At 44.2% G+C, this 111,756-nt stretch overlaps 1 protein-coding gene across 1 annotated transcript; it reads left to right on the plus strand.

Annotated features, from left to right (window-relative positions):
* Positions 1 to 11,924: 11,924 nt before the first annotated feature.
* On the plus strand, positions 11,925 to 80,396 carry TGFB2 (transforming growth factor beta 2). Its single transcript, XM_064164531.1, has 7 exons — positions 11,925 to 12,852; positions 55,028 to 55,191; positions 70,673 to 70,805; positions 70,924 to 71,034; positions 74,003 to 74,177; positions 74,735 to 74,888; positions 76,706 to 80,396. The coding sequence occupies exons 1-7, from the start codon at positions 12,510 to 12,512 to the stop codon at positions 76,862 to 76,864; spliced, it is 1,239 nt and encodes a 412-aa protein (XP_064020601.1). The 5' UTR covers positions 11,925 to 12,509; the 3' UTR covers positions 76,865 to 80,396.
* Positions 80,397 to 111,756: the final 31,360 nt, after the last annotated feature.

A 111,756-nucleotide genomic window follows, 5' to 3' on the forward strand; every position in this document is an offset into this window, starting at 1 on the left:
CTGTAGGATCTCAGTGGTGGACACTGGAGAGCAGACAAGTTCTTGGTTAACAGATGATAGCAGACTGTTGATTTAATTTACTGCTATTCTATGCTAGCAGCTTTTAACCTCTTGTCAGTATGTAAACATTAGAAGATTTCACCTCTGTAGATGATCTAGCAGATAAGGGCCTTAATAATCCTTTCTCAGACTGGTAGGGATGGCAGATATTCCTCTAAATGAAGCATTTTGTTTTCAAATGCATCTTTTTAATGGCACTTCTTTCTTAAGTGACATACTGTTTGCAACTCTGAAGTGGATAGCTTCAACACCTGAGGTGTTTCTGCAGTGCTTCATCCTTTGGAGTGATTTCTTTGTGTTTAATTTGTTGGATGTCAAATGTAAAATTAACTGGGACACTTTCATCAAGCCTTTGGAGGTTACTTCATGAGAACAATGTCTTCCAGGAGGCACTTTGGAAGGTGTTTTTGAGATTACTCCTAAAAAAGCAGCATTTCTTCAAAGTACCTCAGTTGTTTCAATAGCTTGTACTCTTGAGTCAACTATTGCTCATTATTTTGCAACACATTCATAGTGCTTCTTAGTTCTGTTTTTGGGGTTAATTTGGAACTGCTAACCAAGATCAAACTTGCATTGATGTTTGATGCCACTAGGATTTCTTGCAGACAGAAGTGCTCTCGGAAGCAGCTAAATAATTAATAGGAATAGTTCACTTTAAAGACATATTGGTTACACTTCTTATCAGAAACTAAATGCATAGCTTAGAAATGGTTAAATATACAACCTGATGTTATCCACTAAGAAGTCTTTAAATCGTGTCTATTATAGGCATGAGTGGAAGATAACAGAGGGTTGTTTGCCTTAGCTTTAAAGCCTGTTTGAATATTAGAAGCATTTAAAGATTCCACTAGCCATTTATGAGCCCTTTATAAATGGCATTGTGAACATAATGTAATCTTAGAGATGAAGGGCAATAAAACCCACATTGTTAGCTTTTCCACCATTGATTATCTGCTTCCTCAGTTGTAAACCCACTGAGTTTCAAAAGAGCTTTAAGGTTCATAAGTAAAGGATGTTGCACAGCTGCATATTGGTAATAACAGTATAGTTTTGTATACAGTTGTTTAGATGGGTGAAATACTTTACACCACCTGCTGAAATCTTGTTCCATGCTTACAAAAGAAAGACTTTTTTAACAAAAGGCTTCATAGAAACCTATAGTGAGTGTCATTCATGGTGACAGAAAAAGGTTAAATATTTCTCAGAACTTCCAAGCAAAATCCTCCATTCAAGGATTCTGCTCTGCCAAAACAATGTATTAAACCTAAGGATAAATCTACTTCCAGTAAGAACATCGATCAAACAAACCCAGCGCTGGGGGATGATGCATTGACATCGATTCTTGTGGATTGTGTTAGCAAAGGGACCAACTGAGCCTTGTGTGAGGTTTGAACACCTTTCTGATGTAGTTGCTATCTACAACTACCTGAAGGGAGTCTGTAGCCAGGTGAGGGTTGGTCTCTTCTCCCAGGCTACCAGCAATAGAACAAGGGAACACAGTCTCAAGTTGTGCTGGGGGAGATATAGGCTGGATGTTAGGAGGAAGTTCTTGACAGAGAGAGTGATTGGCATTGGAATGGGCTGCCCAGGGAGGTGGTGGAGTCACCATCCCTTGAGATGTTCATGACAAGACTGGATGGGGCACTTAGTGTCACAGTCTAGTTGACTGGCTAGGGCTGGGTGCTAGGTTGGCCTGGATGATCTTGGAGGTCTCTTCCAAGATGGCTGATTCTATGATGATTCTATGAGTTCAGTCAGCATCAGGATTGATCAGGATTGCTAGTGCCACAGCTGTTCTCTCCATCTGCTATGTTAGTTGCTTTGGCATTTTGGGCTTTTGTTTGTTTAACTGCTGGAGTGTCTGCCTTGTGATGAGTTCATTTCTTTTTATTCTGTAAGAGACTGGCATGATGGGTGTGTGGATTCAAGTCCTTTACGTCAGATGGTACTGGATCTGACACCTGTCTGCATTGTCAGCCAATGCATAGGCTTTTCTAAGCTCTGACTTAGCTGTTCGTGAGATGGATGTTCAAAGTACATGTATTTATGAGTAGGCATTTCAACTGTCAGCTGTATCCATGATGGAGAAGTTTAGAAGTGAATGTCCAAAGGATGGGTTTTGATATGTTTAATGAAGATAGTTCTGTTACCTGATGTTCTTAAATCTTGTTTGCACAATACCTTTCTATAAAATACAGGACTCCTATTAAATCTATGGAAAAACACCACAATCTTTATCTTCCTTGTACATCAAAAGATCTTTATCCTTACCTAAAGCCTGCCTTGGAAGGTAGGAAAGGTGTTCTCAAGTGATCCTTCTTCTGGAGAAGGCTCTGCTGAGCATGCTCACAATGAAAGCCATCCAGCTGCATGCTGGTAGAACTTCAAAAAGGGTTGTTGCACAAATCCTGCTCGTGGTATATGGCTGGATGAGGTTCTGTGACACAGTCCCATGATGAGCCTGGCAGATCTGCAAGTGGAGCCCTCAGCTTCCCCAGGGCAGCCTGGGCCCAGGGTGGTGGCTCTAGGTGGCACAAATCAAGAAAGCACAGAGCATCTTCCCTGCTGCTGAGAAAGATGAGCAATTGTGTAGATCTGGTAGCCTGCTGGGTGTGCAAGGCCCAGCTATAGAAGAGGAGAGCATGTGCCTTTAACTGCAATCCTGATGAAAAGACCAGTGATTTGGGAGGAGTAGACACTGAACCCCTTTGCTACTCCATATAGGGGGCTTATTCTAGATCCAGTTCTAAGATAATCTGGATCTAGTCCTCACTGTCACAGAAGTGGATCTTTCTGTTCTATTTCTAGCTTGAGAGACAAAGCTCAAAGCATTTAGCTGGAAGGATGCAGTTTGATCAGCCATTCTTTGCTTTCATTGATCTCAGTAGCCAGGCATAGAAAATGGGTTTAAAAATGTGGAAGGCTGAAAGGCAACACAAAGACACTCTCCAGAGATCTGGTGAACGCAGCACAAGAGCTTGTTTTGTTTTTTCCCTGAGTTCATATGAAACAATGTATTGCTTTCATTAAACTTGCTAGGATCAACTCGAATGTGGGTTGCTTGAAAACTATCAGGAGAAAACCACTTCTGAAGCTGCACAGGCTTATTAGAGCTTTTCTTCTGTGCAGACTGCAAAGAAGACAGGAGTCCAGATCCAGGGCTGTTAGCTACAGAATGACTTAAAATATCACATTAGTGGCTGACCTATCTTTGAAGCTGCTGCAAATTATTCTTGCTCTATATCTAATCTCAAAACTTCAGCAGTACAGTCTGAGTGTATTTTCTAACTTGAAGGACATAATTTTAAGCTTGGTGAATAAACAACTGTAGATTCTCCCAGACAACCAGCAATAGAACAAGAGGACACAGTCTCAAGTTGTGCAATCAGGGGAGGTCTAGGCTGGATGTTAGGAGGAAGTTGTTGGCAGAGAGAGTGATTGGCATTGGAATGGGCTGCCCAGGGAGGTGGTGGAGTCACCGTCCCTGGAGGTGTTCAAGGAAAGCCTGGCTGAGGCACTTAGTGCCATGGTCTGGTTGACTGGCTAGGGCTGGGTGCTAGGTTGGACTGGATGATCTTGGAGGTCTCTTCCAACCTGTCTGATTCTATGATTCTATGCTCTGTTTGGAATATTGTATTTATATGTATAATTTGTCTGTTAATTACTGAGGTATAACTCAGTCACTGAGCAGTTCAGAAATAGAAGGCAACAGTTGTAATGCTGAGAAAGATGCAGGTCAGGAGTTCAAAAACTGAGATTAAAGGGATGACTTTACTGTCTTTGTCATGCTTGCTGTAAGTAGTTAGAACTATCTATCTCAGTTAAAAAAGTCCAAATACACCATACAGTTAGGTAGTCAGCAACCTTTTGGTTTTACTGTCTTTGTCATGCTTGCTATAAGTAGTTATCCAAACTGGTACATAAACCACTGTGCTTCTATTTCTTAATTTTAATAAATTAGTTAGTAAATTTGATGATTTTCCTCTGATGATATTCATTTAGGTCTTCCTGACTTGAGTGGAAACAGGATTTCCTGTGGTGATTAAAACCACAGGTGCTAGAATTAAGGAAGGCCTCTTCTTTTTGGTCGTACATAGACTAAAGCCAGAATGATACAGAGATTACTGTGGCATCCTCAGGGCTAGCAAGCAGTTTTGGAAGCACACATGAGAGGATCAAACTCTGGGAGGTTTAACCATGGGAAAGCTCCTCTGGCATTCACAAAATTCTTATCAAGACTTCAGTCTTAATTGGTTTAAAGATGGGAGTTGCTTGTTGTAATCAGAAACCTCTTTGGATGCAGCACTGATTGCATGCAGCTTTGTAGAAAACATCTGGGAAAGGCAGTTTAGCCAACTGATCATTGCAGTGCTTTCTTTGACCCTCTTATGTCTACCTGTGCTCTTTGGAGAGAAGAGGCAACTTTATTTCAGGGAAGCTCTTTTCTAGGTTGTCATATCCAAGCCATGTAAGATAAGGATAACAACCCCAGCACTGAAATATAGACTAGTGGTCATGTTCCTTTCCTGTGCCCTTTTTCCTCTTACAAGACTCTTGTGAGAGGAGGGAGGAGTTATTCTAAGGGACAACTATAATACCTCAGCACTTTTTCCTTCAAATTCTAGTCATCCTGGCTTGAGGTGTCTGGGGATCATGATCCTGTTTGAAGTTCCCTTTTTTTTTTGTCAATCACATTCTAGATGTCTTCTACTAAGGTACAGCTTTAAACATACAGACTCCACACTGTTGTGTGGACATTACAGCTTCCTATAATACTGTTCTCTCACTCATGGTGCCATCCCATAAGGTCACAGAGGTGACACCTGAATGCCTTCTTAGACCAGATCCTGTTGACTGCTGTCTCATGATAGATTCAGTAACTTCAGTAGAAACAACCTGTAGGAAATGAAAACTTAATCATTTTTTTTTAATATATATGTGCATATAAATAATGCATATATAAAATAGACATTTTTTTATCTGTTTGTGCATATCCATAAATGTATTTGAAATATAAAAAAAAACACTGTTGTCATTCTTCACATATATATATATATATATATATATATAAATACTTTAAAAAAATCGTTCCTGCAAATAAATTCTCTCACTGCACTTTGGCCACAACAACCTCAAGCAGCGCTACAGGCTGGGGACAGAGCAGCTGGAGAGCAGCCAGGCAGTGAGGGATCTAGGGGTAGTGGTCGACAGTAGCTGAACATGAGCCAGCAGTGTGCCCAGGAGGCCAAGAGAGCCCTCACTGGATCACAACCAGCGTGGCCAGTAGCACAAGGGAGGTTATTCTTCTCCTGTACTCAACACTGGTCAGGCCACACCTTGAGTGCTGTGTCCAGTTCTGGGCTCCTCAGTTCAAGAGAGATGTTGAGATACTGGAAGGTGTCCACAGGAGGGCGCCAAAGCTGGTGAGGGGCCTGGAGCACAGCCCTGTGAGGAGAGGCTGAGGGAGCTGGGGGTGTGCAGCCTGCAGAAGAGGACCTCATTGTTGTCTACAACTACCTGATGGGAGGTTGTAGCCAGGTGGGCATTGGTCTCTTCTGCCAGGCAAGCAGCAAGAGAACAAGGGGACGCAGTCTCAAGTTGTGCCAGGGGAGGTCTAGGCTGGATGTTAGGAGGAAGTTCTTCACAGAGAGAATGATTTGCCAATGGAATGGGCTGCCCAGGGAGGTGGTGGAGTCACCATCCCTGGAGGTGTTCAAGAAAAGACTGGACGAGGCACTTAGTGCCATGGTCTGGTTTATTGTCTAGGGCTGGGTGCTAGGTTGGACTGGATGATCTTGGAGGTCTCTTCCAACCTGTCTGATTCTATGATTCTATGCTCTGCTAGGAATATTGTATTTTTATGTATAATTTGTTTGTTAATTACTGAGGTATAACTCAGTCACTGAGCAGTTCAGAAATAGAAGGCAACAGCTGTAATGCTGAGAAAGATGCAGGTCAGGAGTTCAAAAACTGAGATTAAAGGGATGACTTTACTGTCTTTGTCATGCCTGCTGTAAGTAGTTTGATGGATCGATCTCAGAACCATTCATTCCTACAAAAAGGTTCTCTCTGTCTATTTTTATATATATAACCAGAAACACACCTTTGATTTTCAAGCTGACAAGGAGTCATGTGTATGTATACACGGATAGCAGCCTTGCGTGTCGAACAGCACGTTCTATAAAGTAGTCTTTATCTTCTGCAACGTGAGTGTTGCAGGAGTGGGCTGTGGTTGTGTGAAATGCAATCCTAGGGCTGGTGGGGCTGCTTGTATTAGTAAGGTCAGCAGGATTTGATCTCAAATTCATCCAGGCATTGCTGTGCACACTAATGAAACGTGCAGCACAGAAGCATGGACTTCTACTCACTAAGGATAATAAACAGTAAAATCTAAGGTTTTATTATGGTGTATGTTACAGTTTCTCTCTTATTTGTCATCTCCTCTTTGCCTCACCTTTATTAGGTGCCACCTCAGCTCTATGAGTCGAACCTTCCTACACATATTTTTATAAAACAGAGAATTCTAAAGGTGTTTTTTTTTCACTAGCACCCTGCATCAGAATAACTTAAGATTCTACACAACCACAGTTACAGCTGCAGATTTCTGTGCGTGCCACAAAGAATTAATTGTGCAATCATCCTGCGCTCGTCGTCAGCGCGAGAGCTGACAAAAGCCACCTCTTAACTTTTAAAAGTTATTCCTCTTCCAACAGCGTTCTTTAGTGCATGAAATGTGGCCCAGCCACCTTACTTAATGACCTGGTCGTCAGCAGTTTCAGAAAGATTATTGCCTTTGTATTTCGCACGCCACATTTGCCTACAACCAAAACAATCTAGAAAGAAACCACAAATTGTAAAGTCCTGACCGCATCATTCTTAACTTAATGGGAAACACGAAACCTTTATGTTTAGTGAAGTAACTTTCCAGGTGTCCCTGTTTTTCTAATAAACAGTTAGTGTTTATTAAAAATAAAGAAATCAATATATAAAAAGACAGTATTGTACTGAATTAAAAGCTCCAAAACAGGTGAAGTTTTGTTCTTTCCCTCTGTGCACGCTAAGGGCCCGCTCCTGCTCTTTGACTTCCACTGACAGCAGCCCCACAGTCTGGCACATCCAAATAAAGGACTTAGCATTTCAGAAAGGCACAAGGAACAGGTAAGTGTAAGCTGAGTTAGACATTAATGTCTGATAATGTCATAGAATCATAGAATCATAGAATCGGCCAGGTTGGAAGAGACCTCCAAGATCATCCAGTCCAACCTAGCACCCAGCCCTAACCAATCAACCAGACCATGGCACTAAGTGCCTCAGCCAGGCTTTTCCTGAAGACCCCTAGGGACGGTGACTCCACCACCTCCCTGGGCAGCCCATTCCAATGGGAAATCTCTCTCTCTGTGAAGAACTTCCTCCTAATATCCAGCCTATACCTACCCTGGCACAACTTGAGACTGTGTCCCCTTGTTCTATTGCTGGTTGCCTGGGAGAAGAGGCCACACCGCACCTGGCTACAATGCCCCTTCAGGTAGTTGTAGACAGTAATAAGATCACCCCTGAGCCTCCTCTTCTCCAGGCTAAACAGGCCCAGCTCCCTCAACCTCTCCTCATAGGATTTGTGCTCCAGGCCCCTCACCAGCTTTGTTGCCCTTCTCTGGACATGTTCCAGCACCTCAACATCTTTCTTGAATTGAGGGGCCCAGAACTGGACACAGCACTCAAGGTGTGGCCTGAGCAGTGCTGAGTACAGGGGCAGAATAACCTCCCTTGTCCTACTGGCCACACTGTTCCTGATGCAGGCCAGGATGCCATTGGCTCTCTTGGCTACCTGGGCAGCAGCTTTGGAAAAACACAGGTCATCTGGAATCAAAAAGGGAAAAAAAAAAAGCTTTTCTGGCTAAAGCACAAAGCCATAATTGGGTTGGTTTTGTCAGACCCCTCCTGAAATGTAAAGGTAGAACGTAGGAGCTGGATTATCTGTGCAGAAAGGCCTGTAGTGAATTCTGATTGTATTTCTCTTTATTGAGCTCTGTAGGGTGCACACAGTTTGAGTCTCTGGTTTGTGACAATTTTTCATTGCCTCTTCTCTGCATTGCTTACTTCAGAAAAGTAGAAAGGGCACCTACTTAGAGTCTAATTTTCAGGACTTTTATGGTTTAAAAGAGCCCAACAAACAAAACCAAAACCCCACAAACCCTTAAATGTGCAGGGGAGGGATTTTAGAAATAAATGCAGGTATATCATGATGTATATGTTCCACATATTTTCCACTTACTAAATGGAAAGTTGATGTGTTTTTGAGTGATTTGGCTAGCAGGTAGGTGTTCCTTCCTGGGGTGAACCAGAGCAGCTCAAGCATGTATGATGGACCTTCTGCAGCTGCTGGGGATTTAGCTCAAGCTGCTGGGGCTTTTTGGAGTGGAGAAGCTAAAGCCTATCTCTGCTGCTGCCTGGGGAATGTTCTGCCTGGCAAAAACATCACCATGGTGATACCAAAGAGTTTTAGGGAAACGAGCTTTGTTGCAGCGTGAGGCAAAGTGGCAACCTGCACCTGGCTAAGCCTGATGCCTGGTGTCACACTAAAAGGGTCAGAAGAGATGCAAATGGGTTATCTTGAATGTAAACTGGTTAGCTGGTTTGTGATACTCTGAGGAAATACTGCCAAAACAGAAGGAATTTCAGCGACTATCAAAATCTAGTCGGACTGGTTTGCTGTCAGCCTGGCTGGAGCTCTGGTGGCTTATGTGAAGGGCCCCTTGGAACTGGGACCTCCAGCACCTATAGCTGCATGGGCTACATAGCTGACTGGACACCAAGCACACGTGGGGGGGCTGGCAGCCTCCAGTAGGCATCTCTCAGGTTCCAGGATTTGTGAATCCTAGAGAGTTTGGGGTTTGTTTTCAGAATAAAACTTGGAAACATGAAAACAGTTTGTGCTCTGGCACGGCTGTATCTGCAGAGGTCTCCTGAGAGGTGGTGGGCAGTTTCCTGCAGAAGGAGGTTGCCAAGTACTTTCCATGGCTGCTCTCAAGCCAAGTGGTGGGCAGTACAGCGAAGTACTACAGGGCCATAGATGCCATGTAAGAAATTTCTCCATGGTTTCAGCGCTAGCTTTTGGAAGAACCATAGAATCATAGAATGTCAGGAGCTGGAAGGGGGCCTCAAAAGATCATCTGCTCCAGCTCCCCTGCCAGAGCAGGATCACCTAGAGCAGATCACACTGGAATGCAGCCAGATGGTTCTTGATTATCTCCAGAGAAGGAGACTCCACAACCTCCCTGGGCAGCCATTTCCAGTCCTCTCATAATTCAATAACCCTTTTCTGCAGAAGTGTTTGTGGTTGAGGTACCTTGTGTAATGAAGCTGATTCTTCAGCTGGTTAGCTGAAGAGAACTGTGAGAGGTAACAGCTCGAGCATCTGTCCCCTTGATTTTCTACAGGTGTGTGGCAGAAGTGATACCAGCTGAGTCTACATGTTTATTTGAGTTATTTTGGAAACATTGCCATTCCTGCCACCACAGCTGTGTTTTTGAGGTCAGTAGGAGCAGGACATTGACCTGTACGGCAGTAAAAATGTGATGTTGTGGCAGAGGCATTTCATCTGGCCTTGCAGGAATTCATGGATTGAAGTGGAAAGCACCATCAGCTCTTGTACCAGGAGCATGTAGTCTTGGTTGTGTCTGAAGTGCTGTACATACTCTTCAGAGTCTGGTCTTTTGTACATTCCTGCAAATAATATATTCACTTCTTCATCCCTTGAAGAATCTTGTCTTTCCTAGTACCCTCAGCAGCACTCGGTTAGCTGCCCAAGTTGGTGCAAGGTTCCCTTACAGCAGAGCCCTGCCAATGCAAACAGCGTGCAGCAGGCCTGCGCTGCTGGGCACCTCCATCACCCCAGCATGCAGCCAGAGCTGATTGAGGAAGCACTCTTCCTCGCAGACTTGCTAGGGAAGAAAAACTCACTTCTGATTTTGGGGAACGTTTTACAGAAAGAAGATGTTTCCTATGATGTGGTCAGGTGGATGAAATCTTTTGTGGTGTTTGAGTGGTTTATGTCTTCCGTGATTCTCTTTCAGAGGGAGATGCTATCTCCCTTCTGTTATGTGTGTGCTGACCAGTGATACCACGGGCAACATTGCTGCTGTGCTCCTTAATGCCTGTGGTCCTTCGAGTACCTCTTCTTCGTATTTCTTCTCTGGAAATAAGGCAGATGTTCTTTAGAAACAGTCTTGTCCCACTTAGGGGTGTGTGATTGGAAGCTCCTGGCAAGTAAACCCTGTGATGACTTAACTCAGAATGGAAATATAGGGTGAAAATGGGTGAGAGTAAAGAAAAAGGCTCCTTGATCAGTTTATAAACTTAATATGGATGTACAGGGGTGATAAATTGACTGTGAAGGAAAAGCTTTATGGCATGAAGTTGAGTGATGCCTAGTAGACTGTAATTTCCCCAGGGCAGAGAAGGGCAGCTGTCCTGAGGTCAAAGCACAAGCTGTTCCCCATATCCACCCACTGGAGCAGGCATGGATAGAGTCTGTGATGTTTGCCGTGGCCAAGAGAGGCAGCAAAAACCCCTCAACTACATGCGCAGCCTAAGCATTTGGGGCTTCAGAGTTTCTGTCAAGTGCAGATGAGGCTGTATTTGCACGCTTCCCACAGGAGAGGACATCTCATCTCTCATCCCGTCCCTGTTTGGCGGGCAGCGCTGATTTACACCAAGCGGCCCGGCGGCGGGGAGGGCTGACTGCCCAAAACACGCTCGGGAAGTGAAACGTAGGAGGAAGGCGAGGGGCATGGCAAAGCGCGAACACCTCCTGCTGCTGGTGCAGGGGGCAGACTCACTCCCAACCCCTTGGCAAAAGCGCTTTCCAAGAGGCGCCAATTCTTCCTCTGCTGGGAGGGGAGGAAATGTGGCCCGATTCCTTTATTACTAAGCACCAGAACCATTAAAGGCGTCCTTCGTAAGAAATAGTTAAAGAACTTTTTAAAATACTAAATGCTATGGCAGGAATTGCTTTTCCCCCTCCGTTCCGGGCTGCCTCCCCTCTCCTCGCCTCCCCCCCGCACCCCGGGGTGAGGCACCTTGGCAGGCAGCGAGAACAGCGACTGCGCTACGGCGAGTTCTCCGCCCGGTTGCGCGGAGGGGAATAAATAGGCGGGCGGCGGCGGAGGGCCGGCGGAGCCCTCCGCTACCCGCAGCCCCTCCACGTCACTTCGCGGCGAGGCGAGCACGTGGGGCGGGGAGACCTTATAAATCTCCCTCTCCCTGCGCGGCTGTGATGTTATCTGCTGGCACCCGTCCCCTTCTCGCAGGGAGAACCGAGGGCCCGAGGGCGGCGGCGGGAGGGGGGAGCCAGGCGGAGCGCTAGATCCGCCGGGAGCTGCACACCGTACCGCACCGCCAGGGCCAGTCCCGTCCCCATCCCCGAGGGGAAGGCCGGGGGCAGAGCGGCGCTACCCGCAGTGGCCAGCCCCGGGCAGCCGCTCCGCGCCTGCGATACGGGGGAGGCTGTCGGGGCGGCGGCGCTGCCTCGCTGACTGCAGCGTGGGGTTGGCGTTTCGGAAGGAGGAGGAAGAGGAGGGAGCTGGGAAAAAAAAGCTCTGCAGCTCGCAGCGGCCCGGGCGGGGGTGGGTCGGTGCATGCAGCGCGGGGCGCACGCAGCAGCCTGCGGGACGCGGCTGGCCGGAGAATCGCCGCTGCTGCTCGCTGCCGCCGCGGGGGCAAGGGGCCGCCGCTGCTCCGCCCGGCCGCGGGGGCTGGGGCTCGGCGCAGCCGGGCGCACACGTGCGCGCCTCTGCCGGCGCCGCCGCGGGGGCTGAGCGCCGCCAGGAGCGGGGCGGTGCCGCTACCGCTGCCCGCCCGGAGCAGCCGGGCGCCGCGGGCGCACGGCGGGGCTCAGCGCCGCGCCGGCACCCTCTGCCCCGCCGGCTGCGGCAGCGCCCCGTGATACCCAAGGCTGCCTCTTCCCCCCTCCTCCTTTTTTTTTTTTTCCCTTCTTTTTTTTTTTTTCTCTGCACTTTTTCTGTTTTCCAGCTGCTTCGCCAGCGCGCTAAGAGCAGCCTCCCTTCCATTTACTTCTGCCGCGGGTTTGTTTATCTTGTTTGCGGGGTTTCTCCCCGTTATTTTTGCTCTCCGGCTCACTCCACTCCTGAATTTTACCTATTCGTAGCAACTTGCTGCTCTCTATTTTTTTCCCCCTTTTAAATTAATATTATTATTGTTTGCCTTTTCTTTTTTCCACCGACACCTCCCGTGCGTTTTCCGATTGCAAGTCGTCCTTACAGTCCGTTTTTTAAGAGCGTTTTGTCTGCAGGTCTTCCCTTTGTTTGTACACATCTCTTTTTTTGGTTTTTTTGTTGGTTTGTTTTTTTTTTTTTTACTATTTCCCCCCGTTGTTGTTCGTTGCTAAAGTCACTCTTTTTTTGGGGGGGCGCTGTATTTAAACACTTAAAATGCACTGCTATCTGCTGAGCGTGTTCCTCACCGTGGATCTGGCCACCGTGGCTTTCAGCCTGTCTACCTGCAGCACCCTCGACATGGATCAGTTTATGCGCAAGAGGATCGAGGCGATCCGGGGGCAGATCTTGAGCAAGTTGAAGCTCACCAGTCCCCCGGACGAGTACCCTGAGCCCGAGGAGGTGCCTCCGGAGGTCATCTCCATCTACAACAGCACCAGGGACCTGCTGCAAGAGAAAGCCAACCACAGAGCTGCCACTTGTGAAAGGGAGAGGAGCGACGAGGAGTATTATGCCAAAGAAGTTTACAAAATAGACATGCAGCCTTTTTACCCCGAAAGTAAGTCCTCTGTCTTTGTGCATGTGTGTGTAATTTCGCCCCCGAGGCTTGGCAGTGCCCAGCACCATCAAATACCAGCCCCATGCCTCATAATCTTCTGCCTTTGCTGTTTGCTCTTAGCATCCCTTAGGTGGTAGCTCCTAGGGTTTCGTTTAGGCGGTGGGGTCATGCTTATACCTGTCTGGGTGGTCATAAATCCCCTCAGACTTGCCAGGTTTCCGATCCCTTGTGAAGTCACCCAGAAGTCCCTGAAGGTGCCTCTGCTTCCCACCACCTGGTACCTGCCCAGAGTCTTAATTCTTCCTTGGCACCGGGTTTGGCTCCTCCACAGCCCAGTGTGCAGCCTCCAAAAAGAGCCAATATCTTTCCGCTGCTGTTTCCCTTGGAGTGTCTCGGTGGGGCAGGTTTCCATCTCTGTGTAACTGAAAAGGAAGTCTTTAAAAAAACATAAAAAGTCACTGTCTCTTCTGTCTGCACCCCTCCAGAACACTGTCCTGCAGACAGCTGTTCAGATTCGTGCTCAGTGAGGACAGACACATCCTACCTTCCCTTCCCGTTTTAGTTAAGCCTCCTGTTACAGTTCATGAGAGCTTTCATTTCAGGTACAGAAAAAGTTTTCCCTTCTGGGAAGCCTTGATTCTTGGAACCTGTCTCAGCCCGTCTGCTTTTTGCTGGGTTTTAACAACCTCCTGCCGATCCATGCCACGTTTTGCACCAAAAAAAGTTGAAAGGATACAAATGCTCTGTGCTGACCGAGTCCACTTAGAGTGATTAATAACCATAAAGACGTGCCTTTTTGTTTTGAGAGTGAATTTTAAGTATATAGGGAAGGGGGGGGGGGGGGGGGAAAGGAAAGAAAGAGCACTGCACTCCCTTAAAAGAATTTAGACCGTCATCATACCGAGGAAAGTGAAATACCAGAAGCAGAAAATAACTTCACTCCTCACATATCCAAACGCTAGTCCCTACTCTTTTCATTTCACTCACTTTTTTTCTCCCTTCCCTGCCACTCGATGCCCTGTGTACTGTCTGTCTTTGAAAAAGCACATACCTCTTTCTTAAATAGATAATGCAGCCATCTTGGTAACTTTATCCTAGAGTTTCTGATTGCATTTTCCCCTTATTTATTTTTAGTTTAGCAAGTTGTGGCTTTGGGGCTTGCTCCATCTTGCATATGATAGTCCTAGGATGCCAGCCAAGGTATCTGAACCCCATGCTTGGTGCAGCTGCCTGCCTCTCTTCCTTTATTCTTAAATGACAGCATCAGGTACAGGACACCCTGGCAGTCAGAGCCGTTTTATTGTTGTAATTATGGCACCATCCATAACAGCCATGGTAAATATGCTCCACCTTCATTACTCTTGGGGTAGAATACTTTGTTGGTTGTTAAAAAAAGTGTATTTGGAACCAAGTGGGTATGAGCAGAAAGGTTCACTATTAACTCTTAGCCCTAGTGAGAACACAGCAGGCATGTCTGTTTTCCACATTGCTGTACTGTAGTTTGCTAGTGGTTGTGGTAGAAGCTGGCACTTTCTTTTGAGACCTATCAGCTTATGCACTGAGCAGAGGATCCCCCACCGGTGGGCAGAAGTTAGGGTGGCTGATAGCAGTGCCTTGGCTTGTGGAGTTGCCTCTGTAACACAGACTCACTGAGAACTGTAAAACACAGCCGTCCCGAGCACATCTCTCCTTTTTTTCTCACATGAGCAAACTACAAAGAACTGATAGTCCCAAATGTGGTCTCATACCTTCCAGAAAATGCAAATGTCTGTGGTCAGAGACTTGGATGGCTTTGACAAAAGAGGGTCTATTTTTAAGCTTTGTCAGGGGTCAGATTTGTACTGAAGTATCGATTTTGGAAGAGCAAGGGAGATTGCAGGTATCTACCAACAGAGTGCATCAGACGTTTGGGATCAGAGGGCCAGTTAGCAGCAGATCCAGTACTACTGTGCGAGGGCTGTCGCTAACATCAGAGTAAGTAGGTTAACTGTTTTTCCACTGCTCTCTAGTTATGCTGGATGAAGAGAACCTTTCCAAAAAAGACAGAAAGGAAGAAATTGCTCCACCGTATTTTAAAGGAAGAAATTGAAAGCACAGCTCTGGCTGCTGTGGGTGCTTTCTCTGAGCCATCTCAGAGTGAAATTTTTAACTCTACACTTTCTACTCTATTGGAGGGAGGCAGGAGGGAGAAGCAGATCAATGTGAACGCACTGGAGGTCAAAAGCTGCTGGAAGGAAGGCATGGGAAAGATCAGTGGTTCAGTTTTTACCACAAGTTGTTAGTGTTCAGTAACTGACTACAACCCAAGTATTACAAATATGCTCTAATTATACTCATAGTCAGCAATATATCACTACAGATTGCTGATAGCTCTTCGTGGGGCATTTTGTAAAGTTCAGACTAAATATTTTTAGCAATGTGGAGATTTAAAAGGAAAACTATAAGAGATACTGTATATGCCCTGAGGCATATTTTGTCTTAAATATTATCCTTGGCCAACTGTACTGTATAAATACAGTAAATATGAATAGAACTGGCAAGGTGCCAATCTCCTGGGATGAATTTTAGTCAAGAAGGTATTTATGGGATATAAATAATACTGTGTCAACATTTAAAGAAGGGATCTGATTAGTTTTGAATTTATTCCTATTAATCTTTTCACATGATGTTAGTTTAACGCTCAAAGTAAAGTTATGCTAAGGTTTACTGATAGTTTGTGCTGAGGAAGTAATGGGGGCATCTGGCATCTGGCTTGACAGTCCACTTAAGGTTAAAGACACATCAGGTCAAATTATATGTGGAAATTCAGCAATTAGGGGACTGCTGAACCCAAAAACAACAGGTGTGAGAAGTGGTGATGGGGAAAAAATACTACCAGAGGGGTGTGGAAAAACTAAAAAGCTTTAATCTGTCAAACATACCTGCCTGCACTGCGTTTATAGCAGCATGGTTTAGATAGGGAGAGTTTGGATGTCTCCTAAGTCTGGTTGGCAGTCAGAAATTGTGTTGCTTTACAGAGTGGTTTAAAGAGGCAGGTGAGTTACAGAAGCTGAGCACAACACCAGAAGAGCTCTTGTGAATTCAGTGCCTGGGAGAAGTTACCTGAATAGAGGCTTAAAACTGATCACTGTGAAAGCAGGACCACGTTAGAAATTTATTGCTAATCACTGATTATCTTAGACCCTAATGCTTGAGCTACTTATTTATTTGAGGCTGGGTGATAGCTGTCATTGCACTGATAACAAACAGAAATTCAGTGCCAGCACAGTTGAGGAATGTGACTCACAATGCCGATGCATAACTGGGATACTCAAGAAAAAGAGGCAGCATGTGTATGCAGGGGCTGGGACTCAATTCAGTCATCTTCATTCATGGCAGCTTTTAGCCCGGTCAGTGAGTTGATCAGTACTGATGGGTTAAAGCTAAAGCAGGTAAATGTTAAAGTTTTCTACATTCTTGGAGCTAGATCTCTAAGTACTCAGTAGCCTATGCAAACACAGTTCTTCTGGGTTTGGGCCCGGTGTTGCACAGGATTTAAACTGCTTTAGTATGAAGGAGCCTCCACAAATTCAAGGCTGGGTTCGTTTTCTCAGGAGCTCTGTACCATGAATATTGCTTTACATAGACCATCATTCTGCGGAGTGGTTGCCTCATGAAAGACAACATTATAACCTGGCTGGGCACAATGGCATGCTTCTACTTTATCAACAAGGGCTCGATTTACCAGCAATTATACATACATGGCCTCCTTGCCTTCAGGGTGCCAGAGTTACCTGGGCAGGAGTGGCCGTGCCCCCCATCTGTTGGGACATCACTGCCATGCTGTTAGTAGCTTTGTCTGCGCAGCTTGCGTGTGTTTGCGTTTAGCAGAACACAGAACTTAATCTTTCAGGATTTCCTGTGTTTTTTAATGGTATGGAAGCACTTTCAGATGGAATACTTCATTTATAACCTAGTTGTGATAGCTTTATGGTTGTGCTCTGGAGCACTTCTTGTAGAGGGCATTTGCCAGAGACCTCTGGTCTGTGGTATGTGGAGAGTATCACAGTATCACCAAGGTTGGAAGAGATCTCACAGATCATCAAGTCCAACCCTTTACCACAGAGCTCAAGGCTAGACCATGGCACCAAGTGCCACGTCCAGTCCTGCCTTGAACTGCCCCAGGGATGGCGACTCCACCACCTCCCCGGGCAGCCCATTCCAGTGTCCAATGACTCTCTCAGTGAAGAACTTTCTCCTCACCTCGAGCCTATTTCCCCTGGTGCAGCCAGGACCTGAAGCCATGCGAAGGCCTCCCTGAGGAGATACCTGGGAGGAATGGTTCCTTGCTTGTGGTGCCATGTATGGTGCTTACTACATCACTAGGTGATGATGAAAAAACAGGAAACCACAAATGGCTTTAAAAAGGGACAGGGTCATTTTCTAGACAGTGGTCCTCTACGTCCTAAGAGGGGTAATAAAATAACATGCTCTGGTGCACTAAGGGCAGCTGAAATCAAAGAGAGTGCTCCTCTTGGACTCCCACTCGTGTGGGACAAATGGTGGGATGCACCACTTGTGTTTCCTGCCTGCCTTCTGAATCACCAGTGACTTACTGTAAGCAGAGTGCCAAGCTGGGAGAGCAGGAAGTCTCAGGCTGGTTTGGCATCCTATGTGGTCCCTGTGTTTCTTACAGAGGGTGAAGCCTGTACACAAGTGATACACCCTTGACCTCTCTAATGCTGCAAGAACAGAAGACGTTTAAGACGCAAAGGCTATATTTACAAGTCCTTTCTGTAAGCCTTCTTGAGTTTACCTCTGGAGGCTGTTCCAAAGAGGCATTTTCACTCTCATTTGATCAATGGATATGTTAGCTGTGCCGTCACAGACTTTGCCTCTCCTCACCCCCCAGCCCATTGGTAGTGCAAACATTTCACACTCCCAGACACCTGTATGGAAATGGGCCTTTGTCTTTCTGCTTATGGCTGGAGATGCACAGGGAAAGCCCAGAGCTTGTATCGCTCATGCTGGCTCCACTTAATTGATAAAGGCAAAACACTGTCCTCATTAGCTGGTAGTTTTAGCCTTGCTCATCCTTGGTGCACTGCATGAGAACAGTAGTGGTCATGAGGGTGATTGTGTTCCTTCACAGTTACTGCTTCCAGCGTTTTTATGTCTCAGATTCCTGCCTGCACCAAAGCCGAGTGAAAAGATGAATGAGAACTTCTGGCACAGTTCTGAAACATGTACAGGGCTTCACACACATGAATGGACTCATTAACATTAAGGCTCTGTGTATGCCTAATTAGCTTCCTGAATTGGGGCCCGGTTTATGGTGCATTTGCAGGGATGAACAAAACCAGACAGGTCACATCTCTCTCACTGCCTTGAAATCTGTCATTTAGGCATTGGAGCCCAGTGAGGAGGAAATGCTTTATGAGATTTTTCAGAGAGGGAAGAAGAGGCTCTTCAGTACTCCTGCAGTCCCTGAGAAGGCAGCTAGTTTCTTTTGCCCTTGCAGTGGCTGTGCTAGGCTGCTCCTGTATTACAGATAAAGAGAGGAGCCCCAGGGTGTGGTGACAAAACGAGTCATGAGTGAAGACACAGAAGTGTTTCTCTTCCTGTTGTGAAAGCACATGCTGCACATTTTCAGGCAGGCAGTTTCTAGCTTCAGGCTAATACACTCCCCAGGTATTATTTAATGTGATACTGTGTTATGGATGCTTCTGTTGATTTGTTTAGACTAAAAAGTTTGGTTTGGTCTTTTGCTTAGGGAAAGTTTGCCTCCTGCCTTCAACTACAGGCTGCTGCTTGTTTCCCTTTCAGTCTGTGATGTGGACTAGTAGGTACTTAGCTGCAGCACTGCTGTTAGTTGGCTGCTTGTAGTAGTCTCTCTGAAGCAGCCGTGTTTCTTCTTAAAACAGCTTCCCCACGCTTGTCCTCACTGTCCTTGCTGCTGTTAAGTGATTGCAGCTGGGCACCCAACTGCACAAGACATACAGCTGCAAGGTGTAGAGGAGAAACACAAAGGATTTGTCTGTGACAAGATGATGAGAAGTTGAAAAAAACCTCAATGTGAAGGGTTGTGTTTTATCTCCTTCCAGTGTGACCAGTTGTTTTGCATTTATGAATGACTCATGAGCCTGTTTAGTACTGTGGTTCCCTTAGCTCAGATGGCACAGGATCGGCCCTGGAGAACTGAAGTGCTAGACCTGGCTTCGTTAGACCTGTCTGGTGAGCAGGTTTTTAAGTGGTTTTGGTCCTCTGCAAGTTGGTCCAGAGTAGAGAAGTTGCCTCTTTGGGTAGCATAGCGTTCTTTAAGCTAGCCAGGTTTCCCAAAGGGAAGCACACAGCAGTTCATGCATGCTGCTTGGAAAGCTTCTGGCTCCTTGCCGAGGAGGTGAGGTGGGATGAGCTAAGACATCAGTGCGCAGGGACTGTTCATTTGCTGTGCTCCACTGAAACGCATCCTCTGTTGCTGTTGATGTTCTCTGGCATCCACGTTTGATTTCCAGAAGACACTAGACCTCTCTGCAGCAGATTTACAGCTGAGAGTGTGGAAAGGGTCTTCAGAACTCCTCTCCCTTTTTCAAATTTTAATTTGGACAGTGGATGGGGATTTTAATTTCATGTGCGATGCTCGCTGTTGTATTCAGGCTCTTCATTGTAGAGCTGAGCTTTTTCTCACTGAAAAAAAACCCTTAGGGCAGGAGTTTGGGGTTTTTTTTTGCTGTTGTTTCAGTTTTTTTCCACAAGACCTAGCACAGCATGATGCTGATTTAAGATTATTATAAATAAAGTAGAAATTATAAGTTGACCTCACAGCTAACTCTGCTTTGAGCTGGAGATTGGGAGAGATGTCTCTTTCAAGGTAAACTAACCTGTGACCCTCATAATACCATGTTTTATAACACAGGAAGAGCAGTGCATTGTTTCAGCTTTTATAGGGTGGTCTTGATTCAGGTATCACCAAACTTCCAAAGATGTGCCACTCTCTGTCAGCCTTGGATTTGCCCCTCTGCTGCAGCTTTCTTGCGCTAAGCTGTTCCTGTTCTTCTCTCCCTCTGCACTAGTTTTTATTTGGTTTTCTTGTGTGACTGTTGCTTTTCGAGCAAGCACAGTAGGCTGAATGAAAATCAAGTACTGTATTGCACTTCATCCCAAGCCATGGCATCGTTTTAGATGACCTGAGGGAGGAAGAAGGGAAGTGTTGTGATGCTGACCTTTCGCTTTGCTTGTTTGGCTCCTTCCCACCATATCTAACCCACACTGCGCTGACAAATACTGCATCTGTCTTGACAGGCGAGTTCACAAATAGCCATTCATTCATAACTTGGAGCTACTGTAAGACTCCTTATAGGTTGGTTAATCTGACAGTTGTGCATTTGAGCAGAGACTTTGCAGAATGACCATAAGTTCAGTCTGACTTTGTGAAAGCTAAGAGGGAGGTCTTGCGTGAAAGAGGACACTGTACTAAGCGTATGGGTGCGTGTGTGCATGCGTGCACACGAGCGTGTGCATCTATTTAAGAGCATTAAAACATCTGTTGTTGCCAAAGCCCAAATTGGAATGTTCTGGGAAAGATAATTTCATTTTTAGCTCCTGGATTCATTTCAGTTGATGGGAATTTCAACACTTCCTGAGGAGAGTCTATCAGTGGTTATGTGCATCAAATGCAGCAGTAAATCTGTCATTCTTTCCATTTCAGTTTTGCAGGCTTACAACTTCGTTATTTTCCCCTGTTTGGCTGGTGTTAGTATCCAGTGTTTTCCCTGGCTTCATCTCTTTTAAACCCTTGCCTTGAATTTTAAAAGGCAAGCTAAGCCTGTTGAAGTTCCTTCTCTTACTTGTTTTTGCTTATATATAGCATTTGCAGTTCAGCATCCAGCTCAAGTGAAATAGTGATGGTAACTTATCGTTACCATAGCGGTGATTGAAAGATAGGAATCAGAATCTGTGGTTTTCATACCTTGGGGTAGAAAAAAAATCCAGCCCACAAACAGCTCCAACCCTGTGGGTAGACTTTGTACTCAGGAGGCTGAATAACTAGTAGGTCTTAGCAGGACTGACTCTTTTGAAGTGGTCAGGGAGTACCTAGCAATGCCATACTTGATGAAGACTTTTGCTCAAGAGTTCATGTTAATCCCAAGCCCACAGTTGTGTTTATAGGTGATCTCCAGTACACCACATTGAACAGAATGGGTGTTGTCCAGTCTGTATAAAGTGACATTTTTGTGGGGTTTTAGGCAAATAATGATGAAGATCTTCTCTAGTACCACCAAGATGTATAGCAGGAAGAAGGAACACCTGCAGAACTTGCCATCTTCCAAGTGATGTGTAAAAACGAAGCAGGAAATTTGCCTTCTTCAGATGCAGCAGTGGGTTGAAATGCCAGAATTAGCTGACAGGCACAGTGTGGTTGGGATCTGGCATTCACCACGGCCTTTGGCAGGCTGCTGCTTCTAGTCCCACCTCTGGTTGGTCCCAAGTATGGCCCAGGTTAGCAGATTTGAGAGCCGTGGAAGTGAGGATGGAAGAGCATCTCTGTCCTTTCCATTGCAGTTTCTGGCCTTCACGCTTTGAAGGTTTGATCCAACTGACTGGATAATACCCAAACAGAGCACTTATAACTAGGAAGCAAAATACAGATACCTGATGTCAGGTCCACTCACACATGCAGTAATGGCAGTTCATGTCATTATCCAAATACCTACCAGGGATATAGGGAATGTTTTCTCTCAGGAGAATAAGTGATGTATTGTATTCTCTAACATGATAGGACATTTTAAACTGCCTGGAGATGTGCAGATCCTTGGTGTTCTCGTTCTCGCCCAATCTCTCAGAGATCCAGCCCAGTTTTCTTGGCTGTTGTAGTTGGCACTGGGCCTCCTTGGCAGAGCAAGGGCTCAATGTGTCTCATGCCAATCACTGCTCTATACTCACATTTTTTTCTGATGCATGCCTTGGAAATGGAATAGGCACATTTCAACATTAAGTTATGCTGAAAGATGTCTGTACATTTCATTTGTTGTGCTTGTTGCATGTTTACCTAGCATATAATGGCAGACTTTTGCAGCAGGCATACATACATCTTTAAGTTTGTAAGTGAAGAACAAGTTCCAGCTTTCTTGAAAGTAAATCTGCTGTTCTGATCTGGTGGTATGATAGGAACTGGGAGGATTACTGCCAGGATATACAGTTTGGAAAGTGAGGGAGCTTAGCAAGCAGCATCGTCCCAGTTAGGGTGGATTTAGAAATGATTGCTGGGTATCTGACCTTTCTCTCCCTCTTAGAATCTGGATTCCCCCATCCCAGCTTGCATTTCTGCCCGATGCTAGGAAATTTCATGTTCCCGTTGCAAGTCGGGGGAGAAAAGAGCCTCAAAAAGATCTAGAGATCTTTATAATGGTGGCCAGAGACTCAGTTACAACAATATCATGTGTCTGAAGGAACTTACCTCCTTCCAAGTTGGACTCCTGTTATTTACCCACTTTATTGGGAGACTTAATTTTCTCTGGCTGGAAGTGTATTTGTTGAGGTAGAGTCTGGAAAGGAATCTGCCTCATGCACTCTTGCCACAAGTCCAGCTATACATATGATACAGTCAAACCTTTCCATTTTTCTGCCTTTTGAGAGTATGTTCCCCAGATTAAGGGCCTTGGTCCAAAGCCTTCTGAAAGCACTGCAAGTCTTTCCATGGTCTGCAAAAGCTTTTGGATCAGGTGTGAATTGTCGTTCCTTTGTTTCAGAGAGCAGCCACATCTTCACGACTTAATGGGATGTATTGGTGTAACGCAGTGCTTTGCCTTTTACTGGGTTGCCACTAGAGATGTTCTTCTGCCTGAGGCTTTGCCAAAATAAAACCCCTCACCCCCCAAAAATCGCTTTTAAAAGTAAACACCTTAGTAGCTTACTGATAGAAACATTTGATGGCAGATGTCTTCTGGGAATAGCATATGGCAGGAATATGGCATGACTTGCAGAACCTAGAGGAGACATGAGTTCATGCCCTATACATCTTAGGTATTCACACCTGCCCCCATCTAAAATGAATGACCACCTGACTGCAAAGGTCTTGGCAAATAAACATGCCATAATATATCTCTATAATCATCCCTACAGCAAGCTTTTTTGCCTAGAAAGTAATCACTCCAGCTCCAGAGGCTTCTTATGAGCACATGCAAAATCAGACCTCAGCGCTTAGAGCAGGGAAGAATCTGAAGGCTGTAAGAATGTGGCAAAATCTCTGTGCAGTGGACTATAAAGAAAGGTCAAGGCTAAGCCAAGAAGGTGTTTTTATGTTATCAATAAAATCATAAAATTAAGCTAGCAGTGGAGTCAGGAGAACAACTTGTGAAGGTCAGTTTGCTGCATGATGTGTGCTGAGTTTACAAGCTTCAAAGCCAAGCAGTATGGGAGTAGGAGCTGTGCTTATAGCATGAAGGTGCATGTGGGTTTTTTTTTACATAAAGCCTGTGTGCCCTGATATGTCTCAGAGTGGCTCACAAAACAGCAAGTTAACTTTTGAGGTATGTTTTTCTGTGAGAATGAAGACTTGGAGCAATTCTATTTGACTCTGTAAAGCCACTCCAGATTTTAACTTGTGTTGAAAGTGGAGTCTCTGCAGTGATTGTTCAGGCAGGCAGAACAGGAAGAGTCTTGGTTAGTGTTTTATCTATGCAGTACTTCCTATATGCTGTTGGGATGAGTTTTGATCCCATTCGTTATGGGATATGAAACCAAAGAGCTTACTTCTTGTTTAATCTACAGCAATAGTAAAACATCATAGAGTGTGAAGTGTCTTAGTGTTGTGACAGCTAGAGCTGCAAGCAGTTTTTTCCCTGAACATGAATGTTTCCTTACAACTGAAGGAGATACTTATCTGGGCAGAGATGAGATACTCTTCTCAGGGTAGAGTGTGTCAGGTCTGTTCACACTCATAGCTAGTGACAAATTGATCTCATGCTCTACTTTAGAAAAGATGAGACTGAAGTAGGCTTTAAGTTATGGCAGAATGAACACTTACAGGTGAAAAAAGCTGGAAGCCATCAGGATGGTATTCCAGTCTCTCTACATGCATTTTGCTTGCCATTGGATGTTGTTGAATTAGTTCCTTTCTGAAAGGGAGTTCACATAACACTTGGTAAATTTTTCCAGTGATGAACTACATTCACTAGAAACAAGCACCTTTGTGTTTTGTTTAGCTTCCAGTTCTAGCATTTGAGTCTGGTTCAAACCTTCATTTGCTATTTTGCAGGCCTGTTGTCAAATTTGTGGGCACTGTGTGGGCATGCACAAAAGAAGGGAGTTGGCAGGCAGGAACTGATCTGGCTGTGAGCAAGCTGGAGTGGCTGCTTCTGGAAGACCCTGCATGGAGGCAGCCAGGAGCTCAGCATGGGCTGCTTTACCCAGCCTTGAGCATGTTTCAGATCCATAGACTGTGATGGAGCCACAGCTCTTGTAACTTACATAAACTGTGCTCCTTGAGATACTTCTTAGCTTTTTTCAGTTATTCTTGTGGTTTCTCTCTGGAACTCCTCTGCTTTGTTCATAGACTGCTGAGATTGTGGACAGCAGTACTGGATACAGCATTTCAACAGTGCTGTTAGGAAGTACATGCATGTTGCAGACTCTGCTCTAATTCAGTATTACACACTTTATGCAGCTAATTTCAGCAGTGAAATTGCCAGGAGCTCTACAGGGAGAAGTGAAAATTCATTCTTAGGTGTGTAATATCAGCCTTGTAAAGAGTCCCTCCTCAGCCTTCCTATAGGTCCCCTTCAGGTACTGGAAGGCCACTAGAAGGTCTCCTCGAAACCCTCTCTTCTCCAGGCTGAAGAGCCCCAACTCTCTACAAGGACCAGAAGGTCCTCTGTAAGTCATTTTCAGAGGTGCTGGTTCTCAAGGTGAAGTCCTCTTCTCTATAAGTGTGATCTGCCTTCTCTGTCCTAGAGTTGCATTTTCATATTTATTCTACTGATATTTATGTCTTGATAGTTCAAGATTCAGGTCACTGTATTCTGTGATGCAGCTCCTTATTTTTCAACATCCATATCATTATTTCATCTACATTTGATCAATATATAGTTCAGTTTCCTTCCAGATGATAGGTAAGAATATTAGGTAGTATTTAAACGGTAAAATGAGCTTTATGGGACCTTGTTAGAAGCTTATCTGTCAAGAATGGTTTGGTGTCTAGTGCTGGAATTTGAGTCTCATAAAAATGCAAAGCTCTGAGTTGTTTTGCCATTGGAATGGGCTGCCCCGGGAGGTGGTGGAGTCATCATCCCTGGAGGTGTTCAAAAAGAGCCTGGATGAGGCACTTAGTGCCGTGGTCTAGTTGACTGGCTAGGGCTGGGTGCTAGGTTGGACTGGATGATCTTGGAGGTCTCTTCCAACCTGGCTGATTCTATTTGGGGCTACCCAAGGACATGATATTAAAACAGCTGTCTTACCAACAGGATTACTGGTCTCACTCACTGAGATTCTGAACATTTGGGATCTTTTTTTCCTTGAACTAGTGTTGCTTATATTCACTTAGTTCCACTGAGCTGAATTTCACCCCTGTGCTTTGCATATTTTTTCTGGGATCAGTATAATGCTAAGTGTATATGTAAGACAGCATAGAATGCCCTGTTTGGGGTTGTATATTAGGAACTATGGTCAGACTTAAATTCTTAAGGCATTTTCCAGTGTTTGGGGTTTATTGAAAGCAAGTCTTAATAATTTAGATAGATACCTGGAAGACTTAAAAAGCCTTGATGTGAGTTACCTGGCCTGCTTGTAGTAGCTATTGTTTTAAGATCTTCTGAGTTGCTGCTGGAGTAATAAGAAGTTATTAGAAGTATTTTTCTCTTATGATTGCCTAGCTTTTTCAGCTGCAGAAGTATATTTCATATTTTTTATTACTCTTTCAACAATTTTTGTCTTGTAATGGATGAATGTAACTGTTAAATGCCTTTGGTGTTTAAGTGAATCATAGAATCGTAGAATGGTTTAGGATGGAAGGGACCTCAAAGCTCATCCAGTTCCACCCCCCTGCCATAGGCAGGGACACCTCTCACTAGAACAGGCCTCATCCAGCCTGGCCTTCAACACCTCCAGGGAGGGAGCAGCCACAGCCTTCCCGGGTGGTCTTTGTCAGTGTCTCACTATCCTCACTGCAAAGAACTTCTTCCTCATAATCTAGTTTGAATCTCCCCTCTGCCAGTTTAAACCCATTACCCCTCATCCTGTCATGACAAGACCTTGTCAATAGTCCCTCCCCAGCCTTCCTGTAGGCCCTCTAAACCATGGAACCAAACACCTCATCCAGCCTCCTTTTTAAACACCTCCAGGGGTGGTGACTCCACCACCTCCCTGGGCAGCCCATTCCAACAGGCAATTGCTCTTTCCATCAAGAATTTCTTCCTAACATCCAGTCTAAACCTGCCCTGGCACAGCTTGAGACTCTGTCCTCCTGTTCTATCACTGAGTGCCTGGGAGAAGAGACCAACCTCCACCTGGCTACAACCTCCTTTCAGGTAGTTGTAGAGAGCAATGGGGTCTCCCTGAGCCTCCTCCAGGCTGAAGAGCCTCAACTCCCTCAGCCTCTCCTCATAGGGCTGTACTCTAGCCTCTTCATCAGTCTTGGTGCCCTTCTCTGGACACATTCCACCTGTCCAGCAAACTAAGTGTATGTCAGTTATCTGTTTCACTTTTCTCTGTAAACACTTCTGTCCAATTGATTGAGCTCATCTTTGTATTCATCTTTGTGTGTCTGTCTCCTTTGGAGTACTAAACCTGAATGCGTGCACTTCCTGGGGACTTCTTTTTCATGCAGAACATGAGGCAATCATTTCTACCTAAGTATGAGTCTTTCTTCTAACATCTGTAAAACTGAAGTACCTCAGTTGCATCTTCAAAGTAAAATGGTGCCTACATGTAGCTCCTTGGAGGTGCTCAACTGTTGAAGTGCCAAGAGCCTAAAATAAGAGGTCTGTAGAAAGTAGCTGATCAGAGAGTGCATTTTCACAGGAACCAGAATACAAAAGCATGGCCTGACAGGCTTGGTTGCCCTTGTGCTGATGGGAGTGGTGTCACCCACAGCTCCAAAATGCAGAGGAGGAGGTAGGTGGTGCTGGGTTATGAAGTGCTTGTGCAGTTGGCAGCTTTTGCCTCAAAAAAGCAAGAGGCCAGGAAGTCCAGCTATGAGGTTAGCTCTGTTGCCAGAAACCATCATTTTAGAAAACAAATAATGTTTTGGGGTTCAATAGCACAAGACATGGGAGACCTCCAAGTCAATGACTCAGTTGGTGACTCAATGTTACAAAGTAGTTAGAGGAGATTTTCTTCCCAGCCCATGTAGAGGTCTGACCCCTTTAACCTATGAAGAAATTTCTCTTGTGTTAAAAGTTTTGTGGAGGGCATAGTGAATCATAAATCGTCCTGGTGACTGGAATTTAGTAAAAAAAATCCTTTGAATTAGGAATGTCTGTACTTAATAAGAGCTGATGCTCTCGTTGTGTCCATCCTCTTAACACTAATCTGGAGCTAGATTTAGCAGGTATCTTCAGGAACCAATCTGCTTTTGACAAGTTACTGTATAAGAGAATATTCAACATTAATCTTGTCTCGATAGCCTATGATTTAGGGCTAGTTGTATGTGAAGCTCTGCGGAGGAGCTCCTTCAAGTTCTGTTGTACTGTTTGTTTTGCAACTCCTAATCCTTCCGTGATTCAGCCAGGTTGGAAGAGACTTCCAGGATCACCCAGCCCAACCTAGCACCCAGCCCTATCCAGTGAACTAGACCATGGCACTAAGTGTCTCATCCAGGCTTTTCTTCAACACCTCCAGGGATGTTGACATCACCATGTCCCTGGGTAGCTCATTCTAACGCCAATTACTCTCTCTGGCAACAACTTCCTCCTAACATCCAGCCTAGACCTCCCCTGGCACAACTTGAGACTGTGTCCCCTTGTTCTGTTGCTGGTTGCCTGGGAGAAGAGACCAACCCCACCTGGATACAGCCTCCCTTCAGGTAGTTGCAGACAGCAATTAGGTCTGCCCTGAGCCTCCTCTTCTGCAGGCTGCACACCCCCAGCTCCCTCAGCCTCTCCTCACAGGGCTGTGCTCCAGGCCCCTCAACAGCTTCATTGCACTTCTCTGGACATGTTCCAGCATCTCAACATCTCTCTTGAACTGAGAGGCCCAGAACTGGACACAGCACTCAAGGTGTGGCCTGACCAGTGCTGAGTCCAGGGACAGAACAACCTCTCTTGTCCTGCTGGCCACACTGTTCCTGGTGGAGGCCATCTGCGTAACAATCTCTGGGCTCAGTAAGCAGCCACGTTTCCCGTGCAGTCCGTGAAGCCTTTTAGGGTTTGTGGAAAACTAACTGCCTGAGAGTTTCCTAGGCCAGTAGAGTTGGAATGTAGAGGAAGCAATTGAAAGCTGAGTGCCTTCCACATGGTGCGTTTTCTGTTTGCAGGCAGCTAGTGGCACTAACTTCTTCTGGCTACTACTCCCTAAGAGAGGTCTGCAGTCTCTCTCCTTTGCTGTTCCTGATTTACACTGGACCAGGGTGTAAATCACTTTAATTGTAATTACTTTTATGAAGCAGGAAAGATTGCACAATTATAATGTGGTTAAAAACTTTCACTTCTCTCCGTCTCTAACATTCATCTGTTACCCACTCTCTTTATCTTAATCATTTAAAGATGTGTTGTCTGTACTTTGAGTCTGTGAATCTCAGATTTCTCTGCAATGCAAAAAAAAAGTGAAGTTTTGCCTTTTCCTTCCCTCTTACCCTTTTTACTTCTGGAATTCCTTTTTCTTCTATTTTTTTTTCTTTCCCCTCCCCCGAGTGCAAGGGTTGGACCATCCAACCTGGTTTTCTTGAAAATGACTTGCTTTCATTTCCTCCTCCAGCCAGGGAATAGTTTGGAAAGGCTGTTCCCTGGACCCTTGTCCGAGCAGGAGAAGGCAGCCAGCTGCAGCACTTGCCAGGGGAACAGGAGCGCTTCCTGGCAGAGGTGGGGCGAGAGGAACGGAGCCTGTGCCGTGGGACTCGCTTTCATCTCCTCCACTCTTTGCAAGGCAGTCCTGAAACTGCCTGACCGCTTTTAAATCTTCCCGTTAGAGCAGCCCAGCAGTGAGGCCCTCTCTTCTTTTTTGGTTTGCTTAAGGAAAAAAAAAAAAGAGAGAGAGGAGTAATTTGCTCTTATAAATAGCAGCACATTAAAAATATACTGAGCTGTGCTGGCCAATCCTGCACAAGTTTCTCCGTGTGAGATTTTGAACACCCTGTAAGGGACAGGCTGTGAGAGTTGAGGCTGTTCAACCTGGAGAAGAGAAGGCTCCAGGGAGACCTTAGAGCAGCCTTCTAGTGATTGAGGTGGGCTACAAGAAAGCTGGAAAGGGACTTTTTACAATGACTTGTAGTGATAGGATGAAGGAGGAATGGCTTTAAGGTGGAAGAGGGTGGATTTTAAGATGGATATTAGGAAGAAATTCTTTACAGTGAGGGTGGTGAGACACTGAAACAGATTGCCTGTGGAAGCTGGGGATGCCCCTGCCCTGGAGATGTTCAAGGCCAGGATGGACCTGGCCTTGAGCAACCTGGTCTAGTGGAAGGTGTCCCTGCCCATGGCAGGGGAATTGGAACTAGGTAATCTGTATAGTCCTTCCAACACAAACCATTCTATGATTCTATAAGATGGGTGCTCTCACACAGAATAATAGAATCAAGGAGGTTGGAAGAGACCTCCAAGATCATCCAGGCCAACCTAGCACCCAGCCCTATCCAGTCATCTAGACCATGGCACTAAGTGCCTCATCCAGGCTTTTCTTGAACACCTCCAGGGACAGTGACTCCATCACCTCCCTGGGCAGCCCATTCCAGTGGCAAATCATCATTATCACCTTATATGAATCCCCATTGCGTGTAATTGTCCACATACAGTTCTTCTGTTGAGAATAGGATTTAGGTTTGTGGCTTACTCTGTTCTGTTATATTTAGCATATTCAGAGTTGGATGCATGCTGTAATGTTCTGATTCCCATTTGTTTGGTTGGTTGGTTTTTTTTCCCCAAAGTTCTGCCTATGTTTGGATTTGTGGGTTTGGAGCCCTGAACATGTCAGAGTACCTGAGCCCTGTTGCTGAGGTGACGTGCTGGGCAAGAGGAATGTTTCAGCATTTCATTTGGGCTTTGGAGACCTGCAGATTCACACTGCAAATGCTTAGCTTCATAGAATTTTCTTTGCAATGAAATGTTGCAGGTTTCCTAATAAAATTGCTTGGTCTGTGTCATTGGGACTTGTCTGAGAAGTACATGAGCGAGAAGACTTCTCTTTTAAGTCTCCAAGAAAAAGATTTTAAACATCTTCTCTTCTTTTGTGGTTTCATCACAGACATGCTTCATAAAGAGGTCCCACTGTGAAGATGATTCTCATAGAGATGGCTGTTATTTGCCTCTTGAGTCTTGCATGCCTGTATCTGTCACTCTTCTCTTGCTGCCTTCTTAAGGCATTTCAGAGATATCTGGAGGTGCCACCTTTGTAAGTGAAGCATGTTCAGCTTTTGATATGAACCTTGAGTGAAGTCAGCAAATGATGAGGAGTTCTTGGTTTGACCTAAAGTCACCAATGACAAAAGGCCTTATCTGGGTTGCTGATGACTACACTTGAATCAACAGTGATGGGAAACACTTAGAGCAGTATGAAGCCTCAGCATCGTGAAGAAACTTACCTCATCTTCCCATTTTCCAAGGTGGAAGAAACAATTTGATGTAGGGAGTAGGGAGTAGGCTTTGTGTCATCTACTTCTGGGAAAGCCTGAGTGTGGTTAGATGAGCTTTAAAAACTTCTAGTTTGAACTGTTGCAATTTGTGCTACTCAGTTTGCATGCAAAAATTGCCAGTGCTTAACTTGGTGGACAATGCCATCCAGACCAAACATATCACATGTGCTGCACAAACACCATTTGCTCCTTCAGAGTCTGGGAAGAACTCATGTTTCTGGCTGGAGGTTGGAAGGCATGTGAGAGCCTTGGATCCTTCTGCCTTAGAGACTGTAAAACACCCCTCTTGCTTTAAGCTCTGTGAAGCAGTGATACTGTTCTAGAGTACTGCCAGCTGAGCAGGTAGGCAAGAACTTTCTTAATTAAAGGGCATTGGCAGCCATTCCATGCTTATAAATTTTTCATCACTTTTGATGGGCAACTTTAAACTCTTACTGATGTCACCAAAGAAGAAAAATATATGTGAAAGTGAGCTTGTTCTTCTCTGTCCAAAAAACTGGGGAAAAGAAGAAAGGAAAAACAAATTCACTCTGAATAATCTTATTTTTCTTTCTCTTTTTTCCCCTTCTCCTCTTGGTCTTACTGAGCGATGTTAAGTAAAACATTTCATGGGTAGAAGCAGTCCGGGGTGGCTGTAACTGACCACTTCTAGTGAGTCAGGGCTCTCCACAGCTCCTCCAACAGAGATCTTTTTCTTTGCTCCCATTCTGGTCCTGCTAGTGCATCAGCCAGCTTTTACCCCATATTGCAGCTGCTGACAGAGAGGTTTTCTGATGTGTGGAGCCAAGGGCCAACCACAATTTGTCCATGTATTTACAGGGATCATTTCATTCCAGTAGAAGCGCGGCCAAATGCTTCTTGATAGAAACATGCTGCATCCATCTAACAGCACTATCCAATTGAGACAAAGTGAAGAATGCTCTACTATTTGTGTTGCAGTAGTTGCTCCAGCCCCAGTGAGAGATCAGGACTCTCTTGCGTGAGGCACTGTTGATCTCACAGTACTTTTCCCAGGCTTACAGAACTTCCTCTCTAAACTGACAGGTCAGATAATGATGCTCTGTGGTATAATCAATTACACTGCAAAAGGCATGTGTGCTCAAACCCAAATCTTAATATGATCTTAAATATTTCATCATGTGATAGTGCTCATCATCTCATGGCTGTGCTGGTCCAGTGTGCTTATCGAGGAAGCGATCATACAGGATCACAGAATTAACCAGGTTGGAAAAGACCTCTGGGATCATCGAGTCCAACCTATCACCTAACCCTTCTAATTAACTAAACCATGGCACTAAGTGCCTCATCCAGCCTCCTTTTAAGCACCTCCAGGGATGGTGACTCCACCACCTCCCTGGGCAGCCCATTCCAATGGCCAGTCACTCTTTCCATGAATAATGTCTCCCTAATGTCCAGCCTGAACCTGCCCTGGTGCAGTTTGAAGCGTTGTCCTCTTCTTGTGTCACTGGGTGCCTGGGAGAAGAGACCAACCTCTGCCTGGCTACAACCTCTTTTGCAGTAGTTGTAGAGAGCAATAATGTCTCCCCTGAGCCTCCTCTTCTCCAGGCTGAATAACCCCAACTCCCTCAGCCGTTCCTCGTAGGGCTGTGCTCCAGCCCCTTCACCAGCCTTGGTGCCCTTCTCTGGGCACGTTCAAGCACCTCAACATCTTTCTTAAATTGAGGGGCCCAGAACTGGGTACAAGGTGTGGCCCAACCAGTGCTGACTACAGGGGCAGAATGACTTCCCTGGTCCTACTGGCCACACATACGTGAGGAATGAAGACATGTGTCATGCAGTGCTACTGGTGAGGTTTTAGGTTTTTTTGGTTGTTTTTTTTTGGTTATTGTTGCTTTTTTTCAAGGCCAGACATTAATCTTGGCTTTACAGCCCCAGTAACTCTTGTTCCTCATCAGCAGCGTGGTGAGTCTGAAAAGAGAAATTAGAGTCAAGAGGATATTTTCCCTGAAGATTACAACAGTTATAATGGAGGTCAAACTTTTGGCTTCAGCTATTGGACTGTTTTGCTTTAAACTTGAAATGCACATCAATGAAAGCAGCAAGTTCAAAGTTTAGCATGAAATAATGCCAAAGGCTGAGGATGGGGGGGGGGGAAAGGCATATCATAGTAATTTTTCTAAAGTTTAGCCATCACTCTGCAAACTGAATGTAACTTTTCAAGCAATATAAGAAGCAATCTCATGATAATGAATGATGAGTGGAGGAAAGCAGTGCACAACACAGCATCCTCGTTTGGGGAATTCAGGACCAGAGGAAAGAGTATCAGTTATAATTATTTGCTGTGTTGATTCAAACATGAACTTGATACTCATGCCACAGGGAATTTACTCATTATACTTGCATTATTATACAATTCAAATATCCTACTCTAAATACCTTTAACACAAGGCTTATCTCTTTAACTTTAAGGAGCTGTTATAGTTCATTAGCTAGTTGAAGGGTAGTTGTGGGAGACTTCCAAGTGGAGAATGCTTCAAGGGAACATTCTAACATTTTAAAGTTAATTTGTATGTATGTCTGTAATTAATAGCATGTGGAAATCATCCCCAAAAGAAGGGTGTTATGAGCCAGTCGCTCACTCTGGCTACAGTGGGAGCTTTCTGTGCTTGGCAGCTTCAGCTCTCTGCCCTCAGCTATTAACCATCTTGCTGCATACTGGGCATTACACAGACTGGCTGGAGGGCAGGTCTGTTGATGTTGGCCGAGTTCATGTATTGATCTGCACCTTCTGGAGCATGACCTAATGACATATGCTCTGGAATTACTTTGTATAAATGTATCTGACAAATACAGATCTCAGTAGATGTATTCACAAAGCTCGTTCAAGCATGTGAGCTGTTTGCCAACAGTTATCACAGAAGAAACACGGAGCTGGGCAGATTTCAAGAGGCTGCACCATTGGTCCTGCAATAGAAGAGGTTGTAGACTGTAGTCATGATCTTCCAGATAGGTATTTTCTTAAAGACTTTCAGCCACCACCACAGCCTTCCTGTGAAACTTCTTCTAGTGCATCTTCATTATGCTTCACGTCCAAAGGTTTTCAGGGTAGCACAAACCTTCCTTGCTCATGAGTGCTCATGAGTTACCCATCATGGAACTAATCATTCCCTTAACTTTTTTCTCTCAGACATTTGCATACTGAAGGCTGATCTTATGCAACACCTTCAGTCTGTTTTGGCGGAGCAATCCAAATTTACTCATTGGCCTGTGAGTGATGGCTCTGTAGTAATCTCTTTCCTCTGCAACACCAGAATAGCTAGATGCTTCTATTTTAACTAGGAGCCACTGATAACTGCTTTCTCAGGGTAGTTTTCCAGTCTTGCAGCCTACCTACTATATTTTTTGGTCTAGACTGTATTTCCCTCATTTGCTAATGTGCATGTCAACGTCCAGGCTTACTGATGGTAAGATGTCATCTGTGGTTTCTCCTCTAAAGCTCATTATGCAGTCCTGAAGGCACTTCAGGTTGTTTGGACACTAATTGCTTCTGACAAGGCCATGTGAGCTGTTACTCAGTTCCATGTTTTCTTGCAGGTGTTAACAAATGTTTTTGAATAGTTTTCCACTCTTCTTCTGCCTTTAATTTCTCACTGCTACTTATTCCTCCCCCTTGCCTTTTTTTTTTCTTTTTAAGGTAGGTTGTTCTATTTAAACCTTCTGGTACTTGACCCTATGTTTAAAACTGTCTTTTCTTATGTGTATGTTCTAGTAGAAGCAGTAAAAATCTGTGAAGTAGTTAAGGAGTAAAGTATTCATTTGTGGTAGATGTTTTAAAAGGGTTTGGTAAATGTAGTAACATACTCAGGGATTCAGAGTCCTTTTCATCCAAGGCAGTGCATTAGACTTGAACTGCTTGTGTAAAAAAAAAGTAGAATAATGGAGAAAGAGACTGAAAGAAACTCTGCTTGGGCCTCTGCCTCTGGTCATGATCTGTGCCTAGGGTTTTTTGCATTGAGCTGTGGCCTTTATTCACCAGTTGGTGAAAAATTAATTGATCTGAAGCTTGCTAGGTACTTGGGGAATTGGGTCAGACCTGAAGAATCCCTTTTATCAAAACACATTGAAAGTGGAGGACTGAGTTTCCATCTGTGTATGAAAGTCACTTGTTGTATTTGGACACAGTCTCAAGTTGTGCCAGGGTAGGTATAGGCTGGATATTAGGAAGAAGTTCTTCACAGAGAGAGTGATTTCCCATTGGAATGGGCTGCCCAGGGAGGTGGTGGAGGCACCGTCCCTGGGGGTCTTCAAGCAAAGCCTGGCTGAGGCACTTAGTGCCATGGTCTAGTTGATTGGTTAGGGCTGGGTGCTAGGTTGGCCTGGATGATCTTGGAGGTCTCTTCCAACCTGGTTGATTCTGTGATTCAATGATTCTAAGGGTAAGAATCAGGAGTAAGGCCAGCAAGAGTGTTATCATGGTGGGAATCTGTTACAGAAGACCCAAGCAGGATGTAAAGGTTAAGTGTTTTATAAAGCAATTGAGAGAGGTCTCACAATCATTTCCCCTTGTTCTTGTGGGAGACTTCAACTTCCCAGGTATCTGCTGGCAATACAGTACAGCAGGGAGAGAACAGTCTCTGGGGTTCCTAGAGTGTGTGGAAGATAACTTCCTGACACAGCTGGTGAAGGAGCCAACCAGGGAAGGGGCCCTCCTGGACCTGCTTCTTATGAGCAGGGAAGAACTCAGAGGGGAAGTGAAGGTTGGAGGCTGTCCAGGACTCAGTGATCATGAGATGATTGAGTTCTCTATCCTTGGGGAAAGAAGGAGAGGGGCTGATAAAACTGCCACCTTGAGCTTCCAGAGGGCAAACTTTGGCCTGTACAGGAGACTAATAGACACGTCCCTTGGGAGGCCACCCTGAATGGTATAGGAGTCCAGGAAGGCTGGACATATTTCAAGGGGGAAGTCTCAAAGGCATGGGAGCAGACTATCCCTGTGTGCTGAGCAGGGACCTTTGGCTGGACCTCGAGGGCAAAAGGAGAGTCTGTGGCCTTTAGACGAGGGGACAGACGTCTCATGGGTACTGTAAAACTGTAGTGAAGCTATGCAGGGTGATGAGCACAGCTCTGCTGCATAAAGCCCTGGCTGGGCAAAAGGGCCCAGAGAGTGGCAGTCACTGGAGTTCAGTCTGTCTGGCAGCCGGTCACAAGTGGTGTAACCAGGGCAGTGGTCAAGTGTGTGCCAGACCTTCCATCCAGGAAAGGCCTTCAACTGCCAGCAATAGAACAAGGGGACACAGTCTCAAGTTGTGCCGGGGTAGGTATAGGCTGGATGTTGGGAAGAAGTTCTTCACAGAGAGAGTGATTGGCATTGGAATGGGCTGCCCAGGGAGGTGGTGGAGGCACCGTCCCTGGAGGTGTTGAAGCAAAGCCTGGCTGAGGCACTTAGTGCCATGGTCTGGTTGATTGGATAGGGCTGGGTGCTAGGTTGGACTGGATGATCTTGGAGGTCTCTTCCAACCTGGTTGATTCTATGATTCTATGAACTGGCTCAGTGCTGTTCTGTAAACCTTACTGCAAAATGCCAGACATTTGCATGTGTTGCTCCTCACTGTTGTGCAGATGATTATGTCACAGGGGAGGATCCCAAAGGAGAACAAAGCATGACAAATTTGCCTTTATCTTCTTTCTCTTGCCTTTGAATTATGAAGGGTGAGAATAAAAAGATAAGCATATATTCCAGATTGAAAGGTTTATTCATTGCTGTCTACAACTACCTGAAGGGAGGCTGTAGCCAGGTGGGGGTTGGCCTCTTCTCCCAGGCAAAGGGACACAGTCTCAGGTTGTGCCAGGGGAAGTATAGGCTGGATGTTAGGAGGAAGTTCTGGACAGAGAGAGTGACTGGCATTGGAATGGGCTGCCCAGGGAGGTGGTGGAGTCACCATCCCTGGAGGTGTTTTAAAGGAGGGTGGATGAGGCACTTAGTGCCATGGTCTAGTTGATTGGCTAGGGCTGGGTGCTAGGTTGGACTGGCTGATCTCAGAGGTCTCTTCCAACCTGGCTGATTCTATGATTCTAAGACACTATGCTTTTCAGAGACTCTAAAAAGAGAAGTAGCACTTGTCTCTTCCCTTAGGAAGGCACTTCCTTTAGCTATGGTTTTGACTGGTAAATGATGTTTATACAGTTCAGGGATTTAATATCTTAATTTGAATTGAATCAAGCCAGGTGAATAGTATTTGGCACCAGGCAACAAAGTACATACATTGAGATGCCAAGAAGAAACTCTGCAAGGCTCTAGATGGTTCTCATTCCAGACCTGTTACATTGTAAGTGTAGTATTCACTGAATTTCAGTCCATCTGGAGATGAGAACCAGGCCTGTGAAGGAAAGGAGAGTTAGAGAGATTTTAAGCTTCAGGAAGAAAAACTTGAGTGATCTGGTGTAGCATGATGAATTGTTCCTGGGTTAACTGGCTTACATGAAGACATGTTAAGAGTAGTCACTCATAGGCAGTTTTTTTCTCAGGCTAAAATCATTGCACAGCAGCAAAAACAAAACAGAAAAAGGAAGGGGGAAAGAAAGAAAGAAAGATCTACTCCAGCCATGGGTGAAAATCTCCAAGCTTTTGTGTTTATCTGAAGGGATTCTTATGAAAGCACAAGAGTGGTTTTAAAACTTCTCCTGTGCATGCTTGGCTTTTGTACCCCGATGGCTTTGACTACTGAGAGGACCTCTCCATTAGAGCAGATTGTGATCCACAGTTCCATCAGTTCTTGTAATTGTGCTTAAAAGCAGCTTGCAAACAGAGCTGGTAAATATGCAAAGCTGAATGACTCGAGCTCATAAACATTTTTAATCTGTGCAAATCATAAAATCCAAAGCCTGAGAAGAAACGACGGAGCTTTGCAAAACCACCCCAATATTGCACGTTTCAGTCCCATGTGAGCTCTGCTGGAGAATGATTTCAGATTCTTGTCTACCAAACTGAAATATCAGGGAAACACTGGATCCAATTCAGTTGGACTTTATTAGATTATGCCTTCATGCTATTGTAGCTGAAGAAAATGCTACAATTTCAAATATGATGTGTAACAATTGTGCAAATTCCTTAATCCTGTTTTCCATTCATTTATATACTAATTAAAACCACAGACCTGGAACCAAGCAGCTTTTCATTTGCAGAGGCCTCTATTTAGTTTGTATATTTTATGACTGTACTCTCTTGCCCTTCCAGAAGAGAGTGAAACTCGACGTTGAAACCTTCATTATCAATCTGTGTGTTGGCTCCGTTTCTTAGTTGTGCATAATTCCACTCCACGGAACATGAAAGTGTCATTGGGGGTGTGTGTGTTTTGTTTCATTTTGTTATCCTTAGAGGGCACCACAAAATGCTCTAGTGAAAGAATAATCATAAGCTTAAGAGGAAAGAAAGTTTTAAGGGACTAATTGAAGAGGGGAAGAAAGGCTGAGTGGTTTAAAGGAATTAAATGATGGGAGAGCTCCAAGTGAGATGAGACAGCAAAAGTAAAAGAGCTACCACCAGCTGCGATGAATGATAGACATGCATTTCAAAACTGTGGTCATGGGGCTGTGCAGGTATGCGGAGAGAATGAGGAAAAGGACAGTTCACAGCTTGTTCAGGAGACAAGTTCAAAGGTACAGCACCTTATGTGGAGTAGTCTGCAGCCCTACAGGCAATGTTTTTTGCTCCAGACTTAGTGGCGGTAGGACACAGCTCCTTCTAGGTCCGTGGTAACAGGAAAAGCAACTTAAGACATAGTTTGTAGTATACTCTTAGTACAGTCATCCATGATGGAGCAAAGGCTGAAGACAGCTGCCTTGCTGGATCCTGTGAGATGCACTATTTCATTTGATCTCTGTGCAGGGCACCTGTGTTAATCAGCTTCTGCCAGTTTAAAGCACTCTCCTATTTTAAAAAGAAAATTCTGGCTGGTTCTGTCTGAACTGGAGTGCAGTACAGGATGGGGAGGCATAGGAAGCATTAGAAGTAAGTGACTGTTCACTGGCCAGTTTGAGATGAATGGGATGAGCTCAGCCTAGCAGGTAAATCTTGCCAAGCTTGCAGAGAGTTGATGCTCATTTTCATTTCTGTCACCGAGTTTGAACTGGAAGGTCACTATCAGCCCAGATGTGAAAGCTACTGCCCACTACTGCTCCTGTATAGCGGAACCCTCTCCAAAACACAGGTTGAGTAGGTTAGGAAGGCAGTTACAAAACTCACATTGCAAGTGTGAGGTGCATGAAGGATTTGAGGAGTCTGAGGAGCTTCATGAGAGCTGGATTCCCCTCGTTACCCCTCACTGCTAGGGACTCAGAGGCTCTTCAGCACATAGCTGCCTAGGAAAGTTCATAGGATGACTTCAGCAGAACTGTGTTTAAAGTGAAGCCAGTGCCTGTTGTCTTTCTCTGAAGCAGAATGGTAGACCTCTTGCTCTGTTATTCTACTAATTATTCAGACCAATTTTACAGCTATCTCACATATATTTGATTGAACCACCTTGCAAGTAAGTGGAGGAAATGAAACTTTAAACTTGCAAATGAGAGCAATGATGTTGGGATTGTTCTGTGCTAAGGTAGAGAGAGACACATAAACACAGAAGTATGAACAGCTTAAATGGAATTGCAAAATAGCCTGAGAATGTCTTTTTGCTGCCATTTCCTTGATTTCAACACCACCAAGTTTGTCATATATGACGGCTTTGTGGTTGTCATGACACTGTTGGAGAAATTGGATTTGGGCAAAGTTTTCTTAGTTCTTTAAATAATTCAAAATGTTTTCCAGGTTGTTTGGGGTTTTGTTTTGTTGTTTGTTTTTTTTTCCAGCACAGCTTTGTTATTCATAGAATCATAAAATCAACCAGGTTGGAAGAGACCTCCAAGATCATCCAGTCCAACCTAGCACCCAGCCCTAGCCAGTCAACCAGACCATGGCACTAAGTGCCTCATCCAGGCTTTTCTTGAACACCTTCAGGGACGGTGCTTCCACCACCTCCCTGGGCAGCCCATTCCAATGGGAAATCAGTGGTACTTGTTTGTAAAGTAGACCTTATTTTGTATTTCTCTGCATAGTGTTGCACCTCTGTGGCAGTGTATAATCCTCAGGATATATCCAAGGGATTTCCAACCATCCTCTTGGATTTTGTGACAATACTTTTGATTAGAAGCCCTTCTACACAGAAAATTGAAATACAGCTGCACATTCACAGGCTAAAACACAGCTCAAGTCATCCAGCACTAAAGACACAAGCCAGAGCCTGTGGTGAGCGTGTTAGCTGTCAGAGTGCAAGCTATACCAAAGTGACATCTAGTGAATATCCTGATCTTGGAGGTCTCTTCCAACCTGGTTGATTCTATGATTCTATGATTCATAGGGATTTTTAGACATTGCAATCAGCATCCCAACATCTCTATGTAAAGCTGTATAATATACAAGTAATGCAGCTGGGCTTGTGAGCATGTTTTCCTCTTCAGCCTGCCAGTGGAGAGATCTCTTGTTACAGCTTGCTTCTGAACATACCACTTCAGTGGCATGCAACCAGAAGGAGTTTGGGAAATGAGAGAAGATAAAAGATCTTTATTACCAGGAGAACTGTTGGGCAGTCTTGTGAATGGCAGAAGGTTAATCCAGTCTGGTTTAAGTCACTGAGGCCATTGCAGCCATAAAACCTCTGCTGAACACTGCCAGCAACTTAGGTCTTGCTTTGCTATTCAGAAAGGTTCATGTTCCCTGGAGAGTTTTATTTTTTGCCCTCATCGTTGCCCTTTTTTATGTGTGTGTTTTTTGGTTGTTGCATTGTTGGTTTTTTCTTCCCCCTTGTTATTAAAGAGGAGGTGCAGACAATTGTACTTGCAATTCTTGCTTATGATTCCTAGCTGAAAGAGGAGCAGCCCTTCATGGAGGGAGATGAAAGACACTAGGAGCACTTTTCTTACATTCCACTGTAAGCAGAATAGCAAAGTAGGAAGCTGAGAAGTTTCCAAACACAACACACATCTATTTACATATTTGATTTAAGCGGTGATACATGATAACCTGGGATTTCATTCAAAGGATCCTGATGGGGATTTGAAAGGAGTTCTTCTTCCTTGAATGTTCGTGAAATCACTGCTGAAAGCTGAAGGACCTTTTGTTGGCAAGCTAAATTCTCAGAGAATAGGAGGCAGAGAGGCTGGAGACAGGGGTTTTGTGCTGAAAATCCTCTAAGTGCCTACAAATGTGGGGATAAATTCCTGGCCCTTTGGAGAACGGCAGGAATGTTTTGTTGGTGACTTCAATGGGACCGAAACTTCACTCAGGTTTTGGAGAGATTTTCGTAACTCTGAGACTTCTAATGCATGTTGATGGACAAAGAAACTTCCCTGTTAGCTTGTTGTACATCTTCCTAGCAGGAAAGGATCTGTCAGCTCGTACTTGGAGATCTTGGATCTTGGAGGTCTCTTCCAACCTGGTTGATTCTATGATTCTATGCCAACTCTCATAACCAAAAACCTTATTAACACTAATTAACTTTATTGGTCCTGTCCCAAGCCTTATGAGGAGAGGCTGAGGGAGCTGAGGTTGTTTAACCTGGAGAAGAGGAGGCTTAGGGCAGACCTCATTGCTGTCTACAACTACCTGAAGGGAGGCTGCAGCCAGGTGGGGTTGGTCTCTTCTCCCAGGCAACCAGTGACAAAACAAGGGGACACAGTCTCAAGTTGTGCCATGGGAGGTCTAGGCTGGATGTTAGGAGGAAGTTCTTCCCAGAGAGAGTGATTGGCATTGGAATGGGCTGCCCAGGGAGCTGAGGCACTTAGTGCCATGGTCTGGTTGATTGTCTTGGGCTGGGTGCTAGGTTGGCCTGGCTGATCTTGGAGGTCTCTTCCAGCCTGGTTGATTCTATGATTCTATGACTTATACTAGGAATTCATGGTCACAGGATTGCTATGATAGCAGCCAACCCAGGGGAGAGGGAAACATCCGAAGATGTTTACTCTTTCACTATTAAACTGTAACGTTCCATAATCAACAGTGACATTATAGAGGGATTCTGCTTGAGTGAGTAAGATGTTGTGCTGTTTCCTTACACCATGTGTTTTAATCTGACATGAGATTAATATTTCTCTGTTGAGAAACAAAGCAGTGTGGTTTGTGTGTACATTCCCTCTTGGCTCCTTTTCATGACAGCTATTGTGTAAATAGGACTTTGAGAAGCAGAGAATTGAGGTCAGACCTTTCAGACTTCATAATATGTGTGGAGATGTGGAGATTGCATATGCTGAAAGTTGGTCCAGAATGGAAAAATCAGTATTTTCTGCCTTCCAGAATATTCCTGAGTTAGGTTACCCTAATTAAGCATTGCTCAAAATTCAGACCTGAAAATAGCTCTGCTGTCATACATCAATGTTATTTGTGTTACCCAGCCCCTGTATTTCAGCATGGATGAGAGAAAACAAGCCAACAGCCTAGAAGGCTTTTAAGGCAAGCAGAGAGAAAGGTCTGGTGAGTTCACATGAGGGATTTTTTTCTTCAGGAGACTGATTTTCAATCAGTTGTAGAGGCAGAGGCAGAAGTTTCACGCTGAGCACTGTGCTGCTGGAAGGTACTTGCAGGTGTTGCCATGTGAGGTGTTAGTTCACTCCTTTCCAGCTACTCCAGCTATTACAAATAGGCAAATAGTCTTTCTGTCTGGGAGAGAAAGATTGGGTGTGGGTCTGTGCTGTCCATGTTCTGCTTTCTCCTGAGAGGGACTCTGTGCTCCTTTTTCAGAAATGGGAGTATTTGGCAGTGGTCTCATCATGTCTTCCTGGGTTGGAGTTTTGGTTTTGTTTTCCTGAAAGGGACTGGACAGTTTCCCCTTTTCGTTTTAGCCAAAGGTTCCATCAATTTCATCCTTCTCCAGTTTCAGAGGTTTGGATCCAGGCAGTTGATTCAAAGCTCCCTGCTTAGCCTGGCTCATCTGTGAGTTAATACTCAAGGGAGTTTTGCAGAAGTGGTCTTTGGGGCAGTCTTAGCTTTCTTAAGAGCTGCAGAAGCATTTGTTTTTAAAGGAATTCAGTCTTACTCAACAGAATGCACTTTCAGGAAAGGAGAGTTCATAGAAGACCAGGATTATGGCTTGTAATTGCCTCGAGACTTGCCTGTGGCTGTAAAGTAGGAAGAACACAAGGTTTTTTCAATCTTTATGCTTGTTTTTCTTAGCATACATATGAAGATATGAACTTGTGCATGCAGTCTGTAGTCCTTACTTTCAGGTGTCTTTCTAGACATTCCACAAGTGCTTCATTTTTGTTGAGGGCAGCCTGCAGAGGCAACTGATTTCCTCTGAAGTAGATTGTTTAGCTTACCTGAAAGGACTGTGTATGTTTTTCTGAAGTATTTTTCTCCCATTCCTGACATACATTCAGATTTTCTAATCTTCTTTGCAGATGAGCAGTGATGTGAAACAGTGGAGGCATGGAGAGAGGGTTAGACTGACATTTGGACAATACACCACAGTGCTTACAGCCTGTACAAATGTTCAAGAGCACACTGGTTGTAGCCAGGTGGGGTTCTGTCTCCTCTCCCAGGCAACCAGCAGCAGAACAAGGGGACACAGTCTCAAGTTGTGCTGAGGGAGGTATAGGCTGGATATTAGGAGGAAGTTCTGGACAAAGAGAGTGATTGGCATTGGAATGGGCTGCCCAGGGAGGTGGTGTAGTTGCTATCCCTGGAGGTGTTCAATAAACTCCTTGCTGAGTCACTTAGTGCCATGGTCTAGTTGATTGTCTAGGGCTGGGTGCCAGGTTGGACTGAATGACGTCTCTTCCAACTGGTTGATTCTATGACTGGACAGGGCCTTGAGAAACTGGGTGTGGAAGGTGTCCCTGGCAAAGGCAGGGCAGTTGGAACTAGGTGAATTTAAGGTCTCTTCTAGCCCAAACCATTCCATTCTATGAAGAGAGTTATTTTGTGAGCTTTGGTTTTTGATCACACATTGGTTAGTTCTTGCTACTTCTGCAATAGCAGCACATCACTTTTGTGGGGTATTTGTGTTTTAGAGATCCCAGCCAAGGAAGACATAGGAGCTGATGACACTGACACCCAGCAGAGCTGAGGGGCCCAGTATGGACCAGTTAGATGAAGGCTGTAACTGATACATGATGTTAAAAGAAAGGGAGGGCGAGGAAAGATGCGCAGGGAGGTTTTCTGACCTCTCTAACTTTTTGGTAAATATTGGCCAGTGGTTTGGCCTCTAATCCTGCAGGTGTGGTTTTTAACTTTTTTGATCATTGGTGTTTTGTACATATATGGCTACACTCTAGCTCACAAAGACTGACAGAAACATTTCGCTTCTAAGGGCTTTTTGCAAAGTGAGGAGACAAGATTTAAGGTGAAGGGTTTGAGTACCTTTTTCCCTATGGTTCCCATAGGAGAGGTAGGAGAGAAAAAGCCATAGCTGGTTGTTTGAAATAGGTATTTTTTCTTCCTTCTTTTTAGCTGGTATGGGTAGTATGGATTTTTTTCAGGCTAAACAGTGTTTTGAGCTCAGCCTATAAAACACCACAAGTACTAGTAGCTTTGTAAGCATAATTGTGGAATTGTGGAAGTTCAATGGAAAAAAAGGTTTTAAATGATCACTTTCTGGCTGACAAGATTCACTTAAATCAGACAGTTCAGTGATACAGGAAAATTACAGCCCTTGGTTCTCCACACCAAATTAAGGAACATCCAAAGTCAGTTTCAATTGCAGCACGTAAATACAGTTGAGGTTGAAGCTTGCAATATGATGTAGCTCAACCCAGGGACAAAAATTACCCAAAAAAAAATGGGGAAAAAGGTTTAAAGTGGATTGTATTGTTGCAAACTTTAAACAGCAATGGTAGCTTTTCTTGGCACAGTTTAATGCCCACTGTAGGACCCATAATCAGCCTCAATGTTCTAGTCGAGATGAAGTGACATAAATTAGAGAGTATATAATAAGAGGCACTTAGAAAACCAGGATTTAACTTGTTTTGTACCAAGAATCCCATGCAGCAGCTTTGCTACAACAATACCAGTGATTTATGTTTTATTTTACTACTTCTTTTTCTGAGAACTTATCCTAAACTTTAATATGATCACACAGAATCACAGAGCTTTAGAGGTTGGAAGGGACCTCCAGAGATCATCGAGTCCAAGCTCCCTGCTAAAGCAGGATCTCTTAGGGTAGTTTGAACAGGAATGCATCCAGGTGGGTTTTGAAAGTCTCCAGAGAAGGAGACTCCACAATTTCTCTGGGCAGCGTGCTCCAGTGCTCCATCACCCTCACTGTTCCTCATGTTGAGGTGAAGCCTTCTGTGTTCCAGTTTGCAGCCGTTGCTCCTTGTCTTACTGCTGCTGAAAAGCAAAAAAGGGATTGGCCCCACTTGACACCCACCCCTCAGATATCTATGTACATTGATCAGATCCCCTGTCAGTCTTCTCCAGACTTAGTGCCCTCACTATGTCAGTTGCACTTGGACCCACAGCCAACTGCAGTATGTCTTTCATCATTACAGAAATCAGGAGTGCAAAAGACAATTACATGCAAGTGTAAAAGTCCACCAAATTCCCAGAGCAGTAGGAGAACCTTGAAGGAATTAAGTATTTGGGAACTGGGAACCAGACTGCCAGACCATTCTGCTCTTGCAGGCATAGCTTTGACTAGTCAGCTTTTGATTCAGGCTTGGTGAAGGAGTGAGGAGCTATCAGCAGAAACAGAGCTCCCTTGTCAGGTTTTAATTAAGGAAAAAAATGTTTTCAGAAGCATAGCTTCAGAAAATCCCATCTTTGCCTCACTGTACCTTTCTCTTCAGTCTGGAGAATGTCCTGAGGTGATTTAGTTTTCATATGGTGTCAGATCTTTCTGTGTTTTAAGAGGAATAGCAAGTGGTTCAATGGTGCAAAGTGTCACAAAGTCTACTAATTGAGTAATCATTCTTTTCTAAAGCAAAGCCTACCTAACCCTTCACTGGTGTATGTTTTTTGATGATGTGCAACTTGACAGAAATAGTGGAGACAGGAAAAATAAACCATGCATTTGTGCTGTGTGAGCACTACCAAGGGTCTGTGCTTTCAGCACTCTAGAGTCTGCTAGTGACATTTGTTCTTTGTAGCCAGTTCATGGCATAGTAATTAGATGTCTGGATTCCGTGCTGCATATCAAGAGCTCAGTGTGGCATCATTACAAGGAAAGAAAAAGTTGACTGATATAAGAAGTTACTGAAATAAGAAAATGTCTTCAGGATTGGTTTCTGTAAGTGTAACTGAAAGAAAGCAACGTTTAAAGAGCTGCAACAGGAGTCCATGTGAGAGTGAGAGTTTGTTTCTTTGGTGGTTCTCCAAGGAGCATCACCTCAGGGCTCTTCAAATAACACCGTTTTAGGGGAGCTGTGCTGAAGCTTCCCTGCGTGACTGCAGAGACATGTCCAGGGGTTAGTAAAAGAGAGAAGTTCTGAACCTCAGAAGGATCATCCAACAGCTGTATTCCCAACCTGTTTGGTTTGGTTTTGTTGATCTCTGTCTGATGCAGAAAGCTCTTGTCTGTTTCTCTGGTTAAATGTTTGCATATCCATATGTAGACTGAAATGCATAGATTCATAGAATGCTTTGGGTTGGAAGGAACTTCAGAAATCTTCTAGTTCTCATCCCCCGGACATGGGAAGAGACACCTTCCACTAGACTAGGTTGCTCAAGGCCTTGTCCATCCTGGTCTTGAACACCTCCAGGGAGGGTACATCCACAGCCTCCCTGTGCACCCTGTTCCAGCATCTCACTACGCTCTGCATAAAGAATTTCATTCTAATAGCCAGTCTAAATCATTCACAGTATCACAGTATCACAGTATCACCAAGGTTGGAAGAGACCTCACAGATCATCAGGTCCAACCCTTTACCACAGAGCTCAAGGCCAGACCATGGCACCAAGTGCCACGTCCAATCCTGCCTTGAACAGCTCCAGGGATGGCGACTGCACCACCTCCCCGGGCAGCCCATTCCAGTGTCCAATGACTCTCTCAGGGAAGAACTTTCTCCTCACCTCCAGCCTAAATTTCCCCTGGCACAGCCTGAGGCTGTGTCCTCTCGTTCTGGTGCTGGCCACCTGAGAGAAGAGAGCAACCTCCTCCTGGCCACAACCACCCCTCAGGTAGTCGTAGACAGTAATAAGGTCTCCCCTGAGCCTCCTCTTCTCCAGGCTAACTAATCCCAGCTCCCTCAGCCTCTCCTCGTAGGGCTGTGCTCAAGGCCTATCCCCAGCCTCGTTGTTTCTTCTCATTCTACCACTGCAAAGTCCTGTCTTGGCTTTCTTGTAGGCCTTCTTCAGGTAAAGCCACTATTAAGGTCTCCCTGGAGCCTTCTCTTCTCCAGGCTGAACAGCCCCAGCTCTCTCAGCCTGTCCTCACAGGGGAGGTTCCCCAGCCCTCTGATCCTTTTCATGGCTCCCCTCTGGACTCGCTCCAGCAGTTCAATGCCCTTTGTATGCTGAGGCCCCCAGGACTAGATGCAGTAGTCCAGGTGGGGTCTTACAAGAGCCGAGTAGAGGAGGAGAATCACTTCCCTTGTCCTGCCACCTACACTTCTTTGGATCCACGGCTTGTGAACCATCCATGCCCCTTACCATGAATAAATTGTGTACTGAGGGATCATTCAGTGGAGGGTTCCCAGCTGGCAGTTTCTAGCATGGATTCTTCACAACGTGCAGATGCAGTAATGGATATGATGTCTTGCATTGTGCTGTGGGTGCACACATACACTGTGGCAAGAAGAGCTGCTCCAGAGACATTGGGCTTTGACTGAAAGCCTTATTCACTGTGTTCTCAGCTGGTATTTTGTGGCTTTTGGTCCAGTCCCCCTCCTCCATAGCAAATGGTTGATGGTAGTGGCTTATTGGCAGCTTTGCAGGTAAAAAATGGAACACAGGACTTAAGTCTCTGTTGTACCATCTGGCTTTGAAGCCTTGCTGCAAGAGACTGATGTCTGAGCAGAGAGCAGTGCAAGTGTTTCTGTCCAAGAGCACTGACCAGCTAATGGATGTGCTCATAACTTAATGTTAGAGGAGGATAGAGTTTCAATACTAATGGAAAGCTGATGTACAACTGATGTGCTTCTGAGGGCCAATCCTAGTTCCGAGGTACAACCTGTAGGCCTCTGTAATTTGGTTCACCATATTTATATATCCCCTTTCGTTGCAAAGAGACCATTTCCAGCAGGGTTCTGCAGTCACGTCAGGGGCAGGAGGGGTGAGCAGAATAATTATCCGTGGGCTTTGGGAGCCCAGATGCATTAAACAAGTTTCTCATTTCTTGGAGAGCCTTACCCTGGAAGAGAGGAGAGGATTTGTGACCTGAGTGTGCCTGACAGGAAGGAAAAGATCCTGCTGGAAAGATGTGCTGTTGCAGCTGCCTTCCAGCAGTACTGCACATGCTGCTTTACTTACCAGGTCTGGATGTCCTTAAAGGCAGCCTGCCCCAGATCGTGGTAGAGACCCGTATGTTGAACAGAGAGAAAACTCACACGGGGGGGAGAAAGGATGTCACATTATGCTGCCTGGTGAAAAAAAACCCCAAGAGTAGAATTTGCTATCAGTGAGCTGAAATCTAAACAGCCTAAATGGTCCTAATAGTTAGAGGGGTTAGGGAAGCTTGCCAGAGCGTGGAAAGCATAACAACTGCATTTAATAACAATCAAGCTCCTCTTATAAATATTTGCATGTGCTGCTTCAAAGCCTACTACACAGTCATTCATGTACTGCAGATAGAAAGACAAGGGAGGGGGGAGAGAGGGAAGAGAGAGTGAGAAGAAAAGGGTGCTCCATGTTTTGTAGCTGCTGTAATAAAGAATGGGCAAAGCACCAGAAAGAAAAGAAAAAGGAAGAGAAACCCTCCAAAGTTTAATAAACACAAAAGGGAATAAAAATAAATCTTTGCAGCATTTATTACAAGCCCTTGATGGAAGGATTAGATTGAAGCTCTCAGCCTTTCCAGTGTGGGTGTATGTGTGAAGTCAAACTGTCTGGCCTCTTCCAGTGAGAAAAGAAAAGCTGTTTACATTTCCTAGCTTGGGCTTTGCATAGGATTGATTTATTTTGTTTTGTTTCAATAGCAGAAATGAAAATTCAGAGGGGAGGGGGGGAAAAAAACCCTCTTGTTTCCATACAATTGAATTTAGGCCTTTTCCTTTGCCTGACTGAAAGCCCAACTCTCAGATGAGCTGTGTCAAATGGTGTTTTATTTCTTCTGAAATGGCAGTACACACAGTACTTGTGAGGAAAGCTGTGGCATTAGTCCATCAAACACAACTGTGCAAGGCAAAAGTATCACGCTTTGGTGCAGGACATTCTTGATCTGGGCAGTATCTTCAGTTTGAAACACTTCTTCCCTTCCCAGTTTTGGTTTAAGGAAGCTTGATTTCGTCCCGCTTTCCTCCCAGGAGCAATGCCTGGGGATCTGTGTGCTGTTTTGGATGGTCATTCAGATGGTATTCAGACTCCCCTGCTGACTATGCTTTAGCCTGGAGAAGAGGAGGCTCAGGATTGACCTCATTGTTGTCCACAACTACCTGAAGGGAGGTTGTAGCCAGGTGAGGGTTGGTCTCTTCTCCCAGGCAACCAGCAACAGAACAAGAGGACACAGCCTCAGGTTGTGCTGGGGGAGGTCTAGGCTGGATGTTAGGAGGAAGTTGTTGGCAGAGAGAGTGATTGGCATTGGAATGGGCTGCCCAGGGAGGTGATGGAGTCACTGTCCCTGGAGGTGTTCAGGAAAAGCCTGGCTGAGGCACTTAGTGCCATGGTGTAGTTGACTGGCTAGGGCTGGGTGCTAGGTTGGACTGGCTGATCTTGGAGGTCTCTTCCAACCTAGTTGATTTTATGATTCTATGATTCAACCTGGAGCAATTCTAAAGGCTGTTGAGTATTTTGGGATAGATCTCCTGCACTCTTCCCACCATTGTTTTCTGCTTTCTCAGAGCAGAGCTGCTTTTTATCCTAGTTGCTTGGGATAGGAACATAGAGGATGCTAGACTTTAACAAAGTCAGTAAGAGGCACAGAAGCCATGTATGCATATAAGAACTCAGCAGATTACATTTTAGCCTGGCAATCTGAACTGTCCTGTGTGAAGCAGCTAGTGAAGCTTCAGCTCATTCAAGAAAATCAAAAGGAACCCAAAAAACCCTAAACTTGTGATGCTTGGTGCTCAGCAGGCAAAAGGGAGGAGGAGGAGAGATGCTACTTTCACCTTCTCCAGCTTTGTTTTGTAAATCCTCTCAGCTGTACTGTGATGATAGTGATTATGATTATTACAGCTGGAAGTAATTTTTTTCCTGAGGATTGGGTTAATAATTTAAAGATGATAAAAATGAGATCTTTCACTGCATGTACAATTCCCTCTCTCAAAACGAAAAGAAGTCTGTGTTTTCCTAGCTACAGGAAACATACTGATTTAATTCCACTCATTAATGATAATGGATCACGGAATACTTAAGGAGTCTGGTTTGTGGCAGGATAACTGTGTTTGTAGACTGACTTGGTCAGGCATCCTGGCATCTGCTGGAGCCATTGGGCCAAAACCAGAGGAGAGTCCAGAGGTATCCAACTGAGTCTGAACTGGTACAACTGTCAGGTTAAGGTGGAGGCACATGAAGAGATTAATTGCATCGTCTGAAATCACTTAAAGGCTAATCTGAAACCCTGCAGATCCCATAAGGGTCTTTCTGTTCTCTTAAAAACTGCAGATCTCCATTCTCAATCTTAATGCTAATTAACTTTCACATAAACCCTAATTCTGCAGTCAGCCATTCTTTTCCAGAGAATGGCTTCCAGATAGCAAAAAAAAAGCCCTTTTTTTTTCATATGTCCATGAATAATGCCTTTTTCTGAGTTGAATTCCTGTGGGTTCTGTCATGAATAATATAGAAATCATTTTTTAATGTGGGTTTTTGAAAAATATGAAACTACCTCAGAAGAGAGGTGAAGCTTCTCTAAGACAAGAATTCATTCTTCTTCATGATGGGTGCTTTCCAGTGGAAGGGAAATACTGATGCTTTGTAAATCATAGAATCATAGACTTAACCAGGTTGGAAGAGACCTCCAAGATCAGCCAGGCCAACCTAGCACCCAGCCCTAGACAATCAACCAGACCATGGCACTAAGTGCCTCAGCCAGGCTTTGCTTGAACACCTCCAGGGATGGTGCCTCCACCACGTCCCTGGGCAGCCCATTCCAATGCCAATCACTCTCTCTGGCAACAACTTCCTCCTAACATCCAGCCTAGACCTCCCCCAGCATAACTTTAGACTGTGTCCCCTTGTTCTGTTGCTGGTTGCCTGGGAGAAGAGGCCAACCCCCACCTGGCTACAACCTCCCTTCAGGCAGTTGTAGACAGCAATGAGGTCCCCCCTTGAGCCTGCTCTTCTCCAGGCTGCACACCCCCAGCTCCCTCAGCCTCTCCTCACAGGGCTGTGCTCTAGGTCCCACATATACAAACAGCAAACCATGCACACTGGGTGAGTTTCCCTTCTCTATCTTCTTTATATAGGAAAGAGTGAGAAATATAAATACAGACATTATTCAGGGTAATCTCTTCAGAGAAATATTTACAGATTTGTAATATTTGGTATCTAAAATACGGAAACTGAAAGGAAAAACTACAGGTGTAGCACAGGAAAGTTCTAGAAATGAGTTAGAAGTTAAATATAAATCTAACTGGCAGTTAAATATTACTTTTCAATCTGAAATAAAGTCAAGATGGACAGAGTTTGTCTGTGCCAGGGCGAGTGGCTGGCTGCTAGTTTGGCATGTCCACAGGGAATGAAGTAGTAGGTTGATGCCTCAAATAAATGACAGGGAAGGACAACTTACAACTCATCCTGGAAGAATCAATCTTATATATGCATATTATTATGCCAAGTTGTATTCCTAGTAGGATTAGGTTTGGCCAAAGAACAAGTAGTAGTATTGGAGTTTCCTATAACAGAAAAATAAGTTGAGGAGATGATTTCTCTCTTAAATGAAGATACTGTCTCTGAACCAAGTAGTTTTTTTCATGAGAATTTCCAAAATACATAGAAATTAAGATCATCATTGCATGAAGTTAAGCTTGTCTCAGAAGATCTTCATTTGGCATTTTGAGAGAGACCATTGCTAATGTGTTGCTCGTGGCAGAGAGGAGCAGTTCTGCTGTGGGTGCAGTTTGATTCCGTTTTTCTTTGAGTTCTCATTATAAGATTGTAGCAGTTTTATGTCGACAAGCTTGGTATGCAAAGATACTGATGATGCTTTGGAGGTTTATTTTCAAGCACTGAAGATAAAGTCTGAGAAACCTGTTTATTTTTAATGAGATGTAAACCTAACTAAGCCTGGGGCTTCCTCCTCGTATTTATATTTCTTACCCATCTGACCATACTGAGGCTCTACTTTGAGAATTACTCTTTCAGAGGATGTAAGTACTTTGAGAACTTACAGTCTATAACTCCTACTGTGTCTATAGTTGAAGCTGAGATTATTTCTTTATTGTTGAAGCTTTTCTAATAGCTGGGATTATTTTTACCTATGGTCATTTTTACCTATGGTCATTTGAAAAAGATTTTGGCTCAACTATGTAGGCAATCATAGAATCAACTAGGTTGGAAGAGACCTCCAAGATCAGCCAGTCCAACCTAGCACCCAGCCCTATCCAATCAACTAGACCATGGCACTAAGTGCCTCAGCCAGGCTTTTCTTCAACACCTCCAGGGATGGCAACTCCACCACCTCCCTGGGCAGCCCATTCCAATGCCAATCACTCTCTCTGACAACAACTTCCTCCTAACATCCAGCCTAGACCTCCCCTGGCACAGCTTGAGACTGTGTCCCCTTGTTCTGTTGCTGGTTGCCTGGGATAAGAGACCTGCCCCCACCTGGCTACAGCCTCCCTTCAGGTAGCTGTAGACAGCAATGAGGTCTGCCCTGAGCCTCCTCTTCTGCAGGCTGCACACCCCCAGCTCCCTCAGCCTCTCCTCACAGGGCTGTGCTCCAGGCCCCTCACCAGCTTCATTACCCTTCTCTGGACACATTCCAGTACTTCAACATCTCTCTTGAACTGAGAGACCCAGAACTGGACACAGTACTCAAGATGTGTGTACTAACCAGTGCTGAGTCCAGGGGAGGAATAACCTCTCTTGTCCTCCTGGCCACACAGTTCCCGATACAGTCCAGGATGCCATTGGCTCTCCTGGCCACCATATGAGTAAATTTTATGAAGACAGGATATGATTTCTTCTTTGTGTGACTGACTTACTGACTTCTACTTGGTATTTATTCTGTAGTCAGCTTGAATTCAGAATTACTGAAAGAGCTACAACAAATCCATTATTAAAACTATAACTGTGAGTGACGTTACCTCGTGTAGTCAGGAGCTGCTGCATTGCTCAGACATTCCAGTAATAGCAGCCAGTCTAGAAACACTGGATATTTGGAAGAAGATCTTACATTACTAATATGTCTTACTGATGTGAATAAATTCTATTAAGGATTTCCTCCAACGATTTTTAACCACTGGTAGTTAGCAATAAATGTAAATGCATTGTACTTGGTTCTCCCATTTCTTTACAGAGAAGCAATAACTCTTGTGTGTTACATTTCTTATGACTGGAAGGAGACCTTATAGTGGCCTTCTAGTATCTGAAGGGGAACTACAGGAAGGCTGGGGAGGGACTATTGACAAGGTCTTGTAGTGACAGGACAAGGGGGAATGGGTTTAAGCTGGCAGAGGGGAGATTCATACTAGATGTTAGGAAAGGGTTCTTTGCAGTGAGGATGGTGAGACACTGGCACAGGTTGCCCAGGGAGGTTGTGGAGCACAGAATCACCAAATGGGATCTCAGATCCCATTTGGTGATTCTGTGCTCTACAACCTCCCTGGAGGTGTTGAAGGCCAGGTTGGATGAGGCCTTGAGCAACCTGTTCTAGTGGGAGGTGTCCCTGCCTATGGCAAGGGATTGGAACTGGATGATGCTTGAGGTCCCTTCCAGCCTAAACCATGCTATGATTTTATGATTCTATTAAGAATTAGGCATCTGAAGGTAGTTTATTCAGTTAGTAAGCATCTTCCAACCTCAACAATTGTACAATTCTGTGATTCCTGGGTTGATGGCCTGGATAGCTGTGGCAGGCAGCAGCGCAGGAGGCCTTGCTGGGATTTCAGCCAGCCTGGCTCTTTCACAGGTGCTGAACTGCTCACCTCCCTAAACACTGAGGCCATCATCTCCTGCCACTGCGTGGCAACTCCTGAGCTCCATAACTAGTGGGAAAACCCCATCTTTTGTAATTATGGTCTGAAGTCTTCCTGCTGGCCTCACTCCAGGGAAGCCTCTAAGATTGTGCTTCCTCAGCTGAAAATCCTCACAGACACACACACCCTGGCCTCCCAAAAGCAGTTTTCCCTCTTTCTTTCTTTATCCACTTCAGTTCTCACACTGTAAGAGACAGGGAAACCTTTCCCTTGGTTTGCACAGAGATTTTTATATCAGGGCTTTTGAGTCATTTTGCCTCCTCCCCGAGTGTGGCTCTGCAGTTCAAGGAGAGCCTTGCCAGGCAGCGGGCTGAGGAGGGGTGTCCTGCATACACAGAGGGTAGTGAGAGGCACCACTGGGTGAGCAGGTTCCTCTTTGCACAGCTGGCCAGCATGGGTGTGGGAAGGCCTTAGGAGATCACTGAAACCTTCAGGGTAACCCAGGATGTGCAGAAGTACTTTGCTGCTTAGCCTCAGTCAGGGTTTACAGCTACAAAGGAGGGAGAGACTGTTTTGAAACCTAAACTGATGTACATGTCTAACACTGTTACTGAAGACTTGAGTCCCTTTCCACCTGGTGTATAGTGAGAAGTGATTACGTTTATGGCTTTTACTGCTTCCAAGTAATCCAAAATAATACAATTATGATTAAAATATCTGCTCTCTGCTTGCCTTTTCCTTCCCTTTCTTCTTCCTTTTCTATTTCTGTCCCATCACTATAATCAGAATGATTTTTTTTTCCAATAAAATCTGAAGCTGGCTGGTTAATGCTCATATCCTAGGGGGAAATGGGCTTCAGAGAATGTACAGGGCAGATGAATTGCTGTTACTTGTCATTTTAGCAGATCTCTGTGAACTCTGTTCAAGTGCAAAGGCATTTGCCAGATACCAGCTGCTGTGATTTTTTTTTCCCCCCAATTTATAAGCATCCAGGATTTTCCAGCAGTATACTGAAAGAGGAGATGACCTTAAGTACGGTTGGAAATAGTTGTTAATCTCTATTAAGATGGTGTTCCTATAATCAAACCCACGTGGAGTTGGTTTTTAGTTCATTAAATTGCTCATCATATTAAATTGGCCATTGGAAACTGAATCCTGCCAGCAATATTTCCCTTACTGAGGCTGTCTTGCATAGAAGGAACAGTCATTTTGTTACTGAAAAAATGATGATAAAATCTCACTGCCTTCTTGCAGATGCCATCCCACCAAGCTATTACAGCCTTTACTTCAGGATTGTCAGATTTGATGTCTCAGCGATGGAGAAGAACGCTTCCAACTTGGTGAAGGCTGAGTTCAGGGTCTTCCGCTTGCAGAACACAAAGGCACGTGTCTCGGAGCAGCGGATAGAGCTGTACCAGGTATGGTGATGCCTCATGTGTGTCAGCTCCTCTCTTTCTGCAGCAAACCCATCTTGTACCCATCTGCCAGGTGGAGCAAACCACGGGGAGAAGCAGTTGAGTCCTATCTTTACAAAGCAGCTCTTATTTCCCCTGCCTTTCCTAGAAAGAACTTCATTCAAAATTGTGCAAAGCTGAAACATGCAAAGTTTGTAGAGTGGTTGTGCCTCAGCACTCCAAAGATTGAGCATATAAGTGACAGCAAGGCACTCCCTGGAGCTGTTCAAGGCAGGATTGGACGTGGCACTTGGTGCCATGGTCTAGCCTTGAGCTCTGTGGTAACAGGTTGGACTTGATGATCTATGAGGTCTCTTCCAACCTTGGTGATACTGTGAAATAAGTCATTCCCAGATCTTTCTCTTCCAACATGTGGCCTGTACTGTAGTTTACATAGAAGCCAAATTCTTTGCTCTGGCTTCTCTGTTCAGGAGCAATCTTTTAAATCTTCCTGTTCCTGTTGTTCACAGAAATAGCATCGTTAATAATCGAGTTTCAAAGCTAAACATTTTAGAACCTGGCTTTTGTATGCTAGCCCAGGGGCTGAAGCAAGTGAGTGTACAAACTGGGGACTGAGGAATGAGGAAGAAAATGACCCCATGACTTTCTCACTCCTTCTTGTTGATAAGGTTGATGTAATTTAATCCTTAAAAATACTTTGAAGCCATTGAAGTCACTTATGTAGAGTCTGCAGTTGTGCAAATACTGCCTAGAAAATATTTCATCTAAAGCAGAGTTCACTTTGCTGAGAAACATAGCACCCAAAATGGCTCAGCTCCCAGCTGTTTTATACCAAGTGAAACTCGTGGTACTTCCAGCACCTGTCAAATTGGATACCACCTTGTAAATGTGTATTGAGCCTCTCTTTCCCTCTGTTCTTGCTGTTCCCATTAGCTATGCCTGGGCATTCTCCTGAGTTCAAAGCACTGCATTGTTCAGTTAGATCTAGTGGGTGCAAATTTGAATTAGTGTTCTCCCTTACTTCCTGTGTTCATCTTTCCCTGCCTGGTCAGGTTAAGTGCAATCTAAACTTGGAGCAGAGAGGGGAGCAAATTTGGGTTCACATGCTTGTTGCATTAGCTATATAAGCCAACATTAGTGGCTGAAAGCAGGCAAAAGTGCACCATGCTGTTTAGATATTGTTTAGATGTAGAAGAAGCACGATTCCCAGTTGAATGTGGTTCAGGTCCACAGGTGGTCACTGGCTTCACAACTATGACAGCCTGACAGAAAAGTTTAGTAAATAACATATTTGTTGTTAAAAGAGAAAACTAGGAATCTTTAATGGCATTTACTGGTATCATCTGTATGTAACATCACAGAGAGAACTAGATTTTAAGTTGTTGTGATGCTGACACACCATCCTGTTGAGATGGTTGTATGTTCTGGCTTGGTCTTACTGTTCAGACATCTTAAATAGAGTTGAGATCTCTGGGCTTTCTGTTTTCTGCTTTTGAGAGCTGTTAGTCAGACACCTGAAAGGAGTACAGCTGTAGTTGCCTGAGCTCGGTTCATTGTATTTCTCTGTTTGAGGGACATAGGACACAAAGGGTTCAGCAGAGGTAGGGAAGAAAGGGCCTTTGCTTGGCTGGGATTTCACCCTGTGATGAGAAACATCTGGAGCTTAGTTGAGAGAGTCTGACTCCAGCAAGCCTGTGGCCATGGAAATGATGGGCACCTGCATCCAGGGCAGGTACTTGAGTCTTTTAGATAAATATATAGCTGGTGAGTAAGGCAGTTTCTTATTTAGGCTTGGTGGAGCATACTGAGTGAAGTGTTAGGTGAGTAATGAGTGCAGGTTATTGTAGGATTAGTTCTTTTCTCCACCAAGTAACATGCAAGCCAAAGGCAGCAAGCTCTGAGCGTTTGTTTGTGCCAGGCATATTTTTGGCATGTTATTTTGCTGCTTTGCTTCTTTGCCTGTATAGAGGCAAGCTCTCTTTGGAGCATTTCCCTTGCAAAGTACCTATTAAAATGATAATGGTAGTTCCTTTGCCTGCTTTACTTCTTACTAGCTTCTGTAACCTTCTTACGCTGGTTGATCATAAACTTATTTCTTGCAATCTTGTGTGTAGCTCTCCCCACAACTTTGTATGGAGGTGTTAGCCATGTGATGGCCAACCTGAACTGCATGGGTTCCTTGTCAGAAGCTCTACTGCAGGAGTATCAGAACCTGTGAATACTGCTGCATCTAATCTCCAGGATGTGAGAGATTAGCATGCTGTGTTTTAACAGGAAAAGCAAAACCAGGAAAAAAATGAAGAGCCAGTGCCCATAGTCCCTCTGAGTCCTTTCCAGCTTGAGATATTCTGTGGTGTACTGCAGGACAGCACTGTAGATAGCATCCTAAACTTAGTAAATTAAGTGTAGAGGTTAGAATGAGGAAAATCTAAGGAGCTGAAGGTGAGGAAGGATAGGAAGGAGGCACTGGTGCTACAGTGATGCTAGAGGAGCTTCAGGGTTGTGTAATGATAGACTGATAGTGCAGGTAGGGGTATGTAGCAGCAGGGAAAGGTACAAACATGGAAAGGAAAAGGAAAGAATGAGCAAGATGCTTGTTTTGATGGAAGCTGGAGAGGCATATGTATTCTGTAAGGTTTTAAGACTTAATCCAATATCTTTGCTTCCAACATCAAAAGCCACGCATGGATTTTGAGCCTCTCAGAGGAGACTGCTGATGGAGTTTGCCCTCTGTGAATAAGCACTGCTTCCTGTCTTGTGAGATACATGCTAGGCTTGCCAGGGCTGTTGTGCCCAGAAGGAGCAATGTGGGTTTTCATCTTGCATAAGCAACATTTCATTATTAGGATTTTTCCCCCTCCCACCAAGTTTCAGGTTGCCTGGTGTTTTGCTTTGTTCAGGACATCTTGATGAGGGTTTTTGAAATTCTTCTCATACCTGCAGTTTTGGGGAATGGTTGTTCCCTCATCTTTCTTAGTCAAGGAGGAAGAGAGGGGCAGAGGTCTTCTGGAGAGACAGAGCTCTCTTGTGATTCACTAAGAAAGTGGCTGTCCCTGAACTCAAGCAAGTCTCCTAACAGCTCTCTTGAGAGCTCTGTGATTTATTCCAGTAGTAGTATATGTACCACTGGTGAAGAAGGGACAATAAACTCTGAAGGATTATTTTAGGAACAGCTAGAGACAGATGTGCAGGGTAAATAGAAAAAAGAAGCAAACAGAATATAAATATTTTGTTTCTCCTCCTGATTGATTCTTTGTGTGGCCCTCTGACCTTACTGATCTACCCTTTAAAATGGAATAAGAAAGGCAAGACTGCACCTTTTCAGCTAAGCTTTCCCTGGGCTATGCTTGGCTTCATTTTCCAAACCACATCAGAAAAGAACTTTGTGTTTTCCTGCAGCCCTTGTTTACACTGACTCCGGGAAGGCAGTCTGGGGCTGCTTGGTGTGGCGAGCCAGGGCCGTGGCCCCTCGCTCTTGGCCCCCATTGCAGCAGCAGCAGCAGCAGCAGGACTGAGGTTGGAGCAGAGAGCAACTCATGTATTTATGCTGGGAGCGAGTGGTTGTGAATCTGTTTGCCAGGTCTGATGCCCCTCAGATTCCTCCAGGCGGTAGGTCTTGAAGATTATTGTCTTGGAGGTGCCCTGGATGTGTCTACTAAGCCAGTGGGCAAGTGGTAATCCCCCTGAGCAGAGACAGTTTCTTTAATATCTGTTTTCACCCAGAATACTTCTCTTGGTATTTGAGGATTAGTCAGTCACATCTCTGTGTCTCTGTGTGCATGAGAAGCTCAGTGCACTTATCAAGTAGTCTTAGGATGAAAAAATAATAAAGCTCATAGAAGTAGGAATTAGGTTTCTTTTATAAAGCTGGTGCAAAAGCTTCTCTCTGTTCTTGGCTCCGGTTAAGTGAAGCCGCAGAGAATTAATTTTTTCTAAGGCACTGCCTTTTCTGTTGTTTCTTCTGCCCAAAAGTGAGGGTTAATCTGCTGGTGGTGCTGCTGGTTATCAGCACTTTGGAGAGTGTGAAGCCTCAGGGAAGGAAGTGGCACGACCTTAGATGATAGAAGTGAGTGCTCTCCCACACTTCTCCTGTCCTTCCACTGTTCTGCATTTGCTCAATGGCTTCTCAGCATGCACTGAGACTTCAGAAAATATTAAGAGGATAAAGTACTTTTGAGGGAGGGAGGAGGAATAATATTAAATAAACAAGTTTTAGCATCCTCCAGTGGCCCTTGCTATGTTTTTAAAGATTTATGCCAAATGCAGGCTTTATTGGAATTTGATCAGATAAAGCTCAGTTGTTATGGGAATGTCTTTGTTCATCAGTTTTCTTGCCTGCTTTGAAGACTTCATCACATCTTTCTTTTATTAAGGTGCTTCTGTATTTATGAATAAACTCCCTGCACCCTTCAAAAAAAAAACCTCTTGACTTTTATGAATAAGCATTCCAAAAAATAAATAGGCACCACTGCAAAGCTGGATGAGTAGAAACCTTCACAATGCAGAAAGATGCTGTTCAGGGAGTCTTGTGGTATTGTTTTTGAGGTATTTTTATTATGTACAAATGGTCAAACAATAACAAGTAATAATTACTTCCCGTGGAAGTGACGACATGTTTTGTTAACACATCATAAAACATCATAAAATCTGTAGATGAAGCACTTTTTTTTATCTGAGGCTGCTGTGGGTTGGTGTACCTGAGAGGCTGTGGACTTGGGGTGATGCACTACAGAATATGTCAGAGCACAGAACTGGAGCAAGCAGACGGCGCCAGGGTAAAGCCCAGAAGGAATGACAGATTGCAATCATGACTTCAAAGCAAGCAGGAACAGACTGTCATAGAATGGTAGAATCATAGAATGGCAAGGGCTGGAGAGGAGCTCAGGAGATCATCTAGTCAGATTCCCCTGCCAGAATCAGTTTTGGCCTGTCCATGTCAGGGAGGGTCCAGGTCCATGCTGAGAGCATCTGTAGAGCTTGCTTAGGGCTTCGGAAGAATTATCTGCCTTCCAGACTGATAACCCCATGTCTCTAAGGGCCTCTCTCCATGCTTGGGGGTATGAGGAGGAAGATGCTGTGGAACATATTACCCCATTATGAGTCACATTTAAATTTAAACCACAGTCAGTTATTCAAATACTTTCAATTCAGACAGTGTTTTGTCTTGTTTTCCAGTCAGAGAATACGTTTAGAGTGAGCTACTATAGACTTAGGCCAAATCTCCACAGTGCAAATCTGAGGCAATTTACACTGACTGCAGCAGAGCTACTCCAGACAGATCTTCATATAATCAGGAGCAGAGGGACCTTGCTCTCTTTTCTTGCCAAAAAGTGCTGTCTCTAATGCCACAGAAAAATTACCCAGGAGCAGGATTTGTGGCCACTAGCTGGTGCAGGATGTCTGTATTACAGATATCACCTGGGGCACTTGATTTTAATTGACTGCTGCCACTGTGACCCACATCTGAAGCAGTATATTTGAATCTCACCATTTATGTATTGCTGTCCTGAAACCAGACTCTTGCTATCTAAAAGGTTATAAGGTTATGTTAAATGAAAAATGTACAGTGCTCTTTGAAGTGCCAAACTCGGTATGAAGTGTGGATCAGATATCTTTCTACTTTGATGACAACCTTCTCTTCCTTCCTGGGCCCCCTCAGCCACAGCTTAAGACCAGAGGAAGGTAATATGCAGTATATTTCAGTTGAATTACTTCTTTCTCCTTGTTCCAGAATCCTTTCTTTGGTGTGTGGTGGTTTGTTTTGTTTGAAATAGTGTGTCCCCTTGAAAAAAAAGTCAGTATGCTGGAGACCATATATAGAGTACCTTTGGCAAATAAACTGGCAATGTCAGTGAGGGGAAGTATTTGTCACTGTGTCATATTCACTGTGATTTGAGAGGTTATCTCAGATGCAGCCACTTCTTGCCAGGACCAGAGCAGTTAGTGAACAAGACTTGAGGAAGTGTGTAATGTCCTCAGCTACTGAGATGAGCCTGCATGTACTCACAACTCAACAGTGCTGTGTGTAGAAGTGTGGAGCATTGAGCTGATTTATTGCTTTTTGCAGTGCAGGTACAGTGCATGTTCTCCCTCTCTACTCGGCCCTGCTAACACCAGACCTGGAATGCTGTATCCAATTTTGGGCTCCCCAGTTCAAGAGAGACAGGAATCTACTGGAGGGAGTCGAGCAGAGGGCAATGAAGATGACTTGAACATCTCTCCTATGAAGACAGACTGAGAGAACTGGGATTGTTTAGTCTTGAGAAGGCTGAGAGGGGATCTTGTTAATGTCTGTAAATATCTGAGGGGTGGGTAGCAGGATGAAGGTAACAGCCTCTTTTTAGCAGTCCGTAGTGGTGAGACAAGGAACAGTGGGTGTAAGCTGGAACACAGGAGGTTCCACCTCCACGAGAGGGTAAACTTCTTTAAGGTGAGGGTGATGGAGCCCTGGAACAGGCTGCTTGGAGAGACTGTGGAGTCTCCTTCTGTGGAGACTTTCAAAACCCACCTGAATGTGTTCCTGTGTGGCCTGCCCTAGGTAATCCTGCTTTGGCAACAGGGTTGGACTAGGTGATCTCTGGGAGGCCACTCACTACTTCTAACATTCTGTGATTCTAGGGAGCATAGGAGTGCAGGATGTGGGTCAGGAACCAGCTGCTAGGTTTGAGCTCCTGCTCTTTAGACTGTAATCTGGTGGGGTAGTTAAGCCCACTAAGACACAGGCAAGGTGTAATCAAGCACTGAGCATAGTAGTTACTGTGATGAGGAACATCAGGTTATCTTGCTAGCCTTCAACTAGGGAGCCTACTGGAGAGGGGAAGGTAATATTGCTGTTCGGGAGTGATGTGGAAAACAATGTTGGAGAGAGCCATATACGAAGAATAAATGATGGAAGAAAGCAGAGGAGGACAGGAGTGGTTTGTGTGGATGCTTTTAAGTGGTGGGAAGAGAAAAACATGGAGAATCATGGTTTATAGAAAACTCTGCAGGCAAGAGAAAGGGGAAAGAGGAGTGACTTGTGAACACGACAGCATCTTAGAAGAAACAGAAAGTCCAGATTCCAGATAGGAAAGAAAGATGCCTGCCAAAATGTTGCAGTAAAATGCATGTGAACATGAGATAAGGCTGTCAGTGACAGGGTTGAGGAAAATCTGTACATAAAGGGGTGATGAACACAGAAGTACCCTTCAGGATCTAGGGGATTTGGCTAGAAGAGGGAAGAACCCACTCTATTTTTGTTGACTTTGGCTCCTTTTTGATGATATTTTAATAGTGCATAATGTGCCTCTGACAAGTTAAAGCTAAATGCTAGACAAGTTCACTCGTTTTGCTTCATTTTACATAAAATCTTTCTTTTGAGCTATCTTAAAATCTCCTAAACAGCAGGAAATTGCACTCAATATTTTAGAATCTTCCAGGAGAAGGACTCCAGACCCTCCCTTCTTGTTTATTGCTTGTACAGTGCAAAGTCTTCCTGACTGCTTAACCAAATGGCCTCAGGGCTATATCCCCAACTTACACTGCACGTGCATCTTCAGTGGCAGGAGGAAGGCCTTGCTTGGGGAACAAATGGAGAGGAAATCCCTTCTCAGGAGCTCTTCTCTTCCCACAGCTCATCCCCTCACCACAGGGTGATGCAGTCAGTCAGTCACAGTGATTCCATGACGTACTTGACTTCCCATCCCTTTTTGACCTGCTTTAGCTACTCTTCAGCCCCCTCACACTTCACCTTCTTTTACCTTTAAGCAAGTAGCAGCCAGCACTGTAAGAGAATCTTAGTGCAGCTGTGGCCCATCCAGATATAAAAGGGGCTGGGTTATGTGTGCAATATGTTCTTTTTATTTGCAAGTTTGCATGAAGAACGTGTCTGGCAAGTTCTGAGCAGATGGATCACAGAGCTGTGGGGTTTTCTGAAAAACAAATTGGCAAGTACTCCATACCTTTCTATTTTGGCAGGAACTCTGCATCTCATATACTACTCTCTAAAGATTCTGCCCTCAGCTTGAGCCTGATTCAGGGGCCTTTGCAAGTAATGGAAAGACTTCCAGTGATGAGCAGGGGGACTGTAAAGCCTTTTTGAATCCATAGCACTGAAAGCAGAGTCTGGATTACTCTTTTGCAGAAGTTGTTGCAAGCAGAGCTTGAAAATGCACACAGAATTTTGGACTAGTGGTGGTAATAAGAAGCTAAGATTTTGACAGCCAATAGACTCCCATCTATCTGGCACAAGCTACTACATGGAGGCTTTGCACTTTACAACATGTTTCTATATATAATGACCAAGAAACTGGAGAGGTTTGCAACAGAATTAAGGGTTTGCTTATCCTTCCATCCAAGATAGGGTCAGAGACCTTGAACTCAAACAGGGAGTGAGAAAGGATTAAGAATTAGCATATTCATTTTTAACTTGAAGCTTCAGAAAAGGCTGCAGTTCCTGAGAGCTGTCTGAGGAGGCCTTTGAAATCTGGAACCAGGCAGCATGTGAATCTTTCAGCAGGGTGCATAGTATGGAAGAACAGTACATAAGAATTTGGAATTGATAAGCAGCTGCATATGCAGACCTTGGGAATCTGGTTATTCCACTGCAAAGGGTAGGGCTGGAATCTCCTGCAGGTTTCTTCTAGTTCAAAAGAGGTTATCCTAAATGGCAGTTTTCAGCCATGATGTTGTGCATAGCTGAACTTATCTCTCTTCTGATGTTAACCAGCACTAGCACATCATTTACCACTGGATCTCATTGTTTGGGCTTATTTACTTTGAGCTTATAAGTACATGTCAGGTTATTTCCATTATTTTAAAAGGTCCTTGAAGTTCCAGTGGAAACCATGGATAATGACTGATAAGTAAGAGACAGATTAGTGAGCCTGCCAAGATGTTGTAATACACAAGAACATCTCAGGAGTCTGAAATGACAGAGAAGGGAAGGAAGGAAGTTATCAGGGAGCCAGCAGCATCTGGAGAGAGGAGATCAGACAGTGCAGACTGAATGGAGAAGAAAAACAGATTAATAGCAGGTTTTTACTAGATAGTGCTATATTTGCAGCTACTCAATGATTGCAGAACCCAGGATGGCTAAAGCAGGGAGCATCCCAAGTTCCAGGGCAATAAAGCAGACAGGATGGATATTTTTAAGTGGCCACATGCTCTTATTACTGCATTTTGAAAGTTCATAGTTGTTTTTTGTTTAAAAGAAACTAAGTCACTAAAAATACTTCCTAACAGTTGCTGACCATAATGCTCAAACCCAGCTATAAAATGCCCTTCTTGCTAAAACTGAGCCTTTGATGTGTGCCTGGGGTTTTATTGTCTGCAGCAGATGTATGTTACTGATGCATTAGCCTGTGTATCATCAGCGCTGAACCACATTCAGCTTTTTGTTTGTTTGTTTGCTTGCTTCCTGGGGAGGTGCTGAATTTATTAGCCCAAACCATTCCACTGTAAATTATACTTAATTGTAATTTTCCTATTCTTCTGTGTTTGACTGTGGTAACTGTAGAAAACTAGAAGTAGTTATTGGTCAGATTGTCACATCTGAAGTGCACTAAGCAAGTGGCAGTTTTGGAGCTCAGCTTATTTGAAAGAACCAATGTGTCTTTCTGTCATCTTTTTGTCCTCTGTGTGTGTAATGAGTCATTGAAGACAGGCTCTTCTGGCATCTGCTCTTAGTGGTTGTTGTCTGGAATATCTGGAATACATACACTGATGTTTTCATTCAGTTAGCTGCTGTTATGTATATAAAAGAAGTGGAGTAGGCAGAGGAAATTTTGAGCAAAATACTTCAGTTTCTCTTAACAGAGTCTTGGGTTTTGGAGGGGTTTTTTTGTTTTCTTTTTGAAGCAGTGTAATTACACTGATGCCAAATGCTCTGCTGACATCAGCCTCTGCTATGGCCCGTTTTTAGAAGCCATGTTTCTGCTAGCTGCACCAATGTTTTGTTTGTTTGCATTTGGACCCATTACAATGGCATGCCTTCACCAGTCACTCCCAGTCAAACTTACCTCTGCCTCCAACCTTGTCAATTCTTGAGAGCCTCCTGTGATTCCAGACATAGTAATAGACTCCATTCCTTTACAGTTTGAAGGCATCAATGTACATTGTGCACCCGTGTCCACTAGAGCCCTGTATTTCTGAATTTTCAAGGCACCAGGCCATCTAGGAGATACATTCCAGTATATCCTATTATCTTCCTGGTCCCTGGCCTCTGCCTGGCAAGAGGCAGGGCCCCCCTAATGTTGGCCATTACAAGCGCAGTTGGCACAGTGTTCGATGTTATTAGCTGAATCATTGCCAGAGCTGTCTGAGTCATGTGGGGAAACCGAGGCAACTGCTCCTTTAGTCTTCTCACTCTGCAACTCCCTCACTCTTTTTAGGAGAAGTGAGGTAGGTTTTCCATCCATGTTTTCACCAAACTGGTAATAGAATCATAGAATCAACCAGGTTGGAAGAGACCTCCAAGATCATCCAGTCCAAAGATTACCCGCAGAGACCCACGTGACTGTCGTTGTCTATAAAGAGATGGCAGATTTATGGCATTGAATAACAATCTTCTAGTCCCCAGGAGATTTTTTTTTAACCCTGTTGTCTCGACCTGGGACATTTCCTAAACACGTGTAGCTGTGCAAGCAGGAGCAGTGCTTTGTTTGCACCTGGCTGCTTTGCGAGCCCTTTTCTGCAGTTCAGTGCATTACTTGTTTATTCATGGGTTTGTTGTGCACTGATCTGCTGGCAGTAGCTGCATGTATGTGGCATCTAGAGATCCTTTATAGGTACTTCAAGAAAAGACTGGATGAGGCACTTGGTGCCATGGTCTAGTTGATGGTTAGGGCTGGGTGATAGGTTGGACTGGATGATGTTGGAGGTCTCTTCCAACCTGGTTGATTCTATGATTCTATGATTCTACTTGTAAGGTAATTTGTCCTCTGGTATTTTTTAGAAGGATCAACAGAGTTAAAAAAAGCTATGAAGGGAGAGTTAGTGCCTGTAGAGAAAGGTAGCTAGGCAGCAGAGGTTAAGTGTACAAGATACCTTTTCAAGAAGATACTCACAAGCATTTTGCTATTTGTTTTCCTGTGAAAGGGAGGAATCCCATGCAAAAAGAAGGTAGACAAAATCAAATTGTTCTTAGAATTTAGAGCATTGATACTGAATGGTAACTACTCTGCATACTAGGCTAGAAGTCTGCTGGATAACTATTTGGTAACACTTCTACCTGTTCAGCTCATCCCTGGCTAACATGGTCATGTGCAGGTGTTCCCTGCATAGTCCTGTATCAGGAAAGGCAGCATTGCTTTATCACTGTGTTCAAAGGAAGAGAGACCAAACAGCCAGCTGCACCTGGAAGAACATCCTCATGTCTCAAGTTGTGCCAGGGTAGGTATAGGCTGGATGTTAGGAAGAAGTTCTTCACAGAGAGAGTGATTTCCCATTGGAATGGGCTGCCCAGGGAGGTGGTGGAGGCACCGTCCCTGGGGGTCTTCAAGAAAAGCCTGGCTGAGGCACTTAGTGCTATGGTCTAGTTGACTGGCTAGGGCTGGGTGCTAGGTTGGACTGGATGATCTTGGAGGTCTCTTCCAACCTGGTTGATTCTATGATTCTATATTCAGAAACTGCAGATGTTTTGCACATCCTGAATGTTGGGTTTGTTGATTTGGGGCTTTCACTGACATGCATGTGAAGGTGTACATGCTCACACTTGCACGTGTGCGGTTGTACATCATTAGCTACTTGTGCATGTAGGTGTTTAAATGTGTCACTCCTAAGTGAGGGCGGTGAGGCTGTGTATGTGGAAACTGCCTCCTACTCGTGGAAATGATGGAATCTGTCATCTCTACAAGCAAGTGGTCATGCATTCATGTCAGGACCCATAGACATAACAAACTCTTTCTGCCTCTTCAGGAGGGAGTGCTTGGATAAGTTTCCAGAAGGAGATGAGAATGAAGAAGTTTAACTCAGTCTTCCTTTTCTCTTGTGATTTGCTTGTTGTTTTGGTTTGTTTTTTTTTCCACATCTTCTGTTAATATCTGTAGTGCCCCATAAACTGTTGGACAAAGACCTACTTTTTAGACCTTCATTTAGCTCCTGCAGATACAAGTTGTGAGGCAACATTTCTGATAACAGTGCTTGATGTGGTTGTGATGGGCTAAGCATAAAGGCAAGGCAGTGTTTATAGGCAAGGCAAGGCAATGTTTGTAGGTAAAGATTATAGCTCTTCTGAGACCAGTCAGGATAGTTGGAAGTAGACAGGCTTTCAAGCACAAGAGCTGCAAGGAAAAGAAAAGTCTTCCCTTTCCCTTTCCCCTTTCCACTTTCCCTTTCTCCTTACCCTTTTCCCTTTCCTCTTCTTCTTTCCCCTTTCCCCTTTCTCTTTTCTCTTCCCCCTTTCTTCCCCCTTTCCCCTTTGCCTTCCCCTTTTCTCTTCCCCCTTTCTTCCGCCTTTCCTCCTTTTCCTTTCCCCCCTTTTTCCCCCTTTCTCCCTTTTCCCTCCTTTCCCCCCTTTCACCTTTCCCTTCCCTTCTTTTTTGTGCAGCTAAACTGTTTGATCTAGTAGGAAGAAACTATTGGAAATACTGAAAGATATTTTTTTCAATGGGAACATAGGCTTGAAGGCATAGTGGAAGAAAAGGGTGTGTTGCTGATGGGGAAGATAAGACCAGAAATATAGTGCAAAGTACAAAGAAACAAAGCAAAGAGAGAATGGCAGAGAAAAGCTAAAATAATTATGTAATAATTTCCAGAAGACTCACTTGAAGAACATCTTGTAGCTGTAAAATTTTCTGATAGGTTCCTACAAAGAAGCCTCTTTCTTTACTACCAAGTAGAGTGTAATTGCTTCTAGTGTGGATGGAAACAGAGAACAGTGTAGAAATATAGATGGAGAATCCTTCATCAGGTTCTTTTGTGGAAAGAAACTGAGGATCCAGCCTGGGATTTTATCATCTCTTAGCTTTCCACACTTGTAATGATGTAACAGTAAAGGAAGGAAAAAGTGGAAATGTTGAAGCTAGAAACTCATTCTTGCTTATGAGCAATCAGGTTGTTAAAATCATACATCACCCTAGCACTGTAAAGATACTTAGTCCAGGAGAGCAGATTGAAGCAGACGTGCTGATTCCAGCATGGCACTCATCACACTTGACAGCCTTTTGCTTAAGAGCTGGTAGTGCTTGTTTAACCCACGGTGTCAGCTGTGGAAGTTGCACCATATTTAGTTTGTGACTTTTTAGCTTGTTCTTCATCATTTTCTTTCTGAACATGCAGCATGAACAACAGTTTGAGAAGCTATACTTTCAGATATCATTGATACAACAGAATGGATGGTGTCTAGCTTTCTTAAACCACAATGCCTGTCCTGTCCCACTAGTGGCCTACAGTTTTGAAACCTGCAAACACTTTCCTTGTCCTGCAGTCCATTGGTGAGGGTGGATGCTTTATGTACCTCTGGATACATGTGGTGATGATTTCTTGTACTTTCATGCCTTTCATGCCAGATACGCCCTGCCAACTCTAAGCTCTGTCTTTTAGTAGCAATGACATTGAGGTAAAGACATTTTATTTTGGATACCAAGGCACAGCTAAGTCTTCAGAACTTATCTAAGACCAATTATAGTTAACATGAGGAGATTGCTTTTAGTACATTACTTACTTTTAGATCCTTACATCGCTGCCAAAACTGAGGTATGCAATTTCTGGAGTCTTTGGAAAGATATGACTGTGCAGAAAGGAAGAGAAATGAGCCAAGTTCTTGTGTCCCATTTGCCTCACACACCGCCCACCCCAACACATCTTTGCAGAATGACAGCTGCATTACATCCTCAGAAACACTTGAGTTGACCTGATAACAACCAAAGGGAAGGCAAAGTTATATTTGTACTTCTCTGGGACTTTCCCAGCATTGATTACTGATTCTCTCATCCCTCTGGCACTTCTGAGTAATGGTAGTCCCCTTGCTGCTGCCAGACTCTCTGTAAACAGTTGTTCAAACACTTTGTTTGAAGGTTGCCTCATAAAAAAGTGTCCCAATGTTCAGTTTTTGAGTGCCCTCAGTTTCTCCTGCAGAACTCAGCATTGCCTACTAGAGGCACTTTGTAATTTTCTGGAGTTGTACCAACATCTCATGTCTTTTTCCTTAAAGTGTCGTTCAGAAAGAAGGCAAAGAGCTTGTCGTGCTGCTGTTCTTCTCATAAGACAAATATTATTGTAGGAGCTGCACTGCTGGCCTTTGAGAGATCCAGCACTCCAATGAAATAAATAGACACTCTATGGATTGGACAAAATCTGGCATTTTCAAACCTGCTTTTCTTTCTAATTACGAAAAGCCTAATTTTATCACAATGATGTAATTTCACACCACTTTTGAAATGTTTTTCTTCACATATATTATGCAGTTTCACCACTGTTCTATTCCAACAGCATTTGCTAGATGGCAGGTTGATCTGGGCTGAGAGCACAGGAGTACACAATGAGGTATTGTCACTCACTCGTTTGAAGATGAACTTGGATCGTTAAATCAAGAGGGAGAACCCAAAACAACATATGAAGTCGCACAGCTGGCATGCCAAAAGTTACAAAGTGATGTTATCTTTTGGTATCTTCATTGAAATTGACAATGTGGCGTGGCATTCTGGCTTCCTGCAACACAAAGCTATCAACGTAGTAATAACTGGGAAACAGAAACTTGTTAGCAACCAGAAGTCTGATTGTTTTCATCTTAGGGTTAGGGTAAATAACAGTAGGCTGTGCTTGCATATGGGAAGGCACTTGCTGAATTGTTTAGATAGGACATTTGACATTCTAGGCATGCAGTGCTGTGCTGTGCTGGGTTTCATTTGTGCAGGCATTTTTTTAATTGCATGGTCAGCAGCAAGCTTTGCTGAAACTTTTGACACAAACACAAGTACAGATGGCTTGAAAGTTTGGAGGGAAGCAGAATCAGTTGTGTGTGGCCATGATTCACACCAGGCTGTCTCTGAATGCCCTCAGGTTAACTGTATGGACAATATAATTTTTTTTCTGTTTAATGTATGACTCGTGTCTGTAGTCAGAGGGAAGGCTGGAAGCATGAATAAGGCAGTACCACCCAGATTAGTTGTGGGTGAGCAATAAGAGATTCTCAGTTGCCAGTCTCCATTGTACAGGCTTTATTTTAGCATCTGATGTTGTGCTCTAACCCGTGTAAGTACTACTGAAGAAGGTAAAATAGCCTCTCTTGCAGTTACTGTGGCCACTTGTCTTTCATGGCAGTGTTTCTGTGTGATTTCTATTGGGAAGGAAATCTGTGCTGCCATGCTTTGCTTGGGAGCATAAGCTGATCTCTTTGGCATATTTTTATGTCACCTTCCTCTCTTTACACACCCTGAGAAAATTTCTGTTGCGTAGAGATTTGACCTCTGACAGTTTCTTCTGCTCTTTTATAATATTGATGGTCCATTTCAGTAAAAAACAGGCAAATGTTAACTATATTTGTTGTATTTGTTGTTTCTTGCAGGTTCTAAAATCTAAAGAATTATCATCACCAGGACAGCGCTACATTGACAGCAAAGTAGTTAAAACAAGAGCTGAAGGAGAATGGTTGTCTTTTGATGTCACTGAGGCTGTACATGAGTGGCTCCATCACAGAGGTGACAACAAGTGCTCTTTGCCTTCACTCCTGCCCTAACTGCTCCTTCATTAACTCACCAGTATTTCAGAGTCATTCCACACATGAAAACCAACTTCACTTACTTTTATGTTTTGCAGACAGGAATCTTGGATTTAAGATAAGCTTACATTGTCCATGCTGCACCTTCGTGCCTTCCAATAATTATATCATCCCAAATAAAAGTGAGGAGCTTGAAGCAAGATTTGCAGGTAACAAAAGAAAAAAAAAAGGCTTTAAAAACTTTTTTCAATGTAGTGATAATTAAAACATTTTAAAATGGAGTAGGAAAACAAGGAGCCCCTACTGCCTCTAAATGGCATTCAGCTGGCTGAAAACTTGCTCATTTGAGGATCTTGATTCTCAGCTCATAGGAAGTGGTGTTGAAGGCACAGGGGTAAAACTATATCAGCTGAACTGTTCTAAAACTGGGTGGCATGAGTAAGCCATCTCATTTCATGCATGCAGCTTAGATGTCTTTAAGTACCTTTTCTCCCAGGCAACCAGAAACAGAACAAGGGGACACAGGCTCAAGTTGTGCCAGGGGAGGTATAGGCTGGATGTTGAGAGGAAATTCTTCACAGAGAGATTGATTTTGCCAATGGAATGGGCTGCCCAGGGAGGTGGTGGAGTCACCATCCCTGGAAGTGCTCAAGAAAAGCCTGGCTGAGGCACTTAGTGCCATGGTCTAGTTGATTGGATAGGGCCGAGTGCTAGGTTGGACTGGATGATGTTGGAGGTCTCTTCCAACCTGGTTGATTCTGTGACTCTAACTGTGTTACAGCTTGCAGCCTGTACACTGAATACCCTTTTTTTTTATGTAGGGAAGACTCTTGCACAGTAGACAATCCATTGCTGGGTACTCATGAGATAACTTACTGTATATTTTCAGAATAAACCCTTTGCTGTCCATCCTATCACTGTAATGGTTCAGGCTTAGTAGAGGAGACTACTGCTGAAAAGTAGAATTAGGGTGGTGTTTGGCATGCATGTAAGCTATGTGTGAGCATGGTGCATTTTGTGAGTGTTAAGCAGTACTTCTGGCAAATTCCTGCAGTGTAGTAAAGCAATGGTTACCTGTTTTGCTTACAGAAAGTGAAGGTCTCAGTGTCCTAGATATGTGTCCACATACTTCCAGCTCTTCAGGAGCATTAAATACCTCCAGTTATTCTTTTGAGACTTCTTTTTTTCTGGTCATATCAGTAGTATTTTAAATTCCTCTGAGTAATGGCATCAGTTGATTTGGAAAGAGTTGAATGATGCATTGCAGACGTAGATTAATGTCCTACAGTGTTTTACTAGCTGTGGGTTGAAGAAACAGCAGTGTCTATCTATGTGCTCATACTTCCAGCAGTGAAAGTCTGATTCTTAGGTGGAATCAGCAGAACTTCATTTAGTTTACGCTTGATTACCTTAACGTGTCTGCATTGACACATAGAATTTATTGTAACATATTTTCTTATTATTTACACAAAGTGTTTTTTATGCTGACAGTTAGCTGGGTAAAAACTTAAAGATTGGGTTGGGGAGGCATTGAAAAAAAAACCCATCCCACAGAAGTTTGTAGTTAAGGTTATGGATGTATGTGTTTCTTATGAGCAGCAGACAAGGTGAATGTATCAAGGACACATAAGCTGATTTTAAGCCAATTTCAAACCAGGAAACATTAATTACCTGGCTTTGCTGTGGTTATTGTGCATCAGTACATGTAAAACTATAGCTATATTAAAACCAACTCAAACTGTATTTATACAGTTCTCATTTACTAAAGCAGATCATGATTTGATTTGTTTGTTTGCCAAGATTTGACTGTATTTCTTGTCAAGTATTAGTATTTTCTAACTGTTGTTTCACTGCATTGGAGTTTTTTTCTCTAATTAAATACAGTTACTGCACATAAGATCTAAGACATTGTGTGTATTCAAAAACTGTTAGTATATTTGGTTACTGCACTTGTAAATATTACAGGAAATGTATCTTTTTGGACAGTGTTATCCAATTCAAAAGGATCTTAGCAACAGGCATCACATGAGCTGTTTAGGCTCCTAGGAAAAGCTGATGCTTTTAATCTTTTGCCTGTGCTATTCGTGGAGTCATAGAATCAATTAGGTTGGAAGAAGCCTCCAAGATCATCCAGTCCAACTTATCACCCAGCCCTATCCAATCAGGTAGACCATGGCACTATCACGATGTGAACCTCTAAGGCAGGAGAAAATGCAAAATGTGAAGTCATTGATTGCCATTGGAAAAATAAATATTTTGCTCAGTGTCCATGCTGTGCCCATACAAAAGGAGAGAGTAGAATAACTGACATACAGGTTAAAACATAGAAGACTTAAATAATTGGCAACAGGAGACAGAGTTTGCGTGCACTAGAAACTGGTAAATCATAGAATCATAGAATCAACCAGGTTGGAAGAGACCTCCAACATCATCCAGTCCAACCTAGCACCCAGCCCTAGCCAGTCAAATAGACCATGGCACTGAGTGCCTCATCCAGTCTTTTCTTGAAGACCTCAAGGGATGGTGGCTCCACCACCTCCCTGGGCAGCCCATTCCAATGGGAAATCACTCTCTCTGTGAAGAACTTCCTCCTAACATCCAGCCTATACCTCCCCTGGCACAACTTGAGACTGTGTGCCCTTGTTCTATTGCTGGTTGCCTGGGAGAAGAGGCCAACCCCCACCTGGCTACAATGTCCCTTCAGGTAGTTCCAATGGGATGGAAGTAAACAGTGGGAGATGCAGGTGGAGTGTCCAGAGCAGCTTTAATGCTGTTACAAGGTTTTAAAAGGTACATAACTGTTTAAAGATGGGAATGCTGCCCTATATCAAGTGATAAAAGGATCATTGCATGTGATATTTGAAAGTAAATGGTGTGTATGCAATGGCTGAAGTAATCTTTTCTGTTACTCCTTTCAAGATTTCTGGTAAATGTCCTGAAATATCCTTAAATGGCTATGAATGTGGGAGGGCTGATAAAACAAGTAACTTGCAAATGAATATCTTGGGGATCCAGGGTTGAAATTTGCCCCCACTTCCCCAGTAAACATGCTCAGCTGACACCATCATTGCCCAGTTTCTGAGAGATAGGGTTCTTTTTTTTTTTAAAGAGATGGTTTATTGAATTTGTCAAGAAAAAAGCAACACAATGTTTATCACCAAAATGTATTTTTTGAAGGTATTGATGACTACACATATTCCAGTGGTGATGTGAAAGCTTTAAAGTCCAATAGGAAAAAATACAGTGGGAAGACCCCACATCTTCTGCTAATGTTATTACCCTCCTACAGACTTGAGTCGCAACAGCCCAGTCGGCGGAAGAAGCGTGCTCTAGATGCTGCCTATTGTTTTAGGTAACTATGCACCCATCTTTGGTACACTTACATAGTACTACCAGCCTGTAAGGTGGAATGCAGTTGCTTATCATGTTTCTTTATGGATGGCTTTAATAGAGAGCATGGACTCTCTTTAGCAGATCTGTGAGGTACCTGCCCGATGGTCTCAAATCCCACAGAGACGGTGGCACATATGGAGGGTTGTGGCCTTAGAAAGCAGGAGCTGAGTTCTATCTGGAATGGTTTCCTGACCTATCAGTCCCATAATTACAGCCAAATTATCACCTCCACTGTGCTCATCTACTCAAAGAGACTACTCAGTAGGATCTGGAGAGAAATAGTTATTAGTCCTCCCCGGTAACCATTAGGTTTATCTGTGTAAGCAGTTCCTGCCATGTCTAAGCATCTGATTTCAGTTACAGTGTAAGCTACTGTTGCTGTGATTTGGTTGTGAAGCTTTGGGCCTCAGACTTGCCTGCCTGTAAAGAATCAATCAGAGAGCAAGCAACTGGATTGTTTTTTAACTCTCTGTGTTGTCTTTGTTATGACCAATGTGTTTGTAATTTATTTCTCAGGAACGTGCAAGATAATTGCTGTTTGCGTCCACTTTATATTGACTTCAAGAGAGATCTTGGCTGGAAATGGATTCATGAACCTAAAGGGTATCATGCTAATTTCTGTGCAGGAGCCTGCCCTTATTTATGGAGCTCAGATACTCAGCACAGCAGAGTGAGTAATGCTTTTGCTAATTTTTGGCTTCTGTTTTATAACTGAAAGGTGAAACATGTTTCTGGGACTGGTATCAGCACCAGTGCCCAATGCGTGTGTTATCTCAGTAATTAAGGATGAGGAAATGTGGCCCTATAGAGGAACTTGAACATGTGTCCAAGACATAGGAATATATTGACCCAGGGGGTTGATTTTAATGTGTTCACCAACAGGACATGTGCATGAATTGAATGCCTTTTGTGAGCAGGAGCTTAGTGTGACTTTAGGAAGCTTCCTGAGAAGGCATTATAGAGCATGAGTGGAAGATGGCATAATGAATTCTATCAGCAAAAGCATCAAAGGAGTCACTTATCAAAGTAACAAAAGGGCTAAGTTGGACCTCCCAATTATCCCCTAATTTTCTGACCTGCCATTTTTTATTTTCACTTGCTACTGATAGGCTACCATGCTGAATTTCATGGAAACATGCTGACAGGCATTCTTCTTTTACTTCAAAATACTTGATTATTCTTGCACTTTGAAAGTTTATAAGGGCATGAGGAACCTTGTGTCTGAGATGCCAAAGAACCAAGAGTCATCTATTACATCTGGTATTTTAGCCAAGTGCCATAGGATGAGTAGTATTCTGCTGTGAAGCGCTTAGTGCTGTCAGCTGTCAATACTGATGTGTAGACAGTAAAGTGTTAGACATTTGCCTCTCGTTTGTCACAAAGCAAGACTTTCACCCTCAAGTCCATACTAAGGATGATGGCTCCCATTTTTTTCAAATCTCTTAAAATGCCAGATCAAAATGAAACAGCAGGGAGAGCTCTTCAGGTCCAAAGGGCATCTTCTTTCCCTTTGGTCTCAAAAGCCATGATGGTGTGTTCTTCCTGAGTTGACAAACCTACACATAGATATCCTTTGCAGCTGTCACTAGCTGTGGCATTGAACTGCTAGCAATGTCAGCAGGCAGAGGTACAAATAAGGTAAGCATGTTTCTTGCTGGTGTGGGGTAGTAGTGTACGAACTTTGGAGCAGCACTTGTTTTTAAAGGAAAGAGGAAGAATAACTGTCATGGTCACAAATATGTGGTTTGGAGATTTGCCCAAGGAGTCAGAAGTTGCTTAATAAAGTAGTTAGTGTTGCTGTCTTGAACAGATCTTCTGTCTCTCTAAGCTGCAAATGTTGCATTACAAGTTCTAGGAAAAGGTCAGTTGGTGTTTGGCTAACACATTAATGGTATCCTGAGAAATACCTATGCATCATCAGTGGGTAACCCTACATACTTCCCTTGCAGAGAACCATGCATATGAATCCAACGTGACATAAAGCAGCAGCGCTGCTAACCTCACCACAACTGATTCTCAGCAGGATTAACTGCAGCTTGAGTCCCGGTGCTTGCAAGGTGGCATTAATGAACTTAGCAAATTGTAGCCAGAGAGGAAAAGCAAAGGAGTGCTTATTCTCTGAAGGGCCTCTTCCCACTTTGGTGCACTAGTAAAGCCAAGTGTTAATCTGAAGATACAGCTAAAACCCTCTCAGTTTCTTCTTTCCATACCAATAAATACAGCGTGTATGTTAAATAAAAGGGCAGGTTCTAGGCTTGTACCTGTTTTGAGGTTTAAGACTGTATGGATAAAACCTTGGGAAACCCAGGCAGACTGTGACACCAGATTGGAAGTGGAGAAGCATTAAAAAATACAAAAATCCAGGAATCTTCATACTGCTCTCAGTGGGCTTTCTTCCAAGCACTGTAAGGGGAATTTGCTCTGCAGTGGCAGGAAGGCATAGATAGTAGCTGTCTTAATCTCTCCTTTTTTCCTTTCATCTTCTAGGTGCTCAGCTTGTATAACACCATAAATCCAGAAGCTTCTGCTTCTCCATGCTGTGTGTCGCAGGATTTGGAACCTCTCACCATCCTCTACTACATTGGCAAAACACCCAAAATTGAACAGCTGTCCAACATGATCGTCAAGTCTTGCAAGTGCAGCTAAAGGATATCCCCTCGAGTGGAACGACGTGTGTGCATTAAAAAAGATAACCAAGGAAAACAAGGAGGGAGTGGGAAGGAGAGAAAAACGAAAACCCAGGTTCATCAGTGTTAAAGAAAAGAAGAATAAAAAACCAAACAAACAAACGAAGAAGAAGAAGAAGAAGAAGAAAATCAGTAATAGTCTGAACTGTTTGGAAGTTTGGTTTGTTATTATTCTTTTTTAAACTGGCATCTGAAGCAAACCATTGAAGGCCTTTATACTACATTTCACCTACACATAGTGTGAGATAGACAAGAAGCAAAGTTAAAGGAAACAAACAAACAGACAAAGAAACAAAACCTTTTAAAAAACAAAACACTGGAAGAAATTTGTTTAGTGTTACTATGTGAAAAGGAAAAAAACAGGAAAATCCCAGGAAGTGGAGTTGCTGTATCTGTCCCGTGCCTTACTTGATCTCTCTGTATTGTTACGCAATAGGCATCCTACCCATTCCTCTTAGCTGTAGAGTTAACGGTGCGTTATTTATTTGTGTGTAAAAACTATTCCAATGAACATTTCCCTATCAGCATTGGAAAAAAGAGAACCAGCCCATGTGGACAAAGTGGAGACCAAATAAGCTGCCCAGAAATACCTATAAAGCCTAAAGGAACACAAGCTCAAACGAACCAGAAAACTAACGGTTAGTTTAGTTCGATTAAAATAGAAATCAGTTATTACGTTGCTGAGAAACTCTGTCTTTAAAATACCTTATTTTTTCATGCCAGCTGCCTAGAGAGGCTTCTTGTAAGGTCTCAAACACTTGTTTTAAGTACTGAATAATTTACTAATAAAGGACACTCTGTTTCAGTCTCAAAGACAAGTCTATAAGATTTTCTTTTTTTTTTTTTTTACTGTAAATGATTTAAGTTCCAGTTTAGTAAACCAGTGAAATATTTAACGTGTACTGGTCTCATCTTCAGACCTTAATATGTTGCTGTATAGCTATGCTATGGGATTTTGGTGTTCTTTCGGTATATGTAACCATACCTAGAGTATTACAATAAGTGGGTAGTAAAAGCCAGCTTCATTGGAAACATATCTGTAGATCTCTATTTGTAAACTATTAAAAAATTAATTACTTTATGTGTAATGTGTAAATTTTCACCGTATTTTTGTACTCTGTAATACTTTCGACTCTCATGAGTTTGAATTTGAATTTGGGGCTCTTTTTGATCACTCAGAATCATGTGTTTCCCCTCTAGCTGGCCAGTAATGAGTAGAGTCCCTGTATTTTGACTTGCACTACAAATACATGTTTTATAATAATTGCTATACATGTGCTTTTTATATTGTTCATCATTATGACATAAGCTACCTGACTCCATTTGTTTTCTGTTTTATAAAAAGGATGGATTAAAGCAATCTCTCTTCCCCCCCCCCCACCTCTGCCCCTCCCTCCGTGGTTGTCCCTGTTTGTAACACTTAAATCATGATGTGGTTCATATTCCTTGAGCTTTTAATAATCATTTGGTTATAGACATTCAAACATACATGCAGGGAGCGAGGTGTTGCAAGAGGAGATGTCCCAGCTGGGGCAACGCAGACCCTGGCAGAGAATGGCATTCACCACTGTGCAGAAGGCTGGTGAGAAGGACCTGCCTCAACAGTGCCCGGAATGAGGCATGAGCAGGACTGGTTTGTGGTCGGGGGCCATGTGTCAGCCTCGAGTGTAGCGAGGACTTTCCCCCATGCTTACTCTGTAGAACTGCTCCTGTTGCAGGACGCAGAGGTTTGCCTTCAACTTCTGCAGTGGCACGGCAGGCTGTTGGGGTGTGTGTAAGTATCTGCAGAATCAAACTTCTGAGTTTTGCAAGTTTACCTTTTTTGGTTTTTTTGTTTTTTTTTTTAATGGAGTTCACAATATAACTTCTTTAAAAATAAAATAACAAGAGAGGAAAAAGGAACATGGAGTTCCTAGAACAATGTGGTTGTTACACCTACACCTTGAAGTATTGGAGAGGGAGGGGAAAAAAAACCAAATACAAATTCCATGTCACTGCATTGAAAAGAAAAGATCCCCAATCAAAATTAGCAAAAAGAAATCCTTCAGTTCATAGAATCATAGAATCAACCAGGTTGGAAGAGACCTCCAAGATCATCCAGTCCAACCTAGCGCCCAGCCCTATCCAGTCATTTCACAATGCCTGATTTCACACAGCAAAGCTGGAAAACTGCATTAGAAACATGCTACTTGGATGAGAAGGCCACTTTCTGTCATTGACCCAAGCCTTGTCAGGAGGACGCTCCTGAGCTTGACGTTGTCAGATCCAGTTTTGAGATGTGGAATTGCTTTGGCTTCAGCAGAACACTGATGCAAAACTGAAGTGCCGCGGTGGGTTGTACATGCAGCTCCCCCGGACTTCGGTAGAACCTGTGCTTGTTGCCTAGATGGAAACAGAGCCCCACAGATGATCTAATCTCACCCATTGACTCAGTGCAGAGGAGGAGGTATGTTAGCCTTTTGATTTATTTAGTGAGTGGAGATGAACAAGTGAAAAATCTGTCCTGCTAACACTTGCTTGAGCCAGACTTACTCCAGTGAGAAGATGCACTGAACTCAGTGAAACTCCTCAGGGTAGGAAATACTCTGGATTTTGCTGTATACAGCAGCAAAATTAGTTTTATCAGGTTCAGTATGAGAACTGTATTTTTGTTGGCCAGGAAAGGAGACAAGGATGAACGTATTTTACAACACTAAAACTTTTCTGCAATTCTCTGCTTTGGGAATGCAGCTCAGAACCGGTCTTGAAGCTTTGATAAAGAGGAAGAGGAGATAGCACAGTTCTCCAACTAGACTTTACGTGCTGGACACAGCTAAAAATGTCAGTTTGGGTTTGGAGTTTTTCCCTAAATTGAAGTGTAAAACCTTACTTCTGTGAGTTGTTACCCCAAGACTCAAAACTAATTGTTTTTAACTTCTTTTTTTTTTCCCACAAAATGCACTGATCATGTTTAAAATACTCTTATTGGTTTTGTTTGTTTTTTTATTAGGCATGTATATTTCCCTGTAATTACCAAGGATGTTAGGCCTGAGCCTACCATGTGCAGAACTCATGAGTGGAATTCCCCTCTACGGAGTAGGGTAATGTGAGTCCTAAGCACCACTCGGGTCTGATGTAAAGCCCTCCTGAATGATGTTTAGATGGATCTGTAACAGCTCAAGGACTTTGTGCCAGAGGCCTTACGGTGACAAGGAAACTGCCACTGAGCAAAATCCTTGAGAACTGGTGAGAAATGTTCGACACATTGAAAGATCAGACCCAAGGAGTTGGCTGGAGCTGAGGGGGAATCTTAGCTGGGTTGAGTAGGACAGTGGTTTTAATGTGTTTAGCATCGATACAATTGTATGGTTTGGCTGGTTTAAAGGAGACAAGCAGAAAAGGACCTTAAAGGACAGCTGTGTTGTACTTTAGTGATGGATTACTTTGTATTTTAACACATTGTATGTCTGTTTTTGTGGTGCTCTAGTGGTAAATAAATTATTTCAATGATATGCTGGTGTTGCTTTCGTATGGCAGTGTTCTCCTGGTGTAGGCAGTTCCTCAGCTCTGGCTTGGCTTAATCTCTGCAGAGCCTGATGAGGTGTGTGATTTTACTGTGTGTGACCTCGACGTGGTCTGACACAGGCTGAGGTGAAGAACAACCATCCAGGGTGAGCGTGAGTCATGTCTGCTCCGAGGATTGCTTTCCCCTCAGCCACTGCAGTGTATGTTTTGTTCTGCAGACAAGGAGTAGCTTCTGGCTGACTGCTCCGAGCACCATCATGGTTCCATGTGTGTGCAGGACAGGTAGTGCCCTGGGCAGGAGCAGTGCTACCCCAAAGACACTCTGTGCCTGATCCCTCAAACAGAACCATGCCCTGGTGTTCCTGTTACTGCAGGCACCAGCTTGAAGGGCTTTTCTGATAGAGGAGCTCACAGTAGTCCCTTCCTCATTTCAGCAGTGCCGTGGGAGGTGAGATGGTCTACAACTACCTGAGGGGTGGTTGTGACCAGGAGGAGGTTGCTCTCTTCTCTCAGGTGGCCAGCACCAGAACGAGAGGTCACAGCCTCAAGCTATGCCAGGGGAAATTTAGGCTTGAGGTGAGGAGAAAGTTCTTCACTGAGAGAGTCATTGGACACTGGAATGGGCTGCCCGGGGAGGTGGTGGAGTCGCCGTCCCTGGAGCTGTTCAAGGCAAGATTGGACGTGGCACTTGGTGCCATGGTCTAGCCTTGAGCCCTGTGGTAAAGGGTTGGACTTGATGATCTGTGAGGTCTCTTCCAACCCTGATGATACTGTGATACTGTGATGGTGATGTTTCATCACACACTAAATGGTCCCACACCATTTCATCCTTAGTAGAGTTCAGTGAAAGATTTTTCTGTTGTACAGAATAGTCTGCAATGGGATGAGGTGGAGTGTTGGAGGAGAGGCAACAAGACACTCAGATTGGAACAAAGCAAATTCTGGCTTCATAAAAGGAAAAAGTTTTAACAGTGGAGGTGACCAAGCAACAGAACAGGTTGCCTGGAGAGGGCATAACATGCCAATCCGAAGAGGCTCCAAAATAGCTGGGTGAGGCTCTGCACAGCCTGCTCCCACTGTGCCTGCTCTGAGCAGGAGGTTGGGCTAAAGACCCTGTTAGACCCCTAGACCGCTCCCGTGAATCTACAGTCATGGTCCAACCCAACTGCTGTTTCTGTCCTTGCCTAAAAGAGTGAAGGAAATGCTGGTGCTCAGCTGCCTCAGCTGTTTGTTTGCCAGCAGCAGCCACGCAGCCAAGTGGAAGTGTTTTGGTTATTTTACAGAAAGCAGGATTCCCTGGTTTGTTGCAAGTCTCTCTCCACACGCTCTGCAGTATGCAGTGGCATTATCTAAGCAAATAAGAATTAAGGAGCCTTCTCTCACAGCTTTTTTTTGTCAGCCTAGTCACTTACATAAATAAAACTGATGGAAGGACAGGCTGCAGGGTTGAATCATTGCTTTTAGGGTTGAAAAGATCATGTGTGAAAATGTTTTCAGACCAGGGGGACTGATGATGAGAAAGGGTGAACATCTTCTGGTCTTGGTGCCTTCTCTGGCATCTAAGGAGTCTGTAACACTTCTTGGCAGGGATGGAAGATGATGTTTATGCCAGACTGTTGTGCCAATTTATAACAAATAGACTCTGTGAATATGCTTTTAAGAATGCAACTTGGGATGACCTTTAAAAACAGTCGTGGGGGCCATTGGACCACAGCTACACTCCAGCCTTATAGCATTTTGCTTTCATTGATTCCCTTGAGTTTATACTAGATTAAAACTATTGTACCCCAAAACCTGCCAGATAGCAATTTTAGCCTTACTTTTAATCCCCAGCTATGGGATTTGGCATGAATGTCACCTGCCAGCCCTATTGTTGTCCAATGTAGCCCTCACACAATGAAGTGAGAATACTTTGCTGTGCTGCTGTCTGCTTGCTTTCTGAAATCAGTGAAGAACAGGAAGGTCTGAGGAGGAATGTTGACTGGAAATTTTAGATGGGAAAATTATTGCAGTGCTTCTAACTAAAGAGGAATGAAGTGGAGGGAACACAGTGTGCTGGGAGAGATTTTATAGTGTGGGGCTGAGGAGATGGAAGCTCTCCCATAGTAATGAGATTTATGCAGAATATTTTGATGCTGGGCTTGTCTTTTCCTTTCTCTAACATAGCCTCTCCAGACTGTATCAGTGAAGGCTCTGCTTGAATTGTGGTTAATAAATGTGGAATATGCAATATAGGAAAAAACCCAAACCATGTAAATGTCTTGAAAACTATTTTTTAGGCCAAAATCTGACTCTTAGATCAGACGGAACAGATTCTATGAGGAGCCATGAGTTCTGGAAGAAAATAAACCAAGAAGTTATGTAATTATATGTGGTTATAAAGTAGATGTGAAGTAATGCAGTTGGCTTGTCAGTGGGTATGGGTGTAACAGTAATTTCTTCATCTGTATGAAAATAAAATTAAATGGAACAGAAAGCTGATGAGAACTTCCAATCAAATTTGATATGCTCATTTAATGAAGTAACCTGCTGGAATCTAATACAGAACCCCTGGGGTATAAACCTTTCTTAAAACATATGGTGGTCAAAAAAACAAATATCTGCTTTCAATGGTTGGTTTAGTGCCAACTCAAGATGGCAGGAATAGAAGGGTCAGTAGTCCTTGATTTCTGGGTTTCAGCACTGTTTGCACCTACTGTCAACCTGTCTCTATTAAAAGATCCACACAACTCATACCAAAAAAACCCCTACTTGCCACAAGAGTGGGAACAAGAAAGATATAAATGGCAAGTGGGACCCAAGTCTCCTTTTGTTCAGTGAAGTATACTGTGAGGTTCAGAAAGGAGTTCTTACACACTGTTTGATCCAGCTAAATAGAGATGGATCAAACCAAAATGTTGATGTGTAAGTACACATTTTACCAACGTTGAAGTGTTCAGGGCTCAAACCTGAACAGCTCTTAGGAAATTTGATTACATCCAATTCTTGTGACTGGTTTGTAACCAACCATTGATCACCATATTTACTCCTGGGGTGCGTGAGCCTTGTAGTTTAAGGTGCCAGAAGGTCTTGCACTTGAATGGCTCTGAGCATGCCAAATGCAAGTGTCACAAAATAGTCTTGTTTGGGTGTTTTTTTGACCAAGCACAGAGATGGATAAATCTCATTGCCATTCATAGTGATGGCAGTCAGAGACAGTCACCGTAGAGACACAACCATGGTGGTTTCCAGAGAACTGGTAGTGGAATACCACATCTTAGGTCACTTTGTACTTAAGTGATTGAAAGATCAGCACTATGGGCCTATGTGATGCTTTTTCTGTTCATCCAATGGAACCTATGTGAAGCCAATGGAGGGCTTCATTCTGGTTTCTAGTGTAAGGTTGTTGGCAGCCTCCAAGGGTATGCAGACTAATTTCATCCATCAAAAGCAGAAAGTATCTTTTATCTGGAAAAACCTGGTGGGGTTTTGGTGTGGAGTTTTTTTTTTTATTCTTTTTTTTTTTTTCCTCCTGGAAAAATGTAAATACAAAGGACAAAATATGCAGCAGTTTGTGGACAAGTTCTGCATTCCTCTGCAGTGTGTAACCTGTTTTTGAAGAGGTGGTCTGGATCAATTCGTGAACATTTGGGAGGGAAAGCTGTACATGGAGATATTCTGAAATAGATTGTTTCCTCTGCTTCTTCTATGAAACATTCAGTGATAAAGCCAAAAGACTGTAAATAAATATATGAATTGACTTTTTCTCTTTTTTTTTTCACTTTGGTATCCAGCTACAATGGATAATGCAGGCAGTGAATCACTGCAGATCGTGAGCGTGAAATACAGCCGACTGATGTACTCACAGTTGGGTCACGGAAAGCAGAGCAGCAAAGATGAGCACAACAGAAGGTTTATGTTAGCATAATGTATGGTCTGTACATAAAGCCACAGGAAAACTGAACTCTTTTTTTTTGTTGTACTTTTTACTTTAGAGTTGGCTGCGCTTCCGTAGCACAAAGCTCTGCTCCCATTTCTCATCCTTTATCTTGGAAGGGAAGCATCTTTGGGGAGGTAGGAATTTACCTAGGCATAACTGAAAGTCACTGATACATTTCGAGGTCATTATCAGTCAGGAGACATAATTTAAAGGAGCTGTTAACTTCTCCTGTAGCTAAGCACCCCTAACTGCTCTTCTGACTTTACTACTACAGTTTCCTTCACTGCTTTGTGGTAAGAGATGGTAACACAAAAAGGACATGGAACTGTTACAGCAAGTCCAGAGGAGGGCCACGAAGATGCTCGGAGGCCTGAAGCAACTCCACTATCAGGACAGGCTACAAGAGTTGGGGCTCTGCAGCCTGCAGAAGAGAAGGCTTCCAGGAGGCCTTCTAGTTGCCTTCCAGTATCTGAAGGGAGCCTACAGGAAGGCTGGGGAGGGACTATTGACAAGGACTTGTAATGACAGGACAAGGGGGAATGGGTTTAAACTGGCAGAGGGGAGATCTAGACTAGATACTAGAAAAGGGTTCTTTGCAGTGAGGATGGTGAGACACTGTTTACAAGGACTTGTAATGACAGGACAAGGGGGAATGGATTTAAACTGGAAGAGGAGAGATACAAACTAGATGTAGGGAAGAAGTTCTTTGCAGTGAGGGTGACGAGACACTGGCACAGGTTGTCCAGGGAGGTTGTGGCTGCTCCCTCCCTGGAGGTGTTCCAGGCCAGGTGACCTGTTCTAGTGGGAGGTGTCTCTGCCTATGGCAGGGGGTTGGAACTGGATGATCCTTAAGGTCTCTTCCAGCCTAAACCATTCTATGATTCTATAGTGTCTATCAGGCAAATATCCCAAGTATTGATGAAGAGATCGATCTCAAGCATCGAACTTCTGCAATTCTCTATTGCCAGGTCCTTTAAAGCAATGCTGTAACACACCAGGTGCTTCACAGGCTGAGCACAAAGCAGCATCTCTAACATACTCAGCAGCTAGCTATGTAAATGATGCAAAAATGTTGTGCCTTCCTCTCCACAAGACCCTCATGGATTCATTTGAAGAGTTACCTCACTGAAAAGACCTTCTCACCTCTTGTAAGCAGTATAAGAGGTATCAGTGATTGTCAGCCACGACAGGGGAAATCTCTTCTCAGAAGTTAAAGGTTAGGTATATACAGATGTGTCATGAGCTGCAGATATGAAACCCCCATCTATATAGTTGCTGGCAAGAATGCACACAGCAAGAAAATCATCTTATACTTGATCCATTTCTGTAGATACATTGATTAAAGTGGTACATATCAATTCAAAGAACTCTTTAAAGTTGGCTTTGTACTCCAATGTTTATACAGCTTGCTTCCCCCCTCCCCCCACTGTGTTTGCAAGCCTCTTGCTTTGTTTGCTAAGTATCTTTGCACTTTCTGGACAGCTTTACTAGGCACATTCTTAGCAGTCTTATTGATTGATTCCTGGAAGGTAAAAAGAAAAGTCAGACACTATTTAGCTTCTGGGTTACTCCAGCTATAGCAGGTTGCTTTTGTAACTAGGTACTGGGATGTGTCCAGAGAAGAGCGATGAAGTTGGTGAGGGGCTTGGAACACAGCCCTGTGGGGAGAGGCTGAGGGAGCTGGGGGTGTGCAGCCTGCAGAAGAGGAGGCTCAGGGGGGACCTCATTGCTGTCTACAAGTACCTGAAAGGAGACTGTAGCCAGATGGAGGTCAATCCCTTCTCCCAGGCAACCAGCAATAGAACAAGGGGGGAAAGTCTCGAGTTGTGCCAGGGGAGGTCTAGGCTGGATGTTAGGAGGAAGTTGTTGGCAGAGAGAGTAATTGGCATTGGAATGGGCTGCCCAGGGAGGTGGTGGAGTAGCCATCCCTGAAGGTGTTCAAGACTGGGTGAGGCACTTAGTGCCGTGGTCTAGTCGACTGGGTAAGCCTGGGTGCTAGGTTGGACTGGCTGATCTTGGAGGTCTCTTCCAACCTGGTGGATTCTATGATTCTATGTAGGAAATTGCTTTTGGAGGCAAGTCTTACTCCCAGCTCTCTTACTTTAGGTTTACTCCAACAAAACCATTTCAATAGGGAACAAACCAGGCTTTTTTGTCTAAGAACAGCCAGGTCCTGTTTGCCATGTTACTGGTTGCTTCACACAGAGCGTGTGTGTTGCAACGTGTTTGGATATTGGTTGCCACAGTAGCCTACACAAATGCATCTGTGTTACACATACGACTTTATATTTGATATCTAAAAAAAACCACAGTATGACAATTTTCTGAAGTAGGAAACTGATCTTATTTCCACTGAAATGGTAAATTTTACAAGGTGTTCTTGTCGGTTTTATCCCATCCAACAGTATTGAAAATAACATTCTTTAATACTGGGTTCATTTCTTGGGCTGTATTTATTGCACTGCTATACTATATGTTATAGCTAGGGGAAACTCTTCCTTTGCAGTTGCTTACAGCTTTCTCAAGTAGTTTGCTGGCTGAACTTAGATACTGGAATTCAGCCCAGAGATATTTTTTTTCTGCAGAGTTTTATCAGACTGTGCTGAGATATTTCTGACTTCTGAGAGAACAGGTAAGTATATTTGCCTTATGCTCTCCAACCAGAAATGCTATGCACTCATAGCTCAGTTTGAGAGTGCAATTCAGTCATTTGCACTCCAGGTTGTTTGGGTCATCTAGTCAGATTAGTATATCAGTTTCCATTTCAAACATAAAAGCCTGGAGAAGAGGAGGCTCAGGGGAGACCTTATTGCTGTCTACAACTACCTGAGGGGTGGTTGTGGCCAGGAGGAGGTTGCTCTCTTCTCTCAGGTGGCCAGCACCAGAACAAGAGGACACAGCCTCAGGCTGCACCAGGGGAAATTTAGGCTGGAGGTGAGGAGAAAGTTCTTCCCTGAGAGAGTCATTGGACACTGGAATGGGCTGCCCGGGGAGGTGGTGGAGTCGCCGTCCCTGGAGCTGTTCAAGGCAGGATTGGACGTGGCACTTGGTGCCATGGTCTGGCCTTGAGCTCTGTGGTAAAGGGTTGGACTTGATGATCTGTGAGGTCTCTTCCAACCCTGATGATACTGTGATACTGTGATAAAAGCAAGTTTCCATTGTTCCCTATTGTATAGAAATGCTCAAAACCATGAGCTTTGTGAAACTAACACAATGACTTCAACTTGAGTCTGCAGAATAGCTGAAATGGAGCACTCAGTGAAATTGTGCTCTCTGCAGCTTCTTAATAGAGAATATACTCTCTGCAGAGGAAAGGCTTCTTCTCTGTGCCTCCAGCATACAGCAGAAAGAGTCTCCCAAATGAAACAGTCATATTTTTGCCTTTAGTCCTTAGGAGAGAACAATGAAAATGCCAGATTTTCAGATGCTGGTTGAGGAAAGAGGAGAAATCTAAGGAAAAAGAAATTGCTAATAATCCAAACCACTTCCAGACTTGACAATATTCTCTCCAGAAATAAAACCCCATATATATGTAGCATGAACTTGTCTGCTTTTACAAATGAGAAGATTCTCTAGGAACTTCCCAGCCCTCTCCTGCTTTTGGTAAGAGGACAAAGCGTCTCAGTGCCAATACTCTCCACCAATAAACAGGAAGGGAAGTCAGACACCTCTTAAAGAAGTTATTAGCTGTGCTTCTCACTTCCAGTTGGGCTTTTATTTACTGCCAAGTGGTGGCAACCTGACAAGAAAATGCAGCTATGATGGCCCTTTAAGATAAGGTAAATCTCAGCAGAACACAAACTGTGTTCAGACACGTCCTGATGTTCAACCACTGCCTGACCTAAGAGAAAAATCTAAGCGTGAAGGAATCTCATTCAGCAGGAAAAGAAAATACCACAGAGAGCTAGAACTGCAAGCTGCATCTCCAGAGACTAACAGTCAGAACGAGAAGGTTCTACACCAGACACAGACCTGCTTAGGAAAGTGAAAAAGCAGTGATTATCTCTGTCAAGGCACTACAAAAACCAGTGAAACATCCCTAGGCTGGTCAGGCACCGTGTGGGAGTAGCTTCATCACAGTCTAGTTTTAGCTTCCTCATGAGCTTGGGTTGCCTGGTGGTATGCATTTGTCTCTACATCTTCATCTACTCCTTTGAAATACCTTCAAGACTGATCTGCCACAAAACGTGTTTGTGTAAAGGGATGAAAGGCAGCAAATGTCCCAGTGAAAAATAAAGGTCGGTCAGACTCTTTTCTGTGTGAATCATTGCTGCACCCACTTGTCCTGTTGGAATTATTGTAGGATTTGTTTAGAAGACTCTGACTCTTCTGCTTTATTCCAGATATGTTGTAAATTACTTACTAGAGGTTGCATACTCCTCATTTTTGTACTGAAATAATTTCCAATTTATACCAAAAAGTTTTGATTGAAGGGAACTGCTTCCAGAGCCTGAAGGGTCAATCTCATTCTTGTATCTCACAAGCTCACAGGATGTCAGGTGTTGGAATGGACGCAAAGAGATCATTGAGTCCAACCCTCCTGACAGAGCAAGACCATAATCTAGGTCAGGTCACAGAGGAACACATCCAGACAGGCCTTGAAAGTCTCCAGAGAAGGAGACTCCACAACATCTCTGAGGAGCCTGTGCCAGTGCTCTGTGGCCCTTACAGTAGAGAAGTTCCCCCTTGTGTTGAGGCGGAACTTCCTGTGCTGCAACTTACACCCATTGCTCCTTGTCCTATCCCAGGAAGCAAGTGAGCAGAGCCTGTCCCCCCCTACCCTGGCCCTCAGATATTTATAAACATTTATTAAATCCACTCTCAGTCTTCTCTGGACTAAAAAAGCCTCAGGTCCCTCAGTGTCTCCTCGTAAGCCTCTCCTCCCTTCCTTCTGCAGCCTGTCTCCTGAGGTGTGACAGGATCAGTGCCATGAGTGCATGCTGTTGACTCTCTTGTATCTGTTGTGTGCATCTCTTGGAAAAGGGTACAGCACTGAAGTGTGTCCATCAGTTTGCCATATAGACCAGCAATAGCTAGGAGACACACATGTGACTTAGGGTTAAGTGGATTGTGTTTGAATGGAAGCAGGTTTCCTCAAAGTGAAAGAGAACTCCTACTCACCTCAGCCCTGCTCTCCAAAGTATTTCTCGAGGTCACAGTTACAGTTTCCCCTCACAAGTTTGCCTACCAGCAACCAAACAGACTCTGGAAGGCACTTTTGTGATGGAAACAGAGTGGTAAGACCAAAGAGTTCTTAGATCTTTGACCAGACAACCCAAATATTCACAGCTAATGAATACTTGTATGAATACAGGTCACCGTATGCAGTGATCAAGTAGGGCACTGGAATGTGTCCAGAGAAGGATAATGAAGCTGATGAGGGGCCTGAAGCACAGCCCTGGGAGGAGAGGCTGAGGGAGCTGGGGGTGTGCAGCCTACAGAAGAGGAGGCTCAGGGCAGAACTCATTGCTGTCTACAACTACCTGAAGGGAGGTTGTAGCCAGTTGGGGTCAGTCTCTTCTCCCAGGCAACCAGCAACAGAACAAGGGGACGCAGTTGCAAGTTGTGCTAGAGGAGGTCTAGGCTGGATGTTAAGAGAAATTTCTTCCCAGAGAGAGTAATTGGCATTGGAATGGGCTGCCCAGGGAGGTGGTGGAGTTGCTGTCCTTGGAGGTGTTTAAGGAGATATTGGCTGGGGCACTTAGTGCCATGGTCTAGTTGATTGGCTGGGGCTGGGTGCTAGGTTGGACTGGATGATGTTGGAAGTCTCTTCCAACCTGGTTGCTTCTACAATTCTATGACTGCATCTGAGCATTTCTTTATAAACACTTGTCTTGGTTCTAGTTTAAATTCCCCAGAGACTCAAACTATAGCTAACAGAGCCAATGCAATAATAGGATGATCTTGGAGGTCTCTTCTAACCTGGTTGATCCTATGATTCTATAACTGCATCTGAGCATTTCTTTATAAACACTTGTCTTGGTTCTAGTTTAAATTCCCCAGAGACTCAAACTATAGCTAACAGAGCCAATACAATAATAGGATGATCTTGGAGGTCTCTTCCAACCTGGTTGCTTCTACAATTCTATGACTGCATCTGAGTATTTCTTTATACTTGGTTCTAGTTTAAATTCCCCAGAGACTCAAACTATAGCTAACAGAGCCAATACAATAATAGGATGATCTTGGAGGTCTCTTCCAACCTGGTTGCTTCTACAATTCTATGACTGCATCTGAGTATTTCTTTATACTTGGTTCTAGTTTAAATTCCCCAGAGACTCAAACTATAGCTAACAGAGCCAATACAATAATAGGATGATCTTGGAGGTCTCTTCCAACCTGGTTGTTTCTATGATTCTATGAAGAAAGCAAAGAAGACAACTCTACAGATTTGTGAAGAAAGCAAAGAAGACAACTCTACAGATTCTATGAAGAAAGCAAAGAAGACATCTCTACAGATTTGTGAAGAAAGCAAAGAAGACAACTCTACAGATTCTATGAAGAAAGCAAAGAAGACAACTCTACAGATTCTATGAAGAAAGCAAAGAAGACATCTCTACAGATTCTATGAAGAAAGCAAAGAAGACATCTCTACAGATTCTATGAAGAAAGCAAAGAAGACATCTCTACAGAAACCATACGAAAGAGGCTTGTTAAAAGGGGGATGAAAGCATTAGCTCCAAGTAAGGCACAAAGCTGACACTGTTGAAAAGCAACTGAACTTTCAGCATTCAATCAAGATCTTTGTCTGCTTTTCTTTTGTACTTGTGGGTATTTTAGATAAGCATTAGTGCATTCACTCAGCCTCCCAATGCAGCACTGCTTGCCTGCTCAAATGATAAATATTGGTGGTTTATGTTACTCCTTTAATGCAGCAAGCAAGCCGAGATCAAAGCATCTTGAGCACTCCATTGAGTCCTAATTGCCGCCACAAATGTCAGAGCAAGATGTGGCTCTTCCGCGAACGAAAACACAGTAAAACAATATTGTGCAGCTCACGGATTCCATCAAACCACTGCACAAATAAACAATGCTACTGAATCACACAACAAATCATCTTACAATTAGGCCACACAAGACCATCTGGTTTACGAACCAGCCTACGAGCCAAAGAGGAAAACTTTGAAGATAAATATTGCCATATGTGGGAGCCCAGCAAAAATATGACTTCCTAGCACAGAGCATCATTCTGAAACGTAATTCTCCGTGGGAACTGAGGATTTCTTACTGAGGCTAATGTGTTTTGCAAGAAACCTCACAAAATGGAAGCATACAGTCAGGCCCAGAGGCTTTAAAGGCCTGAAAGCACTCTTAAAACAGCTGCGTTTAGCCTGTCTGCTGGTTGACTACTGTGCTAGTTTGAAGCAGGCTAGAATGTTTTGGTGAGAAGAACCAGACTACAGGCTGTGAAAGGAAAACAGTGGTGATGTCTGCTGCACTCAAAGGCCTGCTGTTCTGAAATACAGGAGCAAGAAATAAAAACATAGATTACCACTCTCACTGGGGCTGCTGGCTGAGCTGCATCTTACTCTCTAACCTCACCCTCCTTTTTGGACTAATCCACTTTGCTTTCTAACCCCCTGGCTGAACCTCCTTTCTTCCTTGGGGCTGGGGTAAGGTTGAAGGGGGTGGGAGAAGGTGGAAGGGTGGTTGGGAGCCCCTCCTGGGGACTCAGGTTTCTGGGAGGGCTGTTGTGTTTCTGTATTATCTTTTACCTTGTCTATTTCTGTCTGTAACTGTATATATTTGAGCACAGGCCCTATGAGGAGAGGCTGAGGGAGCTGGGATTGGTTAGCCTGGAGAAGAGGAGGCTCAGGGGTGACCTTATTGCTGTCTACAACTACCTGAGGGGTGGTTGTGGCCAGGAGGAGGTTGCTCTCTTCTCTCAGGTGGCCAGCACCAGAACGAGAGGACACAGCCTCAGGCTGTGCCAGGGGAAATTTAGGCTCAAGGTGAGGAGAAAGTTCTTCCCTGAGAGAGTCATTGGACACTGGAATGGGCTGCCCGGGGAGGTGGTGCAGTCGCTGTCCCTGGAGCTGTTCAAGGCAGGACTGGACGTGGCACTTGGTCCATGGTCTGGCCTTGAGCTCTGTGGTAAAGGGTTGGACTTGATGATCTGTGAGGTCTCTTCCAACCCTGATGATACTATGATACTACTATGATACTGTAAATATCTGCTTGTATATTCTGCTAAGCTGTAAATACAAGCTTCATTCAAATTCCCAGAGCTGGCTGAGTCTAGTCTGGGTGATTTCTGAAGCGTGGGGAGGAAGGGAACACCCAAACCATCACAACTACAGCTTAGCAGAATATACAAGCAGATAGTTACAGTACATACAGTTACAGACAGAAATGTACAAGGTAAAAGGTAATACAGAAACACAACAGCCCTCCCAGAAACCTGAGTCCCCAGGAGGGGCTCACAACCACATTTCCACCTTCTCCCACCCCCCTCAACCTTACCCCAGTCCCAAGGAAGAATGGAGGTTTGGCCAGGGGGTTAGAAAGTAAAGTGGATTAATCAGATGGCAGAGAGGCTAGAGAGGAAAAAATGCAGCTCAGAGCTCCCAGGCAGAAGTGCCTTATCTATGTTTGGCTTCTTGTTCTTATACCTCTCAGCAAGCCTATGAGTGAAGTAGACATCAGCACTGCTCCTCTTTCCCAGCCTGTAATCTAGTTCTTCTCACCAAAACATTCTAGCTAGGTTCAAACTAGCACAAAGGTAAATAAATGAAAACAAGTTGAAATACTTAAAAAAATGGGATGGTTTGGGACATTTATGCAGTCATAAAATCTCCTTTCAACTGTATTGGTTTATGTGTGTTATGTAGAGTATGAAATTGCTTGAAGGCTCATAACTGACATCTCTGGCTCATTACATATTTTCTTTCTGTCACAGGTATTTCTCATAAAGTTGATCAAAGGTTTGGATTCTCCAGAAAATGTCTCATATGTTAAGAATAACTCAGAAGTGCTGAAGTCACAGTTTTATTCTTGCAGGGTTGCTTATGAAATCTATACTCTGGTGCTGAGGTTTCAGAGCTTGGTTTAGGCAATGTTTTTACAAACTAAGAAAATAGCTTTTCCAATACAGCTCCCACCCTCAGTTTTCAGCCTCAAGGTACGTTGAAAATCTCTAGAGATGCTCATTTTTTTTTTGCTCTGCTTTGTTCAGTGCTTCAGCCTTTTGGGGAGAATGGTGAAACAACTAGCTGGGGGTTTGGAGGCTTTCGCTTCAGTTCGCTAAGACATGAAGTTATGCATGACTGTATCACATCTCAGACTGTCCTGATGCATGCTGAGCTGTCATGCTTGGTCTCCATTTGCTACACTAGTTCAGTTCAGTGGTTTCAAGGGAGGTCTGATTTACATCAGTGTAAATCTGAGCCAGGCCTTGATAAACCAGAATGAGGAACAAAAGTGTTGCTGGCCTGACTCCGGGAGGCACGAGCTTGGGGGAACTATTTCTTCACGTATTCACTAGGTGCTGCATCTCACAGGGAGCACTTCTGTGCTTTGGCTGTATTACTGACTCGTATAGGCTGGATGTTAGGAGGAAGTTCTTCACAGAGAGAGGGGTTTGCCTTTGGAATGGGCTGCCCAGGGAGGTGGTGGAGTCACTGTCCCTGGAGGCGTTCAAGAAAGGACTGGATGAAGCACTTAGTGCCATGGTCTAGTTGGCTGGACAGGGCTGGGTGCTATGCTGGACTGGATGTTCTTGGAGGTCTCTTCCAACTTAATTAATTCTATGATTCTGTCATCAGAGCATCTCATTCTATGAAGTGTCTCTAAAAATTCCATGGATGATAAGGTGGAAAAAACATTGATTTCCCTCATCCAACATATAACAACTGACTGTTCTCCCAAGCACAACTCCAGGCTGGGTGGTGAATGGCTGAGAGCAGCCCTGAGGAAAAGGACCTGGGGGTCTGGGGTGATGAGGACCTCAACATGAGCCTGCTGTGTGAGTGCAGCCCAGACAGCAACCCTGTGCTGGGCTGCAGCAAGAGCAGCATGGCCAGCAGGGCAAGGGAGGAGATTCTGCCCCTTTGCTCTGCTCTCCTCAGACCCCACCTGGAGTACTGTGTGCAGTTCTGGAGCCCCCAGCACAAGAGGGACATGGAACTGTTGGAGCCAGTCCAGAGGAGGGTCACAAAGATGCTCAGAAGGCTGCAGCAGCTCTGCTCTGAGGACAGGCTGCAAGAGTTGGGGCTCTTCAATCTAGAGAAGAGAAGGCTTTGAGGAGACCAGTATCTGAAGGGGTCCTACAGGAGGGCTGGGAAGGGACTATTGACAAGGTCTTGTAATGACAGGACAAGGGGTAATAAGTTTAAACTGGCAGAGGAGAGATTCAAACTAGGGTTTTTGCAAAGGGTTCTTTGCAGTGAGGGTGGTGAGACACTGGCACAGGTTGCCCAGGGAGGTTGTGGCTGCTTCCTCCCTGGAGGTGTTCAAGGCCAGATTGGATGAGGCCTTGCGCGGCCTGTTCTAGTGGGAGGTGTCCCTGCCTATGGCAGGGGGTTGGAACTGGATGATCCTTGAGGTCCCTTCCAGCCTAAACCATTCTATGATTCTATGTTTGTGGCTGACTTCTTACTTAATTTGAGATGCAGTCCCTGCATTTGTAGGCTGCTTGGAGCAAATAGCCAGCACAGAGTAGGAGATATTTCACACCACTGGGCAACAGTTCTCACTGAGATTTGGAGGCTGATATACAGATGTCTGCCATCTTAAATCCCATATCAATTCCAGGTTTGTAGACTTGTGTTGGTGCTTTGGATTAAAATGGTGACCAAGCAGGCTGTGCAGAGTTTCAGCTTGTGCTATTTGGATTGCTTACTGCTTTTTTAAATGCAGAGCCATTGGCAGCTGCTTTAGAACTACACAGAACGTTGAGGACAGTATGATTTTTGCCCTTGCACTGCAAGATAGATAGCTAAAGCTGTGGAGAAAACCGAGACTAAGTCTAGTTGATTGGATAGGGCTGGGTGCTAGGTTGGACTGGATGATCTTGGAGGTCTCTTCCAACCTGGTTGATTCTATGATTCTCACTTCATAGAGTTTTCTCCACAGATGAGGCTGTTCTCAGGCTTATTTGACAAAGCTACAGCAGTTTATGCTGGCTTTAAAGGTCTGCCTGTGGCTAGGCATCAACATCAACCCTGAGATGGATTAAGACACATGTGAGTCACAGAAAGGAGAGTTTTGGGTGGGAAATGCAGAAGGGATGTGGTGGGGTAGGGCAGGGCAGGGCAGGGAAGGCAGGAGGGTGCCCATGACAGGGAAAGAGGGAGCCTTGTGCCTCTGCATTTTATTTCCATGTTTCTTGCCCTGTTGGCTCCCTGTCCCCTGGCATTTCCAGCACAGCACAGGTTGCAGCCCTTAGCATGAGAACAACCCAAGAGAAAGAAAGAAGGAAGTCTTCTAGATTTTGGCTGACACGTAAGAGATGAAATCTCCCTTGTCCTTGCAGAGGCCTGTCTCCCTGCAGCTGATGTTGAACAGCACTGAGTCACAGTGAAAGACCTCATTAATTCCCTGAGGCCAAAGAAACACTTTCCAGTATCCCAAAGGGGATTCCCAGCCACCTCACTCATGAGCAGTGCCTCTGGCATCCGGTGGCTTGCCCAACTTTATTTATTTGCTTTATTTACCTCTGTTTTGTCTGGAAAAGACTTATCTCCTGCTGTAACTCATGTCTGTCTTTCAGCTCCTGCCAAATCCCAGAGCCACATGTTTTGGGAGCCTCTTTGGAGCAGGAGCCAGCCTTGGCTGACTGGCCAGCAGCCAGCCCATGGGAGGTGACTGGTACCTGTGAGAGAGGGGAGCAATGCCGAGGCTGGATGGCGAGACGGCAGATCAGAGCTGTGGTGTTTGGCAACCCTCAAAGTCTGTGGGGCTGAAGCTTCGCCCTGGGATGTGGCTTCAGCCCTGGGCTGGGCTTCCAGCAGGGATGTGGCCTCTGCTCATGTAGGCGTGATGGGAAGGCCAGATAGGATGGAGGCAGATGGAAAATCGATGCTCAGTGACACTGGGAAAATTTAACAAGCAATAAATTTGACCTCCAGAACCTTGCATGTCTAAGCTGAGCACTGTCACAGAAAGACTTCCCTTCTTGTTCACTTGGGCAAAGGCAACGCTAGCAGGTGCCGTTCTGGCTGGGACAAGACTCTCGGCTGCTGCCAGAGCCAGGCCACTGCCCCCGTGGAAATATGCCAGCTTGCTCCATCTTTTTCTTTCATTTGAGCCTTGCTTAGGAAGCTGCATGGCTGCTGTCCCCAGCGAGATGCGCCCTCTGCATCCACAGCCAGCCTGCAGCAGGGCAGAAGCGGTGGACCCTTCCCCCATTTTAGAGCTGGCTCAGCTCAGCACGGGCCCAGCTGCACTCCTGCCACAAGGCTCTGGCCCATAGGATGCAGAGGAGAGCACTGTCCTCTCCACCAAGATCCAACAGCCTGCAGAGCGGCACGCACAGCACCGCGCTGATGCTAAGTAAACACTTACAACAAGAGATGGAGGAAGGGAGAGAGAGGGAGCGAGTGAAACGTACACCCTCCTTTTCACACAGTGTCCAGAGAGCCTGGCTGTCAGCATCCCCTTGGACTCCCTCCAGGCAGGTATCCATTACACAGATTTGACTTTTTAAATACGATAGAAATGAGAACTGCAAACTTAATATGTTTTTCTTCTTGGGAGATGAGGGGGCAGGAGGGAGGGGAATAGCATTTACCTCATAATTTCCCTTTCTCTTCCCCTCTCTGTGTAAGCCACATTATTCTTTCTGCAAAGGTACTTGGGGAAACTTGCTAAAATTTTCCCTCATGCTTGAAATTTACTTACCCTGGGTAACAGGAAATGTGGAGTCTTGTGATGTAGATTGTTATACCAGATGGTAATCTTAGCACATGCTATTTGTGTAGATCTACGGTGCAAGTGAGTCATCATTCGTAGCTGACCTTCACTGCTGTGAAAATACTCCCTGCAATAATAACAATAACAATAACAAACAACAGTTCTGCGCCGCTTGCCTCTGCCTGGCATGAAGACGCTGTGTAACGGTGGGTCTGGAGCTCCCTGTGGAGCATGGTTACAATACCTCTGGAGCAGGATCCAAGGCTCTTTATGAGTCTTTCCATCAGCTCTGTATCAGGCCCAGGTGATGTTGCATCACTTTCTTTACAGCTTCATTACGTCACCTTCTCTGTGCTACTCTGCTGATGGAAAGCGCTTGCCTGTTTTCTGCCATGCAGGAAGGTGCATAGCCACATAACCAGATCCAAATAACAGGACTGGTGTGCTGCTCTTTCTGAGGTTCCTGCACTGTGCTGGTCGGAGTGGCTGGAGAGCAGCCAGACAGAGAGGGATCTGGGGGTGCTGATTGATACCCGCCTGAACATGAGCCAGCAGTGTGCCCAGGTGGCCAAGAGAGCCAGTGGCATCCTGGCCTGCATCAGGAATGGTGTGGTCAGCAGGAGCAGGGAGGGCATTCTGCCCCTGTACTCTGCACTGGTTAGACCACACCTTGAGTCCTGTGTTCAGTTCTGGGCCCCCCAGTTTAGGAGGGACATTGAGATGCTTGAGCATGTCCAGAGAAGGGAGACGAGGCTGGGGAGAGGCCTTGAGCACAGCCCTACGAGGAGAGGCTGAGGGAGCTGGGATTGGTTAGCCTGGAGAAGAGGAGGCTCAGGGGTGACCTTATTGCTGTCTACAACTACCTGAGGGGTGGTTGTGGCCAGGAGGAGGTTGCTCTCCTCTCTCAGGTGGCCAGCACCAGAACGAGAGGACACAGCCTCAGGCTGCACCAGGGGAGATTTAGGCTGGAGGTGAGGAGAAAGTTCTTCCCTGAGAGAGTCATTGGACACTGGAATGGGCTGCCCGGGGAGGTGGTGGAGTCGCTGTCCCTGGAGCTGTTCAAGGCAAGATTGGACGTGGCACTTGGTGCCATGGTCTAGCCTTGAGCTCTGTGGTAAAGGGTTGGACTTGATGATCTGTGAGGTCTCTTCCAACCCTGATGATACTGTGATACTGTGATACTGTGGTTTTAGGAGAGAAAGAAGACTGAGCTGCATTACCCCTGAATCACAATTATGCTTGCAATTTCCACGACTGAAAAAGGAGAGTCGGGTAGCAAAAACCTTCGATGGTTGGATAGGAGGCATCAGCCTCACATGCCACCTGTGCAAGCTCATCCTTCATTATTGCTTTCCTGTGCAGATAATTTTGAACACAGGTTCCTGCTTCAATGAATCTGCAGTTATAAGCCCAGATCCTGCAAGAACTCCATTTGTGCAGGACTGAGTCCATAAATTACAGTCACGCAGTCCTGCAGAAAGTCAGACACAGTATTTGATTCCAACAATAAACTTCACTCTGGGAAGAAGCATTTGATTTCATTTTCCTGAAGTTGGCCTTGTATTGTGGGATTTCAAACAAAGATTGATTTTTCTTTCCATTAAAATTCAAATGCTGGATGCTAACAGAAAATCATTTCTGACCCTTTATGACTATCAAAATCTCAGCCCTTGCTAGCTGTGACAGCTTTCCAGAACCATTCTTCAGGTCATTTCAGCCCCTACTTCACTGTGTCCTAGGGAAAACAGTGAGTTTCCAACCAGGTTGTCCATTGTGCTTAGAAAGTTGTCAGATAAGATAAATGAAGCATTTGAGTAAGGAGAACCCAGAAGCCTATTGTATGTCAAAGACTTCAAAAGTGATTACAACTCACATCTGATAGAGTGAAAATCACACTGGCCATTAGATCAAGAATGGCTGATGAAATTCCTCAGGCTTCCCAAATCACAATGCTAGTATTTGTTTCAAAGACCTTATAATTGCTGTATTTAAAAGGCTGTTACTCAATACTCTCCCCTAACACTAAATGGCTCCTGATGTCAACCCAAGGTACAGGAAATTCTGTCTGTGGCATCTGCTGTGGCCAGTCTGTGGATATGACCTTCATGGCAGCATGTACATATTTTGCTTTGTACTAATGCTCTCTTTGAAAGATCAGAGTAGATGGATATTGTAGGAGAGTAAATAGATCTGATTAAAAGACTATTAAATCAGTGGAAAAATTTCCATCTTCTGTGGATGTTAATGGACTTTGGATCAGGTTCCTCGTGACTGATTCTTGCTTCATCACTGTGGCAATAAAAATGCCTGATTTCTGATACTGAGCTGTACTTACCTCTTAAGCAGGGCTATATGTGAGACATATACATTCATCTTAACCTAGTCCACATTTCTTAGCTGCTTTGATGTCTTTAGATGAAATGAAGCAGGAATTAGCTGAAAAGCAAAAATCCCAAACCATTGGAGTGTTGTGAAATTATCTATCTCTTCAGCAGCATGCCTCATTCAAGAGAGTATAGTACTTGGTACTCTGTCCTGCTGGAAGCAGTGATAAAGTGTTCTAAAACTGAAGTCAATTTTCTTGCTCTCACATCCAGTATATGCAGCCCTTGTAAAAGGCAGAAAAATTCCTGATGTTTGAAAAAGTTGCTTTTGGTGCCAAAGCAGACAGAAAACTTCTCTGCTCCTGTAGAAATGCAAGGAGAATAAAGCTGTTTCTAAGGGGATAAATGCCTCTCCTATTTCCTATTCCCTGTTACTTTGGTTACTGTTACTTTTAAACATTCCTACCATTTTGCACTTAATAAAATGGCAACATCCTTGTTCATTTTGTTTTCAAACCAAAGCTGATTGTGTTGAGGAAAGGTGTAAGCACAGAAGTCCATCTCACTCGGTTATAGCAACACATCCTAGGTGAGGCTGTTGCCACTCTTTGTTGAAATAAGGGTATGTTGAGGGGAGGGGAGTGGGAAGAGAGAGAGAGAGAATAAGAGTTAAGCAAGCATGAGGATTTGGAAAACAGAAGAGGCAGAAATCTGCCCAATTCATCCTGACTGAATTTCTTCTTTCTGTTGTTTAATCCACAAAGCAGTTGCTACCTATGGACGTGCTATGACTTACATAGAGTCCTCAGCCGTGAGCAGTGCATAAATGTGGTTGTCGCAGTTATTCCTGCAAAGTACTCTGCTAAGGAGGCTGGTGCTGATGGAGACAAAAATAACTTATTAGAGCCTGTCTCTTGTATCCAGCTATCCTCATCTATTACCCTCTGCTGTCACTCTTTCCTACAAAACTGTTATTCAAAGGAAGCAAACAGCAGGCAGCCCCACTCCCCACCCCCTTACCAGAACCACAAACCAGTGAGTCCACATCAGGACAAAGAGCTTCCTACTAAGAGCATTTCCTTCTGACAGCCTTGGTTGCTGTTCTGTAGCTTGTGTTTCTTTTATTTAGTTAAGAATCTGTTGCAGCAGACTGGTACTTAATTGTGCTAAGGAGGAGAGCAGTGCAGCCACTGTGCATGATTTGGCTGTAGTGCTACCCAGCAGGTTACAGATAATGAAGGGAAACATTTTCCTTCCAGTTTCACATTTGCTTGAAACCTTCTTTGTGTTTTCCTGCAGGGCTAGAAAGAAAGATAGTTGCTGCTGCCATTTTGTCAGCTCTAGGTTGCAATGCTAGGTGGACTGTGAAACACAAAACTGTGTGAGGTTATCTGCACACAGCCTGACCTACGCGTTGGAAGTCTTCACATACACCCTTAGAGTGCAAAGCTGAATTGGGACCAGGTCCTGGGGACAGTCACCATCATTTCCTGCTTGGTTCCTCACAGGATCTTTCCTCTGACTCCTTTTCTTTGTATGAGAGTGGGATGGCACCTGCTTCTCTGTATGTAATGCAGAGCAAGAGTTTATTTGGCATCTGAAGTGTTTCCTTTCCATAAGCATTGTCCATAAGTGGCCCCAGTCTTGTGCATTGCAAGACAAGTTGCATGAAATTTAATTCACCCTTTTACAGCCCACTAAAGCAACTGAGAGTTGCCACTACAGGTTTGCTGCTTCTAAAAACATTTTAGCTTTCATTTAACAGTAGCATCTGTCCTTGCACTGTGGTTTTTCTTCCTTTTTTTTCCCTTTCTAAAGAGTATGGTGAAGCTCATTATTTGTTTTCCTCCAAGCATTACATAAAGTAGCATCCCTGGCTGAAATATCTACAAATACGGCAGTCTCTGATGTTCCTCATTTGTCTGCCATTAGTAATATCCTTTAGTGACCTCTGGCTAAGGCATTTTTCAGATATGCAGTTCTTCTGGTAACTTATTTACTCAGGGCAGTTTAATTCAGAGGCAACATCTGGATTTCCATGGAAGCCAGTCTTACAGCTTAGCTGACTGAGGTACCACAGAGGTCAAGTGAACTGCCTGTGGTGATACTTTAGCTTCCATTGAACTTAAGACCTTCCTGCCTCCAAAACATGATGTTGTAACTGTTAGACTCTCCTCTCCCCTCAAAAATGATATTCCTGGGGATGATCTTCTTTCCTCAGGCCCTGATTATATCCTTCCTTTTTCATGTTCAATTTTAGGCCAATTTTATCTGTTCACTGTATCAGCCCTGTAGGACATTGTTAAGAAAACATAGCTTGACCTCCTAGCTTTGGCTCTGCATTTGCTTCCAAATCATATCTCAGTGCAAAGTTTTTATTGTGTTGTTCAGACCACAGACAAGTCTTGAAAGTGTCCTTGAAGCCCATGAAAAATGGCTTTCTGTTCCTTACACATTTCTGGGATACACAAATATTTCTTCATCTGTGACTGCCCTGTGAAATCCTGCCTTATTAGGAGGCTTTTGTAGCCATAAAAATCCATACAGACCCGAAATCTGCATTGTCTTCAGCTCTTGTTGCTGTGCTAATTAAACATATTTCTGAACAAACAGATTCAGAACCATGTAAACTCTCTAATAAACTTGTAATGAAAGAAATATTCCAAGCCTCAGTGATTAATGAGCAGATGTTAACAGGCAGTGCAAACTTATGGGAAACCATTTCTTAATGGTGATGTCAACAGAGAACAATTCACAGACATAATTACTAAAAAATTATCAGAGACTTCCTTGTCAAGTATTTTGTGTGTTTATAAAGCTGTTGGTGACTCATTTTGAGCAGTCTGGGAGACTTATTTGATTTGGAATAGGGGTTTTATTATAGCTTAGCTGTTATGTAATAGTTTACTCAGACAGAATGGTCAGCTATTCTTCCATCTCAGCATTGTCCATACGTGTGCACTTCAGATTCCTCCTAATTCTCCCAGCAAATTGCATCTAAATGCTTTTCCATACTTTCAACCCTTGGAATATGGTCCTTGTTAGAGCTGAGTAGTAGAACAGACCTTTGCTTAATTTTGCCCCTTAGACTGCCTGCCATCCACCATAAAGTTGAAATGATGTGGTACCAGCCACCTTGCACAGCTCAGTTCCCTGTGCCCTGTGGAGCAGACCTCTCCAAGGTGCAGGCAGCCTCAGTAAATTTTGCCTGTGTTTTAGAGGTAATTTCATAGCAGGCAGAGTGCTGCCATTTCTACAAGGCAGGTGCACTCACTGATTCCTTAGCTTATAGCATAAACTGCACTTACCATCACCTGTCTCTGGTGTCATTAATGCTCAGGTGCAAGTAGCCTGCACGTCATTTTTGCACTGGTACCAAAAGGACATTTCAGTGACTCCACAAGTTTCTTTTATTCCCAAGACATGCCAGTGCAATCAGCTGTAGAGCTCCCCATCATATTCTTTGATTACTTACTGTCATTCCTTCTGATAAACTCCAAACCTTGAACCTAACATTTCAGAAGAGCTTAGCACAGTTGCCCTCCACTCCCAGCTCTTCTTCAAAGAGGCTTTGAGCAGTTCATGTGTCTGAGATGTAACTGGTGCTTGTAGAAAACACTGAGAGTTTTGAGTGTTAGGACAGAGTCCTTCTCAAGTTGTCCTGGGGAAGTCTAGGCTGGATGCAAGGAGGAAGTTGTTGGCAGAGAGAGTGATTGGCATTGGAATGAGCTGCCCAGGGAGGTGGTGGAGTCGCCATCCCTGGAGGTGTTCAAGAAAAGCCTGGCTGAGGCACTCAGTGCCATGGTCTAGTTGATTGTCTAGGGCTGGGTGCTAGACTGGGTGATCTTAGAGGTCTCTTCCAACCCTGTTGATTCTATGATGCTGTTCTATGATTTTATGATTTCTGTGTCATACATGGTGGTAGTGACAAGCTGTGGCAGAAGAATAATGCCCACCAATACTGCATTTAACGCTATGAAAGCATGTATGGCATCACCAACAAACCATAATAATTTTGAGTTACTTATCTGAGAACTCTCTATAGCAGGCTGCTGGTACTTTACTGAGGAGCTGTTCAGCTGAAGAGCACTTACCCTGGAAATTGGGATAGTGTCAGAGTTGTCCATAAAAGGTGTGTTCCTGCCTCAACCCCATCAGCATGGGAAACTTGTGAGGGCTTACATGGGTCTCCTCAAAGTCTTCTCTCTCCAGGATGAAGATCCCCAACTCTTGTAGCCTGTCCTCATAGCAAAGCTGCTGCAGCTCTCTGATCATGTTCATGGCCCTCCTCTGGACTCTCTCTAACAGTTTGATGTCCTTCTTGTGTTGAGGGCTCCAGAACTGCACACAGTTCTCCAGGCGGTGGGATCTGAGGAGAGCAGAGCAAAGGGGCAGAATCCCCTCCCTTTACCCTGCTGGCCACACTGCTCTTGCTGCAGCCCAGCACACAGTTGCTGTCTGGGCTGCACTCACGCTGCCAGCTCATGTTGAGGTCCTCATCAATCCAGACCCCCAGGTCCTTTTCCTCAGGGTTGCTCTCAGCCATTCACCACCCAGCCTGGATTTGTGCTTGTATATGTGGCACCAAGATGGCCTTTGCAACAACAGTGGCAAGACAGAAGCACTTAGTGGGTGAAACTCGCCCTGACAGAGGTCTCTCCTTAATCTCCACCTTGAACCTCCCAAATCAGAACTGAGTGGGAGTTTAGCATTGGGAAAATCTTGCTTGTTAAGAACAAGTCCAGGCCACATGCTGGAGCGGAAAAGAACACATCAACCAGCTTGAGGCAAGAGCTGAAGTGACCCAACTGATCAGCCCCAGGGACTTAATATGCTCAGCTTTATAGAATCATGTCCTTCAGTGGCCAAAAATGAAAAAAATAAAAGAAATGGACAAGACTTCTAAAGAGTGAAACCTTATTTTAAGCACACTGTTTTCTAAACTATTTATGTATCTAAGCTGTACTCATGTATGGAGTGGTCAAACAAGGTAATAAACCATAGAATCATAGCATCCTTAAGGTTAGAAAAGACCTCTAAGATCATCAAGTCCAACCAGAACCCCACTACCATGACCATTGAACTGTGTGCTGAAACACCACATCTGTACAATTCTTGAACACCTCCAGGGAAGGCTCCTGATCCTTCAAGCAATCTTCCCTCTGCCTTGAAGTCGTTTTCAATTGCTTCTGCGCTTCTGTACTCGAGGTCATCGCTTCCAACCTTTCTGACTGGTAACAGATGATAATCAGAGGGCCTTACCTGACTAGGGAGCTTCCTAACATCTCTGACCTGAGCCCCACCAAGGCAGAAGTCCCTGTGGGATGGATCTGGTCAGCATATGGGGCCCTCTGTTCCCCTAAGGAGGGATTCACCTACAACACTTGCTCTCCTATTTTTCTCTTAACACAAGTAGTCCTAATGTGTGGGATTGGCTGAGTCACCCCAGGCAACCCCCTGGATGGACCTTCATCTACTTCCTCCATAGCCTGGCTCTCCAGTTCCAGAGCTCCATACCTGTTGTGCAAGGGCAACTGGGAAGGCAAGGGAGGCTGGGAGGGGATTCACTTACCTCCCTGAGCAGGTACCATAGGATCACAGGATGTTAGGGGCTGGAAGGGACCCAAGGAGATCATCGAGTCCAACCCCCCTGCCAGAGCAGGACAATCCTATCTAACACAGATCACACAGGAACACATCCAGACAGGCCTTGAAAGGCTCCAGAAAAGGAGACCCTCACAACCTCCCTGGGGAGCCTGTTCCAGTGCTCTGTGACCCTTACAGTCAAGAAGTTCCCCCTTGTGCTGAGGTGGAACCTCTTTTGCTGCAATTTACACCCGTTGCTCCTTGTCCTACCGAAAGGGAGCAGTGAGCAGAGCCTGTCCCCCACTCCTGGCCAGCCCTCAGACACTTATAACCATTTATCAAATCCCCTCTAAGTCTTCTTTTCTCCAGACTAAACAGCTCCAGCTCCTTCAGCCTCTCCTCATCAGCCATGCCCTCCAGTCCCCTCATCATCCTCATAGCCCTCTGCTGGACCCTCTCCAGCAGATCCCTGTCCCTCTTCAACTGCGGAGCCCAAAACTGAACACAGTATTCAAGATGAGGTCTCACCAGGACAGAGTAGAGGGAGAGGAGAACCTCCCTTGATCTGCTGGACACACTCCTCCTTGTCTTTTAGTTCTCCTCAATTAAGTCTCATCACAAAATGTTCTCCTGAAATCATGCTTTTGAGCTACTTTGAAAAGCCCATCTGTACACCGCTGAGTCGCACATGAGTCATTTAACTCAACCTGAGCCTCAAGTCAGTAAGCTTAAGTCTGTAATATTCATTTGAATTGTAATTATCATCCTCCATAGACCTTTCAATTATAAAAACATTCAGCTTTTTTTTTTATTGGAGAAGGCGTAAATAGCATGCAATTTGGAACGTGGTAATTGCAGAAATATTTAGGAGTATAAAAGGGGTGGAGAGGATGACTCACACAGCTGTAGTGCTGAACATTGGACTTTTTGAAGGGAACTCTGGATAAGAAAGTGAATTTTTTTCTCTTTTTTTTCTTTTTGAACCGAAACAATAAAATTTGGAGCTGCTTTTATATTGTAAATCTTTGAATTAGCTCCCTTTTATATATATAATATATACATATAGACATAATATATGCATAAAATATACATATATGCATAATATACATAATATACACATATATACACATATATACATATATACATTTTTAGGTAGATAGATAGATAGATAGATACATACACACATACATATATATATATATATATATATATATATATATATACACACACATATATATATATATATATATACACACATATATACATATATATATATATGTAGGCAGGTGGGGGTTGGTCCCTTCTCCCAGGCAACCAGCAACAGAACAAGGGGATAGAGTCTCAGGTTGTGCCAGAGGGAGGGTCTAGGCTGGATGTTTGGAGGAAGCTGTTGGCAGAGAGAGTGGTTGGCACTGGAATGGGCTGCCCAGGGAAGTTATGGGGGAAATTCTTCCCAGAGAGAGTGATTGGCATTGGAATGGGCTGCCCAGGGAGGTTATGGAGGAAATTCTTCCCAGAGAGAGTGATTTGCCATTGGAATGGGCTGCCCAGGGAGGTGGTGGAGTTACCATCCCTGGAGGTGTTCAAGAAAAGCCTGGATGAGGCACTTAGTGCCATGGTCTGGTTGATTGGCTAGGGCTGGGTGCTAGGTTGGCCTGGATAATCTTGGAGGTCTCTTCCAACCTGGTTGATTCTATTCTATGATATCTATGTATTTTTTGAGACCTCTTATAAAGTAACCATGCACATTTGCTCTTAAGGTATTTTTGATGCTTATTTGTCAGAGAAGTTTTGGTGAGCTCTAAGTGCATGTATGTAAAATGAGCAGTCACAAAAGAACATTGTGAAAGACAAAAGGGCCCTGAACAGCAGAAGTGTTTTTCTTGCTGTGAGATATGTATAGAGGAGAAATGAATGATGCAGTGACCAAATGGTTAAATGAAGAGAAGACAGATCAAGTAAAGAACCTGTGGGTTGTGTGTTTTGGGGGATGGTTTTTTTTTGGACTGTTTGTATCTATCTGGAGACCAGAGAGCAGAGCAAAGGAGGTGCTTTGAATAGGGACTGTTTGAACTCTCTGAAAAAGAAAAGAAGCTTTGGGGATATCCTGTGCCATAGAAAGAAATGTGTGTCAGTGCTGCATGTGTCTGTATATTTATGTGGTGTGTGGGTGAGAGAGAGGGTCCTGGAAGAGGAGACTAAATGAGGGATGTGGTCCTGGAAAGAGAAAACCAGAGAAAGGCCAAAGAGCATTGCTGAGCTAGATCCAGCCCTGGGCCATCACTCCAGCCAAGGAAGCTGTGAGCTAGGGTTTTTTTCCCTTCATTCTTTTTTTTTCTTTACACGTACATTTTTATTACATTCTGAGTAATTTCCCACAACATTCCACATTTTTAAAGCCTTTTCAGAAGGGAAAAGGGAGGGAGACTTGAGAAACATCAGAACTTCTCCTTTTTTTTCTTTGAGAAATCCCAGATCTCTTGAGAGCATAAAGCATTTTTAAGGGTCCTTACCCATATTTAAAAAAGCTTATGATGACATAACCAAACAGGCTGTAAAGGAGTAGCAGCTGCTCAGTAAGAAGAAAACCTTCAGGGGCACATCCTCAGCTGGCAGTCACTGGTGAAATCGGAGGCAGCCTGACAGTTGTCAGTGGCTGACCCTTCATAGTGATCAATAAAGACTATGAATGCTTATTTTTCTGCTGGGCATTTTGTACACACCACTGTAAAGCAAGTGGAGAATGGGTGAAGAGTAAGGAACCTGGGGCCAGCTGAGTCGCTAAGAACTCATAGGGAGTATGTGGTGGAGGCAGGGATAAAACATAACCTCCTGCTGAAAGTACAATGCCAGCCTCCCTGCCAACACTTAGTCCTAAAGGCACACAGACATGGGTGGAATCCTTGCAAACTCCTCTTGATGGACTGCCTGTGGCCAAGTAGGTGAGCTCAAGTTGTTCACAAAGCACACAGAAGCAATGGTCGTTCCTGTGCTCAGTTTGGGTCATCTTTGCTGTCTGTGATAATTGTTCCTCTAATTTGTCATTGTTATGCTCTGCCTTTAAGTTTATCCTTACTGGTTTTACTTCTCAGAAGAGCTGGGAAATGGTTACAGCCCCGGGGGTGATGATGGCAAAACTCACTAAACAGTTTTGGAGTGCTGTGGGAGATACATCCTCCCATCATAACATTTTTACGGCAAGTTTAATGTTTGGCTCATCTGGAATAAGCTGTGAGAGCCACACTACAGGAAACTGTCAGGGTTACTGACAATGTTTTATTCTCTTTGGAGAAGAGGAAAACACAGGCCCCTGTCCTCAGTGAATTCTGTGATTTGTGAAGCACTGAAAGAGATCAGATTTCTGCAGAAAAGGAATATCCAATGGGTAACTATTTGTGCCAATTCCAGTCCAAACATAAGCCTTTCTTATACAAATAGTTCATGGCAGAGCAAGAGGTATTAAGAAGGATGTGAGCTGTAACCAGAGTGGAGGGAATGCTAATATTTCGTCCGGACTGGGGTTTGAGAGGTGGGTTTATTACTGCTTAGAATAAGAATCAAGAAATTCTGGAACAACACTGTGCTTTATTTTTGTTCTGTTGTGAAATTCCATCCTTACAGCACAGCTCTGCCTTTCTGGCCCTGCAGGAAAACCATTTTCATTTCCAAACGTGTCTTATATGCCACCCCACGTTGTGGGCGCTGCAAAACCATACCCATCCGGGAAGCAATAGAGCAAAGCTACATCACCCCACCCTTCACAAGCAAACTTTTGATGTGTGTGTGTGGGGGGAAAGGTGGACAGGAATTTACTACTTCTTTTTAAGTGGTGCAGCCACTCTCTTCTGCCACATGGAGCACAGGAGGGGTTAGAGACATACTTCTGCCCCCTCCTGCCTCCCCTGTCCCCCCCTTCCCCACTTCCCCTCTGAAGAGTTGCTCCTCTGTTCCCCTGAGCAAAGAGGCTGTGATTCTTGGCAGACTTCATGTCAGCTACACAGGTCAGAGGGAAGTCATTACTTCCTCCTCCCACACTGCTCGGTCGTGTTAGGTTAGGACAAGACTTTGCAAGATGTTGCCCAATGTTTGCAATGTGTCTTTCCCATAAAGTAAAGGAAGAAACTTAAATGGCCCATAAAACTTAAAAATCTGGAAAATGAGACTGCTTGGTTGATAGGTGAAGAGATATCAAAATATATTATAAAGAGAAATTGAATCTAGTTGTAGCTATGGCCCTGAGTTGAGCAGAACTTGAATGCTGTGCTTGATCATGCCCCAAACTTCTTTTGGCTTTTGATTAAGCTACTGAGGTGCTGTCTGTCTTTGTTGTTGTTGCTGCCTTTACATTTCAATAAATTCCTGGCAGTTAGCTCCCTTTGTTGGTAGGTTTGACCACATTTTTTTTTTTGGAAGAAGAGCCTTTATTTTCCCAGCTGAAAATAGATTATCCACCTGGGAAGGAGAAGTGGGATTAGGTTTTCCTGAAGTATGGGAGTATTGTGTGCCTTTGTTGCAAAGCAGGCTGAGACAGTGATTAAGAGGCAAGCTAAAACATTGCACACACAGCAGTGACTGTAAACCCTTACAGCAATTGCAAGTCTTTTTTTAAATCAAATACAGTTAGCAGTGAGACTACAACAGCAGCAGTAAGACTACAACAGCAGCAGTAAGACTACAACAGCAGCAGCAGGACTACAGTGAAGCTCCTTTGTCACAGACTTAAGGCTGAGATTTACCATATACAAAGCAAAAGAGGAAAGTAGCTAGGCTAGAAAGAACATTGCTGAGCCTTCTATCCCAAATCTACTTCTACTATGCATCACAGTCCCAGTCTTTCATTTATTATCACTATGAAGGGCAATGCCAGCTCCACAAGGATGGGCAATGACAAGAACACACAGCTGTCTGTGCGCTGGGGAAACACGAGCTGCTGTGAAAAGGGAACTCTGCACTGGCATCACGATCACTGGTGATGCTTTCCACTTAAAAAGAAAGCCCCTGTCTTATCAGCCAATATAACTTTATGAACTTGGGAATTTCATCACTTACCTGTCCTTAGAAAGTATTGAAAGCTAAAGAGGCTTTACTGCATGGTGACCTAAGGTCTCTCTCCCTGAAATTTCCCTCTTCCTCACCAGCATTTTACAAGACAAATTCTTGGTCCTAATATAGTACAAGCTCTATGAGGAGAGGCTGAGAGAGCTGGGATTGGTTAGCCTGGAGAAGAGGAGGCTCAGGGGGGACCTTATTGCTGTCTACAACTACCTGAAGGGTGGTTGTGGCCAGGAGGAGGTTGCTCTCTTCTCTCAGGTGGCCAGCACCAGAACGAGAGGACACAGCCTCAAGCTACTCCAGGGGAAATTTAGGCTGGAGGTGAGGAGAAAGTTCTTCCCTGAGAGAGTCATTGGACACTGGAATGGGCTGCCCGGGGAGGTGGTGGAGTCGCTGTCCCTGGAGCTGTTCAAGGCAGGACTGGACATGGCACTTGGTGCCATGGTCTAGCCTTGAGCTCTGTGGTAAAGGGTTGGACTTGATGATCTGTGAGGTCTCTTCCAACCCTGATGATACTGTGATACTGTGATACTGTGATAGTAGCAAACAGCAGACAGCTAAGCAATCACATAGCTGCAGAGCATCATAGGAACAGTGGCTGCTCTGAAAGAGTTAACACTCCTCTTGCTCTCAGTTTTTCCATGACCAAGGCACTCAAAAGCTCACTTATGGCTAGAATTCATTCCCGTTGGTAATACTGCCATACCTTTTCAAGCTTTCCAGTTAGAAGCAATTGCACAGGGACATTTCTGCATGTCACTCACACCTTTCCATTTGGAATACTCTGTCTTTCCCAGGTTATAAAGATCGTGAGTGTTGATGCTGTTCTCAAATGCCTGGAGGAGCTGGAAGGCCATATCTGCTGGTATGCTCTTGCAATGGCACTGCAGCAGACTGAACTAAGCTTCCAATAATAAGCCCTGACACTAACATAAATATTTGTGGTTATGCTTTCCATTTTTTCCTTATAGGAAACAAGTTAAAATTTTGAAATGCTTCAGTGATGTGATCAGTGGACAGTAGTGGGAAAGAATTTCTCCAAAGCTTGAACCGTGATCAAAATATGGAAGGAAGATCTGAAAGACCAGAAAATATTTTTGTTAATCAGGATATGGCACTTTCCAACATCTGGATGACAAAACAAGTGTTTTGAATTCAGTACTATTAACATGTGTCACTTAAATGATTTTTTTCTGTTTCCTTCAAAGATGGTTGGGTGGTTACAGCTTTTGGCAATGGGTTTGCAGTCTGTTGTTTACATTACCTGACCCACGCTCTGTTTGTCTTATGATGTCTGTGGGAAAACAAAACAAAACCAAACAAAGCAAAACAAAACAAAGCGAAACAAAACTCAAAACCAACTCCCCCCTTCCCCCTCCACACCCTGAAAATAGCTCAAGACCCAGGGAAAAAAAAAATATCTCTAGGATTCAGTCTCATCCTCTCAGTGAACCATTTTGACCCAAGGGTAACCTCATGGGATTTATGCTGCTTTTGCCTATGACATCATGTAACACCAAAGGAAAAAAGTATCTGATTCTTCTGAATATCAAAGAGATGTGATTAAACAGAATATAACAGCCTGGGAATGTGTGTGTGTGGGGAAGTTTGCCT

The sequence above is a fragment of the Pogoniulus pusillus genome, chromosome 25 (assembly GCF_015220805.1).
Source record: "Pogoniulus pusillus isolate bPogPus1 chromosome 25, bPogPus1.pri, whole genome shotgun sequence".
Lineage (NCBI taxonomy): Eukaryota > Metazoa > Chordata > Aves > Piciformes > Lybiidae > Pogoniulus > Pogoniulus pusillus.

What these genes read in the sequence shown, in the direction of transcription:
- TGFB2 (XM_064164531.1), top strand. Translation starts at nt 12,510, where the DNA reads ATGCACTGCTATCTGCTGAGCGTGTTCCTCACCGTGGATCTGGCCACC. An exon ending in TGAGTGGCTCCATCACAGAG is followed by an intron (nt 70,806 to 70,923) that starts GTGACAACAAGT and finishes TATGTTTTGCAG; the next exon opens with ACAGGAATCTTGGATTTAAG. An exon ending in GATGCTGCCTATTGTTTTAG is followed by an intron (nt 74,178 to 74,734) that starts GTAACTATGCAC and finishes TTTATTTCTCAG; the next exon opens with GAACGTGCAAGATAATTGCT.